This window comes from Phocoena sinus, chromosome 8 (genome assembly GCF_008692025.1).
Source record: "Phocoena sinus isolate mPhoSin1 chromosome 8, mPhoSin1.pri, whole genome shotgun sequence".
Lineage (NCBI taxonomy): Eukaryota > Metazoa > Chordata > Mammalia > Artiodactyla > Phocoenidae > Phocoena > Phocoena sinus.
In genome coordinates, this window is record NC_045770.1 from 9,802,708 (window position 1) to 9,946,544 (window position 143,837).

At 45.0% G+C, this 143,837-nt stretch overlaps 2 protein-coding genes and 1 non-coding gene across 7 annotated transcripts; all 3 read left to right on the forward strand.

Moving 5' to 3' along the window:
• Positions 1–29,315: 29,315 nt before the first annotated feature.
• CLMP (CXADR like membrane protein) lies at positions 29,316–121,504 on the forward strand. Of its 3 annotated transcripts, none has more exons than XM_032639014.1 (8): positions 29,316–29,332; positions 29,914–30,245; positions 100,252–100,409; positions 114,869–115,070; positions 115,758–115,925; positions 116,394–116,516; positions 117,077–117,218; positions 117,802–118,758. In XM_032639014.1, the coding sequence occupies exons 2-8, from the start codon at positions 30,218–30,220 to the stop codon at positions 118,100–118,102; spliced, it is 1,122 nt and encodes a 373-aa protein (XP_032494905.1). In that variant the 5' UTR covers positions 29,316–29,332; positions 29,914–30,217; the 3' UTR covers positions 118,103–118,758. The 3 variants fall into 3 exon arrangements, 2 of the variants coding, with proteins under 2 accessions (XP_032494905.1, XP_032494904.1); XR_004350973.1 differs by lacking the exon at positions 29,316–29,332 and adding an exon at positions 92,402–92,485 and having other exon boundaries at positions 29,877–30,245; positions 117,802–121,504; XM_032639013.1 differs by lacking the exon at positions 29,316–29,332 and having other exon boundaries at positions 29,887–30,245.
• Positions 121,505–124,286: 2,782 nt separating this feature from the next.
• Positions 124,287–128,948, forward strand: HSPA8 (heat shock protein family A (Hsp70) member 8). Of its 3 annotated transcripts, none has more exons than XR_004350972.1 (8): positions 124,287–124,402; positions 125,116–125,325; positions 125,591–125,796; positions 125,990–126,142; positions 126,231–126,786; positions 126,994–127,196; positions 127,440–128,212; positions 128,519–128,947. XR_004350972.1 is itself a non-coding variant. In XM_032639012.1 (8 exons), exons 2-8 carry the CDS (start codon positions 125,121–125,123, stop codon positions 128,321–128,323), a joined length of 1,866 nt encoding a protein of 621 aa, XP_032494903.1. In that variant the 5' UTR covers positions 124,287–124,402; positions 125,116–125,120; the 3' UTR covers positions 128,324–128,947. The 3 variants fall into 3 exon arrangements, 2 of the variants coding, with proteins under 2 accessions (XP_032494903.1, XP_032494902.1); XM_032639012.1 differs by having other exon boundaries at positions 127,440–127,638; positions 127,980–128,947; XM_032639011.1 differs by lacking the exon at positions 124,287–124,402 and having other exon boundaries at positions 124,472–125,325; positions 127,440–127,638; positions 127,980–128,212; positions 128,519–128,948.
• On the forward strand, positions 127,248–127,333 carry LOC116758897. Its single transcript, XR_004351281.1, has one exon. It is a non-coding gene; the product is annotated as a small nucleolar RNA SNORD14 (small nucleolar RNA).
• Positions 128,949–143,837: the final 14,889 nt, after the last annotated feature.

Consider the following 143,837-nt stretch of genomic DNA (forward strand, 5'->3'; position numbering starts at 1 on the left):
AGAAGCCTAGTTCTGGAGAGGGTCAGCCATCTGCCTAGAGTTGCATAACAAAATAGCGGCAGGGCAGGATGAGAAGGCCGGTCTTGGGCGCCGGCTGGGCTATCTTCTACTTGCCCACAGTGGAGGTAAAGACCGTAGTCCCTTTGCTACTGCTCAGGCGGTTTATATACTTTCTCTCCCTGAGTTAGTTGTCAGCATTTAAGTCTGGATTGTTTCCAGGCTGGAGCCTTCAAGTCCAGGTCAGCAGAGGCCTGGGAGTTGCAGTGATAAATTTCAAATCTGACACTTGCCAGTTCCCATTGAGCTCCGGGTGAGAAATGTCCCTGGCCTCGTCCATATTTAATATCACAGTCAGCCAGTGGAAGATGTCAGCTCCAGGTAGAGACATTCAAAGCAAAGGTTTGTCATTTTAGTGCCGTTCAACTGAGGCAGACCACAGGGCCACTCTCGCTCACCTCACTGAGCTTCCCAGGGTGTGGGGCTTGGGACAAAGGCCAGTTTTCTCTGTACCTCTTCCCTTCCCACCCTGGGGTGGTCAGACAGATGCCCATGATGACAAAGCTGTTGACAGAGTTTCTGGGAGCTCAACCTCTAAGCACACTAGACTTGCAATTCTAGTCTAACTTTGAACCATTCAACCTCTCCTAGCCCCCCCTTTCCTCATCTTTTTCTTTTTTTCTTTTTGCTTATAAGCTGATCTTTTTATATCACATAAAATTTTTTTAACATCTTTATTGGAGTATAATTGCTTTACAATATTGTGTTAGTTTCTGCTGTATAACAAAGTGAATCAGGTATATGTATACATACATCCCCATATCCCCTCCCTCTTGCGCTTCCCTCCCACCCTCACATAAATTTTTTATGTATTCTCTTTTGTTAATAAGGAAGGAGGGAGAAGAGAATCAATACATTCTTCACTTTACCATTATTCATATAAATTGCCAGTTTCCACTTTTTAAAATTTTTTTGTTAAAAATTTTATTGGAGTCGAGTTGATTTACAATGTTGTGTTAGTTTCAGGTGTACAGCAAAGTGATTCAGTTATACATATACATATATTCATCCTTTTTCAGATTCTTTACCCATATAGGTTATTACAAAGTGTTGAGTAGAGTTCCCCGTGCTCTACAGTGGGTCCTTGCTGGTTATCTGCTTTATATATAGTAGTGTGTGTATGTTAATCCCAAGTTCGTAATTTATCCCTTCCTTCCGCCCGGCCACGTTTCCCCTCTGGTAACGGTAAGCTTGTTTTCAAAATCTGTGAGTCTCTTTCTATTCTGTAAATAAGTTCACTTGTATCATTTTTTTTAAAAATTAGATTCTGCATATCAGTGATACCATATGATATTTGTCTTTCTCTGACTTACCTCACTTAGTATGATGATCTCAAGGTCCATCCACGTTGCTGCAAATGGCATTCTTTCTTTCTTTTTTATGGCTGAGTAATATTCCATTGTGTATATATACCACATCATCTTTATCCACTGCTCTGTTGGTGGACACTTAGGTTGCTTCCATGTCTTGGCTACTGTAAACAGTGGTGCTATGAACATTGGGGTGCATGTATCTTTTCGAATTATGGTTTTCTCTGGATATGTGCCCAGGAGTGGGATTGCTGCATCATATGGTAGTTCTATTTTTAGTTTTTTAAGGAACCTCCATACTGTTCTCCGTAGTGATTGTACCAATTTACATTCCCACCAACAGTGCAGGAGGGTTAATAGCACTCCATCATAACCTGACTTTTGAGGACTAACTGAAATAACCATGAAGGCACTTTGTAAACTATAAGTCACTACATGAGCACAAAGTTCCAAATCTTCAGGTTGTGTTAGGCAAATGCCTGAATTCCTTCAGGATACAAAGTGCTGGGGAGGTGGGGTGTTTAGTATCCAGAAATGGAGAAAATAGCCTTCTTTGCAAATATCTGTTTAAATATGTCTCATTGCACCCAGGAAACATGTCATTCTTAGAGGATCTGCTTTTCTTCATCCTCACAAAGGGCAGAGTGAGAGGTAATTGTCAGTCAATAAACACCACGTGCTCATTTATTTATTCCTTCAAAGGACATTTACTAAGCACTGAGATGTAGCAGGCAGTACACTGAGTTAGGTGCTAGGGATACAGAGATTAATATCAATGTACGTGTATAAACACTTAGCAAAACGTCTGGAAGGATGTCCCCCAAAGGTTCCTTCCTTAAGTAAAATTAATTTCACAAAACTCTCAGACCAGAGTCAAAGTGAGTCAAGGCTAGTTCTGGCTGTGTGGTGTCTGTGCTGCCATCCTTAGGCACCTCCCCTTGCAAAGCCAAGACAGACACAAAAACGTGACATTGACCAGCAGAAGCAGCATAGCTCTGTCTTCCTGGGGGACCGTTTTTACCTTTGAGGAAACTTTTCCAAAGTGATTGAAGAGTTCCTTTCATTTCTCGTTTGTCTGAATCAGGTCACATGTCCATCCTAAACCACTGGTAAAGGGAACAGTATTACTGGTTTAGACCAGTGATTCTCAAAGTGTGCTCCGGGGACCCTTGTGGGACCCTGATCCGTATCAGAGGCCTCTATAGGTCAAAACTATGTTCATTATAATACTAAGATTTTTTTTCCTTTTTCATTCTCATTCTCTCACAAGTGTACAGAAAATACAAAAGGTTTATAGATATGAAACTACCACTTTTTGAGGGTATTTTTTCTATTCCTGTTTTTTTTTCTTTTTTAATTGTGGTATAGCTGATGTACAGTATAATATGTTTCAGGTGTACAACATAGTGATTCACGGTTCTGAAATGTTATACTCCATTTATAGTCATTATAAAATGTTGGCTATATTCCCTCTGCTGTACAATATATCCTCGTAGCTTATTTTATACATAGTAGTTTGTACCTCTTAATTCCCTACCCTTATCCTTCTCCTTCCTCCTTCCCCCTCACCATTGGTAACCACTATTTTGTTCTCTACATCCCGCTTTTTGAGTTTTGATATAGTACCAAATCAGAATATCAACAATTACCTAAAAAAAGTATTAAAATACCCTTCCTTTTTCTAACCACCTATCTGTGAGACCACATTTTCTCATACATTTTTTAACCAAAACAACGTATCACAACAGATCGAATGCAGAAACGGATATGAAAGTTCAGGTGTCTATTAAACCAGACATTAAAAAGATTTGCGAAAATGTAAAATAATGCCACATTTCTCACCAAATATTTTTTTGTTTTGGAAAATATATTACTTTTCATAAAAAAATGTTATATGCAACAGATTTATTATTGTTATTTTTAAGAGAATTAGTAAATATTCAAAAATTTGTTTTAACATCTAATACAGTAAAATTAACAGACATAACCTACACAAACCAAAGCTCTTTGGGTTTTCAATAATCCTTAAGAGTGTAAAGTAGTCCTGAGACCAAAAAGTTTAAACAAGACCAGATATGTCACTGGTCTGGTGTGGGGTGAAGTAGGCACCAAACTTTGCCAGGAAGGAAGATGTAGGGAAACAGCTGTTGGTGAAGAACCCAGCAGTGCATACAGCCACTGTTTCTGAATTCTGGAGTTATTGGTTATTGTTATTTTTGAGTTTCTTTATATATTGTATGAACTTTTAAATGAAAATATACTGCTTTTATGAGCAAAGAAAAATCAATAAGACAATTTTTACCTTGAAATAAATAAATGAAAACAAGGACAAATAAGATCCCTAGTTACAGAAGCAGAGAAGCAAACCACTGAGGATGGGCTGACTTCTTCCAAAACGCTTGGATGTGAAGAGAAGGGGAGGAAGTGGTGAGCTTTTGGGGGAGGGAGGGAGGAATTCTTTTAAAAAAGAGAAGCAAAAGCAGCACAAACCTATGCTGAGGGAAGGATCCGGTGGAGGAGGGACTGTAGAAGGTAGAAGAGGCGGAGACAACACATAAAACAAGGTCCCCGAGGAAAGGGGTGCCCAGGAGCAGAGGTAGAGGCAGAGAAAAGGAACCCTCCTCCCAAGATGGGGGAAAGAGAACTGGACACATGCAAGGTGAAGTGGAGGGAGTTCTGATCCTGTGTCTTTGTGACGATACCCATGCCAGAAACGGAGAGGTTAAGAAGCATGGAAGATACAACCTGTAAGGGGAGCAAGCAGCCTGATGAGAGAGCGCCAACTCAAAACTGAATAGGCACCAGACACCACGTACTCTTCGTCCTGCTGGTGATGCTTGACTGCTTGATGTAGACAGACTCATTTCAATATTTTACACCCTTGACTTTCAAGTTACATGGGATTTTGAGCTCTTTAAACAATATTAACTCAAAAAAGGAAAAACAGTAATAATCAATGATGAGTTCTTCCAGTAGCTCTGAAGCAATATAAAATGTAAGCCTTTCTTTGAAGGAAATGTAAATATGATTGATAACTTAATCCCGGGTTCAGCAAATTAAGGCTACAGGACAAATTCTGCTCATCACCTATTTTTGTTGAGCCTGAGGATTAAGGATGGTTTTTATATTTTTAAATAGTTGGGAAAAATCACATGAATATTTTGTGACATGTGAAAGTTATATGAGATTCAGATTTCAGTGTCCATAAATAAAATTTCATTGGAACACAGACAATTCAGTAAGAACATGCAGATATAATTAAAAATAAGCTAATTACAGTCTATAGAATTTTCACTAATATATATCGATGTCTGGGAGGGTTTCCAAGAGAAAGTGCTTTACACATTTGGAAGAAGATAAGGGCCACAGCTTGGCAGGAAACGGGAAGGTGAAGCCCGGCAAAAGTGTTTGCTGAATATTCCCTCGGGATGCTGGGCATCACGGGCAGAGAGCTTCCCTGGGAGTGGTGTGGCTGGTGTGGCTGCTGGGGTACGGAGGGCGGTGCCTTCACAGAGGCGATGCCTCCTCTGTTTACCCCATTGTCTGAGCGCATGTGGACAGAGCTGTGAAGCACTGCAGAGGGAATGCAAGCGCAGTGTAGGGTCCTGGACCTTGCCTGCAGGATACCGCAATCTCCCTGAGAGCTGAGATTTACTCAATGCAAAAAGTTAGTGAAAACTCACAGACTAGTGTCTGGTACTGATTGTGTATGCAATGGGATAGACTGGGTTAAGTGTAAAGAATGCCTGAACTAAATAAAGATCTCCCAAATGCTCTTCCAGAATGGTCTCCCAAAATGACTGAGGGAAACTTTTGAATGGGCATCTTATGTTTCAGCCCTGCTTAACATCGTTCAGATATCATAGCTACTTTGAGGCCCAACCACTCTTTCTGAATGTTTTTTTTCCTCTCTCCACTCCTCTCTTCCAATCTACCCCTCCTGTCTTTTTCCCACTTCCTTCTTTTCTTGCTCTTTTCTTGTCACTTCTCTCTCCTCTTATCTTGATGAAAGAAGAAAAACTTAGCAACGAAATACAGAATGTTCATTTGCGACAAGAGTTTATTACTAGACGAAAAGACAATTCTCACCCCTTTAAGAAACAACTTTAATAATCTCTAATCTCTAGCTGCTTTCAATCCTACTGTTTACACAGGCATAATTTGACATAATTGCTATCATAAAATCTATATCAAAGAAATTTTGCTGAAGGCAGAAATTAGAGACGTACGTGCATTCTTCCGAGTTCTAATGGTCCACTGCTCACTTAACCCAGAGTCAGGGCTGCATAAACAGTCAGACACTTTCATTGCAGTAGGATGCCAGTGAGTTCTATAAAGAAAACAATACAAGGAGAAAAATCACCCACTCTCCGATAAACAATGCCATAGGGTAGGAATGCTCTCAGGAGTCCCTTATCTTCCAAACACAGAACCAACCTGCCAAATTGACAGAGTCCCTATAGCTGGATAAAGGCCCTCACTCTCTCTCCTCCCTCATCCAATAGCATGCTAGAAAATAAGCCTGTTCATTTCAAGGCATGGGCTGCTTTATACATCTATAAGCTTTCATTTCATGTAAGTGCCAATTTGGGAATCTGTGATTAGCAGGCTGTAAAATCACTTAACCCAATTTTGATATTCTTTAGAGAAAAGTTATGTGCTTAACCAGCCAACCTTTCCATCGGACGCTGACTTCTGGGGCTACAAGTTTAAGAAACAACTGAGCAAAAATCAACTCCTTAGTGAACCAGCGGGCATTTTCGCTTAAATCTTGAATAAAGAATCAGTCTGGGCCTGGGGATCTTTCTTATTTAATCTTCATCATAACTCTGGTGGTACAGGAAATATAATTATCCCATTTTACAGACGGGGAAACTGAGGCTTGGTCACATATCAAAATTACACAAGTGGTTCGTGGTGAGATCAGATTCCAGTTGGAGCAGTCTGATTCCTGCCTGGGCAGGCTAACTTGTGGGTTTGTATCCTGAACCCTCACATACTGCTTCCTCAGACCTTGTTGGAGGGCTGTCTCCTCTGTGAAGCCCCCCTGCCCACCTGCCTCCCCGTCCTTCCTGTCTCCTCCCAGAGCATCTCCAAACTTTTGTAGAACCCTCATCACAGCTCTTATTTGTACTGTGGCTCCCCAAGGTCAAGAGAAATGCCATTTTGATCTTTGGAATCCCAACATGTAGCTCAAGGTATTTTCTCAGTAGATGTTTGTAGGCTGCAGTGGATGGTCTATGAAATGCATCCTGTTACCAGGAAGGGTCTTAGAGAGCGTGTGTATGTTCTGTATGGTGCCAATTAGTATTCTCACAACTCACCTTTCTTTTACTCATTCCTTCTTCCCTCCTTTTTGTTAGACCTTGGAACTTTTCCCCCTAATTGCAACTCTATCACAGTTACCCTTTCCTCCATCCAACACATAACATGCATTTATTTTTGACTTTGGTTTGATATGTTTCTCTTGGGAGACTATGAGCTCTTTTCTTTGTTATTCATATTTCTTTGTTAGAGACTACAAATTCTAAGACAGAATAAACTTTGTAATAAATCTTGGAAGAGGACCTTAAATCTAGTAGGTGCTTAATAAATTAATGAATATAATTCCCCTGGCACATCTTTCAATGTAGCACCACACGCAGTTCAACATTCTCTCAAGATTTGTTCATTCATTCATTCATTGAGTAAATGAATAAATGGCTATTACATACAAAGTCACATGTTATAGACTGAGAATACAAAGATGAGACTGATAGGAACTTAGCTTTCAGGAAGTATGTCTACAGGAAGAAAGAAGGAATGTTCCACCGAAAAGAAACAGAGAATGTGCTATGACCATTCCCAGCCAAAACAGAGTAGAGGAGACTTCATGGAGAAAAAGGACTTTGCACAAGGCCTTAAGGATCAGTAATATTTAGAAATTTGGTAAAGAAAGAGACAGATGGGCATTCCAGATGGAGCAAAGAATTTGAGCAAAAGTGAAAAAGTGGGAAAGCCCGGGGCATGTACTTGGAACAGAGTAAATTTCACTTGCTGGGGCATGGAGTGGGGAGAGAGGAAGGGTAAGAAGTGGAGATGGAAATGTTTGTGAATGCCAGGTGATGAAGCAATCCAAAAGAGGCTCAAGACATCAAGCCACTGGAAGACTTCCCCTAATTGGCATAGCTCATGGGTGCCATCTCTGTACCAACCAACGAAGGCCTCACAGGACCCTTGGCAACAGAGGATTGGCTGGTGCGTATTTTCTAACATCAGTCACCTCCTAACAGATACTTCTACCTTGTAGCAGATTTTCACTCCTGGAAATATAATCCACATCATAATTATAAGTGGCTTTTGCCCTTATTTAGCCTGGTGCCTGCAAGGATTCCATTAACACAGTATTAGGAGTGTCCATAACACCTTGGGAGGAGACTGCCCCCTGATTCTCCTTCCCACCAGCAATCCTTCCCGTCACTCACCCCCATTACAAGATAGGAATGAAGCCCAAAGCAGTTTGAGCAGCACCCAGTAGATTCAAGATGTCCAGGGACTTGACCCCCTGTGTTGCAATTGGAGACAATATTCCAGATATAGGAAAGTGGTGCCACAGGAAGGACATACCCAGATAGGAAAGCATCATTACTGCTGTTGAAGTCATCATTAGATGATCCAGGGCCTGTTGGACATGGCACAGAGCTGGCTGCTATACACAGGAAACATTCTCTGTGACCTTGAGTAAATCTCTTTGCCTTCCTAGGAGAGGTTGCCGCCTTGCAAGAATACTGTGAAGATCTACGAGGTAATATATATAAAAGACTTAACAGTTGCTAATATATAAGGGGTGCTCAGTAAATAGTAACTAAGGATGTATTGCTTAAAATTTTAAAGGTGCTTATATTTTATTGTATGTGTGTGTTTTCATATACATACATCTACACATATACATAGAGATGCGCAGCGAGTTTTCACAGTATCCTGATGGGATAGGGAGGGAAATTTCCCAAAGAAATGAGTCCCATAGGACAGGTGAGGCATTTGTATGAGGTCACACAATGAGAGGATGGCTTGGGTCAGAACCCAAGGCTCCCTTTTCCTAGGACCAGGCTCTTTTCTGCATAGCATGGTGCCCAAATGCACTTCAAGACCACCTATGTATAATTGTAAATGAGAATCAGGAAATGAGCTGAGAGGATTCTATAACCAGAGAAGTCAGGGGAAGGAAACTGTCAATTCTCCTTCAGGTTGCTGTTTTTTGACAAAGTATATCTAGTTTTTCTGCATCTTCTACCTAGAGGCCACTTTATAAGCTGTCAGTCATCTTCCTCTCCTCTCTTCTGGGGTTTCTTTAAATTCTTGGTGAGGTTCCTTCAGAGACAGGAACCCCAAATTGAGTTTACTCTTTCAATAAAGACCAGACTGAGCTGAGGGCAGAGGCGCTCTGTGTTTTTCATGGCCAGGGTGCACATTTCATCTTTGTCTCCCCAGCACCCTGCACCTCGTGGCTGTGTATTCTCAGGGCACCTTGAAGAGCTGTCGTGAGTCTAGTTTTAAGTATCAAGGTCCACAGGTCCGGTTATACCGATTGGCTGGAGGTCAAAGCCGGGCAACAAGGTCAGAGGGTGGGGCAGCAGGCAGGCAAGGAGGAAGTGGATTAAACGAAGCTGACCCAGAGGAGTGGCCAGGAAAGCAAAGAGGCTCAGGCTCAGGCCTGAGAAGCAGTAAGAACAGGGGTGCCGATGCTCCAGGCCAGAGACACTGCAGAACTCCGGCTGCTCCAGCTGGCTTTCTTCCCTCTTACTTCATATTCTAACGTTTTGGTCCAGAAGAATATAAACGGAAGGGCGTGACTTGGATGTCTCAGAGCGCTGGGGCAAATAAACCCAGAAAAAAAGAGAGGGCCAGAAATCTTTTGTTAGGTAATTTGACCGGGATTATGCTGCGACAATAAGTGGGAGGGTGCCAGGTGGACTAGTTGGCATGGGTTTGTTTTTGCAGCAGTCAGTGGATGCAAACACATTCCCACCTGGGTGTGTCACAGCACCGTGGTTCAAGAAACCATAAAGAAGAACTAAAAACTCCATATCCAGGAGCTAACAAGATTCAAGCTGAAGAAAATCAGGTCACAGACTTAAGGGAGTTTTACTTGAACTTTTAAACTTAGGTTTTTTTTTCTCTTAGACTTGTAACAAAGAGTAGGACGTAAGAGAAAGTGATAGACAGAGGCCTTGAGACCTTGTATCCAACTTTGCTCCCCGATGCTGCAGTGTGAACCCCAGATTCTAAAAGCATCATTGAGAAAAGAATAGGGACTTGCCTGGTGGCGCAGTGGTTAAGAATCTGCCTGCCAATGCAGGGGACATGGGTTCGATCCCTGGTCCGGTAAGATGCCACATGCTGCGGAGCAACTAAGCCCAAGCGCCACAACTGCTGAGCCTGCGCTCTAGAGCCCGTGAGCCACAACTACTGAAACCCACGAGCCACAACTACTGAGCCTACGAGCCACAACTACTGAAGCCCGTGCACCTAGAGCTGGTGCTCCACAACAAGAGAAGCCACCACAATGAGAAGCGCACGCACTGCAACAAAGAGTAGCCCCCCCCTTCACTGTAACTAGAGAAAGCCGCCTGCAGCAACAAAGACCCAACAGCAGCCAAAAATAAATAAATAAATAAATATTTTTTAAAAAGAATAGGAAGTCAAAGCACTCTTGTGTTTTCTCATGCTAAAATCCACCAAAGAAGCAGGAAGAATGGAGGCCCTAGAGCCCCAGCAAGTAACCCCACCTCTGCCTCTAGGGCAAGAAAAAGGGGCTCAAATTAAAGTGTTATCTTGCTGGCAAAGGAAGTGTGAAAAACTGCTGTGCCCTTTTCTAGCAGCCCCAATAAGCTTATGTATTTTCATTTTGAGGTGTTAAACAATGCCAGAGAGAGGGGTTCCAATGGGTATTTAGGTCAAATGCTAGGATTTTTTTTTAACCCTTTAGAATTCCAGCCAAATTCCAGAGATTCTAAATTGAGATCCTAAAACTAGAACCTTAACAGAGTAATCACTAATATTGTGGGTTTTTTAAAAGCCACCTGATCTTAGGGCTGCAGTGTCTCTTTCTGCCCTCCTAAAATGATCCCTGTGGGAAACTTCTATCATGTTGTGCAGTGGCCCGTCCCTCCCCACTCCTTCCATTCCCATTTGTGGTTAAATCCAGGCTGGCTCCCTGATGGGGGAGGATTCCCTTCCTTGCTTGGTTACTCCCCAGAGAATTATTTCTGGTTTTAAGACAAAGGAAAAGTCATCTCTTCCAAGCTTTTTTACCCAGGCAGGTCTCCGCAGGCCATTGGGAAGCCCTAAACCTGGCACTAAAAGACAACTTTCAAAGAAACCAAACTCAGAAACAGAGTAGAATGGTGGTTGCCAGTAGCTGGACGGTGGGAGAATTGGGGAGAAGTTGGTCAAAGGATACAAATTCCCAGCTACAAGATAAGGTCTGGGGATCTAATGCACTGCATGGTGATTGTAATTAACATTATTGTATTATATATATAAAAGTTGTTAAAAGAGTAGATCTTAAATGTTATCCCCACACCTGCACACTCAGATCTTAATCACATGAGGGGATGGAGGTGTTAACTAACCTTATTGTGGTCGTCATTTTGCAATATATATGTGTACCTAATCATCACACTGTACGCCTTAAATGTGCATTGTTGTATGTCAATAATGTCTCAGTAAAGCTGGAAACAAACACAAACAAACAAAATGCAGACCAGAATTGAAACAAAGTTAAGTGGTTGATGATAATTCCTGGGGTTTCTTCCTAAGGATGGTCAGTGTAGAGAAATCACTTAAATTGTAATTAAAATATACAAAGCAAGATGGTTCAAGGGGAACCCCTGGCTTCTAGGAAAATACGTTATTAATCACAGGGACATTTTACCTGGGAAGTGGCTGAGCCTGACGCACGATGGAAGGTGTGCACTGTGTGTGACAGCAGCCTGGTGGCGGTGGCAGAGCACAGGCAGAACATTCAATCTTTTTTTTTTTTTTGCGGTATGCGGGCCTCTCACTGTTGTGGCCTCTCCCGTTGCGGAGCACAGGCTCCGGACGCACAGGCTCAGCGGCCATGGCTCCCGGGCCCAGCCGCTCCGCGACATGTGGGATCTTCCCGGACTGGGGCACGAACCCGTGTCCCCTGCATCGGCAGGCGGACTCTCAACCACTGCGCCACCGGGGAAGCCCGAACGTTCAATCTTTTAACCATCATTTTTTCAAAAAAGTCCCTGAGAATGAAACAGTCTGTGAAGAAATTATTGGGATGGCCAAAAATTTCATTTGGGTTTTTCCATTAAGATCTTATGAAAAACCCGAACAAACTTTTTGGTCAACCCAATATTAACAATCCACTGTTCATCCTGGAAAGGTAAACGAAATCAACTCTCTTTCTCTCCTAGTATCAACTGTCACTAAACCCTAAGAAGCCCCAACTTGCAAGAAGGCACAGGAGGGTTGGCTCAGACACCAACTAGCTACCTTAGGAGCATGGTGTGAGGAGTTAGAGTTAAGGGAATTCAGTAGGCAGGCTCATACACAATTATACACAGAAGTCAGTAACTTTCATCTATACAAATAACAAACATAAGATATGATGAAAGAAGAGACCTATTTTATAATGATTCAAAAAAATAAAATACCTGAGAATAAACTTAATATGCAAAATGAATACAACATCAAAATTCTGAAACTTAACTGACTGGGAAACTTGTCTAAGTGAAAAGGCTTACTGTACTCTTTGGCAGTCAGACAGAGCATTATTAAGAAGTCAGTTCTCCCTTACGTATCTATAAATTTAATGTGCTTTCAAGAAATACCAAGTTTTTTTTCTAACCGGTCAAACTGAATCTAGACTTGATATGGAAAAATAAATATACAAGGATATCCTTAAAATGTTTTCAACGAAATATGATGGGAGTGCAAGCTTTAACAGATACTAAGTGTATTCTAAAGTTACATTAATATAAATTGTACAGTTTATATTAATGCACAATTAATATAAATCTGTCTACTCGTTTATTGCACAATTAATTTGTCTACTCATGCAATGAATAGATCATGAAATAGAACATTTTTAAAAAAACCACAAATACATATGGCAAATTGGTATATAATCAAGCTGGGATTCTAGTGTCCACTGATGTTTATATAGAGAAAGAGATTATTGAATAGCTGACTTAGGGATGATATGACAACCATTCTGGGGAAAAGATTAAGCTGAAACCATACTTCATACCTAACACCAGAGAAAACTCCAAATGAGTCAGAGATTTATATGTGAAACGTGGGACTGTAAACTTACCAAAAGAAACGTCGGAGAGTTCTTTTATAATCCCAACTGGGGAAGACCTTTCTGACTATGATACAACACTAGAAGCTATAGAATAAAATACTGACAAATTCAATAACATCAAATAAAAAGTACATGTATGAAAAATCACCATAAACAAAGTTTAAAAAAAGATAACCTCGGGAAAATACTTATAACATATATTAAACTAACAAACCAATAAAAAAGTTGACAGAGGGTATGAACACACAGTTCCCCCAAAAGGTATATACATTATTGTCAAATATATGAAAAAAATGCTTCACCTCATTATTAATAAAAGAAATACAAGTAAAAACTGCAATGAGATACTATCTCTCCTATCAAAGTTCAAAATTTTCACAACCTGCTTTCATGTTGGCCAGCACTGTCACTGGCAGGAGTGTAAGTGTAAATTGATACAATTCCCCATAAGGAGAGCAATTCCTCAGGAACTTCAAAAACTATACATACATATGTCCTGTGACCAACCAATTTCACTTCTGGGAATTTATCCTTCATAGTCGTACAAAATTATATATGCACATAGTTATTCAACGCGTCATTGCCTGTTATAACAAATGATTGGAAGCAATCTAAATATCTGTTAATAAGAGAATGGTTAAATAATCATGGTAGATTTATCCAGTGGAATACTATATAGCCATAAACAACAGTGGGGAGCCCTTAAAGCAAGTTGCAAGACAGTGTAGAATATGCTACCATTTATTGAAAAAAAAAGGATATGTAAACATACTTGATAGTATATGGAGAGAATAACACTGGAAGTTACACAAGTTGACTTTGGGGAGGAAAACCTGGTGTCTGGGATAGTGGTGAGAGGTAAAATCTTCAGGATATATATACCCTTTTAACTTTTTGAATTTGAACCAAGTAGATGTATTGTCTATTTTTAAAAATCAGGAAATACAATTTTAAAAGAATTTACTGGATACAAAGAAAAACAAGACAAACAAAAACTAACAGATGTGCCTATAAGGCATAAATGTCAGTGCACAAACAGACCTAGTGGGCGTTCTCAGCTGGCAGACTGGGGAGCAGAGCGACCTTGGTGGCCTATGATGGAAAGAGCTTGGAATATGGAGCTGTCAAAGTATAACTTCTAAAAACACAATTCTCGTACAAAATAGGGTTGCGATGATGACTAAATAAGATGTGTGTGTGTCAGTTTTATACACTAAGTCCTATACAAAACTATACAAATATTTAGTATCAGGATGGGGTTGTGGCATCCCAACCTTGGACTTCTTTCAGGTTCTGTTTTGGGAGTCAGTTCTCTTAACTTAGGGAAAGCTTTCTGGAAAAAATGACCTTGACCAGCATTATAAGGAGAGGAAGAGATGTGATGTGGCTGTCAGGAGGTGGGAGGTTGTCCCAGACATAAGTGACAGTTTGGACAAAGACTTAGAGGAAGGAAAGGGTGAGCCTATCCCGAGAGACCACAAAACTGCCAGCCTCACAGGCTGATGGGAGATGCGAGCTGACGTGTCTGATGGGCAGACACCACAGCATCATAATAAGTCACCTATCCCGAGAAACATCAGGGTGGCGCCTGTCAAAACTTCCCAAACACCTCTAAAAAGAGAAGAAAGAAAATAACTCTCCAAATAGGCCACTGCAGTTGGGACACTTCTTTAAAATTCCTGTGTTTTCTTCATAAATTCATGAAAATTTTACGTTCTAGTCCATCACATTCCCAAGATTATTTTACTTTATTTTTAAAAATAAATTTATTTATTTATTTATTATTGGCTGTGTTGGGTCTTCGTTGCTGCTTGCAGGCTTTCTCTAGTTGCGGCGAGCAGGGGCTACTCTTCGTTGGGGGTGTGTGGGCCTCTCACTGCAGTGGCTTCTCCTTGCAGAGCATGGCCTCTAGGCACGTGGGCTTCAGTAATTGTGGCTCACGGGCTCTAGAGCGCAGGGTCAGTAGTTGTGGCGCACAGGCTTAGTTGCTCCACGGCATGTGGGATCTTCCCGGACCAGGGCTCGAACCCGTGTCCCCTGCACTGGCAGGTGGATTCTTAACCACTGTGCCACCAGGGAAGTCCCCCAAGATTATTTTAATATTAAGAATAATAGTCCCCCCACCGAGAAAAAAAAACCTTTGGTAAGACCGAATTCCACCAAGATGTTCCATGTTTCTTCTGAGGTTCCCATAACCCAAGAGGCTCGAGTAGCCCACTCTGAAAAGCACTATACTGTTAGCACCTTACTATGATATAGTCCATGACATCTCAGTGTAAAGGCCGCCGCACAGAAGGGCCCACACTGGGCTGAGGACCTCTTAGCCCTCCAGGAGCCAGAACTTGGAAAGGGGCCAAAAAGAGGGCATGCCCTAGGCAGTAATTCCACTCCACAGCCATGCTTCCTTCCAGCCTTCTCTGTAGGCCCTCCTCTTTGCAAAGACTTCCACGACCCGTGAGCCCTGCCTAAGTCCTTCTTGATTCTTGGAGGACTGACTCTTTAGGGAGATTTATGACTACTTGAATTGGTCCAAATTCCTCATTCTTTTGCCTCCTTTAGTTCCTTTAGTTCTTTTAACTCCTTTAGTTCCTCTGCTCCATTATTGGGTGTGGAAGTGGAGCCCTAGAAGGGGGCAAGGCAGGGAAGGGTAGTGCTGTAGACTTAGAACAGATTTATTTCCATGAGAGGGAAGAGCAGTCTGAAACCTGCGACTTGGAGACCACCCAGACTCAACAGCTCCTACCTACTGCATAGGGCCCCTTGAACCACGCACACATTTCTGCTCTCTGGAGCCTCACCCCCTGGGGCAGAATTATTATTTGTTGATGATTAGGACCAGACTGCTGAACCCAGAAAGGACTCTAGTAAATTCAGACCGCAGCCCTTCTTCTTCTTTTTTAATACATTTATTTATTTAGGCTGCGTTGGGTCTTCGTTGCTGTGCACGGGCTTTCTCTAGTTGCGGCGAGCGGGCCCTACTCTAACTTGCAGTGTGCGGGCTTCTCATTGTGGTGGCTTCTCTTGTTTCAGAGTTCGGGCTCTAGGTGCGTGGGCTTCAGTAGTTGTGGCTTGTGGGTTCTAGAACGCAGGCTCAGTAGTGTGGCGCACGGGCTTAGTTGCCCTGCAGCATGTGGGATCTTCCCGGACCAGGGCTCGAACCCCTGTCCCCTGCATTAGCAGGCGGATTCTTAAGCACTGCGCCACCAGAAAAGTCCCCAGACTGTAGCTTTTCCAACTGGCTACTGTGTTGTGTGTTTCCCTTTGCTAGAGGCCGCATATTTTGTTCAGCGACTTGGTGACAAAATTAATGAGTGCCTCTTTGTGTCTCAAAGAGGAATTAGGGGTTAGCTGATGAATTCTTCCCTGATCCCTTCTTCCCTCAGAGCTTGTTTTTATTACCAGCAAAGAGGCTGGTGGACTGCAAAATAGGAGATCAGAAGAGCACGTAAAATATCTTTCCTTATTCGTTTCAAAATGGTGGAGGCTGGGGAGGGAATGCTGGGTGTAGACGAAATAGGTGAAACGGATTAGCTGCTGTGGCTAATTGTTGGAGTGGGGTGTCAGGAACATGGGGGTTCTTTGCACTATCCTGTCTCCTTCTTTTTAGGTTGGAAATTTTCCTTAAGAAACCCCTGACCTCGTGGAGCTTATATTGGCTTGTTTTACACTCTGCTCCATCCTTTGGTGGCTGATCCCCTTCTCTGCAGGGGCTCCCTGGCAGGGGTCTGCCTGCACCTCTCTGCAGAACTCTTGCCAGTCTGAGGAGCAACCTCTCCAAGTAGCTCTCTTCTCCCTGACATGGGGAGCGGAGGAGGAGGAGAGGGGCAGGGAAAAGGGGAGGGGGAGGGGGAGGGGGGGAAGACTAGGACCCCTAGGTTCTCACCTACAGGATCAGCCCTCCCCCACCCCCGCCAGTGAGCAACTAAGACCAATTCTGAGATGAGAGCTACTCTTCCTCACTAGACTAATGCCTGAGAACCAGAATCCAAAGTGAAACTTAAAAATACAGACTTCCAGGCACCACCTCTGGTCACCTTGGGGTTGGGGAGGCAGGAATATGTCATTTTAAAAGCTCCCCTGTGACTCTGCATCGCCAGATGTGGGAACCCCTGCACCAGGCCAGCACTTAGCATCAGGTTGGTGGGGCTGCCAGTGTGACCCAGAAGATGATGGCTCTAAAAGTTTGATTCAACCTGCTGTTCCACTGTGGACTGCTCTGTTGCCCTAATGTTTGCCCTGATGGCACCTGGAGATCTCAGTACCCCCTTAACCACCCTGTTTGCTCATTCGTTTTCACTGTCTTTTAGCAGTCTTTTCCCAGTGGGCAGCTCTGGTTCTGCCTGGCGGCCCTTTCCTGATGTAAATAACTAACAATCCAAATTCAAGCTAGAGCACCAGTGACCATCTCACGAGGTGTCCTGTAGGTTCCTCAAACTCAACATAAATGGGAACTTCCCTGGTGGCACAGTGGTTAAGACTCTGCACTCCCAATGCAGGGGGCCCGGATTTGATTCCTGGTCAGGGAACTAGAACCCCCATGCATGCCACAACCAAGAGTTTGCATGCCACAACTAAGGAGCTGGCGAGCTGCAACTAAGGAGTCACTTGCCGCAACTAAGACCTGGCGCAACCAGATAAATAAATGAATATGTTTTTCAAAAACAACGTAAATGAATTCACTGGGTTATCTTTTCTCAACCAGCTCCCTCTCCTGGCTTCTGTGTTTCTCTCTAGGCTTAGAACCATAATTCTTCTTGACTCCCAGACTCAAAATCCACACTATGACTAATTTCTTTCCATCCCTCCCCATCCTCCATACTCTCTCTAATTAGTCACCAAGTCTCATTGCTCTATTCAAAAATTTACATTCATCATCTCTTCCTTGAAGGCACATGGCCTCTGTCCCAACTCAGCCCTCTTTACCTCTCACTTGGAACACTGAATGCCTTACAGGTTAACTTTCCACCTCTAGTTGGTCCCAATGCCCTCCCTCACCTCCACCACTTCCAGTCCCATGTCCTTCCTTTAAGGTGTTCACAAGAAAATCCGACCACTCTTCATAAAGACTGTGTTGCTCTCCAGATCAAAAACCTTCAGCAGTTTCTTTTGCTTACTGAATAGCCTAGACATTTTTTCAGTGATTTGGCCCAACTCCACCCTTATCCACCCACATGTTTCTTATGCTCCCACAAAATGTTACCACTCATGGATTCTTCAAAATCACTCCCATTTCTAACCTCTGAGCCTCTGCCCTTTGCCATTTCCTCCATCTGGGCTTCCACTCACTTCTTACTCATGTATTGAAATGTTACCCATCCTTCAAGGCCTGAACTGAAAAGTCACCTTCTCCACGAAGACTTCCATGATCACCAGCCAGATGCGACATCATGCTCCTGACTCCCAAGACGAGTACACTTTCCTTAGGACAGTTTTCACGCACTGTTCTTACTGAGCTTACTTGATTGTTGCCATAGCTTTCTTAGGAGACCATGTGTTTCTTTGGGGTACGTTTCTTCACTCTTTTGAATCTCCTCCCCTGTGTCTAACCTAATACTTTGCACAAGAAAGCTGCTCAAAAACTCTAAGTATTGACAGACTGAATAAATGAAGAAATTAATAACATTACATCGGAGCAAAGAAGGCATATTCAGGTGGTACGCTCATTATCACACGTGCGGTATTAAAGGTTGCAGTATTTCCATTCTGGCTAGTGAGTTTAAGCTCTGGGCCCCTAGTTGCCCCCCAACTGCCCTGAATCCTCCTCCAAGAGTCTCTAAACCCGCTGTATGACTCAGCAACTAAAGAAGGGACACGACACAGCAGAAGATCTCCAGAGTTAGTTGATGCCTCCACGGTGATTTTGAATATCACCCAGGGAGGTGGAGCAACAGTGTAATCTAACGGGGTTAACGAAATTGACTTTCAGACAGGATACTGTTCTCATCTGGGCACAGAAAGAACTAGAAACACAGACACGGTTTCCGCACACCTTAGAGTAGTAATGTTCTGTAGTGGATAGAGGGCATGTTGATGTGTGTGATGACCAGTGAGGTGCAGGTGCCTATCACTATTAGTAATAACAACCACCAGATTTAGCCAAACACTCTTACTAACCTAATTTAATTTTCACCAGAACTCCTGGAAGCGACTGGTATTACCTCGTTTTACAAGTGGGCATAGTCCCAGAGGACCAGAGAGCTAGCAGCGTGCCTATGTTCCTGTAGTGAGGATACATGCCGTCTGAGTGCACGGAGCTTCTGCACTGTTTTATCCTGCTTCCGCATCAGGCACCAATGACCCTGCGCCCTTGAGAGAGAGAAATAGAAAGAGAGAGAGAGGAAGGAAGGAAGGAATGAAAGGGAGAGAGAGGGAAGGAGAGCGGAGGGAAAAAAGGAAGGAAGACAGGAGGAAGGGGGGAGAGAGATGAAGGAGAGAGGGAGAGAAGAAGAAAGAAGGAAAGAGGAAAGAAAAAGAGTGAGAGAGACAGACTGAGAAGCAGAAACATCTGGGGGCCTTCCCAGGCCTTTTGGCCCCACAGCACACCATATTAAGCGTATTAAAATATACTCAAACTCTAACTTTTTAAACTATGAAAATATCGCAATTTTTAAAATAATTTTACTTTTAAAATTTGGCCTAGCAGTGATTTCTTGGCGATCACTGCACATAATCAGGAATTCTGCCAATGACGGAAAACTAGCCAGCAAGTTATTTTCAAATAGGTAAAAATCTTATGATAATAGATGTAACGAAGAAAACGGCATCGTAGCATCTTTATAGGTTTAGTGAGGTGCCTAAAAATTTCATTTTTGCAGTTTTCTTTGTGTTGTGAAGCCGACTACATTTGTTAGATCTTCAACATTTGTTAGATCTTCAACATTTTTAGGTCTCCAGCGCTAGCACTGGGATAAACAGCCCTGACTGAAAGGGTCAGCAGAGGTCAACTGTGAACTTAACAGGGACACTTGAAGTACTAGGGAAGTGCCAACAGTCGTCCTCTCCCCAAGGCATCTACATACATCTTCGCAGGCTGCAGACTTTTGCTTCCATGGTGGAGTTCATTCCGTCTCCCAGGGGCCTCCCCTCTTCTGGAAACTCCCTCCCCACTTTGGACCTGGCAGCGCCAACGGGACACCAGCAGGAAGCTCTGCAGCCAAAGGGCTTGAGGTTGGCGAGCTCCCTGCCTCGCCCATCCCTGGACCCAGAGAGAGAGGCACAGAGTGGTTAGCAGTGAACACTGTTTACTCGGGCCAACCTGAGTGCATTCCCAGCCCGGCCTGCAGTCAAAGATGATGCTAAACAGTCCTCCTTTACTTTGGGGGTTGCTATGACAGCCAGGAATTTGCAAACCAGACCAGACCTAAAGAAGAATTCTGTCCTTGGCCCAAAGAGCTAGTGGTTCCACGTGGTTCTGCTTGTGGTTCCTTCTGTCCCCTTTGACACCTACCAGATGGAAGGATCTCTAAACCGGGGATTTGGAAATGTCCTAATGGAAAGGCTATTTCCAACCTGGCCAAAGCTGTGTTGGAAGGAATTTAGGTCTGATTGAAGAAACTTCTTGGCAAGAAAAGTTGGAAAATATTACAGTAGGTCCCAGAGAAAACCTCATTACTCTCTCAAAAAATCTCTTGTTATTTGTTTAGTGTTCTGTGGCTTGCTAAGCACGTTCACATAAATTATTTCATTGGATCTTCACATCTACCCAGCGAAGGAGTCAAAGCTGATGTTATTATATTTGACCAAAGACAAGGAAATTGAGGCTCAGTAAGTATAAGGTCAAACAGCTAACAAGCAGCAGAATTGAGATTTGAATCTACGTTTTCTGATTCGAGATTTAACTCTTTGAATTAGACCACGATGATCTCCAAAAGATAGACTAGGTCACGTTTGATCTGGACAGCTTAGGAGCAGATTTTTTTTTTAAGTAAGTGATGATGTAGATGAATGATTTTTTAAATTGTGGTAAAATACACACAACATGAAATTTATCAACTTAACCATTTTGAAGTGTACAGTTCAGTGGCATTAAGTACATTCACATTGTTGTACAACCATCACCACCATCCATCTCTAGAACTCTTTTCATCTCGCAAAACAAACCCTGTATCCATCAAACACCAACTCCTCATTCCCCCTTGCCCCCAGAAATCACCATTCTACTACTTTTAGTCTCTATGACTTTGACGTCTATATATACTTCATGCAAGTGTAATCAAACAGTATTTATCCCTTTGTGATTGGCTTATGTCACTCAGCATAATGTCTTCAAGGTTTATCCATGTTGTAACACGTGTCAGAATTTCCTTCCATTTTAAGGCCAAATAATATTCCATGTATGTATATGTCATATTTTGTTTATTCATCTGTGGATGGACATTTGTGTTGTTTCCACCTTTTGGCTATTGTAAATGATGCTGCTATAAATATGGGTGTACAGATATCCCTTTGAGTCCCTGCCTTCAATTCCTTTGAGTATATACCTAGAAGTGGAATTGCTGGGTCATATGGCAATTCTATGTTTAATTTTTTGAGGAGTCGTCATATTGTTTTCCATAGTAGCTGTACCATTTTACATTCTCAGCAATAGTGCACAAGGGTTTTTATCTCTCCACATCTTTACCAACACTTGGTATTTTCTGTTTTTTTTTTATATTAGTCATCTTAATGAGTGTGTAGATGGATAATTTTTAAACATGTGGCTGTCAGGGCAGTTTATTCGGAGGAGTTTAAGAATGGTCCTAGTGAAACCAGGCTAGCTTCCACTTGACATGCCAGCCCCGAGCCCAGCCAGGGGCATTCACAGAAGCATTGATTCCACTGGACACCAGGGAAAGCACTTGAATAACGAGCAAATCCATGATATGCTCTTAAGGGTAATGAACTGAAATACTGACCCTCCTCATAGAGATTTCCTATATCTTCACTATGAGTGAGAATTTTTTATATGATGCACTTTAGACAGAGGCACCTCCCTGCATAACTAGAGGATGTGTGTGTGCACCCATAGGCAAGGGTGTGCATCTACATGGATGAAAGTGAAGGTGCAGAGTTCCAAGAAGGATTGGATGGCCAAAGGGATTGGCAGGCTCTCTTCCCAAACAACTCTAGAATCTTAGGATGTCACTTCATGTCTGTGAGCTTCCTTCTTTCTTTATCCACCCCTGCCCATGTCAGAGGGATGAGTTAGATTGTATCTTTAAAGGACTTTAGAGGAAATGCTCTGTGTATACAAGATGCAATTATATCTGATCATGTCCAGAGTTATAATTACCTCACCTAGAAAGAACTGTTGGCTTCCCTGTAACATGGCTCAGGATAGTGGGGAAGCTCAGGGCTGGTGAGGTTGGGACTGGGATCTCTTTCTCAATATCCCATCCTCGTGTTGTTCAAGCCCTGCCCGCCTCAAATGCCACCTTCTCCATGAAGCAGTCCCTGATCGCTGTATTAGGAAGCGATATTTAAAATTCAATAGCACTTCACCTGTGCCTTTCTTAGGCCAATGGCTATGCTTTATCTTAGGTTTATGGTTACTTACCATAAATGTAAGATATGTAAGAGCAAATTACATATCCCTCTTTAAACTAGATGCCCCTTAGGGGGAATATCCAATTCTGGGTTGCTCATCGTGTAAAGCAAGTGTTTACCAAAAGCTCCCCAGCAAAATTCTCTTATGCCTGACTCATTGGCTAGACCTGTGTCACCTGGCCTTCCCTGGGACAAGGGAGGCTGGGCAGGTGCTTTAATTTTTCAGCCTCCGCGGTGGAGGTGTGTAGGGAATGGGCTGGGCAGCCAGTGAACGGGGGCTGCCAGCCCTGTCTTTGAGTTTAACACATCTTCGGGGAAGTCAGAGGGGAGGGCCCCACCCTGAGTCCTGTGCCCGGTCTGTTTCTTCTGCATGCTGTGCTGTGTCTACCGTGGGTACCCACTAAACACTCCTAGATTCTCTACTCCAACTGAGAAACAGGGGAACAGAGAAGAATGACCAGCTCTAATCAGGTTGTGTCAATTCCTGCAATTTATACTCCTAATAATACTTCCCTCACATTCATAAAGAGCTTAAAAATTTACAATGTTGTAGCATCCCTATTTTCTTCAGATGAAAAACTGAGACTCAGAGACATTAAATAATTTGTTCAAGATAACTCAGGAAATGACAGTGCCAGGAAGTGCTCAGTCCTGGTCTCCTGATGTCACATTTCGTGCTCTATCCACCACCCTTCGCTGTCTCTCAGACAGTGGTTTCAGGCCATAGCTGTCTTGTACCTCACCCCGCCTCCTGGGAACAGTGTCGTCAGGGGAGATGCGAGACAACACAAGGCAGTGGGCCGGGTTTGTGTCACGCAGTTGTGCGAGTATTGTGGTCGGGAAGGTGGGGGATGGTTCTTGTCCCCTGCCAGCTCCTCAGCCTGCCCACTGCAGACACCAGTCTTGTCACTGAGCAGCTGCAAGCAGCTGTTGACAGCTCCCCGTATCTCAGCCTACAAAAATATGAGCTCCTCACAGGACACCAGTGGCATATTCAGCCTTTGGATATATTGTCCTCAGTTTTATTCAATGGCTTTGATGGCCTCAACCATTAGTAGGGGAAAAAAAAAAATCCCAGCTCTTCCTGGGTCCCTGTCACACCTGTTTCTGCCAGCAGACACCATGTAGTTTTCTGTTCTCATTCTTGACTTTTTAGGAAGAGGGAGAGCCACTCTCTGTGATAATCGTCCACCCTGCTGGAAGGAGACTGGGCTGGCCTCTAGGCAACTGGTCTCAAGCTTGGCTCTGCCTCTAACTTGAGTGTGACCCTGAGATAACTCTTCCCTGGCTGGGTCTCAGTCAACAAAGTGAGGAAGTTCGACCAAAAGGAACTCTTAAGACCCATCCAGCTTGATAGTGGAGACAGCAGCTGCACAGAGGTGGGACTAATGCGGGGCTCATGGCTGGAACACTTCCGCTGAGGCTGAATGAATGGAAAGCACAGGAGAACTCATGCAGCTGGGGACAGCAAGTGGCCGATCCCAAGCTGGGAAGATAGGAATGATTTCTGTCTTCTGGTTTGGCCGTTTGTGTTCTCTGCCATGTGCTTATGTGTTACAGAGGAAAACATGCTGCTGGATTCTCAGGAAAATCACTTAGGTCTGTCCGGCTGCAGAATGAAGCCAGGCGTGGGTCTGCTCGCCTGCCTAGCTGGTGATCAGAGCAGGCCCGTAGGAGATGGTGGCAAGAGCACTGAACTAGGCATCAGACTAAGGCTCTGGTCAGTTCTGTGCCACCAGCTGGCTGTGTGGCTTTAGGCAAGTCGTTGCTCCTCTCTGAGCTTGAGTTCTTTTCAGTGAAATAAGGATGTTAGATGCCTCTGATAGTCTTTTCGATCAAATGATCTGAAATTTAGTGCTTCATCTTATTCCTCTCTCACAGGCTTCCTTAGGACAGCTTGTCTTGTGGCATTCTGAGTATTATTAGCCAAGGAAAAGCCTTCTGATTTTCATCTTAACTCAGAGATGTGGAATGAGAAAGGGAGATGGCACAGGAATACTTTCACTACTCCTTTTGCTGTGTGTTTCTAAGGAAGTCACCAGACTTCAATTCACCCTTAGAGGAAGGAGATGCTATCTCTCCCCTTCTCTGAGAGGTGAAAGTAGCCTCTGCAGACCTGGTTACAAGGTATCCTGGAGGCATGCACTGTTGCATTAGTTAAGGGAGAACAGAGGGAACTGCTGTGTGCTGAGTAGCAGGGTGCCTGTGCTAGGTGCTTTCTGTATATAGTTTCAGGTAATCGTCTCAAAAACCCATGGGAACTCTTAGAGATGACCCGAAGTAACGGAGGCTGAGCGAGCCCAAGTTAGACACGGTAAGGAGAGCCACGCGAATTCAAAATCAGCCTGTCTTTCTCCAAAGCTTGAACTACGTCTCTGAGGGCATCACTTTAGCAGGAATTGAAAGTAGGATGTGGGGAGGAGCTGGGAAACCCCAGATCTAGCTGACCCCGGGGAAGAAGGTGGTGTGTAGAGCAAAAACTCAGACTGTAATTTAGGCTCAGCAGCTACATAAACCTTCTCTGTTTTTCATCTTGCCTCTTGACTCTCCCACTGGCACCTGAAAACCGGACTGGGGTTGAAGGACAGACCTATGCATCCTGCGTCCTGGCAGGCAGAGGGAAGCATAGGTCCCTTCTTCACTGACAAATGTCCTACAGGAAACCCGAGCCCCACCAAATCCCTGCCTCCTCAGCTGACCACACAGATCAAAGCTGGGGACTGTCATCTCGCAGTTTGGGGTAGAGCAGGGCCAGCCGTTCTCACCTCTGCCCCACCCCACCCCCCAGGCCGTTGGTGGGGAGAACAGCTGCTTCCTCTTCCTCCGTGAGAACCCCTCATTCCTTAGCCTCCATCAACACACAGGGCTCCTCAGACACAGCCTCAGTAAGGGTTGTCCAGTCAAGACCCCGACAGCTGGCTGGAGCCTCTTACTATCCAGCCATACACAGAACCAGTGCACTGAACAGCCAAGGCAAGAAGTGATGTCCTTGTGGGACACGAAAGAATATGTAAAGATAACCTTGTTTTCATAGAAAAAGGAAATGAGACAGAAGTTGGCTCTTTTTTTACTGCAGGGAATGTGGTCCTGTTGACTTAAGTTTTAGTTGGAACAGGTATTTACTGAGTCTCCAATATGTTACACGCTGTGCTAGGCACCTTCACCAGAATCTCATTTCTGCCTCATAACAGCGTCAGGAAAAGAGGAAAAGGCCCCGTGACGTCAAGTGACCTATTCAAAGCCACTCAGAACCCAAACTGTCTGCCTCGCAGCCCACAGCTCCTTCCATTATCCCACAGCTTCTTGTCCTAAATGCCCTCAGGAATGTGTCTTCCTCTGAGAGAATGGGGCACAGGTGGATACCAGAATGCAAAGAGATGAAAAGACATGGGCCGTGGTTCCCAGGTGTCCTGTAAGATGAGACATCTCCTTCCCCTCCTGCTCAGGGCAGCTTCCTTGACGTCCCCTGCACTGAGTACAAGGTCCTGCCGTCAGCCACATAGCACTCTGCGCTTTCCCTTACGGACTATTTCTCACTCTGCTTCGTGATTGCTTCTTTGCTGTCCATCTTCCTTAACCCACCATATGCTTCTAGAGAGCAAGGACAACTTTTGCTTTGTTCATCATTGACTTCCAGTGCTGGGCACCTCATAGGTACTTAACCAAGATTTACTGAATTCTTGATTCAAACTAAAAATAAAAAAGTGAATGGATGGATGGATGGAGAATGGATAGATGTGGTTTATCATCGTCTCCGGGTTACCGTGTCTCAAATGAAATTGATCTTCCCTTCCTGACAAGTTAATTTACTGGACTTCCTAAGAAGCATTACCGTCAAAAGACAGTGAGGAAAAAAAAAAAAAAAAAAAGACAGTGAGGGCTTTCAATCTTCTAACTTTAAATCTTGGCTCAATTACTTACTAACCATGGAATGATAATGCAATTTATTTACTCTCTGAACCCTAGTGTCCTCATTGTAATGTCGTGCAGTGAGGCTTATTGATGACACTTATAATCCGTGGAATGTACTAGAAGGTCTATAAATTGTAGCTTTAATCTTAGCATATATAACAATAGATTAGATCACTTATCCTTATCTTCGGGTGCCGCTTGTCTTCCACTCCCTCTCCCGCCCACAATGACCACTGGATGTTTAACCTGGCTTAACTTTCTCCCAAGTATCTTCTATGTTTGATTTACCACCCTCACCTCATCTCTGCATTTAACACAGTAGGTTCTAACCAGTTTCTCTGCTCCAGGTTTTTCTTCCCATGCTTCACGCATACCCCGTGGTGGCTCTGGAATTCCTATAGAGAAGAGATTTAGTGTGGCTCTCTGACTCCACACAGAGTGGGGAGGATCAGGGACTTGTCTCGAAGCTGCATATTCATATCACTTTACAAAAGGTTGAGGAAATGTAATTGTTTCTAGTAAAGCATGGGGCCGGGGAGCTTGATGGATAAGAAAGTGTACTAAAGCTCTCCACCCTTGGCCAGCCCTTGGAGTCACCTCTGGGCACTGCCAATTTATATCTCTTAAAGTATGGTTCTCATCAAGGTCCATTTTGCTAAAACTTTTTCAGTGAGTCTGGAGAAGGTGTAGAACAAGTTCCAGAATCCTTTGCCTCACATTCAGGACTCTTTACAATTTTGCTGCAGGCTAACTGTTCCAAGGCATTTTGCACCAACACCAATTTTTCATTTCACGGATTTCATTCCATTCAATACCCCCTGCATACACCACAGCTACTCCTAACTCCATGTCTTTGTCCAGGAGGGCTCCCCCTCCAGTGGTCCTCCCCAGGTCCTCCCATCTAGTGAAGTTCTCTCCATTCCCCAAAGCCTGGCTCAAGAAGTGTTCTCCCAAAGAACCTTCACAGCCACGCCAGCCTACAGTTCTCCCTCCCTTCCTGGAATTCTCAGTGTTTCTTATTGTCAGGATAATTTATTCTGTCACTTAATTACGTAACTTTTCGTGTTTGTTGTGGAAAGATTTCGAATGTTGATGTTTTCTCTCTCACTGGACTGAGAGGTCCATTTAGGGTAAAGACTGCCGGTACCTTTTTGGATCCCAGCCCAATCAGTGTGGGACACAGCGTAGGTAGGCAATGTGTTTCTGAGTTGTGAGCCATCCCCAGGGCCTCTGGGGCACTCTTCTGGCTCACAGATGCCAAGTAACAGAAAGGGGGCTTCAGATTCAGGGACAGTCATCTCCAGAGACCCAAGGACTCTCCCCAAGGAGTGTCTATGCCCAATATAGACTGGCTATAAGACTTCTGACCTGGGGAAACTGAGTGTTTATGACCCAATCTCAGCAAAAATCGTATGAAATTGGCATTTCCTATGCTGGTGACTGACTAACAACTTGGAGCTGAAGCTATCTTGTTATCTTCAGCCTGAGCAATGTGGGTTTAAACACATGTCTGTTTACACCTGCATACATCTGTCTTCATGTGCACACCAGCCCTCACTCAATACATGGTGTCACCAGGTTCATGAGAAAGGCCACCAGCGATGGAGGAGTAGAGATGGGGCTTTAAAACTTTTACAAAAATATCTCTTTTAGAAAGAAATAAAAAGTAGAAATCTGGGGTGAAGTGTATACAAGGATTTTTTGTACTATTTTTGCAACTTTTCTCTAAGTCTGAAAATATATCAAAATATTAAATAAAATTTTAAGACAGAAATGACAAAAAGTCACCTTCTCTGTACAGTTTCCCTCCTACCTTCCTCAGCCTTTAAGAGAATTGACATTTTTCAGCACATTCATATGTGAATTATAGTTATGAATATTTCTATTTCTCCTATTACACAAGAAGTATAAAATGGAAAAAAGTAGTCAGAGACTTTTAAAATGTTTTATTTTTAATAATAATAATACATTAGAATATTAATATTGGAATAGAAGAGTTTTAATATATTGTGATCCGGGGCATGATATTTAACCTCTCTAGGTTATAGTTACCTCATCTTTAAAATGGAATTAAAACTGCCTATCCCTTAGCATTATCATAAGAATTAATAAAACAATAAATATTAAATAATTAATACACTTCCTGGTCCATAGGTGATGCCAAGATATACTAGTTCCAAATGTTTAAGAAATGTCAATAACCAAGTTCTACTCACTTTGTGTCCTCAACACCTAAAAAAGCATCTGGCACAGAATAGATGCGTAATAAACAGCTATTGATAAAAGGGTGGGGGGCGAGGAGAGAGGGAAAAAATGCCAGAATTCTGCTCAAGGGACTCTCACAGCTGATCCCAAAGCCCCAAGAGCAGCCCTTGCTTTTGTTACCCCTCTGAAGGACCTGGTGAGGGTGCCGTCACCTCTCCAGGCCTGTGCTTTCCTCACTTATGAGATGGGGTTGGTTTCATTACACCGGAAAAGACTAGCTGAGTAGAAAGGACCGTACAGCTCCGGCATCTAGGGCCCCTGGAGCGAGGACTGGGCAAACGGGCTTGAAAGTGTGGTGGAGCAGCCTGCCCCGCCGCTGAAGGCTGGCCCCAGCTCCCCTCGCGGGCACGGGTGAGGTCGTGCCTCCGTCTGGCTGAAGCAGCAGCCCCCGCTCCAGGGGCGTCCAGAGCCCGGGCACCAGAGAGTGCAGGTCCAGGCTTTCTCGGAGCCTCAGGACAGTTGAGACCTGAGCGTGGCCGTCGCTGCCCTTTCCTTCGCTAGTCCCCTCCCGCCACCGCCGAGCAGCAGGGTCCTGGTAGACACAACCCCAGGCGCCGACCCAGGAGCTCGCGGGCGGCCCTCCGCAGGCCACCTTGGCGGGGTCCCTCGCACGGAGGAGGGAATCCGTGCCCTCTGCCTTCTTTTCTGAAAGGAGGTGATGCCTGTTTTGTCCAGGGCCACGTGCAGGGATGTCAGCTCCAGGGCTTCCTAACGGACTCCTTTCCACAGAGTTGTGAACCCCACTCCCCGGGGGGGATGGCTTGCTTAGCTCGGCCGGATCCGAGCGCGGGCTGCTGTGATTACCGCCGAGGGAGAAACAGCGAGGGCGAAAGGCCGACGGAAAGGCTGTGGAGCCCAAACAGGCCGTGGAGTCAGGAGCGCCCGACCAGACCCGTTGCTTGACAGTCCACTGCCACTTTCAGGCTGGGCTGTCTGCACGGTGGGTCTGGAGTTTCACCCCGACTAAACGTGGCAGAGAGGGCGGAGGAGAGGAGAAAAGAGGAATGAGGAAGGAAAGGAGAGGAGGGAGGAGGTGAGAGAGGAGAGGCAAGGAGAATGCAAACGCGAGAGAAATGGAGAGAGGAGATGCAAGAGGAGAAAGCGCAGATTTGTGCGGAAGCAGTGTGTGTGAGCGAGAAGAGGATGCGAGAGAGAAGTGGAGAGAAGGACGAAGTGAGGACGGAGACCGAGGAGGCTGACAAGGCCTCATCCTCGCTCGTGGCCAAGTGTCCCCGGCTCTCTCCTACAGGGTCGACCCCACACCGAGCGCCGGGCGCGACCACCGGCCTCCGAGCGGCCGCATCCCCTCTCCTCCCTCCCGCCGCCGGCGGAGCCCCGCGGGCCCGATCCCCGCGGCTGCCCGGCCGGCGCCCTGCGCGCCCCGAGCGCTGGGAGGGAGGGAGCAGCGAGCGAGCGAGCAAGGGAGGGAGGGAGGGGCTGCCGGTGGGAGGCAACCATGTGGTTCCAGCTCACTCTATTTTCCCCCCCTCTCTTTCTTCACTCCTTTTTCTTTCCAAACAGGGAAAAGTGTTCCACGAAGCGGTAGGGTCTTTCTGCCTCGCCTTTTCCTCGCTGACCCGGGTCCCCGCTCCCGTCCGAGTGCCAGCTGGCAGGGCGAGCGCTGGAAGCCCTTCTGCGCCCGTTGCGGGGATCCCGGAGCGGGGCGCGAGGCGTGGGGCCGCTCCCGCGCCGGCACATGGCTGCAGCCGCCCCGCGCACACCCCGAGGCGCCGCGCCCAGCTTGCCCGAGGTCCGTCGGCTGAGCCCGCCCGCCCCGGAGCCAAGCAGCGACTGAGCGGGGAGGAGCCCGCGCCCGGGCATCGGGATGATCCTCCTCGTCCTGCTCGGGCTAGGTGAGTGCCTGGGGAGGGCGGGTGGCCCCGGGCACACACTGTCCCGCACCCGGGCCGCGATACGGGCTCCGAACGGTTGTCCCCGCGGCCCCCGGAGTGAGCCGGACGCCAGTGTCCCTGCCTCCCGGCCAGGGAGGAACACATCTGGCAGCGGAGGGCCGCCCAGTCGGCCATCGAAAACGTCTCGCACATCTGGGCCCTGGAGCAGCCTTGGGCGTTGGGGTGTTTCCTGGTTGAGTTTGGCCGAGAACTGTCTGGTGTGGCGGGTGCTTTTGGGGGTGGTGTTTAGTTTCAGGAGTATCTGGGGAAACTGGAGAGTTGGGAGAGGGAAGGTATTATTCAGGAATTTTTGTGCCAGGTTCCTGAGGGTGGGGGGAGCTTTTTCGTTTCAAACAGGCGCCTGGAGGGCGCAGATTAGAAACAGATGTGTTGGAGGGTAAGCGAAAGGGAGTGGGAGAAAGGAGGGGGAGAGGAAAGCAGGAGAGGGGAAAGGGCAGAGCCCCAGGAGGACCAGGAAGGTGCAGACAGACTGGGAGGGACGAAGAGGGGAAGGGAAAGGGATGGGAGGGAGAGAGGAAAGACGAGAGATGTGAGGCAGAACAGCAAGCCTGAGAGAGACTGATCAAGACAGAGAAAAATGGAGCGGAGGAGAGAATAGAGGGAAACAGGCTCTGGGGCCAAGAGAAGAGCTGCCCCGCGTGTCCCTTCTGGGGACTCCTGAGGCCTCAGAGGCCCTAAGGCATAGGCTCACCCGGGCTAGAAGCAGGCAAGTTTACAGGACAGGGCAGGACAGTGCCCATCAAGGATGTGTGGGCAAGAGCTGACAGGAGGGAGATGCACCAGGGCAGGGAAGGCCGACTGGGGAGCTGAAGAAAAGTCATGATAGGCACCAGGGAAGCGTGGGCTACACCTAGAGCCAGGACCAAATGTGAGCCTGAGTTCAGAAAACCAAAGAGCCAGCAGGTGTGGTAAAGTGAGCGCTGCCCTGGAGACAAGGCCAGGTGAGAACTGGTCCCGGTTTTGAACTGACTCGCTGGGTGACCTTGGACCACTTACCCACTACCAGGCCTTCAGCTCCCTTCGCTCCCAAACAAGCAAATGAGATGGTTCCTAAGTCCCTTCTGGCTCTGACAGCCTTAAACACCAGGAGTTTGTCAGGGACCTAATGGATGGAAAAGCCCCCAAGCAAAAGTGAAGAGGCACTAAAAACTCCCTCTGAATTAGATGTCTAGAGCTCTCTGTCTCTCTTTTTGAAACCTTACAAACCAACTAGGCTATATGCATGCCTGCCTAGGCCAGCCTCAGGCCAACAATAACTCTTCACCCAGGTTAGAGGAATAAAAGAGGTGGATTAACCTAAACTATTGCTGAAGTAGGGCAGGTGAGGTGCCACGATTTTCTAAGCTCTTGTAAATACCAACCAAGTATTGCAGTGCCGCTCCTGAGCACAGCTGGCATATCTGGATGGCACCTCTGCTGGCCTCTACCCCTAAGCCACCAACCACCCGATGTCAGTAGGCTCAAACGTCAGAGCAGCCTTATTAAAAGCAGCTGGAACTCATTGAGTACTTATTATGCTGAGCATGTTATATGGGTTATCTTGTTGACTCATTTATTCTTCACGCCAACCCTATTGGCCACCCGCTATTATTACCCCGATTTTACAGGTGAAGAAAACAAGATGTAAAGAGGTCAGGTAACTTGCTCAAAGCTATAGGCTCCTAGCTGGCAGAGATAGGATTTGAATGCAGGTTGTTTGCTTGCTAAACCGCCATGTTATAGTCTTCCGGTACCACAGAAGGACTCTTAAAGATGTTCTCTGCATTGAGATCCAGTTCAGTCCTATTCATGGAGCAGGAGATGTCAGTGAGATCCTGCCCCGTGGGAGGAGCCTGGGAAAGGGAAACAAAGCTAAGAGTGTTTGAGCACCTGCTCTACACCAGCCCCATTTGGGCACAGTTTCTGGTGGAAAGTGACTTTGGCCCGCATGGTCAGTTGAAATCAGCTGGCTTTGATGATGGTCAACATCTTAGTTCATGAGAAAGAGGAACAGACCAAGACATGGATCAAAAGATGTCATTGGTTCCTTAGCCATTTTTTATTGAGTGCCTACTATGTGTATCATTCCTCTGGTGAGAATATCATCTGTTGGGTTGATGTCTTTCTCATAGAAGTTGTCTCTCATGATATCTTTTTGGGGAGGGTTCTGTCTTTATAAAATTGTTACAAACCAAATGCCATGTAGAAGAGAAAAAGTGGACCACTGACTTAGAAATTCTCCATAACTGGATGTTCATCTACTATTCACCTAATAATAGGATGTTCACCTACTATTAAGCTTTTGCCACATCAATGCCCTTGTCATGACATATGACATCCCGGCTCTGAATTGAATAAACTGTTCAAGTAAGGAGTCACAGAGGAGATGAGTTGAAGGGTCAGGACAAGGGACAGGGCAGAAAACCTGAGATGAGGTTGGAGAGCCAGAGACCAGCATTTGAGGGGAGCAACACTGAAGGAACTGAAATCCCTGCATGGGTCAGCAGCCCCTGGGGAACCACTCTTGTGGGCTGGATTAGCCTTATTTGCAAAGTGGTTTTGAGCCCTGGGATGCCTGGACGGGCACTCTTTAGGAAAGCCAGAAAGAAAACCCTCAGTGTTGCCTGAATCCTAAAATCATTTCCTGCTCCCTGAAAGGAACAGATCCCGCGTGGCTTCTGGCCACTGCTAGCGTGATTTCTGGCCTCTTTTTTCTAGAGAAAGCACAGTATTGAAGGGGAATCAGGAGGGCTAAGAGTTCATAGTCTGAACAAGGATGGGCCAGTTGACTCCTTGCTTTCTGGACCCGCCAGTGAGTGAAATCAAATGTCCTGCCTTTCTGATGTGAATGAAAAGGAATGCTCTGAGCCCCGTGGAGGAGAAACAAGGGGGACTTCATGGGTTCCCCCAGCCCCTCCTCTGACCACCACCTCTCCCCTTCCCCTGTTGCTCAGGTCTCATTATCCTACCTGAACTTCTTCCTGGACTTCTGTAATAGCTGCCACGTGGTCTCCTGCCCAAGCTCTCTCTTCCCTTCCTACATACTGCTACCCGAGTAACCTCGTGAAACAGCTGGTATAAGGCAAAGAATTTGGATTAGGAATCTGGCAAGCTCTCTGGGTTCCTTGACTGCAGAATGGGGGTGGAGGGATTTTGAATTCGCATTCTCTCTGATTCCATGATCTTACTCTGCTCTTCCATAAACTTTTAGTAGTCTCCATTGCCTATAATGTCAAGTATAAACACTTCATTCTCATATTAAAGATTTTACACAATATCATTCACAACTCACCCCCCAACAACTCTCTAAGAAACCTGGATTACTTCCTGTACTCAAACCATGCCCCATGCTTCTTTCTGGCTCTATGCTTTTGTTTATGATAATCCCTCCACCAAAAATGCCCTCTTACTCTCCACCCTTACGGATTGTTGACCCTCCAGATCAAAATCATGTTCACTCTCCAAGTCTCACCTCAAATACCACTTCCTCCATACACCTGTCCATGATTTCACCAACAGAATATACTTTTTTCCTTCCTTTGAATCCCAGTAGCCGTTCTATTATGCTACTTTGTATTACAGCGATCTGAATACTTACCCAACACTCCAGTTAGAGTGTAAGGTCCATGCCTCGTTCATCTGGGTACCACTTTTAGTACCTAGCAGAAACTAAAAGCTTGTGAAGTATCTGTTAAAATAATTGGATATTGGAAACATTTGGAACATTTAAGGTCAAGAGAGGTGAAAGATCTGGAGTATTATTACTCTTTGACTGTGGAACAACACAATTGCGAGGAGCCCAGTTTTAACTGTTTGCTTTTGTGCTGCCTTGTCCATTCATGCAAACAATGAGTACTGTTTTTAAAAAAATTATACATAGAACATTACATGGACAAAGACCAGATAATACCTTTGTTATACAAACTTAATGTATCAAGTACGTTAGTACCAGACATTAACAATAGAATTCATGGAAACTTTTGCCAGGATGGGGAAGGAGCTTTGTTTCCAAAAAAATGGGTTTGAGGAGTGCTTGAATGCTTGGTCCACTGGCCTGTAGTTTAATGACGGGTCTCAGCAGGACTCCACGTCCTTCCCTCGTCTTCCCACATTAATGGTGATGGTTATAATATAGATACATTCCCGGTAGGCTCATATCTTGTCTCATTCAATTTTTATCTTTTGCTCAGCTGGGCAAAGTATACATGAGTATATTTCATAAATGTACCTAATGATGATGAACTAGACAGCCATTTTTAAAAGGTAGAATCAAAGATTAGCAGACATGGGGAAAAGCTAAGACACTATCTAAATCAGTGGTTCTTAAAATTTTGAATCCCAGACCCCTCTGAGAACCCAGTGAAAACCCTGAATCCACTTCTTAGAAAAAGACACATATACATCAGATTTTCCTATAGCTTCTAGGGGTTCATTGACCTCCTGATACCGTTCCTTGGAACCCAATTAAATCCTTGATCTAAACCTACCCCTTCTTTTATGATGAGGAAAGAACCAAATTTCAGGGAGATTTGGCTAAAGTTAAACAGGTAGCTTAGTAGAAGGGCCAAGACAAGACCCCCTAACTCCATAATCTGTCCTATCACACATTCTCGAAGTGGAAAATCTCTCTCCCTCCTTTTCAGCTCATGTAGTTCAGCTCTTCAGATGCTTCAGTTAAATGTAGTCAGTGCTGAATAATTGCCATTGGTTTTATGTTGAGAAATTGTCTGAAAAATAGGGCCGATGTCATAACATTTCAGTTTAGCCGTCGTAACTAGAAATCCTGGAAACTTCTGCAGTGCCTTGTATAATGTCTGGTATATTCAGGAAAAAGGGATTATACCCAAAGTCCTAAAGATGTAGGTGTGCCTACAAGGAATAGAATGGGAAATCAATAGCTCTAGCTCCTTCATAATTTTGCTGGGTTATTCTGGGCAAGTCATTATTCTGAGCCTCAATTTCTTTCTCTGTGAAATGAGATTACTAGACTCAGGTTATCTCTTTGTTTCCTTATACCATTAACATTCTCTGGGTTTTTTTTTTATAATTCTGAGAATTTTCCGGCTGGTCCTGATGTGGCTGTGATCAGAACACACGGGTGTTACCATGCTTATCTGATTTTTTTCAGGCACTGAGCCCTCATGGCAATAAGTAGCATATGATTATGAATCCAGAACGGCTGGCCGCCTAATGTGAAGAGAGCAGTAGTGACCCCATCCTGGGTCTGCACTGGGGCACTGTTAGCCAGGCAGCATCGTTCAAGGTCAGGGTAGATGGCCAGAGACCTCTGCCCTAGAAGTTTAGTACCTGAAATACTCACCAAAAGGACCTCATCCTGAGCAGAGTTACCTACAGAACAACCCCAAGCCTGGGCACCCAGGGTAGACTTCTGAGTAGAGGGTCTGTTGTATGAAACTGTTTGCAGGCGTTAGCATTTCCTTCAGTTTTTAAAATTAAGGCATAATTTACATACAATAAAGTGCACCCACTAAGTGTGTAGCTTAATGATTTCCCTGCGTGGATTTGAACTTGTGGTTGGGTTTTGAAATGTGAATTGTGTATTATTAGCTCACTCGTAGTGCCTGAGAGAGAACTATGTGGGTAGGATTATTACGGCAGTAGAATTTATTGCTAACGTTTGTACAAAGTTTCACAGTTTACAAAATATATTAACATACCTTATCTCATTCTCAAATCACTCTTTGAGAGTAAATGTCATTATTATGCCACTTTACAGGTAAATAAACTGAGGCCTAGAGAAATAAAGTGAGTTTCTCAAGATTACCCTCTCAGTAAATAGCTGAGCCAGGACACCGACCCAACATTTTGGATTCCGAAAACTATTTGCTTTCCAATTATCAGGAGGCACATAGTTATTCTGAAATCAAGGCTTCTGTTACCAAGAAGAGAGGGTCAGGCTGAAGCAAGGCTTCGTTTACAGGATTCCAAGCGATAAATCCCACAGTGGAAAGTCCGGTTAGAACATTTATCACCCCCTCCCCCCCCATTCAAATTGTTAAGAAATGGTTCGTTTGGGTTAATGTCTATTGTTTATAACCCAGAATTACTATGTATGTCGTACATGGGTTACTAGTTTCTTCTAACGAATCAGAAGACTGTCATAGTTGTGGAGACCTCGCCTTGCTTTGGGGTTGGTTGCGTGAACTCCTTACTAGTCCTGAGGCTATGGATGGTGAGTGTATTGGCTACAGCTCACCCTATATGTTGCCTTTTGTAGTTAAATTCCTCTTTTCAGCAGTTTTGACTTCTTCCCAAAGAAGAATGCATTCGGTACCAAAAAAAAAATCTGGTTATCTGAGCTTCCTAACTGTCTAGAGTCTGGGAAAATAAGTTTATTTCCTTTGGCACCACATAGACCAGAATGGGGAAGAATGCTGAAGTCAGACAACCTTTATTTTGTTAGTGACAGTGGTTGGATCACTGTGTGTGGAGCCTCGGCCAGAGTCTGCTGGTGATAAGACTGAAGGCTACTTTGTTTCCACGGGACACAGGGGAGAAAGCCGCTGCCTTTGTGACCACACTGAGAAGGGAACATGGACAGCTGTCTTCCGAGGTCGGTGTGGAATATGGGAGGTTTTTCTGAAGCGAGGCAGCAAGGGGATCTGGAGAGTTGAGGTCACGAAAGGCGACAGGGGAGAAGAAAGAGGAGCGGGAGGAAGAGAGGAAAACACAGAAACAGAGAGCGAGGACGCAAAAGCGAAAAGCTTGGCCCTGCTGGCATTTACAGAGCAGCTTCTCTGAGCTCTTTCTATTTCACGGAGAGCGGCAGCAGCTTTCAGGAGCTTCCAGGGACTCTCATGTGTGTCCCATAACATTTTCGACGTCATTCATGCACCCTCACTCACAAAACAACTAGAGAAGGGGGGCTCCTTCTGTAGTTCAGGCCCTGTGCTAGGCTCTCAGGTGCCACTGATATGGAACACAGTTTCCACCATCTAAGAACTCAGGCCAGTGGGGCGACATAGTCATAAACAGGGAATTGCAGATATATGAGAGCGCTGTCATCAAGGAAAGTACCAGGGCTTTTAGGAGTCCTGGGGAGGTAGCAGCTCACTTCTGTGCCGTCTTACGGAGATGGGCTGTGTCTTCCCACGTGCATCTTCAGGACGGTGGCTGATGTTCCCCTGTCATCCACACCACTTGCACATTAGTGGGGCTGGTGCTAAATAAACAGCCGGTGGCTTGATGGATCACCCCCATCATCATCAGAAGGGACGGATTCAGTGCTGTGTGTCCTTGGCATTCAGCCAGGTGCTTTCTGGAAGGATCGGACCTCCCGACATCCTTGCCTATTGAAAGTTATGGTTCGTTCTCCCCCACAACCTGCCAGTTACATAGCTGCCTCTGGTTCCTCGTCCCTCATGGGATGTTTAAAAAAAGAAAAGAAAAGAAAAAGAGGAAGAAATACATCAGTGAATTTGGATCTCTTAATTAAGAACGGTGGTCTGGTCACCTGAGGTTTTAGTAATATTCGTCCATGTGGAAAGTGAATAGGATCAAGCCGAAAAGGAATTTTTTGCTCCAGAAGAAATCTGGTGTATTGAACAGACTCAGCCCCTGACATAACCTTACTTCTTTTCTTGTTGGGAGGGTTGGGGGTGAGGGGGTGTCAAATCCTGGAGAGGGAAAGTGCTTTGCGACTTCACTGTTTAAATTTAGGCTTGGGTTTGTGGGGATCATTTTGACTTGGAGCAATAAGCCTTCCAACCCAGCCTCTGTCACTTCTCATTACTTCCAGTGACAGTTCCACTTATTTCCAATCACTCTTCAAGGGAAGAGTGGGGGAAGGCACATAGGCGGCCATGTGGATGTGCCGCGTAGTCACTTCTGTAAGAGCTCAGCCCCGGGCTCCCGGCTGGGCCACTTTATAACCGTGTGACCTTGGGCACCTCACCTTCCTGACCTTAGTTTTCTCACCAGTACTCACATCTATTAACAATTCATAGGTTTGTTGTGAGAATTAAATGAGGCAATGCATACAAAGAATTTTAGCATCCTGCTTGGTACATAATAAGCTAATAAATGGCTGTCCCGATTCCCATGACTGTCCTTGCTGGGAGAGGCTCAGCCCAGAGGTATTTGGAGGGTCTGCTTGAAGCCAGCAGACACCAGGCCAGTAGGGCCAGCCTTCAGGGCTCCGGTCACCACTGCCCCTCCATCCTGCAGATGAGTTCCCAGATGTCCTTCGGGGAATGTCACCCTGCTCCAGGATCCCAAGAGGTGCATAAACCCTGTCTGTGCCCCAGTTGTCTGTAACTGCTCTAGGAGAGTAACTTTTTGTGTTATTCAGCTCCAGGCAAGAGGCGCCCTTCCTTATGCTGCCCTGCATACCGTCTGCAGGTTGCTGAAGCTGAATCACAGGGGGCCAGATTTATGTTCCCCACTCTGCCCTCTCCATCACACACTCCCCAAGGCCTGTGCCCGCTTGGGCTGTCCAGCCTGGGCAAACACAGGCTGGTTAATTTCTGTTCTCGCTGTCAGGTAATGTTTTATTGAGCACCTATTATGTAGCAGGCATCATGCTAGGGACTTTCATACCAGAAATTTCTGGTATCCTCACAACAGTCTGTGAGGCCGGTATTATTTTTTTTTAATATTTATTTTATGTATTTGGTTGCACTGGTCTTAGTTGCGGCTCTTTAGTTGTGGCTCGCCGGCTCCCCAGTTGTGGCATGCAAACTCTTAGTTGTGGCATGCATATGGGATCTAGTTACCTGACCAGGGATCGAACCCGGGCCCCCTGCATTGGGAACACGGAGTCTTAACCACTGCGCCACCAGGGAAGTCCACTGCAAGGCCAGTATTATCGTCATCCCTATTTTGGGTCAGAAAAGTTAGACTGAAGAGGTCTGGTGTTCTGTCGTAGGCTGTACAGCTGTACAGACTGGAGCTGAGTTTGCCTTCTGCTTCAGTAATGATCTGGGGAAGACAGGAGTGGAGAGGCAGATGGATGACATACCTATGGGGACACATGTATGGGAGGCCACCATGTGGTCTTTGAGGATTTGGCCTAAGATGGAGCTGCAAGGCTCTGCATCCTCTACTTTTGTCCTGACCAAAATTAGATCCAGTGAGCCCAATACCCACATTCAAGACATGTTGAATTGTATTTCCTGTTTCAATATGGGAGGAAAGGCAAACCTCAAGGTGGGAAGAAAAATGTCTGATTTTTTCCACTGACCTGAACAACAAAGAGTGAGGGCTAAACTGGGTGTCCCAGATTTCCGCAGACCTAGAATTCCCACTTAGAATGGATTCCTGGCCCAGGCGGGTAGAGTCTGGGTTTCTAGCCGAGGCCTGGTCTCCATCTGCTTTCCTTGGCTGGAGGTCCATCCCCCATCCCTCCAGCCAATAGCAAAGTTCAGGCTCCCGCCTTGCAGCCTCTCCATCCTCAGAGGAGGAGAGCCGGAAATGGGGCCACCTCTCCGTAGCCACCGTCTCTGCTCCACTGCCTCTCCCTCCCTGTTCCCGGAGTCCTGTAGCTTCCCAAGCCCTGAGGAATCCAGGTGACCGTCCTCATATGCCTGGCACCTGAGCCTGACCTTCCCCTTGCTCTTCCCCTCTCTCTCTCTGGACCCAGTGTGGCTGCTCTCAGATCTGGTACTTAATGAGAGAGAGACAGAGAAGCAGAGAGAGAGAGAGAGAGAGATAAGAGAGCAAGACAGAGAGAGACAGAAAAAACAGAGAAAGAGACAGAAAGAGACAAAGAAAGACAGAGAAAGACATGCACACACAGAGACAAAGACACACAGAGATAGAGACAGAGAGAGAAACAGAGAGAGAGGGACAGAGTGAGACACAGACACAGACACACACACACACACACACACACACACACACACGCAGCACAGGCAAGTGTGAACTCTGTACATCTCGTCTTTCCTGTGTTGCCCAGCACGTGGAGTCAAAGGTCCTCTTCCTCCCTCTTTCTCCTTTGTCTTGGTGGATTCACCCTGCACATCACTAACTCCACTAGGGTATCCGAGGTAGGGCAAACAGAGGAAACACAAGTCAATGATTACAGAAAGTGTTGGTGGGATTCAAAAAATATTATTTCCCAGCTCAGTGCTTATGTGTATGTTAGCGCATTTAATCTTCACGACAGCTTTGTGAGACAGGTATTGTCAGCCTCCATTTTATCGAAAAGGATCAGAGAGGTTAAGACATTTTCCTGGTGTTATACAGCTAATTAGTAGCAGAATCAAAAGGAGAAGTCAGGTCTTCTGGCTCCCAAACCATTGCTCATCCCCTTCCTCCACTGGACCATGAGCCTCCCTATGCATGGCAGCAACACCCCACAGCAGGACTCCTCACTGGCTCTCATCCTCCAGTGTCTCATTACCAGCTTATGGAGGGGGCAATGCATAAGCTTTGTCGCCAGATATGGCTGCCTTCAACTCTGGGAAGGCTTGAGATTTGTCTCGAGTGATCAACCGTTCTGATCTGCCCAGGACTGGGAGGTTTCTCAGGACGTGGAACTCAGGATTTTCAATGATAAAACAAGGACAGTCCTGAGAAAACCATCTGGTTGGTCACCCAAGTAGTAGACCACTCAAAGTGTGATCCTCAGATGAGCGGCAGGGGTAGCACAGGGAGCTTGCTAGAAATGTAGCATCTCAGGTCCCACCCAGACCCACTGAACCAGGATCTGCAAGCTCCCTGCAGAACATAAGAAACATCTGAGAAGCTCCAGAGCAGGACCTCGGGCACCTTTGGCAGGAGTTGGGGAAATGGAAGATGTGCACCTGAGTTCCCTGACCTGGGACCATCACCTGCTGTAACCTCAGGTGATGTCCATTGACACTCAAGACTTAGGCTTATAGGCTGAGAGGAAAAGAGTTGAAGGTCCCAGACTTGAGCACATGGGGGTGAGAAGGCTGGAGGGTGTCTTGGTGCTGTGTGGGCATGAGTGATGCGTGGTTAAGCTTTTCTGTCTGTCCTTGGAATGATGACGTTATAAAGGTTCTGAAGTTTCCTGGATTCTCCTTTCATTTTACTGGGGCGAGGCTGGAGCGGGCAGTGGCCGACAGCAAATTACCCAGGGTCTGCCTGGGGCCAGCAGCGGCCTATGCCCCTGGGGCCTGGAGACACGGGAAATGAGAGCACAGAGGGCAAAGCACCTAATTGAGCCATGCTTGCCGAAGAGCAAACTCTCCAAGTTAGTTATGGAAGGAATAGTAGGCTATTCAAGCAGCGCTCCACACCTACAGGGTTTCCTGTGCAACGCCTGGCTCCTCGTCGCAGGATCCTAACCTAGCTTTGCAAGCAAGCCAGCAGCGGCTACCTGGCCCTTCCTTCCCCATGGCGAGCACTTCACTGGGATGTAAATAGAAGTTATCACTGAACCTGTGCTCCAGCGAGGAGGTGGTCGGCCAACTCCTCACACGCTTCACGGGCTCCTCTAGGCCTTGGCTTATCTTAGAGTAAACCTGGGTCAAAGCAGGTGTTCCGTCCTTTGAGTGATGGTGGTGGTGTGTCGTATTCTGTTAGTTTCTTTGCTCTCAAACCTGACTGTCACATGTGAAAACCACAGGTACCAGGCAAGGTAGGAAAAGACATTTGTAAGGCTGGGGTGGCGGAGCAGCCTCATACTAAATGAAGCATAACCCACATTGGTCCGCTTTCTCTCTGTTCTAAGTCACGTACTCAGTAGGGACTCTGAAAGAAGGGCAGCTCAAGGGCGGGGATGACAGGCAGGCCTGGAGATGGATGTGTCCATCTGCTCAGTTAGAGCCGTTTCAGACAAAGCCGATTTCTGCTGTGATTTTTTTTTTTTTGCGGTACACGGGCCTCTCACCGTTGTGGCCTCTCCCATTGCGGAGCACAGGCTCCGGACGCGCAGGCTCAGCGGCCATGGCTCACGGGCCCAGCCGCTCCGCGGCACGTGGGATCTTCCCGGACCGGGCCACGAACCCGTGTCCCCTGCATCGGCAGGCGGACTCTCAACCACTGCGCCACCAGGGAAGTCCTCTGCTGTGATTTTAATCCCACCCTGACACCGAGAAATCAAACCATCGCTTTTCTCATAATAGGGAGAGATGCCTCTGACCTAGGTTGGTTTTGTAACAGTTTCGACTGTGCATGTTGTTTTCCCTGGGAGCTCCAAGGGCTTGGCTGTGGGTGGATTTTATCAGAAGATACAGATTTCCATTGTGAAGCAACTCCTGTGTGGTGTGCTGGATACTTGCTCATCCAAGTCCTATCAGGGGACCAGACTGACAGAGGAAAAAGGAAATGGTGAACGATGTCAGACGGAATGTAGTTAAGGACCAGCATGTTTGGTACAGACAGGAAGTGAAATGCGGGGTTTGGAAAAGGAGAGTCATTAAGGTGTAAGAGCTTCAGCAAACAGTGGAGCAAGAGTACATGTCACGTGAGATGAAGATATTGTGTCAGGGGGTGGGTGAGGGGTCAGGAGCCTGGAGACGCGCAGCTGGGGGCATAGAGGGGGCAGGGAGGACACGGCAGGGGGTGGGGAGTAGTTGTGAAACAGTTATTCAGCCTCACTCTGGAAATAACACACAGTCATAGTTTACAGGCCAGTTTGGGGACCTACCTCAGGCAGTGTGGAGAAGGACCTTGGGCAACTCCCTCTCTGGGTCTCAGTTGTCACCGTGAACCAGGAGAGATCGGAGGGGAGAATTTCTAGGTCCTTCCCACTCTGCAGCAGGAGGACTCAGCTGTACTCCTTAGCGGGAGGCTTCAGACCCCAACGATCCGTCACCATCCTCCCCGTGCAGGCATTGTGAGCTGATGCTTCACCTGTGCCCCCACCAGGTCTCCCTGCTCCCCCAGCTCCCTGGCTCTGCCCCCAGTGCTTTCCCTGGCACTAGAATAGACCCACATACAGTCTGACCTGCCCAGGCCTCTGCCTCTGAAAATGCTCGCATCCCAGGGCTTTTGCACATCTGTCCCTCGCCTGGAGCGCTCTCTTCCTGGCCTTTGCAAGGCTGGCTCTTACCTTACAGGTTTCAGTGCGAATATTTCCTCCGTGAGACCCTCCCTGAGCTCCACTCAGCCTCCCCGCTAACCAGAGCCTTGGCCTGATCACCTCACATTACCCTGCTCTATTTTCCCCCTAACATTTATCACGGTCTGAAGTCTTCTTCTTACCTCTGCTCATGCACTTGTCTCTTGTCTGTTTCTACAAGAGTCTGGACTTTGTATCACTGACTTCTGTATCCCCACAGTGCTTGACACAGAGATAGGTACTCAGTAAAGAGACGATAAATAAACATCTGCTTTTTTTCTCTATGGTGTGCATGGCAACCGAGACATTTTATAAATGAAAAAAGTTATTTAATGAGCCCTTCTTTGTGCAGAGCTCTTTGTATATGTTATCTCACTTAGTCCTCTTAACAACTCTACCATGTAGATACTATTAGGATCCCCTTTTACAGAGGAGGTGAAGTCCTTGCCAAAGTTACACAGCTAGTGAGCTGTGAAGTCTGGGTTTGAACCCAGGCAGTCTGACTGCAGAGCTGGTGCCGTAAGTTCATGTGCTATTCAGGTCACCTAAGCCAGCGCTTCTCAGACTTTAAGGTGCTTATGAACCAGCTGGGGACCTTCTTAAAATGCGAGATCTAATTTAGTAGGTCTGGGGTGGAGCCTGAGATTCCATGTTTCCAACAAGTTTCCAACTATGGCTGCTGGTCCATGGAAAATACCTCTCAGGAGGGAAGGCAGAGACGGAGGGAGAGAAACTGGCCTCAGACAGGCCAGGTGGCTTTCCTTAGACCATGTAGCTAGTTCATGGCCAGCCTGGTGTCCTGGCTTCTAGCCTAAAGCTCTTTCAATGGCTCAGCAACCCCAAGGATTTTAAAGCATGTACACATCTTCAAAGACCATTTGCAGGAATACAGCCACCTGAATTAGAGATTGCAAAGGGGCCCAAGGTGCTGGCCCATGCCCCCTATTCATCATGACCAGGATACCTGGTTGCTGCTGGGCTTCTTTCCGTCCCCGAGGCAGAGGGCATGGGAGGGGGTACGCGGAGATCACACACCTTGGCGGCTGAGTGTGTGTGCTTGGAGGAGGTCTGGAAATTCTGGGGAACCATTCATGTCTCTCAAAACAAAAACTGTCATGCCCAGGACAGAACGTGCCATTATCTCCAGTTTACCAGGCTCCCGCTGGCTGCTCTAAGGTGTGCGCATATGTCAATAGTATTTATTACAGGAAGCATCAGCTCATTTGAGCCGCCTCCACCCTTCCCCAGCCTTCCCAGTTCCTGCCTTCCTGACACAGAAGATTCAATTTATGAACACTTTTACACATTGGTCTGTTCCCCCTCCCACCCAGCAGAAGTCCCTCTGGAAGATGACTGTCCATCCTCCAGTGGAACGCACCGCAGGGTACTCAGAAACTGCAGAGCCCCATCCGCTCCAGGACAGCTCTTACCCTGGGAGGGACTTTCCGCTCTCAGTTGGAGATGCTTGAAACTGCCACCTCCCAAGGCTACAAAGATTAGGACTGCCATAATCTTACAAGTAAAGGGCCCTCCAATTTGTAAAGTGATGTTTTAAGAGCATTTATCTGTGATGGGTACTGTGCTAGACATTTTCATATACACATCACCTCATGTAATACTACAAGCACACCCTGAAGTATGTAGTGATCAATCCCCCTTTGACATATGGACACTGAGGGAGGGATTCAGTGACTCGCCTCAAGACAGACGGCCGATGTCATTTCTACTGCATCATAGCTGCCCATCCTCCTTATAAATAGTTGAAGAACGTTCTTTCATGTTTGTCTCCTATCCTGCTCTCTCCTTTTACAAACTAAACACTCCTGTTTGCTTTAACCTTTCTCCCCAGTTATTACACCCATCATTAACTGAAGCCATGCTATGAACCAGGGACCCAGTATGTAGACTGAATCTATCTCCACAAGAACCTTAAGACATCTCCATTTTGTAGATGAGCAAAGTGCTGAAACTCAGAAAAGTAATTTGTCCAATGTCACTTAATTAATAAGTGACAGAAAGCGAGGATTTGATCCTGGGCCTCGTAGGCTGTGAAAATGAGAAGAATGCTGGGTGAAGGGATGGAATGAGGACAGTGGGATTCGGGTGAGAAATGATGCAAACTTGGACATTCTTCCATCATAACTGTCTTTATTGTGTTGGCAGGCATGGCCTCCCTTACAGAATAACCATGTACTAAATTGGGCCTTCAGGGGAGCCGAATATGTGCAGGGTGAGAGTTATTGAGGGCTTTGTTATTGAGAAGGTTATTTCACAGCAATTCTAAGTACTTCAAAAAAAAACCCAACAGCTTTATTGAGATGTACAATAAACTGCATATATTTAAGGTATATAATTCGTTAGGTTTTGGCATATATATATATACACCCATGAAACCATCACCACCATCAAGATATTTTAAATATACGTCATAAATCCAAAAGGATGGCATGCCTACTTATGAATTTGGGGGGTTCTGATCTTCATGGAGGGTCTAGTATAAGGACCCAGGAAGAACGCAAACCACCTCCAATCCCTGGAAAGCCTTGTGGAAGGTTTAGACCTGAGGTCAGCGGTAGTCCAGATCTGCAGGACCCTCCAGCTCCCTTTGCTTCTAGATGTTCATACTACTTTGCAGTTTTCTGACTTATTTTGACCTTGAGGCCAGAGCCCACATCTCCAGCCCTGTTTGGCTTCTCTGGATTCCCGTGAACCTTTCAGGAATAAGTTAACTATCAGGTTCTTGGGGTTGAAAAATTAAGTAAAATGGAACCCAATGGGGCTGGTCCTCCAGTTCAGGGGCCCGTCTTTTCAGGGTTCTGGATTCAGTAAGGATGAGATGGCCCATCCGAGTCTCCAGGAGATAGGAGGCACCGGGTCAATGTCCAATTCCTATCTCCCTGCTGCCCCTCTTACCTCACCCTTGCCTCCTGAAACCCTGTCCCCAAATGCACACTGCATTAAAGGGAGCAAAGACACCCTAAGTCCTTCCAGGGAAGGACTCTGGATGCAAAGACAGAGGCTTGCTCTGGGATAGCTCAATGGCCTAAATACCCTCTTCGCTCTAAGACTGTCCTCATTTCCCTCAGTTGACGTAATCTTTGTCTGCTCTAAACTCCCAAAACTATCATTATGTCACCAATCACCTTCTACCCTTAGAAATATAATTATTCACTTTCTGGACTGCACGCTTTCTCAGGCATGATCCTGGTTTGATCCATCTTTGCATCCCCTGCAGTGTCTAACACATAGTACACATGGTACTCGTTGAACAAATGAATGAATGACCCACCTTGTCCTAAACCTCAGGGGAGAGCCGTGTCGCTTTGCCTAGGCAGGACTCAGAGCTGAGCCTAGCATTATCCCAGCGTCTCGCACATCAGATGTCACACATGGAGTAGTGGTATATTACACCCAAAATGTGATTCTCACTCGGGTGATATAAATAGAGCCAGAAAGATGCATGCACCTTTGCACACAAAATGTGATTCTCACTTGGGTGACATAAATAGAGCCAGAAAGATGCATCCACCATCTTTGCACACACTGTTAATTCTCAGCAAAGGTGAGGCTTAGCTTGCTAGGCTTGGCTCACAGAAGGAAACGGGCTGCTGATAACTGGTCAGCCTGCCGCCGCTGGTGAGGCCATCGCCGAGGGAGACGTGGCTCCCGCCTCCAGTGCTTCCAGCTGGTACTGATGAGCCAGGGGAAGCCAGGTGGTTGAAGTGGGAGAGAGTAGTTCTGAGCAAGGCGGGGTGGGGGATTCAGCAACTAGGGTCCCATTTGGAAAGAAGTCTACAGCGTCCTGGTACCTGTGGGCTGCCAGTCCAATTCCCCGTCCAGAGACAGCCATTCCTTGTGGACAGACGGGGCAAGGCCCAAGTGATTAGATGCCTTAGGTCACTGGGAAAGGAATCCATTCATGTTTTAGACAAAATTTGATTCGAAGTATAGGTGCGCCTAGATTACCGTTTCTCAGACTTAGATTTCAGAGACCAGTGAAAGTTCAAAAATAAATTTGGATACGAAATCAGGTGCCCACTTTTTAAATATTGCTGACTATGGATGTTAGACAAAAATGTAAACTACCATCCTGTTACAATTATTCCTAAAGAGAAATGGCATTTCAGCAACAAAAATAATAATAGAAACAATAAATAATAATAGAATGGCATAGAATAATAATAGAATGGCATTTCAGCAACAATAAATAATAATAGAAAAATAATAATAGAAACAAATAATAGAAACAAAAAGGCAGTTGACGACCGTACACAGACAGCTGTCTGTCTCAGCTAACATTTACTGAGTGCTAACAGTATGCGAGGCGCCATTCTAAATATTTTACTTTTATCATCTTACTCCATACATATTATATCATCTACATTTTTCCTTCCCTGTGAAACCATGAAAATTTCATCATGGACCAATGGTACCAGTCTATACCCGAGAGTTAGGGAATCACTAGCTGAGAGAATTTTTAGAGGTAACTCACAGCCCTAGGAATCAAACTCCCATGAACCTTAAAGTTTCCGCCCGATGCAGAGGCCAGGACGTGACCCTTCAGGGTGAGTGCTTGATGCGGGATCCAGATGACAAAGATCTTCCTCTGAAGTTTTCTTTGAGATGTGGGACCCAACAAGTTCTGTTCCCAGTTGCAACGGAGACTCTCAAGCTTGCAGCTTTTATCTACAAATGCAATGATCCAAGTAAATCACAATCCAGCCAAAGATAAAATGCTTCCAACTACATTTTTGGGTCATGAGAGATGAAGGAAAAGCTACCACTTTTGCAACACAGAGCCTTTTTCCCCTTTCCTTGCCTGTACTTTGAAAAACTTAATATCCCGCTATCATGTTTCACAATGAATACAAACCAGATGGCTTAAGCCAAGGGAAAAAATGCTAGGTTGAGTAACAGGGTATGAATTAAATAACCCTTAAACAACCATGTAAAAAAAAATTCCTAAGTGTTTCCTAATTTCTGGATTAAGGAAATTCATGGAGGCCTGAAATAGAAAGAGAATACAAAGGCCCTTAAGATGCTGCCTCTAGACTTAAGGGCCTTCTTCAGAAGATGGGCAGGCCAGCAAGGTCATCCATTGCTAAGTCTCCCCAGAGACCAGACACATCTTCAAAAGGAGGAAGCAAGTGGGAGGCACTGTTATTTATTTTTCCAGTGCTTAACAAATCAGCTCAAGGAGACCCGGTGTCAGACCTAGATGTGAAATATTACATTTCCGGAGACAGTGCTTTAATATCCAGATGGAAAGGGAGCCAGATTCAGGATAGAAAGTGGTTTAAGTCCAGACGATCTTTGCTTGTTTCATCCCTTCCCCTTAACCATCTTGCTTCCCAATAAGAAAGAAAGACGCAGTTGGAACTTCCTATTATAGATAGAACGCAACAAAAAATTTTCAAGCTACTTCTTATTCCCGAAGAACTAGATTTGGAGGGAAACGTGAGGAAGCATAATGTAGTAGAAAGGACATTTAAGTAAGTGTAAGAAGAACTTAATCTGAAGGGTGAGTCCTAGCCTCCATGTCATGGAAGTTTAGACTCATAGGGCTGGAATTTTAAAAATCTGGTGGGAGCTGGGGATAGCCCTGGATAGTGATAGCTCCATTTTCTATCAGCTCTGTGACCTTAGGTAAGTCACTTACCCCTGAGCCTCAGTTTCCTTATCTGCAGAATGAGGATACGCATTCCCATCTCACAAAGGAGGAAGGTAGGTAAGGATCTTAGAGATTTCATAAACTTGGCCAAAGTCACAGCCCGGTAGGTATCTTATTGCGAAACCTGTGCTCTTTTCCCTAACCACACCAAGATGAGATCATAGGCACTGAAATGTTTGCAATGAGCCAGGTACTGTGCAATCATCCCTGGTGGCTATTAGGCACAGACTTCCACCTGATGTGCAAACAGACGTGTCAGCCCACTTCTACGTGTGTCCACGAAGACATTCATGTCAGACTGTGCTTTACAAACGGAAGCAATTTTGTGCTCTGACCAGCATGAGTATACTTTAAGAATAAATGGACAAACCCAGGGACTGTCCCCGAAATCCAGGCTTGGCGGTGGCTCCAGCCACAGGAAAAGCGATCCTGGGTCACAGACGATTGTTCATGCTCTAATGCCAGTTCTGGTCTTCCCAGCATGAGTGACACTCCCCTCGCTCCGGGATGAGCCTAGTCCCACCTCAGAAATGAGCTCTTTCTAAGAGGTTAAAGCAAACACCATATCTGCTCTGACCACTCTTCTGGGGAAGTCTGGGAAAAAGAGTGTGGACTTTGAGGAAATGCTAAGGAGGGAGTGAACTCCTGGTCTGCACCCAAGGGTGCAATGCTCATGCATAATTAGTGGGGTGCTAATAACACAAACCATTTTAAAGAGCAGTTTAAAAGTCTGCTTCAGGAATTTTAAAGCCATTCATAGCCTTGGACCAATACTTCCATTGTTAGGAGCCTATGCTAAAGAGAGAATTGAATAGAATGTGCAAAAATTTATGTATTAAAATGTTTACTGCAGTAAAAACACTGGCACAAACTAAATGTCCCAGAATAGGAAAATGACTAAGTAAATTACAATTCATGAATCCATACAATTGAATATAATGCTGTTAGTGAAACAGGTAACAAAGAACTTTCATGACTTGTATGAATGTTCATGATATAAAAAGCAATAAGAAGACCTCAGAACTCTGTGTATAGTAAAATCTGTACTCTGTGTGTGTGTGTGTGTGTGTGTGTGTGTGTGTGTGTATGTATGTATATATGCATAGAAAAAAGACTGGAAGGAAATTTTACAGGTGTTTGTTATTTTCTGTATTATTTTTGTCCCTGTTTTCCAATTTTTGTATAATAAGTACACATAACTTCTATTTTTTTTAATGTTATTTTTAGAATTGCTGAAATCTCTAAGTGCTGTCCTTAAGTGGCTTTCTCTTTTGCTTGAATAAGTACGGCAGCCTCCCAACCGCCACCCCTTCCTCCCATCCTACCCGCTTCCCAGCCCAGCCTGTACTGTCTCCAGGGTCGTCTTCTGTGACTCCAAGCTGATCAGGTTTAATACCGTTGGTCTAATACAGACTCTGACTACCTGTTGCCTTTAGACTAGAAGGCAGGGTTCAAACTCCTTTGTGTGATTTGCTGTTCAACCACACAGACCAGACTCTCAGATCTTCTGGCCTCATGCATGCTCTTCCCTCTGCTTAGAACACCCTTTTCCTTCCTTCTCCACCCGGGAAAGTCTTCCTTGCCACGAAGGCCAAGCTCAGAGGTGAGCCCCTCTACGAAATCTTACCCATCAGTCTCAAGCAGAGCTGGTTGCTATTGGCTCTGTCCCCAAAGACTTTGCCTATAGCTCTGTGTTAGCAAATATAATTTATCATAATAAATGTATTTTAATATATCCTGCTCCCCCTCAACTTCCTCCCTATGTAAGACCATATGATTGTGAGGGTCAGTTTTGAGACTCATTCATCTTGCTGTGCCCGGTGACTGGCACAGAGTCCAGGGATGGATAGGTAAGAAAACCGGTGACTGAGCTGGACCAGAGGAGGCAGCAGGGGGTTCTAAAGCCAAGGAGGTCATCTGTGTAATATGGCGGTGAACTGACCTTCATTCCACTGCAGCCAAACAGATTTAAGTTAGCTAAAAAAGTTGCACAGTTTGCCATCACTGGAATAGATGAATGTTTGGGGTAAGGAGATGCCTTCAGAAGAGGGTAGAAACCTCCCTGTGTAAGAGGGGTTGTGATTGCAAGGTGGACAAGGGGACTTCAGCCAGACCCAGGCTTCAGCGAATTGTCCGAAGAAGCTGGGTGGGAGGCTCCCCGCTTCTCCCCAGCCCGCTGTGATTCTGCTCTAAGCCCCGGGCAGGTTTCCATGTCAGCTGTACTTCCAAACCCAGATCTGCAATTTGAACCTAAAGGCCCGCAGACAAAGAAGACTGCTGAGAGTGAAGCCAGTTGCTCACAGAGCCCAGCAGGGCCCTTGGCTCCACACCACTCATTAGCATCTTAAGTTCACATAAATATATATGAGGCCTGTGGATTCACCCAGGAGTCCCAGAGGCCCTCACAGCCAAAGTAACATCTCTCCCCCTTTGCACCTCCTCCTGGGCTTTCTGAGCCCAGTTGCCTCCGGGGAGCCCAGTGTTGTGCGGCTATTCCCTGGCCCAGGGGCCCAACAGCTCATTTTCGGGGTGCAAAAGTAGACACTTGGCCCTTTGGGAGACCAGCTCTGTTCTGCCCCACCCCCCCTTGTGGTGGTCCAAGGTCTCTGAAGACCAGGGGTTTCCCTGCTGTCCGTCTCACAGCCCGGATCCTGGACACTAGAAGGCAAAGTGAACCCACAGCGTGGATGCAGCACAGCCCCGGGCAGAGCCCTGACTTGGTGCTGTAAAATGCAGAGCTGAGGGAGTAAGGACACTCTGGGCTTTTTGTGCTTAAACAGCCCCCAGTCTAATGGAATATACAAAACAGAGAAGGAAAATCAAAAAGTAGAAACCTGAGACATAGTACCAGCCCGCAGGGAGATGTAAATGAGAAGGTAATCAGCAATGTGTGAAGCCTGTAAATTCCCAGGAGGGGGCAGGGCAGGAAGGAAGTCTGGCTCCATCCAACCTCAGAGCTTCTTGGAGGAGGTGAATTTTGACAGGAAAAGGATGAAGTTGGGAAGGGTACTGACTACTGGGCAGGGACAGCTGATCAGCTGCCCTTCACCCACCCAGGGGTGCGGAAGGGCAATCGGAATGGCAGAGAGACAGCAGCTCCGGAGGTTCGCAGACTCCCCAAAACAGCCCCGTCTCATTCCAAAGTAACTAGCCCAACTACCTCAATTGTTTCCAAGTCTGGAAGGAAAGAAGGGCTTGCAGAGAAAAGCCATGAAATGAAGCCAGTGGAATCCCGATATGTATGGGAGAGCCCGGTGTGGGTGGCTGTGCCTCGGTGTTTTCTGGCCCCAGCTGTGGGATGTGGTGTCACAGCTCTGCCCTGGCCAGATACATGACTCTCCCTCTACAGCTTGCTCTGCAAAGAAAACACATGTATCCCTTAGAGGACTAGAAGAGGGCAGTGGATGAAGTGGAAGGAGGAAATTATGGTGGCAGATTTCCAACCTCTGACAGCATTTTTAGCTCAGATTCTTTGGACAAGGTTTCTCCAGTCCCACTTCCTTTGCTGACCTGGTGTCCCTCAGTGAGGCTAAGAACAAGCATCCTGCTTTCTGAAGCATCCTTCACCCTAGTTTTCTCTCCATCTTTCTTCCTTGGGCCTAAAAGAGCCCAGGCTCTGCATCTGCTTCTCATGGACCGCAGTCACCCTTCCCATCACTGCAGCCTCTCTTGGATGGGGAAGGAGACAGACTTCTCAGCTAGGGAGGAGTTCCCCTGCCCCTGAGATCTTCAACTTGAAGTCACAGCAGGTAACACGGGAAGGATCCTTAGGGGTCATTAATTTCAACTCATACGTCAAGCCCAGAGTGAGGAGGTGACTTCTTCAGAGCTGGAGTATAATACGTGGTCGTCTTGTCCCCACGGTGAGAAGTGACACAGAACAGAGGCTACAGTACCATGTCTGGCTTTACACCCTGACCTGAATGCGATGAAACCAGGAATAAGTTATTGAACGTCTCTGAGGGTCTGTTTCCTCAGCTGCCAAAAAACAAAAGAGAAAAAAGGGTAATAATGAATAACAATATGTCTTTGTAGGATGATCTATAAGATTATTGATTATTAATAGTAAGAGCTCTCACTTACTGACTACTTACTGTATACCATATGTGCCGTGCTGAGCACTGGACAGGCATCACCACAGCCCCGCCCCACCCCGCCCCGAGCCCGGCGCCGTAATTGTTACCACACGCAGACCCCAGCCATCGGCACTGGTCACGGACATGCCTCACCTTTGATTCTGAGATGATGGAGTTCCTATGGTCTCCAGTTTATACGAGTCAGAGGACCTAAAGGCAGGAGAGCAGTTCGCCTTAAAGTCTGAGCCCTGACTCGCTGACCTGCCCTCTGGTGCTGGGGGAAGGTCCCTGGTCTTCTGGTCCAGACACAGCCTGCTCTCATCTTGTTTAAATAAAGCCAGGGAGGCAGGCAGGAGGCCTGTGGCTGGGGAGGAAGAAACAAGGGCTGTTTGGGATTCCATGTAGACTCTGGGCTATTGAAGCTGTCAGGCTGATACACAAGTTCTGTCAGGCTTGTAGCTCTTGGCATACCGGCCTCTTCCCCCTGATGACCATTTATAGTCAATCCCTCTGAAGCGAATGTAGCCCTGGGCTTGGGCGAAATTGATGAAGCTGGAGGAGAGGCACCTGGCCGTGGGGAGGCTGGGGGTCACTACAAACACCTCCCTGCCTCCACATGCTACACGTTTCCCAGAACCCGTGCTCTGCTGTTCCTTCTTCAGGCCTAAGATGTAAGAGCAGGCCAGTGCCAAAGGGAGGTTGGACGGTGGAAGGGATCGAAGGAGCGTGGCCACATGAGTTTTAATGCAGGACAAGCCCGTATGGTTTTGTGGCAGAGAATCCAGTCCGTGTGCCCCTTGAAGTTTTCTTTGATTTTTCCCTTAAATGTAATTCAAGACCCTTTTACTGGAAGTAGCACACCTTTAACGAAGCTTGGGAAAGGGAAAGACGGCTTGACAGCATCCACAGTTCAGTCTGGACAGTGAGCTGTGGTTGCTATTACTGTGATTTCCGTGGCATCAGCTTCGGGGACGGCACTAGATTACATGGGTCCTAGGTAGACCCTGCGCTCTCTTGGTGCCTGTGATGATGAAAGATTAAGAGGTGTGTTTAGAAACAGTCCTGTGGAGTCAGGGTTGGGTAAAAAGGACACTGTCCTCAAAGCCAGCTGGGTGAATTGCTAGCAAGACGGGAAACTCCAAGTAATGGTGATAAAAGGGGAAGGCTAACTGGGGGCTGAGGCCACAGGAAAACAGTACTTTGAGGTGGTCACCACGGGCCTGCGTGCATGTGTAGGAATGCAAAATAGTAATAGTGTCCTTGTTCACCATGATAGGGATATGGGGGGAGCTGGGGTGAGGGATGGGCAGAGGCAGGGGATGGACAGGAGCATTGATATTATTGTCCTAGGTACCAGATACTGGGTAGGGCGCTTTACATACACTAACTGATTTTTTAATGTTCATTATCTTGAGAGGTCAGTTTCAATCTGTTTTACAGATGAAGAAACTAAGTCTCATAGAGGCCAAGTAAATTGCTCAAGGTTTCAGACTTAGCCTGTGATGGACCTGGGATTCCAACTTCTTTCTACTCTGTCAGGCCTTTTCAGCAGCTGAAGGTTAGTTACTTGTTCAGGACACTCCCATAGGGGGAGTGGGAGTTACACGTGCTCAGGAGGCCAGAGGACAGACCAGAAGTTGCTGTAGTGGATACGAGGATCCTTCCATCAGGCTGAAGGAGCTGAGACACTGTCTCCAGTCTGAAGAGGTGTCTGTCTTTATCAGAACAGTCTGTCCCCTGCACAGTGTGGAAGGACACTGTCACAATCTCATTTTTCTGGTTCATTTTTCTAGAACTTTGTAAAGATCATGACCTTCCTCTGATGACATCCTTTCTTCCTTGGCTAAATGAAAACCTACTTGGTTATGCTACAGCATTCTTTGGTTAGTTTCAGATCCGAGGATTCTGAGGTCCTGTTTTTATTAACTTTAGGGGTTTGTTGTCACATGTTAAAAACCTTTTAGTGCCAACTACAAATTCATTCATTCGTCCAGATTCATCGAGTACTTGCTCTGTGCCTGACAGTGGTTCGATACTGGGTGCAGGAGAATGACTAAGTTTGTCTCTTCCTATATGAGGCAGATGCATTATCAAACACAATGTAATGTGTGACTAAACGTCAAGGTGTTTAGACCATCGTACACATAGCTAGTCTCACTCGACTGGTTTTTCATTCATTAAAAAACCCCAGTGAGTTCACTGTAAGGCGCTATATTAAGTACTAGAAAAACTAAGAAGAGTTGAATGGGGGAGACAGACGAATAAATAGATAAATAGATAAATTATATGGTGCAAAGGAGGTAAAAATCTATAACAATCAAGGGCAACATTTGGTAGGCATATTACTGTTGATTTGCGTAGTAGTAAATGATTTAGTATTTTCCCTGGAACAGAGCAAGCACTTAATAAATGGTAGTATATGTTGCTGTTATTATCATCACTATTATTGTTGTCAGCAAACATTTGGCGAATTAATGTGGACCTTTTCCTACATAATTTATAGAAGCTGGACGATATTGTTATTTCTCCATTTTACAGAGAAAATTTTACAAAATATGATTCAGGTGGCTCCACCATACAATGATTTGGAGTAAACAAATTAAGCAAATACTCTGGCTCCCGACACATGCCTCCAGCTACAGGCCCTTGAACCCACAAGCTGGTCAGTAGTCTGGTCCTCTCAGCCTCAAGTCAAACTTATTCTGACTCGACACCCAACCCCTTATGGTCCAGTCCTCAAAACATCTGATGGGGCTTCCCTGATGGCGCAGTGGTTGAGAGTCCGCCTGCCGATGCAGGGGACACGGGTTCGTGACCCAGTCCGGGAAGATCCCACGTGCCGCGGAGCGGCTGGGCCCGTGAGCCATGGCCGCTGCGCCTGCGCGTCCGGAGCCTGTGCTCCGCAACGGGAGAGGCCACAACAGTGAGAGGCCCGCGTACCGCAAAAAAAAAAAAAAAAGGAAAAAAAATCTGACGATATCTTCGAATCTTCTCCTTCCCCTACCTACTCCCTGCATTAAGAAACTTGCCTGGTCCTGGTAACCCTTGCTTCTCTAATATTGCTGTGCATACAGATCACCTGGGGCTCTTGTTAAAATGCAAATTCTGACTCAGTAGAGGTTGGGCGAGGGGCCTAAGGTCGCATTTCCAACAAGCTCCCTGGTGATGCTGGTACTGCAAGTCCCAGGAGTAGCGAGCTGTCCATTATAACTCCAAAGCCTCTCTTTCAACGACCTGCCTTTCTCTTGCTGCTGCCACCCCCAGCTCAGGCCATCCTCCCTCCTCCAGGTTAGACCCAGCCTCCTCAGTGGTCTCCCCACCTATACATTCTACTTCCACTCCATCCTACATAAGTGCCTCCAGGTTGCTCCCCTCTAAAACGCCTTCCACGACTCCGCACTAACTAGGACACGGGACACAGATTTCTCCGGCTGCAGTTAAGACCTTCTCGAATTTAGCCTCAGCCTCTTTAGTGTAAGAAATCTCATGATTCCCATTGATTTACCCTATTCTTTCTCTCCGGCACTTCTTTGCCTCAGGGACTTTGTGGATTCTCTTCCTCCCACTGATGCCCCTTCCCGCTTCCAACTGCGGCCCTAATCTCAGCACCCAGATCCTCTCCCTCCTTCAAAGCACGGACACCCACTTCCCCAGCTCAGAATGATCTCGAAGGTGCCACAGCTCTTGGCTAAAATATGGTCATTTATGTGCACTTTCATCTTCCCTGGTGGGGTCCTTCATCTCTCTCAGCAAACCCCATAGCACCTCTCACAGGGCTTTGCTCCCAGCCAGCCCTCGATGAATACATCCTGGTGCCTGAAAGATCTGTTTCCCAGTTCCTTTTAATGGAACTCTGTTCCATTTGCATTTATTTATGATCCTGTGTTAGATGTGTTTTAACATTGTAAACCACCTCAAATCCTGTTTGGAAATTGGCGAGCTAGAGATCGTAAATAATCAGCCGTAAGAGTAGACATTCAGGAAATGTTTGTAAAATGAATAAATGGATGCTTGCTTCAGGGCCGAGTAAAGAGCAGGTTGCTGTCTGCCCTTCCCACTCCTTCCTGCCTCTGGACCTTTTGCTCATCTGTCCCTCTAAAAGGTCCCCCTGCAGCTCTTTGGAATCCTGTTCAACTTTAAGGTGCAGGGTGAGCTCCAGCTCCTCCAGGAACTCCCCCCGACCCAAGGTGGAGCTGTTCCGTGGCCTCTAGTAGCATCTAGTTTAATACCGTCCACTGAACTGTGAGCTCCTTCACATCAGGGGCCGTGCTCTCAGCATCCCTGTGTCTCTCATATCACCAGCCCAGTGGTTCCCAATCCTGGCCTCACATCAGTATCTCTGTGCAGCTTTGGAAATATTCAGGAGCCCAGAGGCCCCCATCCCACACCAAGCCTATTGAATCAGATGGTTCTCAGATGTGCGTGTGTGTATGTGTGTGTGTCATAAGCACCTGGAGGGCTTGTTAAAACGTCGATGGCTGGGCCCTACCCTGGAGACTGTGGGATGGGACCAAGAATTTGCACTTGTAACAAGTCCCCAGATGACTGATGCTGCTCTGAAAATGACTCTTGGACCACTGCTCTGGGGGTGAGGCCCAGCCATTCTGTATCTAAAGAAAAGAAACCAGAGGTTAAGATGCGCTTCCACTGCAGGGGGTGCGGGTTCGATCCCTGGTCAGGGAGCTAAGATCCTGCAAAAGGAAAAAAAAAAAAAGAAAGAAAGAAAAGAAGCCACAGAGCTTTTCGTGGGCTGGCTGTGACGGGCTTACCACGTGGTAGGGACTTCATAACTATTTAATGGATCAAATTCTTTGCTCCATCTACCTTAGTCCTACCTCCCCAAATTGATTATATAAGTAACTTGCAGTTAGAGACCAGGCCTTCAACTACTTCTCTTGCAAATTCCGTCAGGCAGAGCCCAGGGCTAGGCCCCAAGTTTGCACTCAATACATACCTTTGAATGAATAGCAGCCTTTCCTGTTCCTTTTCAGTATTGCTGTCACAGGAAAGCCAAGGAAACCTCAAATTCCCCATTTCAATCAATGAATAGGAGGAGGGCAAGTTCCTTGTCAACTTCTTTGAAGCACCCTTGCCTAAGATGTTTACAGGGGAGGAGGTTTCTAAACAAGAGAACTACAGCAGGCCCACGCATTCTGTGCATCTGAGGAAATCAGCACATCAGAGGCATGTCTCTAACCCAAACCATCTCAACTAATTCAGCACGATTCAGCCCCTCTTCCAATGGTTGCGGTGCTGCATATCTGCTTTCTGATTTTCCTTAAAATAAACAGTGTGCATGTGAGCCAGCATTTAGGAAATCATTAAAACACGTAGAGAAGCCACTCAGGAAAACATGCTTCTAAGGACTGTCCTTCCTAAAATGTCAGTATTTATTTACCTCCTCAGGAAAAAAATTAAGTTCATGAGGGTATACCTGGATTGTTGAGATAAATTCTTATCACCAGGGTCTGTTTTGTGGTTCTCAGAACATTTAATAACTTGTTATAAAATCACCATCATCACCATTGGGCAGGAGGTGTTAATAACAAACAAACATGGCAAATTTAAGCAAAAAATGGATGAATTCCTCATTTTTTCCCTTTAGGGCTAGAAATTTAAAATAATTTTTTAGAACAGCAATTCTTAATCCAGAGGATTTGCGGAGAACTATGGATACACCTCCTCGGAGACTCGGGGCAGGCATCCCAGCCGTCCTCTGGGGTCCGCACGCTGTGGCCCCCTACCTTGTGCCCCCAGCACAGCCCAGCCTCTTGCCACCATGATAGCACTTACCTCACTGCCTCGTCATGTCAGCTGACCAGCCCCTATTCTGTTATGCTTGAGACAGTTATCTCAAGATTGAAGCAGTAGAGAAGCTAATGTAAATTAAAATTGATGCAGCCCACAGATTTTCAGCATCTGTTTCAGCACCCAGCATGCTCCACGTTCTCATGTTCTCATCCAGATGCAACACACACTCAGGTGATCCCCATATCATCTGTTGCCTGCGGAGTGGGGACCCAAAGGAGACACCAGGGACACCATTTACCCGTCTCACCACTGGGTCTTGGTGTCGCCCTGCACCTCCCTCTCCTGCCCAGGCTCGCCCCATGGGGGGCCACGCGGCTCTGTTTGCACAGTGGCCCATGGGGAATCTGATAGGAGCACTTTCTGGAAGGTTCATAGTCTGATACTTATCTTCTCATTCAGAGTAGAGGTTAAATGGTTCCCTGGAGAGACTGGGTTTTTGCTGGGCTTTCCAGACACTGTTGGAATCATTTTTTTAAACAACACACACCCATCCATGTTTAAGCACATTCATTTTCTTAATGCTTTGACAGATCTTTGGGCTTTCCACATTTTCCAAATGTCTTAGAACCAGGCATGCAAGGCAACTACTTCATGAACTTCTTGAGGGAACAACTATCTTTTTGATTTGAACCCCCAGTGATTAGTATAATTCCTGGCACGTAAAGGAGCTCAGAGAATTAGACACAGAATAGCAAGAGTCATAGCTAATACTCACTGAGCATTTTCTCGGTGCTACACTGTGAAGACCTTTATGTGATGATCTTAGTGTGACCCTCACAACCACCTGGTGGGCTGTGGATTACTAGCCCCACACGTGGTAGAAGGAAACAGCATGGGGCTCAGAGAGGGAAAGTAACTTGCCCAAGTCCAACAGCCAGGAAGTGGTAAAGCCAATTTTGAATCCATGTCTGTCTATTTCCAAAGCCCGTGTGTTTGATACCGCACAACATGAGGACTAGAGTTGAACTGACTCTGATTTTAGGGACTGAAATGTTCAACTACGCTACTGGTTTTGTGATTTATTTCAAAGCTAGAATCATATACGCGACGGCATAACATGTATGAGAAAATAACGAGCAGTGCCTTTTCAAGGGGGAGACGACGAGGCCCAGCTAGGTGCCCGGGTCCGTCCAAAGCAGGCAGGCTGAGGCAGCGCTGTCCCTGCGTTCCCCGAGGCTGATTCCTAGCAGAGGAGACTGGCACTTGCAGCTTCCACAATGTCTGAATTCTCCACCTTTGTTCTCTCTCTTAGTCTTCTCCAGGAGAGAGGCATTTCATCGAGACTGCAGCATTCCGTTATGTAGGCACGCTGAGAGCTAGCTAGCTCATTAAAAAGGATGGCTCTCTCTGATTGATGGAGCGGCGGGCTATAATTGGAAGGGCACTTCAAGGCTGAGAAGCAGTACGTGACTTGCCGAAGATTCCAGGGCCGATCTTTGGTGGCCGATCGATATTGGAGCCCCAGTCCCTCACCCTGCCGTCCGGGGCACGTTCCCTTCCCCCTACCTTCCTACCTGACAAAGGCTTGCTGGCTATCAGAGTGCTAGCAGAGCAGCAGAGGGCACTTTCAGGTAGGCTGAGTGATCTATGTGCGGAAACCTGCGAGAGCAGACCTGGGGGGGTTGTGTAGAAGGGATCACGCAGGAAGGAGCAGGAAAAAAAATCATCTAATGAGGAAATGGCTGCAGGGAGGGAAGTGGTCAAGATCCCCCTTAGAAGAAGCAGTGGTTTGGCGCTCTCCTCCCAACCCTGCGACAGAACAGCCTGCACTAAAATCCGAAGGCCAGAGCTCCAGGCTCTGCTCCATCATTTACACGCACATCACGTACGCTTGGGCAAGTGACTCAGCTGCTGGGCCTTCATTTCTCCTTTATCGTGAAATAGAGAGCTTATCTTGGGTGATTTTTAAGATATTTTAGCTCTGAAATTCTCAGATTCTCCTGAACTGGGATGATATAAGGTTAGACCTGATGTCCTAAACCTTCTCAGAATATTCCGCCACCGTGACCTCCTCTCCCAGTTCCTCTGAATTTTATTTTGGAATACAGAGCCAGCTGCTAATTTGTTCCCAGGTATTTACCATCCATGATTCCAACGTTCTCCTGGAAGTACTGTAACTGTATCCCTCAGTGTGTCTGCTCCTAAGACTCTTAAACATTAATCTGGTCATAAGCTTCAGCATTCAATAGAAATATTAACCAAAATAATTTGTTAGCAAAATAAAAGGCAGTGTCCAGGAAAGAGAGTGTCCGAGTAGTAACATTTGGGGAGATTTTCCCTGGCGCTGTATGCACTGCTGCTGGGGATGCTTAGCAAATATTTCTGAGAGGAAGGAAGCATCATTTGGGAGATGTTATTTGTGGCGTGGTGCATAGCTGGCCATCTCTCTCCCACACCTCTCCACCGCTTTGCATAGCTACAGGAGGAAGCATCGTCTGAGACTTTGCCTGTGGGACAAAGCATAGCTGGGCTCTGTCCCACAGGTAAAGTCTCACAAATGATGCTTCCTTCCTTGGCTATACAAAATGCCCTACGGGTACTGCCTTGCCATCAACAGCCCTCTCCCTCACTTTTGCGTCAGTTGTCTATTGCTGCATACAAAATTATCCCGCCCTCCAGTTAAGTGGCTTAAGACAAGAAACATTTATTATTTCACAGTTTCTGTGGGTTAGGAATTCCGAAGAGGCTTGGCCAGGTGGTTCTGGCTTGGGATCCTGAGTTTGCAGTCACGTTGGGGCTACAGTCATCTGAAGGCTTGGCTGAGACCGAAGGATCTGTTTCTTTGGTATTAGTGTACCCGGGCTAATGTGATAGCAAAGTGTCACAGACTGGGTGGCTTAAGAAACAGACGTGTGTTTTTTCCGCAATTCTGGAGGCTGGAAATTCATGATCAAGGTGCCAGCAAATTGGTTGCTTCTGAGGGCTCTCCTCCTGGCTTGCAGGTGGCACCTCCTTACTATGACCTCATGGCCTTTCTTTGGTACATGGGTACAGGGAGAGGGAGGGAGGGAGAGGGAGAGAGAGGGAGAGAGAGGGAGAGAGAGGGAGAGAGATGGTGTGAGTGCTCTGGTGCCTTTTCTATAAGGACACTGCTTGTGTCAGATCAGGGCCCTACCTGTATGACCTCACTTAACCTTAATTACTTCCTGAGAGGTTTCATCTCCAAGTATGGCCAGCAGACCTGGAGCCAAAGTCAAATCCCAGCTCCACCACCTGAGGGCTATGCTAACACTAAAGCTCTCTGAGCCTGTTTCTCCACCATCCTTTCCTCATAGGATGGTTGTCTTAAAGGAGAGAATAGATGTGCTGAGTCACAAACTGTGGTTATCAAGTAAATACTCTTTCCCTCCCCAACCTTCTCTTGTCTCTCACCACCTTGCTCTTCCCACTTCCAGCGCTTGCCCAGGCTTCACATACTTTTCCTGTACAATGGCAATACAGACAAGAATTCTAGATTGTCAGAGTTAGAAGGACTTCTGTATAGTCTAATAATCCCAACTTTTTTAACTGCCAAGGTTGTATTTTTTTTTCTCCCAGTGAGACCCATAGTTTGAAATACTTTTGATCCCCAAATTACATTAACTACACATTTCATTTCCCATTAAATTCATCAAAGGCATGTATAACTGCCCATCAGAACTTCTGATCAGTGAAAGACCGTCAGTGTTTCCACACTGAGTTGTGATAATTTCAGTGAAAAGCAAAGTAATTATCATCTTAGAGGCCCAGAGAGATGAAAGGTCATTTGTATTAGTTAATGATATAACTAGGACTCAAACCTGGACCTCCTAATTCCAGACCAATGATCGTCCCCTAATTCTAAGTTGTCACCTTACTTATTTGATGTGCTGTGCTATATAGTTCATTATATCTGACATGATAAGAGATCTATGGTGTTTTTCAGTCTAACATAAAAATCCAGGATAAAAAAACCTTCTTGGGGCTCAGGTTGAATGAAGAGCACAAATGAGCAAGACCTCCAAACCTACCATTGTGGGCCCGTAAATACCCCGGAACAGGCTCCTGCCTGTGTGGCCTCCATGGAAGGCTGCCTCACCAGCCAACATGCCTGTAAGTTCTCAGGCTCTTTAATCAGAGCTTTTGGATCGGGAGCTAGTTTTGTGTCTTCAAGTTTTCTGATACGCTCCAATCACAAAGAGAAGCTAGGTTCTCACTGACAAATAGAAGTCAAGTCAGGGGGACTCTCCTGGTGGTCCAATGGTAAAGAATCCTCCTTCCAGTGCAGAGGACGCGGGTTCGATTCCCTGGTCGGGGAACTAAGATCCCACATGCTGCGGGGCAACTAAGCCCGTGCCCCTCAACTAGAAAGCCTGCGTGCTGCAAGCTATAGAGCCCACATGCTCTGGAGCCCACGCACCACAACTAGAGAGAGAAAACCTGCACACCACAACTAGAGAGAAGCCCCCGCGCCGCAGCGAAGAGCCCACACGCCGCAACTAAGACCCCGCGCAGACAAATATAAATAAATAAAATATTTTTAAAAAAGAAGTCAAGTCAGGATGGGGCAATCACGTCATCCCTGACAATACCCGCATGGAGGAGGCAGTGGGAGGGCGCGGTTCTGCATGCCCCCTCTCTTGCTGTGGTGAATGAGAGCTTAGAAGTGGAGCGTTCTGCATTCATCTGGGGTGGGCCTGCGACCCACTACAACACCACGCGGCCTTCAGGATCTTAATTCCCCGACCAGGGATGGAACCCGGACCCTCGGCAGTGGAAGCGTGGAGTTGTAACCACTGGACCGCCAGGGAATTCCTGCGACCCACTTTTTGACCAGCAGGTCAGTATATGACAACTGTTTAATTCCAGTACCTTCTCTGAAAGGGAAAAGAAAAGAACCAAAGGAAGAAAAGCCAAAGAATTACAGAGGAATTTCCTCAGCCTAGAGGTGGAAAGAATAATGCCTATGAGCATGTTAAGTGGGCCAATTATTTAAAAACAAATACTTCATAAATGTTGTTATGCTCATATGTACACGTATGTTATTGCATGTATGTATTACATATAAACACATATGTTCACTCCCCTGTTAGTTCCCAGTAAAGTTCCTTTTGAATGTTCCTGCCTGCCTCCGCTTTATTAGTGGACATGAAGAGAGAAGATGTTCTATTTTCCACACTTGGGCCAAAATTTTAAGCGGGAGAGGTAAATCTCTGGGGACAGATGTGGTCATGGCAATAGGACTCAAAGGAGAAAAGCTGGCAGGAGAAAAAAGGAACTTCAGAGAAAAAGATCAGATAAAAGTTTTCAGTTGTGCCTTCCTCCATAAAGAGAAAATAGCTGAAGCTCTTATTTGCTCAAACCCTGGAGGCTGCTCTGTGCCTGGGGAGAGGAGAGGAGTTCAGTGTTCCAGACGATGGGCAAGCTTGAATGTCAGTGCTTCCTGCAACACGAGCCCTGAAACCTTGGGAGCCCCATCAACAGCGGTCCAGGGAGATGCTTTAATGTCAATTACGGTTAATGTCATTGCTCTGGACTCTCTCAGCCAGATGCGTTTCAAGGCAAGAGATTTCGTTTCTTAGAGAAAACCTTTAGAAAAAAGAACAAATGTCCTCAATCAACTTCCTTTGAGGGCAGTCTGTATCAGCCCAGTGGTGAAATACTTTTAACATGCTTCCCCTTCAGGTATTTCTTACAAAACCTCTGTGCTCCAAGTCCCTTATTGGGCCTTACTGAGTATGTACAATAAAAGACATGGCCCCGAGCTTTCGGAATGTACAGTCTGGTTGGGACATACATGATATACAACATGCAAGGATACAGAGGGAAAGATGGAGTCAAAGGAGAATGACAAGGTACTTGGCAAATATTTCCCTAATTTGAGCTTTGGAGAAAAGCAAAAGTGGCTGCCCTTCAGGGGCTCCTTCATGGGAGTACTAGTGTGCTAGGGCTGTCGTAACAAAGTACCACAGACTGGGTGATGGAAACAACAGGAATTGATTTTCTCACAGTTCTGGATAACTAGAAGCCCAGGATTCAGGTGTCAGCAGGGTTGGTTTCTTCTGAAGCATCTCTCCTTAACTTATAGATGGCTGTCTTCTCCCTGTGTCCTCACATGGTCCTCCCTCTGTGCCTGTCTGGGTCCTAACCTCCTCTTCTTGTAAAGACTTCAGTCATATTGGATTAAGGCCCATCCTAATGACCTCATTGTAGCTCAGTTACCTCTGTAAAGACCCTCTCTCCAAATACCTTCACATTCTGAGGTACTGAGGGTTAGGGCCTCAACATATGAATTGGATGGGACAGAATTCAGTCCATAACAAGGGATGTGTAGGTTAGAGGAGGCAACAACTCGTAACCATGTGAAAAGTTATGTTAATCTGTCAATTAGGCGGCTGTGCTACCTGCCAGGTGTGTGCTACTACGAAGGAGGTGGAGGTCGGGAGATGGAGGAATTGCCATGAGCCTGAGTGGTTTGAGGAGGTCTTTATTTTTATTTTTTTTAACTTTTTATTTTATATTGGAGCATAGGTGATTAACAATGTTGCATCAGTTTCAGGTGTACAGTAAAGTGATTCAGTTATACATATACATGTAGCTATTCTTTTTCAAATTCTTTTCCCATTTAGGTTGTTAAATAACATTGAGCAGAGTTCCCTGTGCTATACAGTAGGTCCTTGTTGGTTATCCATTTTAAACATTTAAACATAGCAGTGTGTGCATGTCAGTCCCAACCTCCCTAACCATCCCTCCCCCGAACCCGTCCCCCACCCCCGCCCCGGTAACCATAAGTTTGTTCTCTATGTGAGTCCGCTTCTGTTTTGTGAATAAGTTCATTTGTATCATTTTTTTTAGATTCCTCATATAAGCAATATCATATGGTATTTAACTTCACTCAGTATGAGAATCTCCAGGTCCATCCATGTTGCTGCAAATGGCATTATTTCATTCTTTTTAATGGCTGAGTAATATTCCATTGTGTGTGCGTGCGTGTGTGTGTGTGTGTGTGTGTGTATGTGTGTGTATGCCACATCTTTTTTATCCATTCGTGTGTCGATGGGACTGAACTAGCTAGAGAGGAAAGTAAGGCTTGGATGAGAGTGGAGGAAGGGAGTTGGATGGAGGAGAGCGCATTCCAGGTGGAATAGCATGGGAAGTGGTCTAGGTGGGGCTCTAAGAAGACGTGCTCAGAGGATGTTGACTACACTGGTCCTGTAAGATTGGAGCGTCCATTTTATAGGAAAGGAGAGGAGAAGAGCTTGAGGACATAAGCTGAAACTCAAGCGTGGAGGGCTAGGCTGCAGAGAGACTGTTTCCCACTGAGGGCTTTTAAACTGGTAGTAAAATGAGAACAATAATAACACATGTGAACAGCCTCTTACAATTATTAAGATTTTTCATATAATTATCCCATTTCCTCGCCACAGATATTTAACGAAATCAGCAGGGCACCATTACAACCATCCTATAAATGAGGAGATTGAGGTGGCGAGAGCTTAAGTTGCTTGACCAGCAGATGTAAGGGCTACGATCAGAACTGTGCTGTCGGCAAATTAATCTGACAGGCTGTGAAGAAGGCTTTGGGGTGTGAAGAGGCAGGGGCAGGGAGCTGTTAGAAATCAGAACAGGAGTGAAGTGATGAAAGCCAGAATTAGGGGAATTCTGGTACCAGAAGTGGGATAATTTAAACAGACATACTATGTTGGTTCTGATTAATAAACATGCTAAGAACGAAGCTGCTACGAGATTAGCAAAAATGCCCCTGGGAAGGGTAACACATTTGGTTTTCATCAGGCTTCTGTTTCCCAGCATGAATTAGTTGATCAGATTCCTCCCTGACTGGTGAGCAGGGGCAGGGAGGACGCCAGTGCAACTGTGCTCCTGTGTGTCTCTTACAGGCACTTAGTGTATTGCAGTGTAATTATATCCATATGTCTGCTCCCTCACCGGCCCATGAGTTCCTCTAGGAAAGTGACAGTATTTTATTCATCTTTGCGTACCCAGTACCTAGTAAAACATTTCCGTAGTTAGAAGCTCGATGAACACTGTTTGAATAAATGAATGAGAGTGAGCAGGTGGACACCGACACAGAGGAGGGAAAGAGCATAAAAAGCAGAGGCAGAGGACCTTGAGGGCAAGTGTCAGTAACTTCACAGGGGTCCCCAGGACAGCCTCCTCTGCAGGCAGGTAATGGGCCTAACAGACATCTCTCTTAAGACCGAGAAACTTCAACGAAGTGGTTTTGCCCACCAGCTCACTGCAGGCAGCACACTTTTTCACATATGGACTTTATTGTACAGAATTGCTAGGGAGATGGCACCAATGATGTGAAATAACTTATTTCAAAGAACAGATTTATGGGCAGAAGCCAGTGGTTTCCTCTCTGTGGCCTCAGCCCGTCAGTGCTCCAGGGTCCTTCCCCGCAAGCTCCCGGCTGACCTCCTGTCCTCCCTGCTGCTGCCACCCCTGCTGCGTATCAGCGGGGGCCCCCAAAACACCTGCTGAATGAACAAGTCCACCTGTAAAAGAAAGGCGGTGAGAGGTACAAACCTTCAGTTACATACTAAATAAGCCACAGGGATGTAATATGCAGTGTAAGGGATAGGGTCAGTAATATTGTAATAACTTCGTGTGGGGACAGATGGTTACTAGACTTGTGATCATTTCGTAAGGTATGCAAATGTCAAATCACTATGTAGCAACTTGACACTAATAGTATCGTATGTCAACTACATTTCAGTAAAAAAAAAAAAAAAAAAAAAAAAGAAGGATGAAAAACAAAAAGGTGGGGCGATAAGAGGGAAGGAACCAAATACATCAGCGTGACTTTTTCTCCTTTAGCGTCTATCGAGAGGTCCCAGGTGGGTTGGAATCACATGACCTTCCTTCTTATATTCCCCTGGGGTATAACTTTAATCTAAATCAGGAGTGGAATTGCTAGATCATGTGGTAGTACTATTTTTAGGTTTTTGAGGAGCCTCCATACTGTTTTCCACAGTGGCTGCACCAGTTTCCATTCCTACCAGGTACATCGTCTTCATTTATTTCTTCAGCAGCCACTTCCTGAGCGCCACCTCTGTCCAGCTCTGCACAAGGTGTTGAAGATGCAGTGAGGAAGGATACAGCCCTGACCCTCCAGGCGCTGACAGTCCAGAGGGGGAGATGTCGTAACTCAGCGGGCTGGGTCAGAGGTGTGCAGACAGCACTAGGGGAACACAGGGGAGGAGCAATCAAGAGAGGAAGATGTGACCCCTAAGTCTCAAGGGACCAGTGGAAGGTAGACCACGAGGCCACAGGCAGGACAGAAGGGTAGGGAAGGCCCCCTAGATGGAGGAAGCAGTGACAAAGGTGTAACAAAGACCCAGGTATAACAGTTCACGTGCAGAATAGGAAGCAGTCTGCTGTGGCTGGAACGTCGCATGGGGGTGGACCGGTTACAAGGGAGGACGTTGGAGAGCAAAGTCAGATCTCCAAGGGTTTTTTACCGTACTGAATTTGAGGTTGAACCTGAGAGAAAAAATAGCATTTCAGAAAACAATAATGAATGAATTGGAAAGTATAAAACTGCAAGCAAGGGGTTCATTTTGGAGGTAACTCAAATGAAGATCCTGGGCAGCCGCACTACAGCAGGGCAGCGAGGATGGAGAGAGGTCAGAGTCAAAGGCGTCAGGAGGCAGAATCCACAGGACGGGCGTGGGGTGAACGTCAAGTAAAGGAGGAGCGAGGGGTCAGCGTGACTCCTGGTTCTGGCTCTGGAAGTAAGGGGCCATTCAATCAAATAAGGAAAATGGGAGGCACAGCGCTGAGGAGTTTGGGACCCTCCCTCTGAGTTCAAGGAGCCTGTGAGACATGCAAGGAGAGCTCTTTTCCCTGCATCTGCAGGCCCTGGGGAAGAGGTCTGGGTGGTAGGGCTGGATAGGAAGTTAAGTCATCAGCACTTAGGTGCGTGGAAGCCCCGGAAGACCAGGGGAGTGCACAGGGAGAGACGAAAGAGAGCTGAAGGAGGGGCCTTGGGGCAGCACCTGCATCCATGGGACATCCCCAAGAGGAAGACCCAATGATGGGACAAGGAAGGAGGAAACCCAGCGACGGCGTGTCACACAAGCTAAAGGCAGAGTTCTAGAAATGAGGACACGTCACCCACGAGGGGTGGGCCGACTTCTTCTTATTTACACATCACCTACGCACCAAGGCTGTGACCTGAGAACAGGGTTGGGCCTGATTCATCTCTGTTTCCCCAAAATAGCAAGCACTTAATACAAGAGGAGTAAGGAAGTGAGAAGAGCCAGCACTTTGTGTGTACACATGTGCCAAGCACTAAACACTTTGCGTGGATAATCTGATTTAATCCTCACATCCGTGCTGTTAGGTACATGCTCTTCTCTCCCTCTCTCTCTCCCTCTCTCTCTCTCTCTCTCTCTCTCTCACTATGGGATATTATTCAGCCTTAAAAAGGAAGGAAATTCTGCAATGTGAGACAACATGGGCAAACCTTGAGGACATTATACTAAGTGAAATAAGCCAGTCACAGAAGGACAAACACTGCATGATTCCACTTCCATGAGGGTCTCAAATGGTCGGATTCATAGAATCCAAGAGTGCGACGGTGGTTGCCAGGATCTGGGGGTGGGGGAGATGGGAGTTGCTAATCGACAGTCATCATTTCAGTCATGCAAGATGAATAAATCCTGGTGACCTGCTGTATGACGTTGCACCAGTTGTTGAGGACCTTATTGTATGTTTTATTGTATTTTCATTGAAGCCTAGTTGATTTACAGCATTGTGTTAGTTTCTGGTGTACAGCAAAGTGACTCATTTATATATATGTATACATATATATAACTGAATATATATATGTAACTGAATATATGTATATTCTTTTTCATTATGATCTGTTACAGGATAATGAATATCCTGTATACAGGTCCCTGAATTATACAGGGACCTGTATAGCACAGGTCCCTGTGCTATACAGTAGGACCTTGTTTTTTAACATTTTAAAATTTAAAAGGGTAGATCTCATGTTAAGTGTTCTTACCACAATAAAAAAAAAAAGGTACATTACCTTCTTATCTGCATTTATAGGTGAGAAAAGTGAAGCACAGAGAAGTTAAGAAACATGTTCAAAGTCACACAGCTATTAAGCAGTGGGGCTTGATTTCAAGCCCAGGCAGTCTAACTCCAGTGTCCCTGCTTTTAACCACTATGTGATGCTGCCCATCGACAAAAGCTGAACCCATTACCCCTTCCAGGGAAAAAGAAATCTTTAAACCTTTAAGAATGGCTAGCATTGTAGGCCTCACTATTAGAACTGAGAGGAAATAATGCTGGGGGTTTGCCCGAGAGCCTCCCCTAGGCGTGGTAAGCGTGCGTTTAAAGAGTGGGAGAAACTAAGGCAGCTGGGAGCTCCCTGCGCTTGGCCCAGAACCGGGCTTGCTGGGGCCGTGAATCTTCTCCCCCTGGGAGGGCTATAGGTGTGAGCTGACGGGCGGGAGGGGATATGCCAAGTAACGAGGCGATGCAGTAGCTGCTGCTTCTCAGTGCATTCATCAGGCTCACTAGGGCTCGGAGGCGGAAACGCCGTGTCGTCCCTGCATTACCCGGTCGGGAGCACAGCTCACTCAGCACATTCACACCATTAGCGGAGCCGAACCCACTCCCAGAGCAGCGCGGGGTGCACAAGGGAAAGGGTGTCCTCTAACTTGGGTTTCCCTGGCCCAGACCTAAGACAGCCCTTACCTTGGGCAGCAGCTCTCCACCAGCCAGTCTAGATCAAAGCACAAAGTTAACCTTTAATGTTACCCTACAGCAGCAGTACCCAACCTTTTTTGGCACCAGGGACCGGTTTCGCAGAAGACAGTTTTTCCACGGATGGGGCGGCAGTGGGGGGGATGGTCTCGGGATGATTCAAGCGCATTACATTTACTGTACACTTTATTTCTATTATTATTACATTGTAATATATACTGAAATCATTGTACAACTCACCATAATGCTGACGGGAGGCGGAGCTCAGGCGGTAACGGGAGGCTGTAAATACAGATGAAGCTTCCCACGCTGGCCCGCCTCTCACCTCCCGCTGTGCAGCCCAGTTCCTAACAGGCCATGGACCGCTTCTGGGCCGTGGCCCTGGGGTTGGGGACCCCTGCTCTAGAGCATCGCTGCCCAATAAAAAATTCAGAAATAAAACGCAAACCCACTTGTAATTTAACATTTTCTAGTAGTCAGGTCAAAAAGAAGCAATGAGAAATAGGTGAAATTAATTTTAATAATATATTCTATTTAGCCCTAAATATATAGAATATGATTATTTCAGCTTGTAATCAATATAAAAAATTAGTAGCAAGATATTTCACACTCTTTTTATTTGCACTAAGTTTTCAAAATCTGTGTGTATTTTATACAAAGGTGCCTCTCAATTCCAATTAGCCACATTTCAAGTGCCCAGTGTGGTTGGGTGGCTGGCACAGCTCTAGAGCCTTGTAAGTGTGAGGGGCTGGGACAGCAGAGACGGTCAGGGTCCCTCCAGGCTCCAGTCAGGCAGTGGAATGGGGACAGACCCCACACAGCCAGAGAGATGGGGTAGAGGGGGACCCACCAGCTGGTAACCTCAGGGCCATGTGCAGTCAGCCCGTAAATCTGCAAGGTGGAGGACTCCCTGCCCTGAAAAAAACTGTCTGTTGCTCTGTACGACTTCTTTTCTGTTGTGATGCTCACCTTGGTTTCCATTTTAATGTCATCATGCACAAATAGTTACTGCAAGTACAGTGTGCCTGAAACGTGCTAGATATTGGATCCAGTAAAGCCTTATGCACGTACAGTGCCCAGCAGATGACAAAGCTCTTCACACACAAACCCAAGGGAGAGGTATATTTATTATCTATTGCTATGTAACAAATTAGCATAAACTCAGCTGCTTACAGGAACACACATTTATTACCTCATAATTTCTGCAGGTCAGGAGGCCAGACACAGCTTAGCTGGACCCTCTGCTTAGTCTCTCAAGGCTGCAGTCAAGGTGTCAACCAGGGCTAGGTTTTCATCTGAAGGCTCACCTGGGGAAGGATGTATGTACCTGTTCCCATGGTTGTTGGCAGCATGCAGTTTATTGGTGGTTGGAGGACTGAGAGTTTCCATTTTTTACTGGCTGTGGGTCAGAGACCACCCCCAGGTCCCTATCATGGGCCGTTCTCCATAGGCAGCTTACGACATGGCAGCTTGTTCTTCAAGGCCAGCAGGAGTGCTTCTAACTCCAGTCCACTAGGAGGGAGTTCTTTGTAATTTAACATAATCATGAGTGACAGCCCATCATCACCTTGGCCATGTTTATTGGTTAGAAGAAAGTCACAGGTCTCACTTACACTCAAGGGCTGGTGATTACACAAAAACATGAACACCAGGAGGTGGGGGCATGCGGGCCACCTTCAGGTCTGTCACTACAGTGGTGTTATCCCCATTTCACAGAGGTGGGCAGTGAGGGTTGGGGAGAATGACTAGGTTGTAGGGAACTAAGGTCCACGTGTTGTGATTCCATGGCCAGTATCCCTTCTTCCACATAGGTACAGTGAGACATGGGTCCTGCCCTTTTGTTACTGGAAGGGGGATCCCTTCCAGGACCCCAGAGTGGGCTCTTGTCTAACACTCAGAAATGAATTGTCCGAGGAGACACATACTGACAAAGCAAAAGACTTTATTGGGAAGGGGTGCCCGGGGGGAGAACAGCAGGGTAAGGGAACCCAGGAGAACTCCTCAGCTGTGTGGCTCTCAGTCTCAGGCTTTATGGTAATGGGGTTAGCTTTCTGGGTTGTCTCTGGCCAGTCATCTTGCCTGTGCCCATATTTGGTCCGATTCCTGGTGGCGTGCGCATCTCTCAGTCAAGATGGTTTCCACTGTAAGGGTTTCTGGGAGGTTGGCAGGGCGTATTATGGGCTGGCATCTCCTGCCTCCTTTTGGCCCCTCCCGAATTCTTCCGGCTTGTCAGGGACCTCCTGTTGTGAGATAACTTATGCAAGTCGTTACTATATTATCCTGCCTGGCTGTGGCAGGCAGTTTCCGTCAATGGTTCCCTAACATTTAGGCAGCTTGCAAAAATATTGGGGAGTAGGAGCTAGAAATAAGACCACCTAGAACTCAGCCGTGCTCCCACACAGGAAATAGGTTGCCAGGAGCCTCTACTGGCTTCTCGACATGCCCCTTCCTGGATCTATGGAGACCCCAAAGGTGAAATGTGGGACTTCAACCTGGAAAGAAGAAATCTAGAATATTCATAAAATTAGTAATATATATATATGTTTTGCCCGCGCCGCATGGCATGCAGGATCTTAGTTCCCCAACCAGGCCTCGAACCTGCTGTGCCCCATGCAGTGGAAGCATGGAGCCTTAACCACTGGACCGCCAGGGAATTCCCAAAGTAATAGCTTTTATGAATTACCTGGGGGAGAGGAGGAGAATTAAAAAGAATGGATTGGGGGAAGCCTTGAAGTGTTTCCTTTTTTTTTTTTTTATAGTGAGACTACAGTTATGTATTAGTCTTAGAACTTCATAAAGTTTTAAACTTTAAAAATGTTATTGTGGGAGAGGCCACAACAGTGAGAGGCCCACACACCACAAAAAAAAAAAAAAAAAAGGTTACTGTGTATCTTATGCTATTTTGATAAATATGCCTCACCACCCCCTCCCACATCATCAACAACAACAGAAACAAAAACCCACCCCTCCTTGCTGGTTTATGCGAGGGAATTGAGGTCTCCTGTAGGTAGGGAAATCTAGGAGAGTGCTTCGAGGCAGAGGCCCATGGGTCCCTGGGGGTTTCTAGTCATTTGGGGATGGGGAAGGGGGTGGAATTACATTACGTTCATTACATTTAAAAAAAAAAAAGAAAAAGAGGAAGCAACTTACTGCTCTTTCTGCTGCGATACTGGGGGTCTAGAGCCCTTAGAGCATCTGACTGTGGAAACAGAGAGAAGGAGGCCGCAGGCTCCCCGGCATTTGGGCCGGGGCGCGAAAACCTGCAGCCCACGTGGCTTCAATCACAGAGCAGAAGCCCGGCAGCTCCAGCTCCGTGCGCCCATCTGACTTCTTTGTTTGCTAGGAGCTGGACCCCGCGAGGGTGGCTGCCCTCAGAGCTGTCTTGGGGCTCGGCCTTCCCCCTTCTGTAAAATTCCGGAAATCGCAGGGCAGCCTCAAGCAACAGGCTGCAGGCTCAGGCAGCTGCTCAGGGAGCCGGGCTGCTAGGTTGGGGCCACTCGGGATCTCTGGGGACCACTAACCCTGAGACCTCTTGGCCGGCTCTGTCCAAAGCAAACAGCCAGCAGATGTCCCCAGCGCAGCCTCTGGTGAAACAGTTTATTCTTAGGAGATGGCCATCTCCCCTCTGGGACCCTGCAGGCTCGGCCAGCCTTCCTCCTCTCTCACTTCCTCCCCCTCCCTCCCTCTGAGATGCTTTCCTCTGAATTTGATACCACTCGGTGAACTTTAAAACAGAGGACTGCAAGGAAAATTCAACATTCCAACATGGGAAGTTAATTTGGTTCTCTAGTAAAGAAGAGTTGCTGGAAACTTCTCTGGGGCTCAGGCAACTGAGCACCGGAGGTCTGCTTACCTGGAATGAGGATAAACCCTGTCAGTCTGTGTTGGCAGCCTGTAACACCTAAAACCAGAGGCTGTTAGCCAGCCCATAAGTAAGATTCCACTTACGGCAAGTTATTAAAGTTACATTTCGGGCCTACATTTCAGATGTATTGTTTGAAAGTAATAAGCTAGGTTCCAGCCATGAACTGTTACACTGGAAATGAAAACCTAGGTGATCATCTTGCTTCAAACAATTCAATACCCATCCCACATTCCTGAAAAATATCTATGACAGACACCTCATTCAGGTTTTTTGTTTTTTTTTTTTCACTGTTCTTCCCTCTTGGGACATTAACTTTCAGTCCTTAGCCTTGACCTTACATGCATGTAGTTTACAGATATTATAAGTCAGGATTGCCATTTTCATAGAAATACTTTACTTTGGAGAATGTCAGTACAAACACTACAAGGATGTTTGACAAGTTTCTCAGGTATTCTGTTGTCCTCAAGGCGAATAAGGAGAAAGGAAAATTTTCACAAGGTCAAAAGCTGTTAATTTATTTATTGCTGCTCATGGATTTATGGCACCCAGCCTCCATGAACCAAGCCCTCCCCTTGCAGGGTCCATTTGTCACACAGGTAAACAGAGTTCTCATGCTACAGTATAAATTTAGCATGAAACACTCCTGCTTAAAAACTCTTATGGCTTCCTATTACCTATGCATCAAGGATAATACTCCAGTCTTCTTAGTATGTCAGGCAACGTTTTCCTGGCCTGGCCCTATCCTGCTTTTGCAGCTCATATCCAGTCATTAGGTCCCGTCAACTGTATGCTGAAGTTCCTGGAAATTTCTCATCTTACCCTGAACATATTTCCAGGTCATCCCAACAACTCTGGAATTCCTTAGTCCGCAATTATAACCTGAGAGCCCACAGAGAAATAGGAAATATTGGAGAAGCTGTTATTTAGGAAATAGCCTTCTCCACAGCAACGCTCCAAAAAGCTTTCCCTATCCCACAAATAAGTGGGATCGTGATGTATTTGTCTTCGACAATTCCCCAGAGTAATCATTCCTTTGCTGAGTCCCTTAATAAGAGCTGCTGCCCACTCACCAGCCATGTGCCCTGGCATCAGAACAAATCAGCCCACAGAAAGATATAAATCGTCTTTCTGCCATTTGCTCAAAGAAGGTGCTGTTTGTCCTAGCAGAGGCCCTGCCTCAGTACCTAGGGTCAATTTTGCTCCTTCCTCAGAAGTTTCTTACATATATGTCCTCCCTCTCCCTAGAATGACTACTTTCTTTCCACTTTTGTACTATTTATAATAGCAGCGAAGACATATTTCATATTTCATATTTTAAAGCATTCATGTGCTTTAAAACAAGCGTTCCTTTGTTTAATCCTTACAAAAGCCCTGTGGAAAAGGGACTACTACTATATAAAAGCCCTGTGGAAAAGGGACTACTACTATATAATTTACAGATAATAAAATCAGGTCTAGACAAGTTTAAGGATCTTAAGGCCACATAGTGTTGGCCAGTGAAAGGCAGGATCAGGACTCAGCCTGACCCAAGCCTGCTTGGGTGACCACTCTCCACGCTGTGTTTAAAATTACTATTTTAAGACTTTGGAGGAAGTAAGTGGGGGCTTGTTTTATTGTTACTGTCCTTTGTTTGTTTTGTTTTGCTTCTAATCTTAAATACATAAAATTAAACTAAGAGGAGTTAAGAATTACCTCCAAGACTCAAAATATTCTTTTCCATATTTATTTTCTAACCTCTGTGGCTACCAGGAAATATTTCTTCTTTTTTTTTTTTTTTTAAACATCTTTATTGGGGTATAATTGCTTTACAATGGTGTGTTAGTTTCTGCTTTATAACAAAGTGAATCAGCTAGGAAATATTTCTTAATGCAACCGATGGGGCAATTGAAATTTCTATCCCTTTATGTTTTTTTTTAAAATGATATTTTATTTATTTATTTTATTTATTTATTTTTGGCTGTGTTGGGTCTTCATTTCTTTGCGCGGACTTTTTCTAGTTGCAGCGAGCGGGGGCTTCTCTTGTTGCAGAGCATGGGGCTCTAGGCACGGGGGCTCAGTAGTTGTGGCTCGTGGGCTCTAGAGCGCAGACTCAGTAGTTATGGCGCACAGACTCAGTTGCTCCACAGCGTGTGGGATCTTCCCAGACCAGGACTCGAACCCGTGTCCCCTGCATTAGCAGACGGATACTTAACCACTGCGCTACCAGGGAAGCCCCTATTCCTTTGCGTTTGAGGAAGGAGAACAAGGAACAAAAACTAAATGATCAAACTATTTTGGGGGAAGGAAGAACAATCTCGTACATCCATCCTACTTTGGAATGATGGACATTAGTTTTGAAATCCACCTGGGGAAGAATAACAAAGATTTTGCAGATCTTAGGCACACTTTTTCTGCTCCGAGTAAAGATCATATGCACATGTGTACCATGATGTGTTTAGAAACAACTTTCAACCAAGTTTTAGATTTGTGAATATTTTCTGACTCCTGAACTACTTTTTTTTTCTGCAACCATTTTCTTTTCTTTCTTTTTTTCAATATTAACAGCATTTAATATTAAAAAATCATACAATAAAGAAAATGTAATCAGAATTAATTGCATGGCTCAGTTGTGAGTAGTATTTGCACAGTCACAATAATATATATGCCGAATACACATATTGAAATGTGATATAACTCCACTGTGATCATTGCTGGAGGGGAAGTGTGTATTTGAGAGGCAAGGAGTGGGAAGGAAACAAGAGTATAAACTTTCATCTTCCGTAGGAGAAAGTCAGCAGATAATATCTAACTTTTTTTTTTTTAATAAAGGGATATGACAGAGAAATAGCTAGAATAATTCAGAGTGATTGCCCCTGGGGAACAAAAATTGGGAAGTAAAGTGTGGAGGGGGAGATCACTGTTTTTATGAGCATTATAGATACACTATTATTTTGTTAAAAAATAAAAAGTATTTTAACAAAAGTAAAAATAAAATTCTGGATGAATTCGGTGGTTGTCTCTGGATGATATAAGAAATGGGTGGTTTTTACTTCCTTCGTTCTAATTTCCTCTATTTTGAAAATATGCTATAATTTGGAAACAAATCTGCAACCGTTTTCAACAGCTCAGTGCTCATCCTTCAAAATGCTTGCTCCACATTCCTCCATGTAGTGCGGGACACAGGAATGATGCTGCTCACGATGGGTGGCGCCAGACAGGGAAGGTGGGCTCCTTTCTGTCCGGATGAGAGCACCATTTAGGGAACTTCAGCCCATCTAAAAGGAAGGATGCTGACAATTGTTATTCTCCCTCCTGACCTGCTTCAACACCATCCAGCCCATACCATTTCTCTTCTTAATTCACATTTCTTGAACTGCAAAGAAGTTTTCTTTCTTTTTATCTTTGCCAAACCTTTCCAGAGGTCAGAGCAAAGCTCCAGAGCCTTGATGCCCTTGGGACCACTTCCCAGCACCTCTCAGGTGGTTCTAAGGAGTCCTGGGGGCTGTGAGTAGGAAGATGGGAACTGATCTTTGTCACAGAAGGGCCAGTTTGAGGTCTCCTGGGGCACTTACACCGTCTGCATTCCTCTGTTCTTGGGGCGGGGGTGGGGGGCAGAGTTTCAAATCTCTGAGAGATGAAAACCATGAGCATTCTCTACCCTCACCCCTAACTTTCTTTACCTCCTTTTCCCTTTAATACATTTCCTTTCTCACCATCTGCATTCCTATGAAGGGAGGATTCCTCTCAATCCTGCTTTAAGTTGCTCTTTTCTGACCGTGGGCAGAGTCTTCTATGTGGCTTAGTGGTTTTGAATGCTAAACAAAGCAGGAGATGAAATGCAATTCTTGGCTCTCTAAATTATATTTATTTCTCTAGTATTTTGGGCCTGGAGCTTCCAAGGAGGAATAACGTGTGTTTTATTGAAAAGGAAGGAGTGGGAGGATTAGATGTGAGAGTAACACTTAGTGCCCCTGGAGTCAGAAGGCCTGGGTTCTAGTCCTAAATTTGCCAGTAACCTGCATCAGTGTGACCCAACACTCAGTTGCTTAGTTTATAAGGTAAAGTGGCTAAATGAGTACTGACCACGAATGCCAAATGATAGACCCATGGTTCAAATACTGGCTGTGCCATTTACTAGTTGCATTTCCTTAGGCACTTTATTTGATATCTCCAAGCCTCAGTTTCATCATCTGTAAAATGGGAATAAAAATTGAAACTATTTTATAGAGTGGTTTTAAGGATTAAATAAGATAATGTTCGTAGGGTTCTTAGGAAGTGATCAATAAAATGAGTTATTAGTGGGAACTCCCGGGGGGTCCAGTGGCTAGGACTCTGTGCTTTCACTACTGAGGGTTCAATCCCTGGTAGGGGAAATAGGATCCCACGTGGCGTAGTGCCATAAAAAAAAAAAAAAGAGCTATTAGCATAGAAGTTCCACAAGGTTCCTCTCACCTCTACATTTTATGACTTAATTTGCAAAAAAGGTCATTGAAGATTAAATTTTTAAGTAATGTTCACTTTTTTTACTTGTAGTTCTATTTTTTAAAAAAACAACCGAAATTTATTTCTAACAATTCTGAAGGCTGAAAGTCTGATATCAGGGTGCCAGCATGGTCAGGTGAGGACCCTCTTTTGGGCTGCAGACTTCCCACTGTAGTTCTATTTTGTTTTTGTTTTTTTGTTTTTTAAGACGTTCCTTTTTTCCTGGTTTGCCAATAATTTTTTTCTTTTATCATAAGTGGGTGTTGAACTTGTTAAATTCTTTTTCTTCATCTACTGAAATGCCATTTCTTTTCTCCTCTTCTATAAATATGGGAGATTACTATGATTTTTTTTTTTTTCTTGCGTTACGCGGGCCTCTCACTGTTGTAGCCTCTCCCATTGCGGAGCACAGGCTCCGGACGCGCAGGCTCAGCGGGCATGGCTCACGGGCCTAGCCGCTCCGCGGCATGTGGGATCTTCCTGGACAGGGGCATGAACCCATGTCCCCTGCATCGGCAGGCAAACTCTCAACCACTGTGCCACCAGGGAAGCCCACTATGATTGATTTTTTAATGTTAAATCAATCTTACATTCTGAGGATAAAACCCACTTGATCTGATGCATTATTCTCTGTATATATTGCATGATCTGATTTTGTTAAGAGCTGACTGCATCAATGTTCATGAGGGATATTGGTCTGATTTTCTTTTGCATGTGTATAATATCTTTATCTGGTTTTCCAGACGAGAGTAATACTGATAACATGTTTTGGGAAGTGTTCCCTCCTTCTCTGTTTTCTAAAGGAGTTTGTGTAGAATTATTATTACTCCTCCTCTCCAGGAAGGTTTAGCTCTGATTTTTAAATGTTCCTCTCAACCCTCCCCTTCCCTACACAAGAGTCTTATTTACCAAAATGGAAGAGAAGTCATTATCTCAAGGGGTAGAACAGTCTATAAATACAGTTCAAAAAGTGCTTGAACAAATTAAGGAAAGGTTTTAAAAGGAAGAAGAATTCTACTATAATCCAAACAATATAATTGTGTGGAATATTAAGAACTCAAAGTATATTTCAAAATGGAATTATAGGGTTTCCCTGGTGGCGCAGTGGTTGAGAGTCCGCCTGCCGACGTAGGGGACACGGGTTGCTCCGCAACAGGAGAGGCCACAACGGTGAGAGGCCCGCATACTGCAAAAAAAAAAAAAAGGAATTATATATGTTCATAGCTTCCTGTACTTTTCCTTTGAAACATTTTTTACTTTTACAGATTTTATTTAATTCTATTTAATTGATCACGTTTAATATAACTTAATACTTATGATTAAGTATTTTTCTTTTATTCCTGTGAGTCTTTATCACACAAATATAAGCTTCATGAGGGAAGAGACTAATTCTGTTTTCCTTACTATTATCATCATAAACCTGGCTCAGTTGTAGAAAGCTGCAAGTATTTAATTAATGAACGGAGAGATGATGAATAAATTAATGCTTTCAGATGAGCTTCCCAGAGAACTTGCATGTCCCTCTGAAAAATTAGCTCCGTTTCACTGAAGGCCTATTTTGTGGCAAGCACTGTGTAACCACAAAGATGGGCACAAAGCTACCCCTGCCTGGGAAGCCTAATGTCTAGTGGGAGAAGAGACGGACAAATACTCAGGCACAACGAAATACAAAGACTCTAATAGGTGTCTGTTGAGTACTATGGGAAAGGGGATAAGAGAAAGCCATGTTGTTTAGGCAAAGCCGCCTACCTGGGCTGTTTCCATGAGAGAGGGAGAGAGATTTTCCAGGCAGGGAAGGTGAGGCAATAGAGAGTGAGCAACTTCTTGTGGGTCATGGAAAGGGGTGGGTTTTGTCATGTTCAGACCCCCAGATATCCTAAAAACGATATGGGCAGATGCCTGCTAGATTATTTCAGAGGCACGATCCAGAAAAGTGGGGATTGGACACTTCAGGCCTCTGCTGCCAAATAGGCCTGTGGTGCTGAATGAAATATATCTAAATTCCTTTCTATCTCGATTTACTCACCTGTGACACTACAGCCCAGCGAAAGCCTGGAGATTTAAGAGGGGTTCGCGGGGTGGAGAGCGGGCAAAATTAAGTCTCCATCTGCTTCTGGATTAGAGAACAGTAAACCAGGTCAGGTGGGAAAACTGTTGCTAAAACCTGAGACTACTGTTAAACTAAAAACAATCAAAAGAAAAATTAGAGCTGTTCTCTGAGGGCCAGTTTAAGTAGTATTTCTCTAGAAGCTTCCATATCCTGAATCTCGCCGCACATGACTTGTGCCCTCCTCTTGTCTTTCCCTTGCAACCCAACCTTGAGTGATCATGTCACTCCCACCCAAACATCCAGCACTACTCTACTCCCAACTCTCTACCTGGCAAAGTTCCCCTGTACCTGTCACCCGTCCTACCTACTGAAATGCTGCGATCCTTCAGACCACAGGGGTTACTTCCTCTACTGATTGTCACCATCCCTGGGTTACTCTTTCCTCTGAGCTCCTGAGACTTTACAGGATTTGCCCATTTGGGGGGTTTTGTTTGTTTCGTTTTTTGGTTTTTCTTTTTGGCCTCGCCGCACGGCTTGTGGGATCCTAGTTCCCCAACCAGGGATTGAACCTGGGCCCTCAGCAATGAGAATGTGGAGTCCTAACCACTGGACTGCCAGGGAATTCCCAGGATTTGCCCATTTTGTACTGTCTCATGGTATTCTGATTCTTGCACACCACTTACAACTATATTGGATGCTCCTTGAGAGCAGGAATCAGGAATCCTGTGTTAATCCTACTCTCATGTCTCTCACAAAATCCCCGTGCACAGTGGGGACGTAATACATGCTCACGCTGTTGGTTCCCTGGTTGACACAGGAGCTAGTGGTCAAGGAAATCTGCTTGTATGTCCCAAGCAGCTCCTTGCAGGGCTCGCCACCAATTTCTCCTGAACAAAAATCTTCAGATCTCTGCTAGAGTTCTGTAGAGTTCATGCCCCTAGAAAGGTCACAGATGGAGACCAGTGTGATATGCCCAGAAAAGCTGATTCCGGGACTAAGAACCACAGTGGCTTTTAAAGACCACAGAGAAAATGAGAACTTTAAACAAATATTTTTCCTAGGAGGGCCTCGGCCTCTCATAGGGTTTCTAAGCTGCAAACGCAGCAAAAGAGGTGAGGGCGGAGGAAGGAGGGTGCTGGGCAGAACAGGGCTGCTTTTATGTTGGGCAGGATGGCTTTATCCCCAGGGTCTCTGAACTGCTTCAATGCGTTCTGAAAACCTTGATTCATTTTTCCCCACTCTGAACCAAAATAGTTGAAATACAACATGCCTGGTGAACAGGAAGGAGGGAAGGAAGGTAGGAAGGGAGGAAAGGAGGGAGGGAGGGAGGAAAGAAAAAACAAGATAAGACTTGCTTTCACATTGTTCTGGTACCCTGCTCTTCCGGCAAGGTCCAATGGAGAAGACAGAAGCGTCCTTTCTCCTTTCCTATCAGGCTGAACAAAGGAGGTTGCAGCAGAAATACTTTCCAGCAGGGGTGTGACCATCCTGTCGCCAACACCAAAGATCTAAGTTTCTCCTTCCGCACCCTCCACAGAGAAGCCCCAACTCCTCCCCCACCCTACAGGAGAAGGGAGTTTGGAGAAACAGAGACATCAGACACAGCAAAGAGCAAAGGGCCAAACTGTAAACATGGGGCTTCCCAAAGTCAAGGTCTGGAGGCCTTTTCTCTGAGGCTGTTGGATTTGCATTCTGAACAGGACTATCCCTCCGACCCCCTGGCCACCCAGCTCAGAGATCACTGGCAGCCATTACTCACCTCCCACTGACAGATGGGTGACTTGAGAATTCTCTGGAGAAAGAGAACAGCTTCAAAGAAAAAGCCTCTGGATGCTGACATTTGGGAATCCCGCAGTGAAAAAGCCTACAGAGCAATCCGTGGCACAAAAAGCCCTGTTGGCTCACAGCACTTCCAAAGAGCTTTTTGGTGTCTCTCTCCCTAACATGAGACATTTGAGAAAAGTAAGAGGAAAACGAATAGAAACAGAGACTGTGCAAGGAGCCCTATGATCAATATCCTAGGGGACATAAAGGAAGAAATTGTAGACTGTTATGCAAAAGGAACAGATTAATAATAATAATGACAATATTTATTGAACATTTACTATGTACCAGGCATGTATTTAAACTAACTTAATCCTCATTACGTGCTTTAATCCTCATTTTTTAAATTTAAAATTTAAAAAAATTTTTATACAATTTTAAAGGTTACTTTCCATTTACAGTTATTACAAAATAATGGCTATACTCCCCATGTGGTACAGTACATCCTTGAGCCTATCTTCTACCCAACAGTTTGTACCTCCCACTCCCCCACCTCTATAATGCCCTTCCCCCGCCACTGGTAACCACTGATTTGTTCTCCATATCTGTCAGTCTGCTTCTTTTATGTTATATTCACTAGTTTGTTGTATTTTTTAGATTCCATTTATGAGCAGTATCATATAGTATTTATCTTTCTCTGATTTATTTCACATAGCATAATGCTCTCCAAGTCCATCCATGTTGCTGCAGATGGCAAAATTTCATTCTTTTTTATGGTTTTTTTTTATAGTTAGGGAGTAGTATTCCATTGTGTATATATATATATACAACATCTTTTTTTAAAAAAATTTATTGGAGTATAGTTGATTTACAATGTTGTGTTACTTTCGGGTGTACAGCAAAGTGAATCAGTTATACATATACATATATCTATTCTTCTTAGATTCTTTTCCCATATAGGCCATTACAGAATATTGAGTGGAGTTCCCTGTGCTATACAGTAGGTTCTTATTAGTTATCTATCTTATATATAGTAGTGTGTATAAATCAACAATCCTCATTAAATGCCCATGAGTTGGGTACAATTATTTCCCCCATTTTATAGATGAGAAAACTGAGGCACAGAGAAGGTAAGGAACTTGTCAGAGGTTATATAACCAGAAAGGAGTATGTACTAAATGTATTTGAGTTGCTGATTTTAATGACCTCTAAGAGATCCTTTGAAAAGAACTCTCGGAACAACTCAAACAACATGAGAAAAAGGTAAGAAAATGAGGGGATCAACCCAGGAGGTCCAACATCTAACACATATGTATACAAAGAGGAAGAAGTGAAAATGGAAGGAATTATCTTTAAATAGTATAATAACATTGCCTTACATTTAAATGAGCTTTCAGATTACTAACAATAAATGAATGGGGAAAAAAAAAAAAGACGTACAATCCAAAACCCATCTTAGCAAAATTTGACAACTCCAAGGATGAAGATAAAACCCTAAAAACTTTCAGAGAGAAAAAAGAAGTCACTTATGAAAGATTGGAATTAAAACTGGCATCAGACTTCTTAACAGAGACTCTGGAAGCCAGAAGTGAATGGAGCAATGCCTTTCGGAATTGAGAAAACTGTATCCAACCTGGAGCAATGCCTTTCGGAATTGAGAAAACTGTATCCAACCTAATATTCCATAGCAACCAAGCCAGGAGTCAAGTGTGAGACACTGAATGCACAGGAACTGGTAACAAGTGTTACCTGTAGGAGGGAAACTGAGGGCTAGGTGTGGGCAACAGACTTACCTTTCACTGTGGACCATTTTGTTCTGTTTGAATGTTTACCATATGCTTATCACATTATTCCAAAAAGTTTAGAATCAAGAAATCACTTTTAAGTGATGCCAATAGTTAATTAAATTTGGAAGCCACCAAAAGCCCTTGGATGATTACCGGTTCTCCACTCCTCTCTTGTAAGCATGGAGTAGGCAGGGAGAAAGGGAGGTCAGCCAGAACCTGTTTGCTGCACTGGTGAAAATGCAAAGATCCTCTGGAAGTCAATCCTCTGGCGAGCCAAAGCCAAGACTCATCATTAGGTCATTTGAATAAATACAGGAGTGAATGAAAGGATAAGTGAGCATGAAGCAGCCATTTGAGTCATTTGGGTGTGGGTGAGTGAGAGGAAGGAAGTAAAGCTAGGGGAAATTGTTTGGCACTGTAAATCCTCCCTTGCTGAGACCTGACATTTTCCGCAGGGATGTATATTGGGTGTAGGGAGCCAGACTGCAACGCTAGGTCTCTTCTTGCCACCTCAACATGAGAAGTTGAAGTCTGGGTTAGCCGATTTAGCTGTATACCATCATTACGTAGCACACAGATCAAGGTCCAGATTTTTATTGCCATTCTCTGTCTCTGGGAGAAGAGAAGCTCTGAGATGTTTCTTGTGAAGCATGAGCTAAGCCTGATTGTAGTTCTGCTCACATACTTGATGTAGGAAGCATATGAAAGCTTATTGCAGTCCTTAAGAACTTATCTAATTCAGTAGTGATTTATAAGCCCTTTTAAAAGAGTCTGTGTTACACACATAGGGAATGGACTTGAGGACACGGGGAGGGGGAAGGGTAAGCTGGGACAAAGTGAGAGAGTGGCATGGACTTATACATACTACCAAATGTAAAATAGATAGCTAGTGGGAAGCAGCCGCATAGCACAGGGAGATCAGCTCGGTGCTTTGTGACCACCTAGAGGGGTGGGATAGGGAGGGTGGGAGGCAAACACAAGAGGGAGGAGATATGGGGATATATGTATATGTATAGCTGATTCACTTTGTTATAAAGCAGAAATTAACACACCATTGTAAAGCAATTATATGCCAATAAAGATGTTAAAAAAAAACCCACTAAGCCATGTAAGAAAAAAAATAAATAAGAATCTGTGTTAAATGGTAATGAATGGTCACCTTTTCATGAGCATATTAGTAAGAATATATTCCAGCACTTTAGCCAAATGATAATAGGTCAGTAGCATCAGCCTCTTGGAGAAAGACCATATCCTTTTTTTTTAAATTAATTAATTTTATTTTTGGCTGCGTTGGGTCTTTGTTGCTGCGCTCGGGTTTTTCTCTAGTTGTGGCGAGCAGAGGCTACTCTTTGTTGCGGTGCATGGGCTTCTCATTGTGGTGGCTTCTCTTGTTGTGAAGCACGGGCCTTAGGCGCGTGGGCTCAGTAGTTGTGGTGCATGGGCTCAGTAGATGTGACACACGGGTTTAGTTGCTCTGCAGCATGCAGGCTTTTCCCGGATCAGGGATCAAGCCCATGTCCCCTGCATTGGCAGGAGGATTATATTCTTGAATCTTGGATACAAATGCCATTTGGGGGAATTACTGTCTTCCACATTCTACCTGCCATAATCTTTGAAGATGATTTCTTTTTGCCCCCATGATATTAGGATGGCACAGCTTCTGTAAACATTTCCCCGTGACACATTCCAGGAAAATGTGTTACCGGAATGATGTGAAGAGTATAGTTTATATCATTTTGTAGAGCATGGGAGGTCTGAAGTCAGACTGAGTTGAAATTATTAACTTTGAGATCTTAGCAAATTACTTAACCTCTCTGAGTCTTAGGTTTTGCTCTGTAAGATGAGGTAAACCGTGCTTCATAGGGTTAAGTGATTAAATGAATTTATATATATATAATGTATATATATGTATGTATTCCTCAGCATACGGTAACTGGCATATAATAAGCACTCAATGAATGTTAGATATTGTTAATATTATAAAGCATTTTTATGATTGCAGAGTACTTTCAGATAAACTAACACTAAACTACAATTCCCACCTACTCTGCATAACAAAACTCAAAATATATATGGGAAAGAACTGTGAAATCTAAAAAGTGCTATGCAGACATAAAAGTGGTAATATCAAGCTTATCATTACATTTTTATAAAACAGAATGAAGAATTCATGTCATAACCTACTCCTAGGGCTGTTGTGGTTACCAGAAAACTTGTGAATAGTTAAAGCATTTTTAATTCTATGAGACGGTGATTATCATTGTCAATGGGGAGGTAGAGGAAGCTAATGCATAATTTTTTAAACATTTATGAAAGGATGTGGTAGGCAGCCTCTAAGATTGTCTCCAGAATTCCTCCCTCCTAGTATTCCTTCTGCCTGATTGTGGGCAGGAATAATGTAATCACTTATAACAAATATCAAAAGAATATGGCAACAGGTGTCTCCTCTGAGTTTCCATCTTCGACACTTTCTTGTGCTTTCTTTTGGGTCACTTACCCTGGGAGAAGCCAGCTGCCATGGGATGAGGCAGCCCTTTGGAGAGGCCCATGTAGTGAGGGATTGAGACCTTCCAACAGCCACGTGTGTAAGCTTAGAAATGGAGTCTCCCTACCTCAGTCAAACCTCCAGATGAGACCACAGCCCCAGCCAACAGTTTTACTGCACCTCCTGGGAGACCCTAAGCCAAAGCTACCCAGCTGAGCTGTGCCCAGATTCCTGACCCACAGAAACTAAGAAATATGTTTGTTGTTTTAAGCTGCTAAATTTTGGAATGAGTTTGAAACTCTTAACTGCCAAGTTTTGGAATAAGTTCGATTTATTATGTAGAAAGAGGTAAAATTAGTAAAGAAGTATAAGATACATACCTAAAATGCACAAACGAACACTCCCAAGTTAACAAGCACCCAAATCTAGAAATAGAACTTAGCCCCTTGGATGGCTCCCCATGTTCCCATCAACCCATTCCTCCTTCTTCAAAGGGTAACCTCCATCTGGACTTCTAACAGAATAGATGAATTTTCTGTTCCTGTACCTTGTATAAACAGAAGCACGTAGCATGTACTCTTTTGTGTCTACCTTCTTTGGGTCAGCAGTACATTCCTCTTGTCTAGTTTTTAAAGGCCTGCTCTAAAATGCCATTGTTTAATTACAGTATTTAATCTATTCCAAATAGTAGTAAAGAAGAGGGTGAGTTGATATATATGTAAAAATGGGAGCATACTAGAGAAAGATTGAGAAGCATCTCTGTATATGACCAAGAGTAGAAAAGAAGATGATGAGAAGGTCTGCAGGAATTCACAAGAATCCCAGCAGAACTCTAGAGCAATAAAATGTTTGTTAAATATATATATACTGACAGGCAGTATAATACACCGTCAAGAGTATGGGTGTTACAGATAACATGCCTGGATTAGAATCATGGCTCTACTCCTTACTAACTGTGTGATCTGGGCAAATTAATCTCTCTGTGCCTCAGTATCTTTGTCTATAGAATGAGAATAATACTAGTGCTTACCTCACAGGATTGTTGAGAAGTTTAAAAATGGAAATAAATATAAACTGAGGGCTTCCCTGGTGGCGCAGTGGTTAAGAATCCGCCTGCCAATGTAGGGAACACAGGTTCAAGCCCTGGTCCAGGAAGATCCCACATGCCACGGAGCAACTAAGCCCATGCACCACAGCTACTGAGCCTGCACTCTAGAGCCCGTGAGCCACAACTACTGAGCCCACGTGCCACAACTACTGAAGCCCGTGCACCTAGAGCCTGTGCTCCACAACAAGGGAAGCCACCGCAATGAGAAGCCCGTGCCGTGCACTGCAATGAAGACTCAACGGAGCCAAAAATTTTTTTTAATTAAAAATAAATATAGATAGAGTAGTGCAATGCTTTGCACAAAATGAGCATTCAAAAATTGTTAGCTGTTATTGATAAATGTTTCCATAGGGAGTTTTTTGGGTTTTTCGTTTGTTTGTTTTGCGGTACACGGGCCTCTCACTGCTGTGGCCTCTCCCGTTGCGGAGCACAGGCTCCGGACGCGCAGGCTCAGCAGCCATGGCTCACGGGCCCAGCCGCTCCGCGGCACGTGGGATCCTCCCGGACCAGGGCACGAACCCGTGTACCCTGCATTGGCAGGTGGACTTTCAACCACTGTGCCACCAGGGAAGCCCTCCATCGGGAGTTTTTAGAAAATATATTGGGTGACCAATTTGTACTGTCATTTTGTTTCTTGGCTCTTCTGTCTGTCCCTAGAGTGGGTGATGGAGAGGGAAACAGATGAAGTTCAGACTGGGCATCTTCTCTTTGTAATTAGCTTTGATGGGAAGGTGGAGGAGGAAGGATAAAGTTAAAGGCTGAAATGAGGCTTTAACTTATCAATAGATTTTAATTATAAGCATAATCTCAAGTCTCCATTGCTGTGAATCCCTAAAAATTGACTACTGCTTTCTCAGTAGCCAGTCTGTGTCTATTTTTAATTTCCTCCCTCTGGTCAAATCTCTGCTGAAGGTAATAAAAGATTTAGATTTAGAAAGCGACTTAGCATTTGGAATGAGATAGAGGCTATAAATAGGCATGTCAATGAAACAGGTTAGCTCTTGGAATCTCAGCATCAAAGGCATACATTCTTGTCTGATCTGCATACTGACACGGGCATGCTTGTAGGGGTCTCTGGACAGGTGTGTGTGTGTGTGTGTGTGTGTGTGTTTGTGTGTGTGTGGTGCTGCACATGTGGACGTGAATACATGCACGGGACATGTACAATTATACTCCTGAGAACAGAATTCTGAGGGGTAACTGGTATACTTTTTAGTAGCAGAGTGATCCCTGTAGACTAGATTGGTAGCCTTACCCTGACAATTAGTACTGGAGAAATCAGGGTACACCATTGCTCCCAGATGGCCAACCCCCAGGTGTAGGACAGTGGTAGGTAGAGCTTACATGCTGATTTTGTAATACTACAGACCAGTCTGTGAGACCTCACCAGGATCAGGGTCCACAGTGATGTTCTAATCTGCCAAACACCGAGGTCAGCTTGACAACTCGTTTCCTAAGCAGTCAGGCCGCCGTTCCCAGTCTTTGGGATGTCATCACCTATGAATTAGAGCTGCTACAAGTCCAACCTATTCTTCAGGCCCAGGTTAAATACTTCCTTTTGTATGAAGCCATCCCTGATCGCCTTGGTGATCTTCCTCTTGTAAATCCTAGAGCATGTTCTGACCCTCACATTCATATTTATCACACACGCTGCCTTGAACTGGATTTGTTGGGTGCCTCTTTTGTTTCTCTATTATTGGGACGTCTTCGTAGACAAAAGACAATGTCATTCACCTCTGTAGCCCGGCACCATCTAGGGTGGTAACAGGAGTGCTACTCACATTGCTTGAACAACTGCGCACTCCTGGTTACCCAGCTCTGGCTGCCAACTATTTTGTCAATGTTCCCGTTAGTTTGTGGCACCCAGAGTCTGAAGCATGGTGGATACGATGTTTAAGGAAATGCTATAGAAATCAGTATTCCTGAGTATCTTATGATATACAATAATAAACAATTTGATACTAACAGACCTGTCAAGAACTTATAAAAGTTTTCCCGTGATTTCAGATTCTCAGTGATAATGAGAGACTATGAACAACTTCATATGTTTTAGCAGATTAGTTTTAAATGCGAAATTGACCTGAAGGCAGGATAATGACCAAGATGACCTTCTGGGCCTTCCCAAGCTTGAGATTCTAGATTACAGAGAACCAGAGCATTCTAGGGTTTTGTAATTCAGTAAATTACCAACCTAAAACAAAGGCTAAACATCAAGATTTAAAGGACCCTGAGGGTTCTTCTGCTTATTTCTCCCCTCTAAGCCACCTGGGATGGGTTTTTGTTCCTTCCCTCACCGCCTCTCTGAAGATGATACGTCACAGTACCCGAGTAATTGATTTGTTTCATAAAAGTTCTGCAGTGAAAGTAAGTTTTTTTGGTCTTAGACAAAGTAAACACCTATTTCAGTTGGAAAAAGTTAAACCAGTGACCTTAAGTTATTTTTTTAAAGTGTGTGTTTCTATTTCTTTAATGACGTTATTCTCAGATGCCTGATCGTATTTTCTAAGATTTCCGTTTTTTCCATGGCCCTCGGAAACTAAATGCCTACAGTGTGAAATTTAGCATATAACCACAAATGGCAACAAAGTGCTTTTCAAGCTTAAATCCAAGGTCGTCTATAATTCTTTGTCAATTTTAATCCTTTTTACTATTATAAAAACATAAGGTGAGGCTCGGCTAATCTCGCTAAGCAAATTCTGCCCCCTTGTGGATTAAAATATCCACAGCTAGGAAAGAAATGCTACAGTTGCATGGGGCCAGTTCCTTTTAGTTCTATCAAAGAGCCCGTCAGTGATCTTGAAAAGTAATGTTACAATGGAACAAAACTAGACTCTTTGTGTAAATTGTGTAAGAGCTGATAGGTGATGACAAAATACATTGACAGCTAATAGTATACATCTGTATCTCACACTTTGTATGCAAGGACCATGCCTTGACTATATCAAGCGTTGGAAAAATATTTCATAGAATGTTAGGAAGGACATGAGATATTGAGTTTAACATCCACACATAAGGATCCCTTTCACAGCCCCTGACATACCCACACTTGAGTGACTCCTGGAATGGAAAATTCACTAAATGATTCAGTGCATTCTCTGATCAGGCAGGGACTAACTGTTAGGAAGTCTATCGACATATTAAGCCCAGATGTGGATAAACGACAAGGTCCTACTGTATAGCACAGGGCACTGCATTCAATATCCTGTGATAAACCATAATGGAAAAGAATTTGAAAAAGAATATATATATGTATAACTGAGTCGCTTTGCTATACAGCAATAACACAACATTGTAATTCAACTATAATTCAGTTAAAAAAGATATTAAGCCCAAATGGAATAGATCCTTTGTAAGAGAATCATATCATTTCAGAACTGGAAAGAGGTGTTGGAGATCTCCCAGTTTATCCTTTTATGATTGAACCTATTACACCATCTGGACCTAATTCTACTCTCTGGAACAACACTCAATAAGCCTATTACTTGTTTTGTAGGCTTTTAAATGTTGGAAAGGAACTACCATGTTGCCCCTTAGTCTTCCGTCTTGCTACCTTTTCACCAATAATTGTGTCAACTATTCCTCATATGACATGTTTTTAGATCCCATCATCTCCCAGTTACAACCCTGGATACCAACTTTTTTGTCAATGTCCCTCTCATGTGCAGCTTCTAGAACTGAACACAGATGTTCTGGGTGTGCTCATTTGTCTAGGATAGAGGACAATGAAGCAGTTATTCCTCAAAGCGGTTTTGCAACCCAAACTCCACGGGCTTTTTCAGCAGTTATATCATACTACTGGTCAGTGCAAATCCTGTAGCCCCCCAGGTCCTCCAGGTCTTTCCCACCCTGTACTTGTGCCTAGCTATAACTTCTAACAATTGTCTCTGTTAAATTTCATCTAGCCTTTGGCTCAGAATCCCAGCTAGCAAGATAATTATGTATCTTAAATGTGTTCACTCAGATTAGCTAAGCTACCTAGCTCTCTGCCACCCATATTTAATAAACATGACCTCCGTGTTTCCAACCAATTTCAAGGCAAAGGCAATGACCTCTGGTGTGGGAAAGAGATTAGCATAAACACTGGAGGTGGGCCCATGTCCCCGCAGTCCCAACCATCAGCCGTGTGGCCTCAGCTGTGTGGTCCTCTGTTTTCTCTTCTCTGAAACAGAGGTGATAACAGCTCATCGTGTGCTCATAGGGCCACGTGAGATGATGCATTTGAATAGGCTGAGTTAATTGTTAATTGCTAAATAAATGTATAGTATTATTAATCATTAGCTTTCAAATGGTCTGAGGAGGGAGGAGAAACTGTTATCTTATGTGTTCCCTTTATACCTGATAGGTGAAGAGCTCCGTACAATTTTTTAATGTGGATAAATACACACAAAGTACATATTGAGACAGTTTTTCACAGAGGGGAAGGAAGGTGAGTTGATAATTTTTTTAAATTAATTTATTTACTCGTGGCTGCATTAGGTCTTTGTTGCTGTACGCGGGCTTTCTCTAGCTGCGGTGAGCGGAGGCTACTCTTCCTTGCAGTGCGCCAGCTTCTCATTGCGGCGGCTTCTCTTGTTGCGGAGCAGGGGCTTCAGTAGTTGTGGCACGCGGGCACAGTAGTTGTGGCTCGCAGGGTCTAGAGCGCAGGCTCAGTAGTTGTGGCACACGGGCTTAGTTGCTCCGCGGCATGTGGGATCCTCCCGGATCAGGGCTCGAGCCCGTGTCCCCTGCATTGGCAGGCGGATTCTTAACCACTGTGCCACCAGGGAAGCCCATGAGTTGATAATTTTTAATCAGCCTGTGTTTAGTCTGGAAACTTCTTCAACTATCTTCTATCAGCATAAGGCTCTCCCTTTTCCCCTCTCCTCTCCCCCCTACATCTAGCCCTGCTCCTTCCCTCCCTCCCTCCCTCCTCCTTTACTCCATCTTCCTCCCCACTTCCTTCTGCCTTCCTTCTCCTCCTCTGAAACCAACCCCCAGGCTGGGAAGCCAGAGGAAGCTCTATACACTCCCACCTCCCACCCCGCCACTGAAGCCCAAGGCTGCCATCTTGGTCCTTGCACCCACATTAATTTTAGGATTACAGGAACAAATGCTCACCTCCTGGGGGAAAAAAACAAGGCACCACACTGATTCCCAGATGCCTGAAATTCCACTGATAACCACAGCTGCGTTCCTTCAGCTCCAGGCTTTCTCTAAATATCAATTATACGTTTGTCTCTGAGAAGACATTGAGATGAATCTAGCAGCTCAGAGTGAATTGGTTTTCCTTTTCCGAACACCTCATAAAGGCAGCTGGCTGGAGAGATGCTGGGTTTGGACTGGGAAAGCAAAATAGAGAGAAGAGAAACTTGCCTGGTTCACAGCAAGGGCGCCTGAGAGGCTGACGAGAGGAGAGAGGCTGCCTCTGCTCAAACTGCTTCTCCACCAGGAATGTTCTCTGCCTTCCCTGGGGTCTGTGCAGGAAAAGCCTGTCGTCTCCAGAACCAGCTTAATCCCACTTACTCTTTGGCGTCTTCCTTAACCACTCTTGTCAGAAATGATTGATCTTCCATACAATATGATCACTTTTCCTAGGTGTAATCAAGATGTTGAAACATAGCAGCAAAAATATGCAGCAAAATATACATGTATACATACATATATGTATGTATATATACATATACACATGCATACATATATATACAGATACATATATATATATATGGAGAGAGAGAGCAAATATGGCCAAATATTAAGAGTTATCTAGCAAAATGACTTTCAGACTCCTCACAATTCTTCACTTCCTCAGCATGTTTTTCTGGTTTTCCTTGTCTTTCAAAGCATGGCGTGTACAACTATTAATAATAACAATGAACACATGTTGAGTATGTACTGTATACCACGTGCCAGTGCCAGACACTTTACATACGTCAAATGTAACCCTTAAAATCCCCTTTCATGGTTGATGTTTTTATGCTCATTTTACAGAGAAGGAAAAAAGAGCAGTCAGGGAATTAATTGGTCTTAGAGCCAATTACGTCCACATCTGTCTGACTCCAAACTCATGCTCTTTCTATTGCATCCTGCCGTACCTTGAATTGTACACACTGTTCCATACAGTCTGGAAGGTACACGCCTTCACACACACACACACACACACACACACACACACCTACAGAATTTATATGTATATATAATATATATATATTAGTCTTAGAAATCAGGAGGAATTCGGGTGAGTCACTTCTCTCTAAGCCTCGATTTCTTGATCTATAAATTAAGAGAAGTCTATTTTTAAATTTCCAAAATCCTTTTAATTTTGCTAAATGACGTTCGATGATTTTGATTTTCTTGAGGCTTTCTCAAATATTCCATGTAAAGCAAAACACAAGAAAATTCTCCTCCTCTTCAGGTAAGAGAACAGGTCCATTGAAAAGAGTGTAATCACCGAGTGGAAGCGGGTGCTTGCACCCCTCCATAGCCTGTTAGCAGGTGCCCTGCTGTACACTAAATAGTGCGCATGACCTGTGTTGATGAGGGCAGCATAGAGGATCCATTCTTTGGAGAGAGTAGCAAGCAGACCCTGGGCAACTTGTACCCCGTAGGCATTCAGCAAGTATTTGAGAAGTAGAAAATTTCTCTGTTAGGGAAAAAAAAGAGAAATAGATATTTTATATGCAGCATCCTGGTTTCTATTAAAATTTACCCCTGGCCATTTGTCTTTTTGCATCCGTGAAAGCAAGATGGGTCACTGGCAGCCCTAGGGGAGCCATCTGAGAAAATTCAGCCAGGGTTCTCACTCCTGCCACATCTCTCGAACCCATACAGTCTGATCCAGAAATAGGGCCTCAGTATATGAGGGAAACAGTGTTTTTGTCAGGGCTTGAAGACTATAGGCTTCACTTACTTGGCCTAAGTGAGCTTCCTTGAAAGGGTTGTCCAAGGCGTCTACCTGACCACTGAAACAATGCCAGCTCTTCATATATAACATTTTTAGAAAGGCGATTTGAGAGTGAATGTTTTATGTGAGTAGAATAGTCAACTATGAGTGTTTTAATGTGAATAGTCAATTGGTTATAGAAATCGCCTTTTAAAAACTGACTCATCGGGCTTCCCTGGTGGCGCAGTGGTTGAGAGTCTGCCTGCTAATGCAGGGGACATGGGTTCGAGCCCTGGTCTGGGAGGATCCCACATGCCGCGGAGCAACTGGGCCCGTGAGCCACAAGTACTGAGCCTGCGCATCTGGAGCCTGTGCTCCCCAACAAGAGAGGCCGCGATAGTAAGAGGCCCGCGCACCGCGATGAAGACTAGCCCCCACTTGCCACTACTAGAGAAAGCCCTCGCACAGAAACGAAGACCCAACACAGCAAAAATAAATTAATTAATTAATAAAAACGGACTCATCTCCTCAGTGGATTCATCTTCAAAATATGTGGCTTATTTTCCCTCAGTTATATACAAGTATTCATGTTGAAAAAATAAAGTTACCCCTGCCCCTTCTTTTTTTTTTTTTTTTTTTTTTTGCGCGGTATGTGGGCCTCTCACTGTTGTGGCCTCTCCCGTTGTGGAGCACAGGCTCTAGACGCGCAGGCTCAGCGGCCATGAGCTCACGGGCCCAGCCGCTCCGCGGCATGTGGGATATTCCCGGACCGGGGCACGAACCCGCGTCCCCTGCATCGGCAGGCAGACTCTCAACCACTGCGCCACCAGGGAAGCCCCTGCCCCTTCTCTTTGAAGGAGGTCTTGAAGGTTCAAACGAATCTTTAATAAATGTAAATGCCCTTTAGAGAATAAAACCTTAAACTAATCTTAACGAATGTAGGCAGCAGTCATCTGAGGAGAAGCTCCTTTCTGTACTAGAGAAGAACATTTTAGGGGGAGACCCCTGTGTGCCATCACCAGGTGCTTTACCTCAGCGTCTAGCTTAATTCCCATTTTGCAGATGAGAACACTAAGGCTCAGAGAGGGTAATTCTCCCAAGCTCACAGGGGTCCTTTGTTAAGTGCTGGAGCTGTAGGCAAAGGCTTCAGCTTAGGGAGCGGCCGCAGCATCCATGACTGCATTTGCACATGGAGAGGGTCCTTACCACTGCCGCCTTCCAGCACCTGTCCCCGCTGTCAAACGCCACAAGTCCCAGTCACACGATAGAGATAATTCCCTTACTTGCAGTTATGCCACCAACCAGCTTTGTGACTTGACGCTTCAGTTCTCCAAGCTGCAGTTAAATTTTGATGATCCCTAAGGTCTTTCTCAATGAAGACAAACCATTCAGTGTCCAGGGAACCCAAGGCTGGCCCCGGGGTGTTGGGATTGCTCCTTCCTGCTCACCGGCCAGGCGGCAGACGAGCTCGGCATCCCCCATGAGCACTGCCGAGCCTGGGGGTGGTAATCAGAGCCCAGGCCCCTGTCCGTGTAGACTGTAGAACATGAGTGTGGGTTAAAAAGCACAGAAGGACCTGAGAAATCTTCAGGGGGGTTCTGGGGAACTGAGGTTCAGGGAAGACTAAAGGTGCGTGCACCCTGATCTTGAGGCCCCCTGCCTTGGTAAAGCCGTTTGTATTCACTGAGTGGCCAGTCCCTGCACTGCTGTGTTTAATTCTGGGTGTGGTATAAATAGAACTTGGGGCTCTGGCAAAGCACACCGCACCACTACGTTCCTTTCCTTGTGGGACAGCAACCAAATCTGAGCCTTTGATTCCCTCTAGTGGCTAAAATCGGCAACTTACATAGCTGATTCTTTGCAACTTATTCAATGTATAGAGTGCCTGCTGTATGCACCAAATTGGTACCGGGTTCTCTAGCTTTGCCAGGAGTGCTTCACTTGAACGTGGCCGTGTCCAGTGGAATGATCAGGGGTGGAAGCCAGAGCTCCTTCTTACAGGCTTAGCTTAGCACAGTGCAAACCACCTCTGCTTTACGGGGACTGAGGGAGCATTGGGTTTTATATGGGTTATTTCTGCCACTAAATGAGTTGTCGTGTTGCAGGAAGGGGGACCCCTTCCAGGGCCCGACAGTGGGCTGTTGTCTAACACTAGGAAATGAATTGGCTGAGGAGACACACGTGCTGACAAAGCAAGAGACTTTATGGGGAAGGGGTCCCCGGATGGGGGGGAGCAGCAGGGTAAGGGAACCCAGAGAACGGCTCTGCCACGTGGCTCACAGTCTCAGGTTTTAGTTTCCGGGTTGTCTCTGGCCAATCATTCTGACTCAGGGTCCTTCCTGGTGACACGTGCATCGCTCAGTCAAGATGGATTCCAGCGAGAAGGATTCTGGGAGGTTGGTAGGACATACGGACTGGCATCTCCTCTCTCCTTTTGACCTTTCCTGAATTCTTCCGACTGGTGGTAGCTTGTCAGTTCCGAGTTCCTTACCAGGACCTCCTGTTGTAAGATAACTCATGCAAGTGGTTACTGTCGTGCCTGACCAGGAAGGGCACTTTTGGTCAGTGGGTCCCCTAACAGTAGGACCTTGGGCCGACTCCTTTATTCCCAGACCTCAGGTTGCTCATTGGTAAAATCATTGTGTGGGTTAGATTCTAAATCCATCCAACACGTATTTATTGAGCACCTGCCGTGTGTGAGACCCAGGCTGAGTGCTCTGGGCATGCAGTGGTGAACAGAACTTGATCTCAAGGAGCTTAGAGGCTAACGGGAGAACCAGACATCCAGGAAGCCACATAAAATAAAGGGCACGAGATCACACTGTTACTACAACATGGCAGAGGTAACTGAGAAACCACAGGAGCCTAACTCGGATTCAGAGATCAGCTCCAGGACTATGAAAGTGAGAAGGTACGGAAGATAGTCGTGAAGGTAAGATCAACCCTTTGGCAGAGTGTGGAAAAATGTAAGAAAGGGAAGAAGTCAATGATACTAGTCTTCTACCACCAGCAGAATAAAAAAAAAAGAGTGAAAATCAGACAGAGGAGGATGAAGAAGCCCTGGAGAGTTCTTCCCCCAGTTCATCAAGTACTGCCCTGTGTCTGCCAGGTAACTGAGACCTTGCTGTCTCTGTCGTCTCTCCAGAAAAAGCACTGGAGAAATGGTCATTTGTGTAGAGATTAAACACAAATGGTCACCTGTGTAGAGACCCAATAAAGCACTCAGATGTTGATGATTAAAATACCAACAAGCTGTAAAAAAAAAAACAAAAACAAAAAACAAAGGGCCCGTGCAGCATAGCATGGTTGTCAGTGTGAGCTTCGCAGTGAGACATCTGGGTGGAGCCCAGCACTGCCACACTGCACTAGCTGTATGACATTGGGCGAGTTGCTAACCCCCTCTTCACATTTCCTCAGTGATTCTGGATAATAACCCTTTCTTTATAGAGTGGCTGCTCAGTGTAGAGCCACACCATTGGAAGTGCTCACTACGTGACGGCCACGCCCACTGCAGTGTCAAGTTCTAAACATAACAGAAAGCCTCTTGAGAATGTCAGTTAGACCCCGCAAGGGGCTTGTCTTTTGGTCCTGAGGCCCCTTCTCGTGCTCAGCAGATTTCTCTAGTCTCCTTTCTTGGCCATGGAGCTTGGGAATCCACCTGCTGCTTCTCTTGGGGTCTACCTCCGAGGGCCCCTGCATTTCAGCCCGTCAGCCCCCCGAGCGAGAACCACAGTCTCCTCTGCTCCCTTCTTCCTTGTTTCACTTCCCTGCAGGCAAGAAGACAGGCCCTTCTCCTTCCTACAGATTTGCTCCTAATCAATTTGGGGAAATGAACGGGGAATAAGAGAGGTAGTTTATGTGCTTCCGTTGGTCACGACTCTTGGTCTTCAGTGCTCAACACCCTTCTAAAGTGACAGAGTGAGTTCTCTGCCAGCGAGAGGGCTTCACACAAGCCCTGGCACTTGGGGCTGTTCCATCTTAGAGGTTGTGTGATTCTGTTCCATTGTGAATGGCTTGAAAGGGATCATTTTTGACACTGAGCTTCTTTATCACTGTGTAAGGAGATAAAGGAGGATCAGAGCTAAAGCACACCTTGAATGCCAGACACATACCTAGAATCAGGTGAGGTTTCATCATATCAATTTATCGGTCATCAATACTGTATATTTAATAGTCATGTCCTAAGAGAGACTTCCCTGGAGGTCCAGCGGTTAAGACTCCGAGCTTCCACTGCAGGGGGGCACAGGTTCAATCCCTGGTTGGGGAACTAAGATCCCACATGCCATGTGGTGCAACCAAAAAGTAAAAAAAAAAAGAAAAAGAAAAACTCAGGTACTAAGAGATGAATAGGAAGGAGAGAAGGTGAACTTGGGATGTAAAGTTGCTGACACCATAGCATTCCTGGAAAAAGATGACAGTTAAAGAAAGCAAAAGTGGAACTGAATTCCTGTTGGCCAAAGGAATATTGGATGGATGAAGGGACAGGATCCAAATGTGGTAACTTGGAATTCTGCTTTGGATAGAAAGTGCTGCTTGATATTTTGAAGCCATATGATACGAAACTACAGAGAAAATAAAAGGGTAGGGGACTAAGAGGTATAAACCATCATGTATAAAATAAACTACAAGGATATACTGTACAACGTGGGGAATATAGCCAATATTTTATAATAACTATAAATGAAGTATAACATTTAAAAATTGTGAATCACTATATTGAACACCTGTAACTTATATAGAATATTATATCAATTATAACTCAATTTTAAAAAAAGAAAGAAACTACAGAGAATGAAAGAGAGAAGTTGGCGGGGGTGGCAAGGTAGGAGAATGTGTGTCCATGAAGGAAACAGGGACTGCCTGTAAGAGCCCACTTGTTCCCAGAGGCAATGCTGCGCTTACTCAGAGTTCTGTGAGGGCAGCCTGACTTTAAGAAGATTCTCAGGAGTGAACCAGTATCTGGAGCCTGTTCTGGGAGGAGGCCAACCCTGCCTTCCCTTTTAAGTTCCGTTCTTTTGGAGGCCTTTGCTAGTAGAGGAGAGAAAGGTCAAAAGACAAAGCTGTTGTTGACCTGAGTTATTTCATTGTTCCTAAAAACCCAGTAAGGTAGGAAAGGTGGGCATTAGTTGGACTGTAATTTGGGGGGTTAAGGAAGATATGATGAATTCAATTAATATGGAGGAGCCAGTGTGAGACCCGGGACTTCCATTACTTCTGGTCCAGGACTCGCCCCTTGCCCAAAGAAACATCCAATAACTATTAGTTGTAATATTTGCTTCCTGCACGTTGCCATCCAGTTTCTGCGTGATTCATCAGAGGTTTTCCTCTTCCAGTTTCCTACTATGTTGGAACCTTGGGGACTCACACTGAGATCAAGAGAGTGGCAGAGGAAAAGGTCACTTTGCCCTGTCACCATCAACTGGGGCTCCCAGAAAAAGACACCCTGGATATCGAATGGCTGCTCACCGATCATGAAGGAAACCAAAAAGTGGTGAGTGTGCGCCGGCTAGAGCCCCGCCTCCTCTCCCCCATCCTCCCTGGCCTTTCTCCTTGTGTCAGAAAGGGCTAGAACTGCTTTTCTAGCTAGAAAAAGGCTAGAGTCTTCCAGATGCAAAACTATGAACAAGAAAGCGTACTGGGTTGTGAGGATAAGAGATTCTATGTTTCCTGGGCAAGCAAGAACTACGAGAAAGCCATCTATCATTTGCCGAAGGAGGGAATCTGCCCTAGTTGGGTCTTTCCTAGGAAGGGGGCTAGGATGAAGTAGCTTGGTTGCCTGGTCGATGGGCCAGAGCCACACCTGCACTGGGAATCTTGCTCCTCTTTCTCCGCTGAAACCGTCCCCACCTGCCGATGCTTAAGCTTTGCGCACTCATGCCTTCTGAACTCTAAGATTGTGTAATATGATAAACAATATAGGATACAGAGGAACAAGTACAGGACACAAATGGAAATGTTTAACACATGTATAAGTGGTTAGCAAAAGAACTGATACTGGTTCTAGAGTTGGAAAACAAAGGAGCTGGCCCCGGGTCTGCAGTGCTCAGGTTCTGTAGGCCCACCAGGGTGGTCCATTGGTTTCTACAAACTTCTGGCGGTGTGAACAGAACTTGTCACTCTCTGCTCCTGGTGACCCCCTGGTCTGGTCTTCATTAGAGAATGAGAACTAGGTATCCCGTTGTTACCATCCTTTCTGCCTTGGCTGCACTCAGCCACTGTACCTTGCCTCAACCTAGGTTTTCTAGCATAACTATTCTTACTCCCTTTACCCATTGACTTATTTTTAAAAATCTTTTTGTTGAAAGTCTTGTGATTTTAAAAAAACAAACAGACAAACAAAAAACTATAACCTAGGAAGCTGACTTTAGACTTTGCTTCGTTTTCAGAACTTTACTTCTGTCCCTACAAAAAGTGCAAAGTTGTCCTTTCCTCTCCTCTGTCTATACTACTAATTTCATTAGGTGGTTTATGCAGGGAGAAGCAAAGGTTTTCACTGAAAATAAAATCCAGGATCACGGTTGGAGTTTAACTTGCTTACAGAGCTGCCTACATCACCTTGTTATTTTGATACTGCTTGTCATTTTGTTCTCACAGTACATCATCCCAAGACTCACTCTGTTCTCTCGAGAGCAAGGTCACCTTAACCTGTGCATGTTTATTCCAACAATTTCATAAGCAACCCTAGACATGATACTCTCAGTTCTGAAGGAAGTAAATAAGAGGCCATGTTCCTCTAATAAAAATCCAAGAGCTTCCCTGGTGGTGCAGTGGTTGAGAGTCCGCCTGCTGATGCGGGGGACATGGGTTCGTGCCCCGGTCTGGGAAGATCCCACATGCCGCGGAGCGGCTGGGCCCATGAGCCATGGCCGCTGAGCCTGCGCGTCCGGAGACTGTGCTCCGCAGTGGAAGAGGCCACAACAGTGAGAGGCCCGTGTACCACGAACAAAACAAAACAAACAAACAAACAAACAAAAATCCAAGAATGACGCCACTCATCTAACTTTCACCCAAGGGGTTTCATTTAAACTAAAGAAAAAAAGAGTTGCTTGGTTATGTAGCCAGGTGAACATAAGGGTTGATTAAAGCAGGCCACTGATACGGCTTCTGTTATCACTCTGATAAGCAGGCACAGTTCCCTACTTATCTTCAGTGAATGCTCTGAAGTAAGGATTGCCATTTATTCAGTCATTCACATGGCATGAATTTATCTTGCACTTACTGTATGCTACGGTAGGCACTGGGGTACAATAGTGAAGAAGATAGCAGCATCCCTGCCTTGGAGCTTAAAGCGAAATGCCATTCAATAATTTAAAAAAATTTTTTTGAATTTTATTTTATTTTTTTATAGAGCAGGTTCTTACTGGTTATCTATTTTATACATGTTAGTGTATATATGTCAAGCCCAATCTCCCCCAAGAAATTTTTTTTAAAGACAGAGCAACAAATATTAGCTACGTGCCAGGCACAGATCTGTTTAGCACATATTATCTCACTTAACTTAATCCTCATAACCAGGATTATTGGTGCCATTTCACAAATGAGGAACTAAGGCACGTGCACATACACATACAAAGTGAGAAAATTGCTTAAAGTCACCCATTTTTGAAATTGGGCATGCTGACATCGGTACCTGGGCTACTAACCACTAGCTATGTCACCTTCATAAATAATTTGAAATTAGCAAATGTGCTGCTATATAGGAAATAAGGAGAATATGGGGAGAAAATTATTCCAGACAGAATTAATTATGCAGAGACTCTGTTGCTGGAAAAAGCTGAGCACTATTGGAAGTTCTGAAATATCAAAAATCAGTTTGGTTAAATATAATAAATATTGGATTCCCACTAAACACACATACCCTCTCTCAGAAAGGAGCTACTTGAAGAGATACATATCATGATAGAGCTAAGCAGAGTGTTCTAGAGGAAAACAAAGGAGGAGCCGCTGGCTGAGAGCCTTTGAAGGTGGGGAGAGGTCAAGGTGTGCTTCTCAAGGAGTGCAAGTGTGAGCCTGTGGGGTTGCAGGACCAGAAACTGAAAGGTCTTGCCTCTCATACCAGGGAGCTGAGAATTTTCCCTACAAGGTCATGGCGTTCTTGAAGGCTTGTAAGAGTGAAAAGGGCATCTTTGCATTTTAGAGTATGCATTCTGGCTCTGTGAGGCTGATCTAAGCGGGACTCCAGTAGAAACAAGGTCAGTTGAACAGTTTCCAGCTATACGATAAGGGCTTAAACTACAGTCGTGGGGAGTTGGGATACCAAGCAGTGGGTGCCGTTGCCAGAGCTGGTTAATTGCCAGGGGGTTGGGAGTGAGAGTAAGGGGGACCGAGGAAGAAAATAAAATACAGGAAGGGTTGGAACAGACGCAGTGTTTCTTTTTCTTTTTCTTTTTTTTTTTTTTTGACCGCGCTGCATGGCTTGCAGGATCTTAGTTCCCCAACCAGGGATTGAACCGGTGCCCCCTGCAGTGGAAGTTCAGAGACCTAACCACTGGACCACCAGGGAATTCCCGGATGTGAGGCTAACCAATGACCTATATCCCAAGCTTAGTTTTGCCTTTCAATCTGAGCAGAAACACTCTCATCCCTCTTGTCTAGGATGCTCAGATATGCAGGGAACATTTAGGAATATTTGAATTTCAACCTAGAGAGCATGGCCACTAGAAATCTGGAGCTTTCCTCCTGGTTCTAGGATGGAAACACGGTAGAATTTCCAAAGTAAGAGTGCTCACCTCCCCCAAGGTCAGTCAGGAACTCACAACATTTCCCCTCTATTTTTCAGTTGGAGAAATCAGGACAGAAGTGTTCCAATTCCCATGCCAACCCTCTTGGCCACTCTTTCACCCTTTCCCCTTTCTCTTTGGCTTTAAGCAAGAAAAATCCTGATCTAAAACATAGAGAGAGAGGCCTACGTCCATCTCCTCAAGGCAGTTTCACAACTGCTACGTAGGGCCTGGCACAGCAGAGCAGCCGCCAGAAAGTTGTGCTGTTCCACTGGAGTCCTAACAAATTGTCCTGCCTTCTTTCCCTGAAAATGCATCCGGAGCAGGTCCACCAGGAATGTCATAAGACAAACAGCCCTACAACAGCTGCGATTCATATATTTAATTTGTTTGTTTGCAAAAGGATTAAATTTATTCACTGTTCCCCCATCACACCCCTATTGATCCATGGCTTAGTCTCAGCACTACATCCCCTAGAATTAAAAAACAAAATAAAACAGAGAGGCACACAAGCATCTGAGATTTAGTGTGTGTCTGAACAAAAAAAAAGAGTCAAATTGCAAGGCTGTAACTGAGCCCCAACCCATGTCAGAAGTGCTGTGAAATTCTCATATTAAATAAGGGTTATTTAATTATATTAAGATTATTTTTTTAATAAATTTATTTATTTTTGGCTGCGTTGGGTCTTCCTTGCTGCACGTGGGCTTTCTCTGGCTGCGGCGAGTGGGCGCTACGCTTCGTTGCGGTGCGTGGGCTTCTCATTGCTGTGGCTTCTCTTATTGCGGAGCACGGGCTCTAGGCACGCGGGCTTCCGTAGTTGTGGCACACGGGCTTGGCACACGGGCTTAGTAGTTGTGACTCGCGGGCTCTAGAACACAGGCTCAGTAGTTGTGGCTCATGGGTTTAGTTGCTCTGCGGCATGTGGGATCTTCCCGGACCAGGCAGGCATTGGCAGGCAGATTCTTAACCACTGAGCCACTGGGGAAGTCCCTATTAATATTATTTGGGGGGAATTCCCTGGCTGTGCAGTGGTTAGGACTCTGCGCTTTCACTGCTGAGGAAACGGTTCGATCCCTGATCTGGGAACTAAGATCCTGCAAGCTGGGTGGCGTGGCCAAAAAAAAAAATTATTTTGAAGTTGCATAATCTCTGCTTCCCAAAGATGTTAAATACTTACCTGTAGTTATCTCTTTTTTCTTCGTTTAATATTAGGACAGGATTTGGGGGAAAGGGAGGGAAAAGCAATATACCGGGAAAGGCTGTATACATAGAAGGTGACCCTCAAGCTTGATCCCGAGACCTGTGTAGGTGTTTAGGTAAAAATAAAAGGAGAGGCATTTCAGAAGGAGAAGACTGTATGATTCAAGACAAAGACACAACAGAGGACGTTGTTTGGAATCAGGGGACTCAAGTTTGGGGACTAGGCTATTCAGAGATGTGAGGGCAGGGGTCAAAGCTGAGGTGTGGTCCAGGCTGCACTGGCCTTAGGGGCCACATTCTGAGGGTCAAACTGTAGACCACAGCATGCACAGGTGATGGGAAACAATGGAGGCTTTTAGCCAGGAGAGCTTCACTATAGAAATGAATGGAATGAATGGGCTGAACAGTTTGGAAACCTTAGGGGCTTCCTTGAACCCAGAATCTGCCTAATAAAAGTGATCATGAACGCTTACTATCTCATCCCACAAAAGTCCTATGAAGTAGCTTGTCCCTGTGTGACAGTTGAGGACCTTAAGGTTTAGAAAAGTTCATTAGTTGAGCCCAGGCACACAGCTGTAGGTGGAGGAACTCTCATTTGAATAGAGGACTACCGACTTCCCAGCCAGTAGCGTTTCTCAAAATCAGGACTCAGTAGTGGATCCCAAGCAACCAGACATTTTGTTTTAACATAGACTAGAAAGTATCAGGGCATATGGCACATACACTGTTTCATGAAACTTATGTTTCAGTTATATATGTGTATGCTCTGTGTGTGCTGGGTCAGGAAGAAAAATGTACTTCTTAGTGTGCGCCTGTTCAAAATGTTACAAAGCTCCTACGGTAGTGAACTTCTGACAGTCCAAAGCAGTCAGATTCAACTCTGGACCACACCTCCTAAGGCTCTCCGAAGTCAAAAGTACCTTTTGAGACAAATGTATCTCCTGATATTAGTCCAGGTACTAAAATGAACAAGGAAGAAATTCCCTAGACCACAAAGGGTCACCAACCTCCCACAGCCCACAAAACCCAAAAGTCCCTAAAAATCACCCAGCTCTGTACTGATTTCTAGGTTTAGAGTCTCTTTGTTCTTCTTAGGAAGCACATAGGTGATGTGCACCTACATAAATGTACACAAATATGAAAAAGTCAGAAAGAGAGAAAATAACATTGAGTGCCTAGTAAGTGTTCCACGCTTACTTGTTCTGTCTCCAAACAGCAGCCCCCCTTACTCCCTCTTAGAGAGGAGGTGAGCTCTAAAGCTTCCAGTTTTTTCCTGTTGCTAATGTATTTCATCCTCTCCCCATTGTCCCACTGGTTTGGCATTTCTATGGCAGCTCCTCTACCCTGTAAGAAACCTATTCTTCCCATAGAGTGCAACAGGAGGTGGGGCAAGAAAACCCTGCAAACATTTAAAATGAACAAGTACCATATCGGGAGGATGTGGTCCTAGCTCCTCCTGGTCTGAGTCTAAAGCACAGGGCTCTAAGTTGAACACCAGGAACCCTAAGGAATTATCTGCAAAATAAGATGTCATGTACATTTTTCTGGGTCAGAGTTCGTAGGTTTTATCTGATTGGGAGAAAAACAAAAAGCAGTGAGGTGGGATGAAGAAATTATTCAGAAATGTTGCTAGCCACCTCCTGGCACATGAGGCTGGTTGCCTTTTAAGGGATAAGAATAGGATAGAAACCTCTCCCTGGTCCTAAGAACTCCTCCCTGGGATGCCCAGCCTCAGTGGGAAATGCAGTTATTAATTAGCAACTACAGGAGGGCCCAAAAGAACTACCCCATTCTAGCAGGATTCAACTGCAGGGCCCCAGTTTCAGGTTAAAGATATATGTACCCACCCCATGGAAGGCACACTACAGATATTTATTAAACAAAAGAAAGGCCTTAAATCTTAGCAGTGTACTGGAGAGCCTACTTCCTTAATCTCCTTCATCTTGTCTTAAGCTTTTCATTGTATGATGCTGCCTTTTTTTTTTTTCTTGAATGCAAGGAGTTAATATTTGTTAAGTGTTTAGAACAGTGCCCAGCACAAAATAAATACCACATACGTGTTTGTTAAATAAAAACAAAAAACCCTGACTGGGTGTATCGTATTGTGTTGGTGGATTTTCATGTCTACATCTAATTCACATGCTTGATCCCAGAGCCAAGCACTGTGCTGGCAGAGGAGTTGCTAAATGGTTATCGAGGGAAGGAATTGTGCCCATTCTCAAACGTCGTCTCTTAAATTTTTTTTTTTTTTTTTTTTTTGTCCACACCACATGGCTTGTGGGATCTCAGTTCCCCGACTAGAGATTGAACCTGGGCCATGGCAGTGAAAGCCCAGAATCCTAACCACTCGGCTACCAGGGAGCTCCCATCTTAAATTTAATTCTTCCTATAAGCCTGTGAAGTCGGTAGGGTAAGGATCGTTACAGTAGTTTTCTTTTAATACGTGAGGAACATGAGACCTTACTTCATCTCCAGAAAACTTGGACTCTAAACCTTTCAGACTTGCAAACATGAAGGACTTGCCCGATAGATTTCAGGGCTCGGATCTGAACCCAAGATTCCTAGAGTTAAAGCCCTCTGCCCCTCCCCATGCATTTCCTGTACTTTCTGGAATGTTCCTCAGCTTGAAGACGGTGTTCAGGAGGCACCTCCCTAGAGGGTAGGTTGTGCAGGTGGCAGTTTTCAGGCTGGAGTAGGGAGAGAGCCTCTACTGGTATGACAGTGAGGAGAATTAGCTCTCCAGTTGGCTATTTCCCCGCCCCCATGCCTCCAAGGCCTCCTCCTGGTCTGTGGTCTCACTGAGACTTCACCAGTGACTCAGAGAGCCTCTAGGAAGAGAGGGTGGGAGGAAGACGAGCTGTCATCCAGAGGTGAGGCGGGACTTGTATATTAAGCAATCCAAGATGACAGTCATTTGTTTTACTCTGAGGTTGTTGGTATTTTACTGGAGTTCTCGTTCTTGTGTTTCCATATCCACTATATGAATAGCTTCATTCTCCCTTCTGTGTTCCTGGTCTCTTATTCATGCTTTCAGCGATCCTACCCAGTCTCCTGGCTTTAAACACCAACCACATGCTTGTAATTCCTAAATGCCTATTTCCAGTCCAGGCCTCACCCCGGCACAGAAGACTCACAAGTATGCAGTTGGCTTACTCCACACCTCCTTTGGGTGTCCAGCAGGTACCTCAAATGGAGTAAGTCCAAAACTAAACTCCTGACCCCTCCCCACTCCTCATGCTCTGACCCCAAACCTGCTCTGTGCAGTCTTCCCCCTCTTGGTCGAGGGCAGTTCTCTCCCTGCATGGACTCATGCCAAAAACCTGGGAGTAGCCCTGGACTCCTCTTTCTCTTGTCTTGTCGACGAAAAATGAATCAGTCAATCTAAGAAAGAATTGGAACATTTTATTTGAGCGCAGTTTGAGGATTGTAACCCGGGAAGAGCATCTCAGAAAGCTCCGAGAACTGTTCTGCCCTTTAGAAGTCAAGACACATTTTATAATGTTTTTTATGTATTTATTTATTTTATTTTTATTTATTTTTTGTCTGCGTTGGGTCTTCGTTGCTGCACACGGGCTTCCTCTAGTCGCGGCGAGCGGAGGCTACTCTTCCTTGCGGTGCACGGGCTTCTCGTTGCGGTGGCTTCTCTTGTTGCGGAGCACGGGCTCTAGGCACGTGGGCTTCAGTAGTTGTGGCACACGGGCTCAGTAGTTGTGGCTCGCGGGCTCTAGAGCACAGGCTCAGTAGTTGTGGCGCACGGGCTTAGTTGCTCCGCAGCATGTGGGATCCTCCCGGACCAGGGCTCGAACCAGTGTCCCCTGCATTGGCAGGCGGATTCTTAACCACTGTGCCACCAGGGAAGCCCTATATATGTTTTTTGAGCCAGAGGGCTGTACATTAAATGACATATGATCGACAGGTTACATAATTCAGATTTAAGCACCATCGTGGTGGGTCATGTGACCCTTTATAAGATCAAGAAGGAATATTATCTCTAAGGAGCGGTCTTGCTGAGGCTAGGAGAATTGCTCTTTACAGCTGAGCAGGCATTCCTGCTGATGGGGCTGTGGTCAATGCAAAATGCAGACACACGATGTGGAGCGCAGCGGGGTGTGGGGTGGGGGTAAAGGGCAAAGAAGAATCTTTATGTTTAAATCGTTCTTGTCTTGCCATAAATACGAATTTTAGTTCACACTCTCATGCCACAAACATTTCAATAAGTTGCTCAGTCAGTCTATTGGGAAATCTAGTAGGTTCTATCTCAAAGTCCATTCAGAATCTGATGACTTATCACTTCCATTGCTTCCCTTCCAGGCAGCGTATCTCTTGCCTGGATCTTCACTACAATAGCCTCCTGACTGGTTTTCCTGTATCCACCCTTGGCCTCCTACAGCCTATTCTCAAAACATTAATCGGTCTTGATACTCCTCTGCTCAGAGCCCTCTAGTGGCCCCCCATTTCCCTCAGAGTAAAAGCCATCTTTACAGTGGCCCATGAGGCCCTACATGACGAGGCCCCAGTGCCTGACTTCATCTACTGTCCTCCAGCTACCTGGCCTCCCTGCTGTTCCTCAAACATGCCAGGCGCCCTCCCACCTGAGGGCCTTTGCACTGGCTCTTTCCTCTGCCTAGACCTCTCTGCCCCGAGATAACTCCAAGGCTAAGTCTGTGTCTCCTTCAAGTGTGTGCTCTAATTTCACCTTCCAGTGAGGTCTACCTTGATGACCTTATTTAAATTGCAGTCTGTCTCCCTGGCCCACAACCCCCCTCCCCCGCTCTGTATTTTCATAGTATTTTACGCTGTCAGGTCTCCCATGTAATGTTCTTCTATGTCTGTTTTCCATCACTAGAATATATGCTTCTCAAGGGCTGGATTTTTACATGTTGAGTTCCCTGATATTTCCCCAGTGCCTAAAAAGGTGCTGGCACATAGTGGAGGCTCAAAATGTGTTGAATGAATGACTGTCATCTTGGATCTCTTCAGCTTAAGACTCAAGTCCTGCCTTTGGTCACATGTCCAGCCTTACCTATGGATGACTCTCCCTCCTACCCTCTCTTCGCTCTCCTAAATATTCTCTAACTGGACATGCTTGCCAACTTGTTTTATTTTTTTGGCCGTGCCACGTGGCACGTGGGATCTTAGTTCCCTGTCCAGGGATCAAACCCGTGCCCCCTGCAGTGAAGCACAGAGTCCTAACCACTGGACCACGTGGTTAGGGGACTCCCCCAATTTGCTTTAAGATGTCTTTGAAGAGTTCACCTTAGTCCTAGGGAGCAGCCTGATGGTGCTGTCCTAGCGAAGCTGCCCCAATTCCCCCCTCCACCCTCATCCCAGTAAGAAGGAGACACCCCCATAGTGCTGTTCCCAGTAACCTTTCAGGTTCTCTAATGTAAAGACTCAGCGAGTTGAACCTGGAGACCACACCCTAAGGGAGGCGGGAACACACGGGAAACAGCCTTCAAGGGATCTAATTCCCCTCATTGTCATACCAAAGTGGCTTTCTCCATACCAGAGCCTGAAGACTTGGCCCTTCCCTGCAATACACCATAGGGAGGTGCCTCCTGAACATCAACTTTATGCTTAGAGTCCAAGTTTTCTGGAGATGAATTAGGGTCTAATTTTCCTCACGTATTAACTTCTGCAGAAATGGAAGTTAACTTGGGGAATGCTGATGGTGATGCCAAGCTTCCTATCCATAGGATGGAAATGGTTCCTGTCCATAGAGATGCAAATGAATTTTTGTCCAAAGGAGAATATAAACTCTTTAGTCCAATTCTCCTGTGAACCTGTTGTAACAGCTTTCTGGTTCCATCATTAATTAACGAGTTAAGTAAAATCTTTGATACGTGTTTATTTTCTACGTATATGAGAGTCGCGATTTCACCTTTTTTTTAAAAAAAAGTTGTTCTTTAAAACTGTAAGGGAGGAAAAAAATATATTTTTTCCTCTACCCTCCTAGGTGTTCAGGCTGGGGCACTGTCAGTTAGATTGACAAAAGACAGGTTAATAAGAAAAAAAGCAAACATTTTATTAACCCATGCGTTGTGTAAGTAACACCTGGGAGTACCCAGCAATGAGTAACTCAAAGAGGTGGTTAGAGTATACCTAATTTAGTGTGGGAAGGGAGGGGTGGAAAGGGCACCTATGGTAAAGCAGATGACCTTTTGGAAAGATAAACGGGCCCTTAGAAGGATAGATGGGAGATGTGGTAGTTTGTGACAATGTCTGGGTGTGATGCCCACCTTTGATCTCCCAGAAGGGAAGGTTAGAGTTGTCCTGGGAATGGGGATTTATGGACACAAATTCTTTGGGGAGGCTCTGCTTTTGGGCAGAGAAGGGATTTCAGGAGCTCAAGTGACTTCTGCTGAAACTTATCCTTATGCATATGCAAAGTGGCATGTTTGGGGGTGGCATGTCCTGGTCCCTGACAACACTTATAAAATTCGTTTCCCTGTATTGTTATCATCTCTAGAACAGTGCCAAGTGTAGAGTATGTTTTCAATTAGTGTTTATTAAATAAACGATTGCCAGGTTGCAAAATTGCCTAGCCAAAGACAGTCGATGGCAACAGACATACATAAAATCACAGTGGCCTGAAGGATCTCCCAGACAATGCCCAGAATTATAGAAAGAGGATCCAGCAACCTGTTTGCCCAATGTCTTGTCTTTCACACTTTCTCCTCACATAAAAATGCTGCCATGGGGGCTTCCCTGGTGGCGCAGTGGTTGAGAGTCCACCTGCCGATGCAGGGGACGCGGGTTCGTGCCCCGGTCCGGGAGGATCCCACATGCCGCGGAGCGGCTGGGCCCCTGAGCCATGGCCGCTGGGACTGCGCATCCGGAGCCTGTGCTCTGCAACGGGAGAGGGCACAACAGTGAGAGGCCCGCGTACCGCAAAAAAAAAAAAAAAAAAAAAAATGTTGCCAAGACATGCTATGGATGACAGCATTCTTAGTCTGGGTGTCCTATCAGGGAAGCTTTCATAAGGAATTAACATTGACTTGAGGTTTAAAAGAATGAATAGGGATTCTTTATGTGGAGAGATGGAGAAAGGGGAGTTTCTAAGTGGAAAAATGCAGTGGGCAAAGGCATGTGAGCATAAAGAAAGCGCACCTCACATGAAAGCAAGGGAAATGTACCGTGACTACACTCAAGAATGTGAGGGGGACTAAATAGGAAACGAGGTTGGGAAGGTAATGCAGAGATCATTTTGATGTCCCTGGTCTGAATCTGGTCATCATTCAGAGGTGGCACAGAGCCATGAAAGGCTTTTGATCTGGGAAAGAGCTAGCATGAGTTTTACATTAATATTAACTTACATTATTATGTAAGGTAGACTGGAGAAGACAGACATCTATAGGGGCCAGGTAGCTGGAAATATAAAACTGGAGCTCAAAAATATGTTGGCGATAGTGACAAAGATGTCAGAATTATCACAACTGTGGTGTTGGTTGAAGTGAGGGGACAAAATTGAATACTGAAAACGTTTTAAGTGTATTATCGATTACAGTGTTTACCTTAATTTTCTTACTTGCTGCTCCCCCATTTTTTTCCCCCACAAAACTGTGAGGCCCCAGGGTAGAAACTGTGTCTTATTCCTGCTTGTTTTCCAGTGCCCAGCAAAGCACCCGGCAGATGTGTTCAATAAACATTTGCTGAAGAAAAAGAACATGCAGAAAAGAGAAAGCACTTTTTTTCAGAGAGGTGGTAAGGGCAAAATGGATGATACTGAAAAGTTTTGATATAATGGTGAGAGCATTTATGGCCATTTTACTGGATGGCTTCATATCTTTTCAGGAAAGCATTTCCTGTGCTGCAGAGCATCACGTGATTGACAGTAGGGTTAAGGGCTTAACGTAGAGTGAAAACAATTTGGAACAGCTGCAGCCAGAAATGTGCTTGGGGGATTCCCATATGCTTGCTGCCTTTTTTTAGTGCTGTTCTGTGTATCTGGCATGCCCCCTCCAGCAAGCTTCTCCCTGCCTCTCTGATATCTTATTTAGTGTACTCATCTTTCAAAGCCTAACTCAAATGCCACCAACTCTTCTGGGACATTGTCTCTTGATACTCTTTCAAGTTAATCATTCCTTTTTCTATGTTTACATTTCTCTCCTTGTTAATCCTGCTAGATTATAAATTACTTGATGATAAGAAGGGGGTTTTACTTCATCTGTATAGCCTCCTCCGGACCTGATGGGGAGCAGTCATTCCATAAATGTTTGCTGATGTTTAAATCAAGTGATTTTAGGAATATGATTGCTAAGTGGTGGGGAGGACAGAACTGAAGTTATATGGCTTGAGGTCTTGGTAGACAAGATCAGCATGGTTTTTGTGATTACCAGGAGGTGATGGACTAAGAGAACCAGGAAAAGGTTCAAGAACTAGAGGTGGTGTTGCAGGCAGATGAAAATCCAGTAAAAATCATGATTGTTTTTTCCTGTTGGGGAAATCTGAAGTTTGGTCTCCCTACCAGGGAAAACAAAGACATGAAGCTCACGTGTATTTTATGGAAGGAAAGGACACAATGTTTTCCCACCTAACTTACTACTTCACAGCGAAGCCAGACAAAGAAGGAAAGCCAACAATGAATCCCTCAGTATCAAACCTAGATTTTAACCATAAACTTCTACTCCTTAACTTCAGCTGGGCTCGAAACTTTTGTAAAAACACATTTTTTCATTTCACATTTTCTCCTTCATTTCCAAACTTTCTGGAACAGCAGTTTCTGAGCAGTGAAATGAGTGCAGGTGGGACAAGGAGAGGTAACTGTGGTAAGCAAAACAATGAACTGGATGGCTTTAGACTGCCGTGTTCAAATCCTTGTTCTGCTGTGTGCCTGTGAAATGGGGATAGATAACGCCTACTTGGAAAAACTGTGAGAAATAAACTAGATGTAAAAGCACTTAACACAAGGAGTGTGTGTACTTTGACCAGATCATGTGCAAGTGGTAGGAAATGCAAAAGTGAGGAAGGTATGCAGGCGAAAGGTAAGTCTTCTCCCCTTCTTAGCCTCCATTCTCTCAATTCCCCTCAGAGTCAACTCTGGGGACCGTTCTGTGCATTTACTTCTTCCTGGACTCAGCTGTGAGAACTTGAGTCTGTAACTCAAATTTAAAAGTCCTTATAACACAGGGAACTATATTTTGTAATAACCTATAAGGGAAGAGAATCTGAAAAAGATTATATATATATATGTATATATATATGTGTGTATATGTTCATATATGTATGTGTGTATATGTGTGCATGCATGTATATATCTATGTGTATATGTGTGTATATGTGTATGTGTATATATATGTATGTATATATCTATATGTGTGTATGTGTATATATGCGTGTATATGCATGTATTATGTATATGTGTGTGTATATGTGTGTGTATGTATATACGTATATATATGCATATGTGTATATATGTGTATGTGTATATGCACACACATCTATGTATATATGTGTATATATGTGTGTATATATATACACATACACACACATATCTATACATATATATATCACTGAATTGCCGTGCTGTGTACCTGAAACTAACATGATATTCTAAATCAACTATACTTCAATAAAAAAATACACATATAAAAAATTTTTAAATAAAAATAAAATTCCTTACCTGTAAAATAGAAGAGTTCTGAGCATTTAATGTAACAATTACTACTTTATAGTTTAAATGCTACACAAATACGAGGTGTTCGTATTCTTAGAAAAAGGAAGGCCTAGACAAACATAGTGTATATAGGTTTGTTTAGAACAGAGATCTCTTGGACTCTTAGACTCACCCCCAGGCTCGACTGCTTTGTTCCATTTCCTTTCCTTTCCTCGTCTTTTTTTTTTTTTTGGCCGCACCGCATGGCTGCATGCAGGATCTTAGTTCCCCAATGAACCTGCGCCCCCTGCAGTGGAAGCACAGAGCCCCAACCACTGGACCACCAGGAATTCCCATCCTTTCTTCATCTTGACCTCAGCTAGAGGGCAAGGCTGAGAGCCACACAACTTGAGTCTGCCTCCGTCTGTCCCACAGGTGATCACTTACTCCAGTCGTCATGTTTACAATAACTTGACTGAGGAACAGAAGGGCCGAGTGGCCTTTGCTTCCAATTTCCTGGCAGGAGATGCTTCCCTGCAGATTGAGCCTCTGAAGCCCAGCGATGAGGGCCGGTACACCTGCAAGGTGAAGAATTCAGGGCGCTACGTGTGGAGCCACGTCATCTTAAAAGTCTTAGGTAAGACAGAGTGCCCTCGTAAATGCCTACATCTTATTAATAAGGTCTTGGTGAGGGATAGGCAAATGTGTCACACTGGTACAAAACTTCTTGTTCAATCCTTCGTATTATACAGACGTCACCTAGTCCAGTTCCCTGGGAAGAAGTGTGTATGTTTTGTATTTTAGTCGTAATGAAAGAAGAAAAAATAACCACAGTTTTCCACGGTAGCCCATTACAAAATTTAAATATCCTCTAATGTTTAAATAGTATCCTCATACTTAACAAATCTCTCAGATCTGCTTCAAGTCCATTTCTCTGTTTTGTGATAGCAAGAACTACTAAGTTCTTAATTGCTTACAAGTTAATGAACTTCTATCCCTGTTTCAGTATCAGTAAAATCACACTCAACTTTCCTAAAATTTCCAATTATAAAAGTTTCTCTTCTTTGAGAAGTGATGAGAGAGTTTCTGAGGCAGCCTCTAAAAATTACAACAGCACCACTGGAAACAGCTGGAATTGGGTGTATATGTATGCAGGGGATGGAAGTGGGTATATTTTGCAGAGTGGTGTAAAGCATGGCGAGGTAACAAAGTACTATTGAATCCACACTCAAAAGTTGACCATATGGGTGGAAAAACAAGTCAACTGGATGTAGTTCTTCCACTGAATCGGGTGTTTGGGGATCTTTTTTTTTTTTTTTGCCAGTGAGACCATCAAAACCCAAGTGTGAATTGGAAGGAGAGCTGACAGAAGGAAGTGACCTGACTTTACAGTGTGAGTCGTCCTCTGGCACAAAGCCCATTGTGTATTACTGGCAGCGAATCCGGGAGAAGGAGGGAGAGGATGAACGTTTGCCTCCCAAATCTAGGATTGGTAAGTCATCTTTCTACCGGTCTATTGAGATAGCAGGACAGTACTCTCTCCATGAATTCTAAATCTGGTTTTGTCAGCAACTCACAAGGTGACTTTGAACACACTGCTGGACCTCTTTGAACTTCCATTTTTCATCCCTAAACAGGGACAGAAAAATCTGTCTTTTCTTTACTCAAATGGCAAAAATAAAAGTGGTAAGGAGATTAGGAATAAATGTACTCTATAAATTCATTCTAATTATTGTGTTTAGTATCCCTTAAATGTTCAGAATCTTTTGTAACTTTTGAGGATGCACTGCAGTTTAAAGGAATGTTCACCTTTCTTCCCACATTCCAAAAAGGGATCGATTCTCTCACCTCATCCTTACCAAACCGTATTATATTGATAGAATCTTAGGTCAGTGACACAATAAACGATAAATACAGACCTTGTCACTAGGGGATTACAGTCATCTTTCTGCTTGCGTAGACTACAGCCACCCTGGACGCGTCCTGCTGCAGAATCTCACCATGTCCTCCTCTGGGCTCTACCAGTGCACAGCGGGCAATGAGGCCGGGAAGGAGAGCTGTGTGGTGCGAGTGACTGTTCAGTGTAAGTACGCAAAGGGTTGGTTTGGTTTTGTCTCTGCAGTGGTTCAGCGTAAAATGTTTTTAATCACAAGTAAGAGTACGGTCAACATCTTTATCTACAGAAGAACATGGCTATCACTGAAATAAATGCAGTAGTTACCAAGGACTGTTCAACAGTTGTAGCTAACTCTGTATTTATAGTATGTGTGAATTTTCCAGCCCCCTAAAGAAATTTATTATATCCAGGAGGGGACCAAAACCAAATGGAGGTTTCCTTTATAGATATACCCTTACAAAGGGTAACTTCTACTCTGTTTTCAGAGCTTCTCTTGTGTCTGCTGTTTCTCAAAAATAATCAGCTAAAAATAATCCTAATGTCAACGAGGCATATTTTGGGGTGTCGTATTCTGCTCCCCTTCAATATCAAGAGGGACAGTCATACACCAAGAAAGGGTATATGGGGAACTCAGGAAGATAGATACAAAGATCTGGAAATACTCATCTTGTCCAGAGCTTATGTTTTTTAAGTCTGTGTGTTGCTTATGTTTGGTTTTACTTTTGCTTTTGTTTCTGAGAAAACAGATGTACAAAGCATCGGCATGATTGCAGGAGCGGTGACAGGTATGGTGGCTGGAGCCCTGCTGATTTTCCTCCTGGTGTGGCTGCTAATCCGACGGAAAGACAAAGAGAGATACGAGGAGGAAGAGAGACCGAATGAAATCCGGTAAACCTCCCGCAAAATCCCCTTCCTCACCTAGGCTGCCTTTCTACCGCCAGCTCCCCAGCTCCCTAGTGACAACAAAAATGTCCCATTTCCTCTTAACCTTAAATCTGTTAAAAGGATTATTCTGGTGGGTAAGGAGCTCCAGCCTAGGTGCAGGAGGACTGGTTTACCTTGACTTTCTTGTGAAACTATCCACAACAGGGACTTAATAGCTAAACTCTGCGTTCCTTCTCATTGCCTTCCACTTGTAAAGGCCATGCAATAGAGAATGGGCCTAGCCTACGGGCCATGAAAGGGCTTCTGCAGACAAACTCCCAGTCAAGGGGACTGCTGTCTAGACATCCAGTAGGGAGTGCCCATTCCCCCAGAGTAACAGGGTGGACCTCCCGGCCAAGGGGCCGCACACCCGCCCAAGCCCGCCGGAAGGGCTCAGGACGCTGGGGGAGTCCCTGTTTCCCTACGTGGTAGCTCGAGGTTTCCACCTTGAGGAGTTGATCGGGCAACCTCAGAAAGCAGCAGCCGCAGCGGAAGCTTTCACAGTCCTGTGGCCCTAAAATCTATCTTTGCTGTTTTTCCTCTTCAGAGAAGATGCCGAAGCCCCGAAAGCCCGCCTTGTGAAACCCAGCTCCTCCTCCTCGGGCTCTCGGAGCTCACGCTCGGGCTCCTCCTCCACGCGCTCCACGGCTAACAGCGGCTCCCGCAGCCAGCGGACACCGTCCTCGGAAGCGGCGCCCCGGCCAGGGCTGGCTACCCACACCTACGGTCCCATGGGGCCGGAGGCAAGAGGGTCTGAACCAAAGAAAGTCCACCACGCTACCCTGACCAAAGCAGAGAGCACTCCTGGCACGATCCCCAGCCAGAGCAGAGCCTTCCAAACTGTCTGAGTTCGGGCGGACTTGACTCCCATCCTTTCCCAGGAGTCAGGACTCTTCTCGTCATTGACGCCCAGTCACCAGCCACACAACCGCCTCGGACCAAACGAGAGGTCATTTAAGTTGCAGTGACCATTGCATGGGAGAGATTCAAATGAACACTTTCCTCATATGACACCAAACAAGGAAAAGGATGTAAGCTGATGGTCTCCAAAAAGGCATCTCACTGTGCCTTTAGACCAGAGCGGGGGCCAAATCTGTGCATTTGGGGACCAGGACCTGTGGTGAGAAAGGCTGGGGAGAGGGGAAGTGAACACACTTAGAATTCCTCACTTGGGCTGTTTTGTGTCAACACTTTGACTCACCACTGTTAAGAAATGAGGTGTTGTTCATAAATTTTCTATGCATTTCTGCAAACCTACTGGATTGCTATGATTATTCAGAGACAAGCAGAACCCACAGCCTTATATCACACCTATCTGCACCATGAAAAACTCCAAAAAAGGAAACAAGTCTCTTCCATCCTGACCTGACTTTATTTACCAGAAAGTTTGGATATTAATTTCAAGAGGAGTTGAGAAATAGTGGGAGACGGAGAATGACTGAGATTTTCCCACTCTGTTCACTACTAATCTTCCTACTTATATTCAACTAAAAAAAAAGGGAGTCCAAAATGTGTAACAAGGGACTGTGAAAAGCTTTCCATCTTGATGTTCAGAGGGCCACTGCCAAATATCAGAAATATAATGCTGGAGTAATTGTGGATTTTCCCTCAAATTGGATGTCTCCAAGGACTTCCCTGCTGGATATCTCTGGAGCAAGAAAACAATCATTAGGTGTCATTTAACAATCTCCTTAGAAAGAAGTCTTCTAGAGAAAGAGATCTTTTCAGAATGCTGGAAGATCATCCAACCACAGTCTCTTCTTTCAGTGAACATATGAAATCAGGATTTCAAGACTGACTAGACTAAAAAGGGAGATTAGGGCTTCCCTGGTGGCGCAGTGGTTGAGAGTCCGCCTGCCGATGCAGGGGACACGGGTTCGTGCCCCGGTGTGGGAGGATCCCACATGCCGCGGAGCGGCTGGGCCCGTGAGCCATGGCCGCTGAGCCTGCGCGTCCGGAGCCTGTTGCTCCGCAACGGGAGAGGCCACAACAGTGAGAGGCCCGCGTACCGCAAAAAAAAAAAAAAAAAAAAAAAGGAGATTAGATCAGCTTTCTCTTAATATGTCAAGGAGTGGCATCAGGAATTCAGCATTGCACCAAACTTGGAGCTTCCTCCATTTCTTTCATTTTCAGAGAAAGATGTGAACCTGGGACTTTTGTTGATTCTAGGCCTTAAATTATCAAAAAGTTCAGGGACTGACAACCTTTCCTGATGGCACTGCATGGACATCAGACCATTCCCTCCTGAGAGGTTGAGACAGAGAGGAAGTCAGTATTTTCCCAGTTTAGCCTCTCAGGAAGCCTAGCTCTGGGCTGGAAGGATAGGACATTAACATTTAGGGAAGAGATGGTGAGGATAACTAGTGGGTGGCAGGAGGGATCTAGGTTAGTGCCTGTTAAATACTGTTGGCATCTTAGAAAGAATTAGCAGAAATGATTTACCAGGATAGCTCTCAGAAGAGCTGACACATGGGAGAAGACAGGTGTCTGAGAAACAAAAAGCAAGCAGCCTCCAATACAACTTGCCTTTTTAACAGTTTTGATGACTCTGCTAGTCAAATTCATCCTATGGCAAGAATGCTAAACCTGAAATAGCCCTTCAAAGACTCTGAAGCAAGTGTCAACAGATCACCAGTGGTAGAGCAAAATATTTTTTATTATTAAAAGGACACGGAATTCCCTGGCAGGCCAGTGGTTAGGACTCTGCGCTTTCACTGCCGAGGGTGAGGGTTCAAGCCCTGGTCAGGGAACTAAGGCCCTGCAAAAGTAAAAATAAACAAATAAATAGATAAATAAAAATAAAATAAAGTCTTAAAAAAAAAAGGCAGCAGGCTATAGGGAAGCAAAAGTAGTGCTGAGTGTGGTGCTGAAAGCCCTGTTCCTAAAATGGGAATCAGGCGCTTAAAGGGAAAAAGTTGATCTGGCATTTTGTCCTATTTCTGATTTTCATTTTTACATCTAATTCTCACATAGTACGAATGCTTTTCCTTCCAAAGTCCTTTAAGAAATAGGGTTTTATCCTCGAGTGAAAGTTTCATCTTGAGTTTTGTCTTCCTCTAAAAAAAATTGGGGGTAATTCCCTGTTAGTCCAGTGGTTAGGACATCATGCTTTCACTGCTGAGGGCATGGGTTCAATCTCTGGTCAAGAAACTAAGATCCCGCAAGCCACGTGGCATGGCCCCCGGCCCCCCCCCCCCCCCCCAACCAAAAAAAAAAAAAAAAAGTTGGGACATAAGAGACATTGAGGAAGTAATGTAAAAAATGCCTGCCATTAGTTTAAGAGGGCTAGCACATTTGGAATGCTTCTTATACTAACACTGCCTCATTGTAAGACATAAACTCCTTACTCCACTTCCTTATTCTTCTGGTAGTGTGGTGTCCAGGCAACATAACACATCTGCTCTGTAATTCTGAGAATTCTCATTCCTAGAGTACCTGAGCCAAATGAGTATGCTGTGGCAGCTGCAGCTCTACCATCACTAGACATTTGCTCTTATTATCTATTACCTTTAAACCTAAGGTTTCCTGTTTATGCCTCTGCAAGCAGGAATCAGTCCCCTTTGCGTGAAAAGGTTTTGATTATTTAAACAGGTTAGTTATTAGAAGACTAAAATACCAGTTGAATATCCATATTATTTTGGAAGTCCATTCATACTGGATATCTACCAAAAATGTCACAAAGCAAATTATTACCTGAAATCTGAGAAATTCTAGGAATTGAAGATTCGGAGAGAGAAGATGCTGAAGTCAGTGATAGTGGGCTGCTCTTTCAGTCAGGCTTTTGGGTTCAGATATGACAGGCTCTGGGTTCAAGATAAAGTGTGAGCCACTACTGGTTTCAAACCATATTCCATTAACCTTGCAAGTCAAACAAATTTGATTCTTTAATATAAAACAAAAAAGGATAAAATAGATGGTGGAAGAAAAAGTGTAGGAAGAAGATACAGATGGAATGATGTGGATGTTTAGAAAATAACCGTTTCAATAAAACGCACACACTAAACTTAGAACTGTAAAAGAATGAAGTGATGCCTTTGTTGTTACCCTGTATAAGAACAATTTCAAAACTGCCGTTGCGAAAAAGACATATATAATTCTGCTTCATTTCTCGTGTTAAGCTGTTTATGTTTCAATTTTAACTTCTAAGTTGCCTTGTAAATGGGACTGTGTTTGATCACAAAAACCAAGTATTTATTACAGGTGCATCTGTGTCGGCAATTTAAAAATAAATAAGTAAAGGTGATACTGGAGGAGAGGCTGAAGCTCATATAACCTGCCTTGGAAATTTATTTATTAGCTTGCAGCCAACTGAAGAACAGAAGAACTCAGACTGAATATGATCTATTATTTATTGATTCCAGTCACAAATATACCAAGCACTTTTTTCTCACAAGGCGAGATACTAAGTAGTCCTGGGCAAACCAAGTGACGACAAAGTTCATGACAGTTTCCGACCTTAAGGACTTTATCAAAATAACAAATAATATTTACTAAGCCAGTACTTCATATCAAGGTGAAGTGCCAGTAAAAAAAGTACACACTAAGGGGTTCAAAGAAATCTGAAAAGTAAACACTATGAGATTTAAATAAATCTGAAAAAAATTTCACAGAATTAAATGAGGTAATATATGCAAAGCACTTAGAACAGTGCTTGGCCTGTGACAAGCACTCAAAAAATGTTAATCATGACCCTCTTCCCTAGTCAGAAACTCTAGGCCTCAGACTGGAGCCCCAGGCACCCAAACTTTAACTTTAGATCCTGAGTGGGTTTGAAACCCTGTGCATTTAAAGAGGTGGAGACAGGACATTTATCATTATCTGAACTTTATACATAACACATAAACTCTCATTCTAGTCGATAAGAAGATAGTTCAAATCCTAGAACGCGTTTTGAAAGTGACCAGAAGGGAAGGTTATCTGTTCAGCTTTCTGTAATCACTACTACTAGGTGGGATACCCCAAACCCGTGGATTTAGGCACCCGTTCTATTTTCCACCGGTTCAAATCTTGTAGGTAGTTCAGAGGTTAGTTTAAAAAGCTGCAAAATGTAGGGTGTGGTTCAGAGATTGTACTCGATAAATTGGGTGGGGAGAGAAGTCTGCAGATGCTAAAGAAAACTGCAAGTATACATCTTTCTCGGCAGTTCGAGTTACACGTGTTTTCAAGAAGGAAATTACTAATAAAAAAAGACCCAAGATTCTGGAATCAAGAGCTAGGTTCTACTGTAGCTCAGCCAGATGTTTAACTTCCCACAAATAACATCTCTGAACCTCATTTCTCTCCTAACACAGGAATGAATGATCTCTCTCTCAGAGAATCGTTTTGATGATTAAATGAAATAACAAATGAAAGCACTTTGTACCCTGTGAAAGCATCATATAAAACGAACTCCTTGGGAAGTGGGGAGAAGTTAGGTACATACCTCCAAGGACTCAAGCTCACATTCTCCCCCAGAAGGCAAATACAGAAAGGACATCCTTTGATCCAATATTCGAATCTGTCTCTAGGCTTTACTGGCTTGGACAAGGACAAGGTATCTCTCGTCTGACGGCCCTTCTCGAAGTCTGGAGACCTTTCTAATTCCAGCCACGCCACTAAAAGTTCTGCTAGGTGGTCTTAAAAAAAAATCTTTTAACCTATTTGTGCCCACTCATCTACTAAATAGGAATACTACCTGCCCAGCCTGTTTGAAAGCGCTCACTAGAAAGCATTCAACGTGCTGAGAAAGGCTTAGAATGACAAGGCCCCAAACACCGCATCATGCCCGCAACTGGAAATTCTAGGTACACTGTTCTGTGCACTCCACTCGTTCAGTAATATTCTCAAGGCGCTTCTGCCTGGTTTCTCGCTTAGTTTTTGCCGAAAGTCAAGGCAGTAAAGATATTACCTCGAATTACTGAAAGTAAGAGGCTCAGGAAGTCTCAATCAAGGACACAGGGCTACCGGAACCCAGGTTCCTTACGCCTGGTTCACTTACAAGGAAAGAGCCCCCTAGCTTTTCTTTTTTTTTAAGCAACTGAGAAGTGAGGGGGCCCGGGCGGGTGGAGAAGGGGCTGAGCCAAGAAGCCGAGTCTGTTCTCGGTGGGCGCTGGGGGGTGACGGAGGCATCCGGGCTCCAAGATGCGAGTTTAGCCATCTATTTCGCTAAGGATCCAGACACAGCATCGGACCCTGGAGATTGAGAAGTTGGGCCTCTCCGCACTCTGCGTCGGGGTCAGCCGGCCTCCAGCTACCACAATGAACAGAGGGTCCCGGGGGCCTGCCCGGCTAACCTGTCGTATCCCGCGCAGAGGCGAGACACCGCGGCGGCCGGCCGGCTCCTTCCATCCCCAGATCTGGGTGCCACTGGGCAAGTTACCCTCGCAGCGCCCTGGGGTCAGAAACTTCGGCCCCGTCGTTCGGGGTCAGTCCTAGGACAGAGCCACGCTGGCTATGTGGGTGTGTGGAATCCCGGAGGGCCTAGAAGACCATCTACAAGGCCGGGGTGGGAGTAGGGGAAAGAGGATGGTGGGGGAGGGGCGCAACCACCTTCGCGGCCATCTTGTCCTCGCTCCACTTCCGCCTTCTCTCCAGGGCTGCCGGCGCCGGACCCCTCCCTGCAGGCCCTGCGCTCTAGCTCCGGGGGTTCCGCAGGAGCCAGATCGCCGATCGCGCTGCTGTCATTGGTTGGTTCCAAGTTGGCCCGCCCCTCTTCCCCCCCTCCTTCGTCCCTCCCGCCTGCGATTTCTGGGGCGCATGCGCAGAGGCAGACGAGCCCTTCCCCCGCGCCTGAGGTGACTGAGGACTCCCGCGCGCGGGCTCCGTCGGCCCCACCCTCCCTTTCCCCTGGGCCTTTCGGACAGCGGGGGCGAGAATGAAAGTTCCAGAACGCTGCGGTGAGTGCGTCATCGCTAGGCGGGGCGGGCTGGGGCGGGAGAGGGGAGGCCCGAAAGGTAGAGCCGGGTTCGTCATTGGGGCTTGCGGAGGTGGCCGCGCGCCCATTGGCCGAGAGAGCCGTGATGGGCACTGACAGGGGCGGGCCCCTTCTGGAAGGTTCTGAGGCAGGGTATAAGAGACGGGGCGGAGGACGGAAACCGGTCTCGTTGAACGCGTCGGCAGCTCCGTAGGTTTCTGTTTTCTTTTCCAGTGGACCCGGGCCTGCGCTCCAGGTAAGTTAAGATCTTTGTCTTCCAAGGCTTTTGGCGGCCCTTCGGGAGCCTACCGCCCGGCTCAGGCTGCAGGGGTTTGCAGCGGCCGGGGGCCTTCTGAGTGTGTCAGGCAGGGTGCGTGCGGCGATTCCTTTGCCCGGCTGGGGATCTTTGTTTCCGAGGGGAGGCAGCCTCCTTGGGGTGCACTCGGGATGGAGGAGTGGGCTGCGGAGGTCGGGCCGCCGGGAGGGGGAAGAGGCCGCGCCCGTTTGCGGGGCGTGGAACTGGCGCCTTAGAGCTTGCTGTGCCCTGTTTCCTTGTTTCGGGACCCATTCTTCTTAAAGGAGGAAGTCACAATTGGCACGCGCCCAAAGTGGGGGAGGGGGCTTCGGACCCTTGCAGGCCTTGCTGTGTTGAGCACGGCGCGGGGAGGGGAGGGGAGGGCTAAGGTTCAGCCCGGGGCATGGGACCACGTGTTCAGGTGTGGCGCAGACCCTCTTGGCAGGTGCGTGCTTCCGTCTGCGGCGGGCTCTGCGGTTCGGACGGCAACCTTACTGCAGCACGCCATGCCTGCTCTGACCTTCCCGCGTGGTTATTTCTGACGAGCGCTGTTTCTGGGGCGAGGTTCTGAGCATAATTTGCGGAGTGGTCGTATCTGGTAGCGTTGACTTGGTAAACGTTTTTTAAGTGCTTGAACCGCTTTTCAAACCATGGACTTTTTTTTCTCCTTCCAGCAACCATGTCTAAGGGACCTGCAGTTGGCATTGATCTTGGCACCACCTATTCTTGTGTGGGTGTCTTCCAGCACGGAAAGGTGGAAATAATTGCCAATGATCAGGGGAACCGAACTACCCCAAGCTATGTCGCCTTTACTGATACCGAACGATTGATCGGTGATGCTGCAAAGAACCAAGTTGCAATGAATCCCACCAACACGGTTTTTGGTAAGCCAGTAAATCTCCATGGTATGAATTTAAGTGAGTTCGGCCGTGTGTAATCTGAGAAGCTGTTTCAGAAGGTTGTTAAATGTGAGGCGAAAGCCCTAAGGATAGGAAGAGTTTTCTGTAGGGAACTTCAGTGATTATCTTTTTAAGGCTTAAGGTTTGCGGCATCTTGGTCATTCAGAACTTGAATCCATAGGCATCTGGTCTTGGAACGGATGTAGTGTAATGAAATTCAAGGTAACGTTTGTATTGATACCTTTTGCAGATGCCAAACGCCTCATTGGACGAAGATTTGATGATGCTGTTGTCCAGTCTGATATGAAGCATTGGCCCTTCATGGTCGTGAATGATGCAGGCAGGCCTAAGGTTCAAGTAGAATACAAGGGAGAGACAAAAAGTTTTTATCCAGAGGAGGTGTCCTCCATGGTTTTGACAAAGATGAAGGAAATAGCAGAAGCCTACCTTGGGAAGGTGAGTAGTGCACAGTGCTGCAGGGGAGGATATAGATGGGGATTACCAGGTGTCCTGATAATGGTGGCGTAAGAGTGAGCAGTAGATAAATCTATCAGAATGGGTGGTAAAACCAAAGCGTTATTTGAGGATGTATCCTTACGTGTCCAAGTAGATGATATAGTGGTTAAGTTTTAATCTCTTTTTTTCCTAGACCGTTACTAATGCTGTTGTCACAGTACCCGCTTACTTTAATGATTCTCAGCGTCAGGCTACCAAAGATGCTGGAACTATTGCTGGGCTCAATGTACTTAGAATTATCAATGAGCCAACTGCTGCTGCTATTGCCTATGGCTTAGACAAAAAGGTAAGTACCATGTTTTATGTGTGCGTCACTCAAGATTAGTCTGAGTCACCACAAATAGATATGAGAATAATTTGTGTTGTAATTGCAGGTTGGAGCAGAAAGAAACGTGCTGATCTTTGATTTAGGTGGTGGCACTTTTGATGTGTCAATCCTCACTATTGAGGATGGAATCTTTGAGGTCAAATCTACAGCTGGAGATACCCACTTAGGTGGAGAAGACTTTGACAACCGGATGGTCAACCATTTTATTGCAGAATTCAAGCGCAAGCACAAGAAGGACATCAGTGAGAACAAGAGGGCTGTCCGTCGCCTTCGCACTGCTTGTGAGCGTGCTAAGCGCACACTCTCTTCCAGCACCCAGGCCAGTATTGAGATTGATTCCCTCTATGAAGGAATCGACTTCTATACCTCAATTACCCGTGCCCGATTTGAAGAACTGAATGCTGACCTGTTTCGTGGCACACTAGACCCTGTGGAGAAAGCCCTTCGGGATGCCAAGCTAGACAAGTCTCAGATCCATGATATTGTCCTGGTGGGTGGTTCAACCCGCATCCCCAAGATTCAGAAACTTCTCCAGGACTTCTTCAACGGGAAAGAACTGAATAAGAGCATCAACCCTGATGAGGCTGTTGCTTATGGTGCAGGTAATCTTTCTATTCTAGTTTAACAGGCAGCCTGTTAGGAGGCCTTAGCTAACTGATGAATGATTTTTAAACATTTGTGGTTTCCACCAAAAGCTGTAGGTAATGATGGCAAAACTTTGTTGGATGTCTGAGCGATGGAGAATGGTTAGTTACATAATGAGTTATTGTAGTACTGTGCTTTATTTAAATTTTATTTTAATCATATAGCTGTCCAGGCAGCCATTTTATCTGGAGACAAATCTGAAAATGTTCAAGACTTGCTGCTGTTGGATGTCACTCCTCTTTCCCTTGGAATTGAAACTGCTGGTGGAGTCATGACTGTCCTCATCAAGCGCAACACCACCATTCCCACCAAGCAGACGCAGACCTTCACAACCTACTCGGACAACCAGCCCGGTGTACTCATTCAGGTATGTTTCTGTGGCCTAGATTACTTGAGGTCCTATAAAACGAGAAGACTTCCGCTGTGATGATGGATTCCAAAACCATTCGTAGTTTCCACCAGAAATCCTGTGTTGGCCAATTCCTTCCTTGGATGTCTGAGCGATCAGTCTTTTCTAATCAAGCTAATACAAATCTGAAGTAGCACAGATATTTGTGATTTTTCTTGTTTCTGTGTTTTTATTGTAATTTTGAATTTGTTTCATGCCAAGGTTTATGAAGGTGAGCGTGCCATGACCAAGGATAACAACCTGCTTGGCAAGTTTGAACTCACAGGCATACCTCCTGCCCCCCGTGGTGTTCCTCAGATTGAAGTCACTTTTGATATTGATGCCAATGGCATCCTCAATGTCTCTGCTGTGGATAAGAGCACAGGAAAAGAGAACAAGATTACGATCACTAATGACAAGGGTAAGTTTGGGCAGTATTTTGTGAGTGTGCACTTTTGAGCACCCAGGCCAGTACTGAGATTGACTCCTTCGTAGAGGGAATCAATTTCTGTATCTGTCATCCATACCTGATTTGAAGAATCAAATGCTGACTTGTTCCGTGGCACCCTGGACCCTGTGGCACTCTTACCTGCTTTTTTTAGAGGCAGAATTTGGTTCATAATGGTTTTATTTTCCAAATGTTTCTACTCTTACTCCAAGGGCATTTAGCGGAGATCATACTTAGCTGCTAAATGGAGTTGCAGGGTGATGGTGCAGAACTGCAGGTGATTGTCTTGCCTAAAAGGTTGGTTAATTTTACAGGCCGTTTGAGCAAGGAAGACATTGAACGCATGGTTCAGGAAGCAGAGAAGTATAAAGCTGAAGATGAGAAGCAGCGGGATAAGGTGTCTTCGAAGAATTCTCTTGAATCCTATGCTTTCAACATGAAAGCTACTGTTGAGGATGAGAAACTTCAAGGCAAGATTAATGATGAGGACAAACAGAAGATTCTTGATAAGTGTAATGAAATAATCAACTGGCTTGATAAGAACCAGGTTTGTAATTTCTATCGCCAAAGATTTGAGGGTGTGGGGTTGGGTGTAAAGGGTTTTAGCAAAAGCTTAGATGGGTGGGTGGGTTTTTACAAATTTGTAGGGTCACGATGATGAATGGTTCAAAACATTCGCGGTTTCCACCAGAACTACAGATGTTGGCAACTTCCTTCCTTGGATGTCTGAGTGACCCAAGATCTTAAACGTAACTTCATGTGCTGTTGTGTGTCTAGTGTGTCAGATTGATTACATCAGGCTTAGGGTCTTCTATTTGAAGAACTTGTAATAAAATATTTTTATTTTCCTCAGACTGCAGAGAAGGAAGAATTTGAACATCAGCAGAAGGAGCTGGAAAAAGTCTGCAACCCCATCATTACCAAGCTGTACCAGAGCGCAGGAGGCATGCCAGGAGGAATGCCAGGAGGAATGCCCGGGGGCTTCCCTGGTGGTGGAGCTCCCCCATCTGGTGGTGCCTCCTCTGGGCCCACCATTGAAGAGGTTGATTAAGCCAGCCTAGCATAGGTTTAGCATTGTTCCACACAACATTGAAGGACCCAAATTTGTAGCAAATTCCATGGCAGTTTTAAAGTTGAGCTGCTGTAGTAAACTGGGCATTCTTGATACTTGAACATGGAACGTGTGCACAGGGAAAGGAAATAACATTGCACTTTACAAGCACTGTATTGTAAGTGGAAAATGCAATGTCTTAAATAAAACTGTATTTAAAATGGGCACCATACAATTGTTCTGACTTTGTTTACAAGGGCAGTAAGGGAGTGTTCGGTTTTGGGGGTTGAACAACTTTCTGGCCTAATAAGTATTACAATATCTGGGTTGTCAATGACAAATTAAGTCTAGGCAACTGCCTGAACCTTTTAAATTAAGGTGTAAAAAATGGGAAAATGTGTAGACCTTTTGCTAGCTAGGCTCATTTAGTACTAAGTCTACATAAGTGTTAGTGTAGTTTGAACTGCAGGTCATCGTGCTTTCCATTGTTTGTGTTAGGCTAGAAAGGGGCATCCCAGATATTTTTGAGTATTCCACGTGGTTTACTTGAAACCATCTGAGGGTTCAAAAGAGGATAAATTTGAGGCCAAAATTAGGACAAGGAAGTATCCTGTCAGAAGTAACAACATGTGGTATACACAGGTGACTTCTGGTAGAGTGTCAATCTGAAATCCTTTAATCCGTGGGCAGAGGCTTTTCTGTTTTCTCACCTGAGTATTAAGGGCTGGGAATTAATGGAGCTAGCTGTAAGGTTGGCATAGTTAGGTCCCTTGACCCCTTTGAAACAGACTTTAAGGAAATTGTCTAATTCTGATCTCATCTTAAATCATAGCCAACCGTAACTCAGCAACTTCAGGCAGAACAATTGTGTTTACCAAGCCTAATTACACTGGACTGTCTTTAGGTAAGCTTGCTTAGGAGCACAGGCCTTCTCGTTGGTCCTTTGTTCATTGGGCCATTGGTATGTTAGCTTGAGTTGACAGGCCAGAAGGTATTGCACCTGAGAGTGAATCCTGTAAAGTCATGTTTGTGTGAGATGGGCCTGCTTAGTGCCAACCAGCCACCTAGTGGTCACTTAGGAAGAATCTCAGTTTTGGTATGGTGGGATGTCTTGGGTCACGGTTCATTCTCAGCAGAATGACCCAATCTGTTTCTGCTTTAGCTCTCCTTCACCTTTCTGTAGCTGTTCATGGATGACCCGACTAGCATAAGCATAATACAGATGACAGTTGAGCTTCATAAGAGTTTCCCCAATAACTACCTAGCGTTGACCCTCCCTCGTTCAGGTTAGTGGGTATAGCTAAAGGCTATCATTTGTAAAACAGCTGATGTTTCTTCTAAAAATACATCAAATTGACTAAGTTTAGTGCCTTAGGTGTGTGTTAATGTTTGGCAACTCTCCAGGAATTTATAGCACTGCCCCCAATTTGGTTTCTCCAAGGGCTACAAATGAAAGCATAGTTGATGTACTTTTTTTTCCACCTGTTTTCAAGTGAGTGGGAATCTGGCTTGTGTTTTAGTATTTACTGCATTGTTTGTGAACCTGGAGCAAACCATGTGTGGTGGTTTTTTTGAGACCACTCTCAAGGAAGTAACATGTCTCGTGCATGAACCATGGGATCTTGGTAAGAAAATTGAAGATCAAGTGTGATGGTGAAAATTAGCACAAGGCCTAGTGGAAGGTTATCAGTAGTAGCCATTACTGGAAGTTGTTGAATTTCAACAGTTACATAAGTTGTAAGTTTCATCAGTGAAATAAAACTCCTTGACACAGGTGGGAGAAGCAATGCGTTGCTGGGCCTGTGTAGTAGAAAATAAGTGGGGTCAGGGAGGAGCTACGGATTAGATTAACAATTTGCTAGGTTTAATTATACAGTGGAGGGGGGAGCCAGCCAGGCATTCGAATTTGGGGTAGACTTATTCCAAGACCTGTATGCTTCCTCCTGCATCCCAGCGTAGTGAATTACGAAGTACTGGCTCATCTCAGTGCAGAGCCTGGGGTTCATGTGTACTGGAAAGGATTTCTTTAAACCAAGGGAATTTGTAATCTTGCTTCTGAAAACACTTGCAATTACGTGCTTAAGGGCTTGGTCCCAGTGTCCTTCAGATAATTCCGTTTGTCTTTTTCTCCCCCCGTCAGTCATTTGGGTGTTCAAACTTGGAGACTTACCTTTTGCAAGAAGTCTAAGCAGTCTGGGGATTTGAACCCAATGACTCAAGTCAATTTTTGTCTTTCACTTTGCCTTATTTTTTTAGTTTCCTGCTGTGGGCTAAGCCCTGACTGCAGGAGTAGATGCAGAAGCTGGAGAAGATGTGTTCCAGCCTTATAGGAGAGACTGACATTCACGAGATGAAGACAGTTAAGAAATGGCACCCTTTTTGCGGGGAAACACTGGCAGTAAGTGTAAGTTAGATTGTTTATTACAGCCTAGAAGAAGATGTGGAGAAGGTGGCCGTAAGAACAGCATTTACAGTTTTCCAGTCTAGATAGTTTAATGGTTTTCGCTTGTCTTACTCTATTTGATTATCCTAACAACCTTTAAGAGTGATGGTTGGATCGTCTGGCTGTGCATGTGTAAGTCTGTATAGGGTGATGACAAAAGCAATTTCACTTTTGTGTGGATTATTATAATGAATTGTTATAAATCTAAGGTCATGGCCCTCGGATGCCTGGCATTTACATTTTGCACAGGGCACCATTGGATTGGAAAGTGAGAGCAAAAAAGTTCAGTGGCCCTCAATCTCCATGTCCGATTTTAACAGTTACATGCTGGTTTCAGCTGGACTTAGCAATAACATGGTTATGTTTAAAAATGTATTTTTATGGAGTAACAGTAATTGGAATTTTTAAACTATTACGGGAATAATTTTCATCTTAGAAGCCACAGCAGTACATTTACTCCCAATAATATTACTGCAGTTATTTATGTACTTAAAAGGTACTGTAAAGAAAACGATGCCTGCAAACAATTCTTTGCTGAAACAATATTGAGTACCTACAATATACTTTCTTAGGAAAAATAGCCTTTTGGGTTCTGTTAAGGTGAAATGGGGTGATTGGTGGGACATAAATAGGAAAGGCTGAGGATTTTCTTTTCTTTGGTCTATATGGCTGTAAGGACATCTTTATCCACTAGATGGCAGTAAGCTATTGAGAAAACTACTTGGGTCGCTGAGAGAGGCTGCTGGAACATTTTCAGTAAGGTTTGTGCTTTTTGTTTCACAAGTTGCCTAACTAGAAGCACAGTAAATGCTGAGGAAAGAAAGCTCCGAATGTTCACGTTCCAGGCAAATCATTCCCGGCTGAATAAGTTGAGCAAGTGCCCTGACTGTGGGGTATGGGTTTGAGTAGAGATTTTTAGGGTACTTGGGACAGGCAGGTTAAATACAGACAGAGCTTTGAAATACGCAGGAAAAAAAGATGAGTCTCCCCGGGAAGAGAAGACAGTCTTTCCTGATCCGCTCTTTCTAGTTTAAAACTGTGTTATTTCCCTCATCACCCTTGACTCCGACTCCTGAGACTCATGACTTGTATGAAATGTTTGAATTCCTCACCAAACTGAAACTCATGAGTGCAAGAATATCCACACACTCTTACAGTTCCAGCCAGTGTCTGGCCCATTGTACACATATAATGTCAAGTGAATGAATGAAAAGGGATGGAGCAGGCACCCCAGAAGTTAGTGATAGAATGTGTTCCCTTTGGGCTTTATGATGCTATGGTCATGGCTCTTGGAGTGGTGAGAGGCTGGCTGAGTTCAGGCTCCCTGCAGATCTCCGCTACAGTTCCTCCTTGCAGAGTGGGGGAGCCAACATTAGAGCTGCATGAGATGAGGAAACGATCAAGCCCAGAGCAGCTCTAGGCAAATGAAAGTTGGCAGTAACAGAACTGTCCAAGTCTTTGACCTAAAGGACCACCTGCAGTCTTCAGATTGCCCCTGAGATCTGGGCAGTATGTGGCGTGAGTGGGATGAGCAGAAGTAGTGTACATAGTCTCTGCAATATGAGAGGACAGTCAGGGCCTGCCAGGAGAACTGAAGCCTAAAGCTGGGCCACAGAACACTCAGGATGCAGCCAGCCCCAGGACCCTAAGAAAAAGGCTGCCAATCTTGACCTTGCATTAGACACCAAAAACACAAGCAGCAAAAGAAAACGTTGGGCTTCATAAAAATTAAAAATGGGCTTCAAAGGATACCATCAAGAAAGTGAAGAAAGACAACCTACAGAATTGGGGAAGATATTTGCATGTCAGAGATCTAACAAAGTACTATCCAGCATGTATTACAAAAACTCTTAAAACTCAAAAAAGAGAAACCAATGTTTATAATGGACAAAAGAAGATACAGAAATAGCTAATAATCATATGGAAAGAAGCTCAACATCAATAGCCATCAGAGAAATGCAAATCAAATCCACAGTGAGGCAGAACTTGATATCCACTAGGATGCCTAGACAAGAACAAGTTGGCAAGGATGTGCAGGAATTGGAACCCTCATACACTGCTGGTGCGCATGTAAAATGGTGCAGCCGGTTTGGAAAACAGTCTGCAGTTCCTCAAAAGTTAGAATTAACGTGTGACCCAAGCATTCTACTCATAGTTATGGACCCAAGAGAAATTATAGAGAAACATAAATCCACACAAACATTTATACACAAATGTTCACAGCAGGATTATAATAACCGGAAAGTGGCAATAACCCAAATGTCCATCAGCAAATGGATGAATAAAACATGGCATGTCCCTACAATGGAATAGTATTCAGCAGTAAAGGGCAATGAAGTACTGATACATGCTACAACATGGATGATCCTTGAAAACGGCAGTGACAACAGCCCACATATTGTATGATTCTGTGGGATGTTCAGAGGAGGCACATCCTTTGAGATAGAGGTGGTTTCCTAGGGCTGGGGGAAAGGACAGTTGGGGGAAAGTGCAGTTATTGCAAACAGGTATGGGGTTTTGTTTTGGGTTGGTGAAATGATTCTAAATTGGTTGTGGCAATGGTTGCATAGTTCTGTGAATATACTAAAAATATTGAATTGCATACTTTAAATAGATGAATTATTGAATAGTGTGGTATATGAATAGTATTTCAACAAAGCACTTAAAAATCTTTTTTGAGTTAGAAAAGAAGGAGTCTGCAGAGCTGGCTTCCCCAAAGTGGGGGGAGAGAGAATGTATGTGAATATGAAACCATATTCTTACTCTCAAGGAACTAAGTAATAACATTGGCTGTGCGGTGGTTTTCCGTTTTATCCCCCAGCTTTATTGACGTAATTGTCATATAACATGGTATAAGTTTAAGGTGTACAAAGTGTTGATTTGATACATGTTGTGAAGTGATTACAACAATAAGGTTAGTTTTTCTGAATTAACAAATATCGTATATTAACGCATATATATGGAATCTAGAAAAAATGGTGCAGATGAACCTATTTCCAGGGCAGGAATAAAGATGCAGACATAAAGAAACGGACATGTGGACACAGTGAGGCAAAGGGAGGGTGGGATGAATTGGGAGATTAGGATTGACATATATGCACTACCATATAAAAAATAGATAGCTAGTGGGAACCTGCTGTATAGCACAGGGAGCTCAGCTCGGTGCTCTGTGATGATCTAGATGGGTGGGATGGGGTGGGGGAGTGGGAGGGAGATCCAAAAGGGAGGGGATATATGTATACATATAGCTGATTCACTTCCTGTTGCACAGCAGAAAGTAACATAGCATTGTAAAGCAATTATACTCCAATTAAAAAAACAATGAGGTTAATTAGTATCTCCATCATCTCACATAATTACTGTTTCATTTTTGTGGTGAGAACATTTAAAATCTACTCTCTCAGCAACTTCCAAGTATATAATACAGTGTTGTTAAATATAGTCACCAGGCTGTACATTATTAGATGCCCCAAACTTACCTTGTGACTGGAAGTGTGTACCCTTTCACCAAATCCTCCCATTTCTCCACTGCCCTATGCTATTGCCTTCTAATGTCTACACATCCCTTTGAGACTGTGGACTCTCAAACCAAGCTGATACAGCTTCCAAACCCAAGAGTTGAAAAAATTAGATTGGGCTGAAAAGAAAGCAGGCTGCAGGCAAGTAACCACTTGAAAATACATTGAACAGACTTCCCTGGTGGCACAGTGATTAAGAATCCGCCCGCCAACACAAGGGACACGGGTTCAAGCCCTGGTCTGGAAAGATCCCACATGCCGCAGAGCAACTAAGCCCGTGCGCCACAACTACTGAGCATGTGTACCACAACTACTGAAGCCTGTGCACCTAGAGCCCGTGCTCCGCAACAAGAGAAGCCACCGCAATGAGAAGCCCGCGCACCGAAACGAAGAGTAGGCCCCGCTCACCGCAACTAGAGAAAGCCCGCGCACAGCAATGAAGACCCAACGCAAACAAAAATAACTAAATTAAAAAAAAAATTAGATCAAGCCACATTAAAAAAACCAAAAAAGACATTGCAAATATTCATCAGAAACCTTATTTATTTGTTGATTTAGTGTTTCTCGTGTGTCTGGGACCTGCTGTGTCGTTTACTACCTGTGTGACCTTCAGTGAATTATTCTTTCTGAAGCTGATTATCTTTACCTATGAAATGGGGATTATAATAATCAGCCATTAGGTGTGTTATGAGGATTAAGTGAGCCAGGGTATGTGGAGAGTTTAGCTCTGTGCCTGACGCATAGAGTACGTGCTAGTAAGGGTTATTAACTATTAATTAAATGAATTAAGTGATAATATTAACATTTCCTAAGGCTGCCATAACAAGGTACCAAAAATTTAAACAGAAGTGTATCGTGTTGTGGTTCTGGAGGCCAGCAGCCGGAAATCACGGTGTTGGCAGAGCCATGCTCCCTGCATGCTCAGGGAGGGAGCTGTCCTGTGCCTCCCTTCTGGCTTCGGGTGGCCTCCTGTGTCCTTGGGCTTAAGGACGCAGCACTCCAGTCACATGACTGTCTTCTCCCTGTGTGTCTTCACATTGTCTTCTCTCTGTGCACGTCTGTGTCCAAATTTCCTTTTTTTATGAGGACACCAGTCGTACTAGGTTAGGGCCCACGCTAGTGACCTCATTTTAACTAGATTACCCTGTAAAGACTGTTTGCAAATAAGGTTACATTCTGAGGTTGTGGGGATGAAGACTTTAACTTTTTTTTTTTAATGGGGGGGTACATAGTTCAACCCATAACAATCACATTCCCTGTTACCAAGAAGAGGAATCTCCCCAGCTTTTGCACAAGAATAGAAAGCAAAGGAGACGAAATTGAAATACCTGTTCTTTTGTGGGACCGATAAAAAGGCCTTTTCATTCAGTCTCTTTCCCTGAACCGCAGGTCACCAGCTGTGGGCAGTGTTCCTTTCTATCCCTTTACCAGCCCTTGGTCCCTCTGGATTTTCCAACAATGCCTCATTCTGTTATTTCCAGTGATTTCCCTGTGGGCAGCAGTTTATTTCTGTCATCAAGTCTCTGATGAAATCTTTAGCCATGAAATATTTAGTCCAATCCCAACAAATCGTGTATGGTGTTAATATGTCACAAGCTGCCCGCGGCCTGCATTATGTGGTAATTTGGAAGCAAGAGAAGTGATAATATGGGGCCGGGCTTCTTTTGTGAGCTCGCATTAATGCTGGAGCTGGTGTTGTCAATTGACAGCCCATCGATTTGGGCTAATAGTGTGTGGAGGGGGCAGAATTGGGACGAGGTAGGGAATAAAGGATATTGATGGCCAGTCGCCAGGATCCTGGCAGCTTTTAATCTATTATTGCCCTCTTTTAATGCAACTTCCGTGTCAACTGCATTTACTTCCACCAGCTCTGCCTGCTGTGCTGAACTGTGAAGCCAGTGGGATGCCACCCCCAGAGTGGCCCAAAGTTCCCCGGTATTGATTCTTTGATGCTCTGGGGTGTGAATTATAATTATTTAATTAAGCCCTTTAATGGGTATCAACTACGAACCTTCGCCAGCCCAGGCTGGGGTGGGTGGCCAGGACGAGGTCCTCGTCATTAATCTGTGTTCATCTCGTTGCCACCAATTGTCCTAACCTCGACCCTCTTTTTTTCCTCCTATTATCGCATCTATGGTTTTAGTGGGAAGCAGGTCGATCTACTCTCAGAGAGGAGCTGGGAAGGGGAGTTGCTGATTTGGGGAGACTGGAGGGGAGGCCATGGTTGAGCAGATTGCAGTGTCAGCTGTTCACACTGAGGGAGCTAGTCACTCTTGTCAGATCTGCTCTGCCCAGTTCTAGTTTGCCTATGCAGGGAGGTGATGCAAGAGATCTCACAGCCACTTCCTTGTGTAGCTTTGAGTCCTATTTTAGATCAGGAATATTCCACACCCTCACTTAAGTCATTCGTCAGCCTTCCCAGAGTACAAAGTACTGCCTTGTGCCCTCAGGGAACTTCAACTCTAGTAAGCGGTAGAGGGATCCATAAGTAAATAAGTAGCCACAAGCCACTAATGAGCCTTGAGAAGGGGCAAAGTATAGGAAGTTAAGGCACCCCATGGGAGGGGCCTTGACCCAGGCTTGGGGGTCAAGGAGGGCTTCCTGGAGGGACAAATTCCTAAACTGAACCTGAAGAATGAGTAGGAGGTAGTCATAGGAAAGAGGAAGGGCATGCTAGTCAGTGGAACAGCATGTTGGAAAGGCCTGGCAATGAAAGAGAAGGCCCAAGAAATTTGGAGACCTCATCTAGTTGAGGCCAATACTTGGTATGAGGTGGGGACAGGTCCCTCTCCCAACCTGGGTTCTTGTCTTCTACCTGCCTGTCATGCTGATAAAGCTCGTCAGGAGCTTCAGGAAGCTCAAAAAGTCCCGGATGGTATTTCCCATCATTTTGTCAGATGCTTTTGTGTTTCTACCATACTTTCTTCTAGGCCAAGAGTGATTTTTACTTCACTTGTTTAGTTCATGTGGTGGTTTTAAAACATGTCTGCAATTTTTTTGAGCACTCCTGTCATCAAGGAATGGAGTCTAATTCCTCTCCCCATGAATATGGGCTGGCCTCGGGGACTGACTTCTAATGGATAGAAGGTGGAACAGGCAACTCTGGGTAACTTCCAAGTCTAGATTATTAAATTCCTACTGCTTCCACCTGGTTCTCTGGACATTCACTGTAGAGTCTTCAGCTGCCCTGTAGGAAGTTTGGTCCCCTGAGTCCCCCATGTGGAAAGACCACATAGAAAGAGATGCTTGAGGAACCTCATTGTTGAGTGGTCCTAGTCTGGGTACTAGACACATGAGTGAAGCAACCTTGGAGTTGACTGCAGCCCCAGCCATCAACTGACTACATCTTCATTCAGAGAGCCCCTCAGTGAGAATTGGTCAGCTGAGCTCAGTCAACCTCCAGATTTATGGGCAAAATAAATGATTGTTATTGTTTTAAGCTACTGTTTTAGGGTGATCTGTTACACAGTGACAGGTAATTGGAACAGTTAAGTTTGGTAAAGTTTGTGTTTGATTAAGTTTGATTACCATAGCTTGATAGTAAGTCTTCAAATCAGGCAGTCATAGTCCCCCAATTTTGTTTTTCTTTTTCAAATTTGTTTTGACTCTTAGATCTTTTTCTTTTCCATGTAAATTTAAAAAATCAACTCATTTCTTTGGTTTTTTAAAAAATTTTTAAATTAATTTATTTATGGCTGTGTTGGGTCTTCGTTTCTGTGGGAGGGCTTTCTCTAGTTGTGGCAAGCGGGGGCCACTCTTCATCGCGGTGCGCGGGCCTCTCACTATCACGGCCTCTCTTGTTGCGGAGCACAGGCTCCAGACGCGCAGGCTCAGTACTTGTGGCTCACGGGCCCAGTTGCTCCGCGGCATGTGGGATCTTCCCAGACCAGGGCTCGAACCCATGTCCCCTGCATTGGCAGGCAGATTCTCAACCACTGCGCCACCAGGGAAGCCCAAAAAATCAACTCATTTCTTCTAAAAAAATTTCCTTCTTGAATTATAATTGGAATTTTAATGACTATAGATTAAATTGGGTAAAGCTGATACCTTAACAATATTGAATACCAATCCATGAACGTGGCATAGCTTGCCGTTTTTTTAGGTCTTCTTTAATTTCTGTCAGCAATGTTTTGTAGTTTAGAATGAAGAAAGCTTCTGCCTTTTGTTAAATCGGTTTTCATTTACATTTTTTAATGCTATTGTAAATAGAACTGTTTTCAAATTTTCATTTTCCAATTACTTGCTCTTACTTTGTAAGAATACAGTGGAACTTAAATGTTGACCATGTATTGTGTGATCTTGCTAAATTCACTTATTAATTCCAGTACTGGTTTTGAAGAGTTTCTTAAGATTTTTTCCATAAGCAATCATGTTATCTGCAAGGAAAGATGATTTATTTCTTCCTTTCCAATATGTACATATTTTACTTATTTTTTTTCCTTATTGCTTTGGCTGAGAACATCAGTAAAATGTTGAATAGAATGGTGAGAGTGTTTTTGATCTTAGGAGGAGAGCATTTAATATTTCACCATTAAGTATGATATTAACTTTGGGTTTTTCATAGATATTCTTTAACAAATTGGGTTTTGGTATCGTGCTTGTATTAAGGGTAAATTTGAGCATGGCAGCCTGTCCGTGATAAAACTGCCAGCAAAGACCAGGATGGAGGAAGGAGACTAACGCAAGAAATGTAGGTGCTCACAATTTAAAGACAATGACTGAAAACGGGAAGTGTTGCAAAATGTGGTTTTCAGAGACAGCCTGGGAAGAATGGACATAGGTGGGGCCAAGAGAGAATAAAATCCTCAAGATGGGACTTGTGGACTTAGAATGGCTTCCTTCTTCCTCTCCACCTGCTGATCTATTCTTTTTTTTAAAAATAAATTTATTTTATTTTATTTATTTTTGTCTGTGTTGGGTCTTCGTTGCTGCATGCGGGCTTTCTCTAGTTGTGGCAAGTGGGGGCTACTCTTCGTTGCCATGGATGGGCTTCTCATTGCGGTGGCTTCTCCTGTTGCGGAGCACGGGCACTAGGTGCATGGGCTTCAGTAGTTGTGGCACACGGGCTCAGTAGTTGTGGCTCGCGGGCTCTAGAGCGCAGGCTCAGTAGTTGTGGCACGCGGGCTTAATTGCTCCGCGGCACGTGGGATCTTCCTGGACAAGGGCTCGAACCTGTGTCCCCTGCATTGGCAGGTGGATTCTTAACCACTGTGCCACCAGGGTAGTCCCAATCTATTCATTTTTCAAAAGCTGAAATAGTCCCTCTCGGGATTCTCCTGGGCAACGTGGGTGACGCCCCCATTCATTGTTCCCTATACATTTGATACCTTTAGTAGAGCACTTTTCACACATTTTGGCGCTGTCTGTGTGGCTGGCTCTCTCCCCCTGGACAGTGAGATCCTTTGAGGTAGGGACTGAGGCTTCTTCATTTTCATATTCCCCCTACCCCTCCCTGGGAATCACGGAGCAGAATCAGAGCTCTGGGGTCTGCGTAGCATGTTCCTCCAGCTGTGCAAACCTCAACAAGTTTTCCCTCTGAAAATGCTTTTCTTTAAAATATGATTTCCTTCTAAGAAGTTGTACCTAAGTTGTTTCTTACTTGTGGGAGATTCTGTTTTCTCATTTATAAAGAAAGGAATAATAATACCTATCTTAGAGGTAGTTGCTACCTGCTCTATTTTGGGTGTAGGCACTTAGTGCATAAGTGTTGAATCAAGGGACACAGTTTCTTTTACTGGAACAGAGGTGTGGCTTAGAGATGAACAAACGGACAATCTTGCATGGTCCCAGACACAGGGTGAGTGGAAACTTAATTAGTTAAATTAGTTAAATCCTACCAGGCTTTAGAAAGTGTATACTGTAATGCAGTGGAGTTCCCAATCCAATCAGAACTTGAATTTCTTTTTTATAACAAATATTTTATAATATCTCTTTACTATTCTGGAATGAAATTCATAGGTAATCAAAACATTGCATTTAATGTTCTAATTATAAATCTGAAAAAGAGTGAAAGAAAATGTTTGCAATAAAATGACGTGTGTTTCAATAGACGCTCAAGTTCAGTTAAACTGGAAGACATAACTAGTGGGATGCTCACCCCTTCTGCAGAATCCTTGTGAAAGCAGAATTCAGGCCATTGTTTTGGTGGCTTAGACATCAGTGGCACTGCTGTCAAGATACACTCTTCTGAAATGCTGACCAAATCTTTGTATTGTCCCAAATGAAGCAAGGACATTCATTTCTTATTTTACATGGTATTCACCTTCTGGAAAAATTCAGTGTATTTTTCAGTTGTGCAAAAAAGACTTCATGTTATTTTTATACAACATTATTTATAGAAAGCTTTTTTTTTTTTTGCGGTACGCGGGCCTCTCACTGCTGTGGCCTCTCCCGTTGCGGAGCACAGGCTCCGGACGCGCAGGCTCAGCGGCCATGGCTCATGGGCCCAGCCGCTCCACGGCATGTGGGATCTTCCTGGACCGGGGCACGAACGAACCTGTATCCCCTGCATCGGCAGGCGGACTCTCAACCACTGCACCACCACGGAAGCCCTAGAAAGCTTTTTCATCTACATGAATATCTGGAAGACATTCAGAAATCTCTCTGGGTTCAAAAACCCTGGCACTGCCTCTTTTTGTCTATGTGGCCACTTCACATTCAGTGTCTTCATCTGTAAAAGGTGGGTGATATACCCAGTCACAAGGCACGCAAAGGTTTAAATGACAGGGTAGCAAATGACACTCTGTACAGTATCAAGTATCCAGTGCTAATATATATTAAGCATTTATTATATGTCACGAATAGTAACAACGCTCTGAGTTCAGTGCCATCGTTGACTCTAATTTTCAGTTGAGTAAGTGAGGCCCAAGTTATTTGCCCAAGTTCACGTAAGAAGGAACACAGCAGAAATGTGAACACAGGTGACTCCCAAGCCTGTTTGGTTCCCCTCCACGCTGTACTGAGCCTACCATGAGCAGTGCCAGGCAAGACTATCCCTGAAATTGGCCAAAATTGATCCCTCCTGAAAGCCCACCACTCTTACGAAGGATCTCCACTGGCTAATGCTCTAGAGTGCTTGCGTGATCTGAGGAGGAGAGGGCAGCTAGGCCAAGTGACAGAGGAAGGTGCAAAGGGCACGCAGAGAGTTCTCATCTGGGGAGTCCTGAACTGTAATCATGCCAGGGTCTTAAGTGGGTGAGGTGGTGTCCTGAATTGAATAGGCCACTTGCTTTAAGGACAGGCTGATTTGGGCTGAGTATAAAGACTAATTTCCCAACATTTAGAGCCATCTGACAATTCACATCAACGCTGAGAAAGCACCTGGTGTGTTCGTAGTGTTATGCTGACTCCAGAGGGGCACAGAAATGAGTCCCAGAGACTCTGTCTTAGGAGCCCACAGTGGAGAAATCAGCATAAGTCTCTGTTAGGCTGGAAAAGGAAAGCCTGGGGCAGCTGAGCTACCTACTCTTTTTTTTTTAATTAAATTTATTTTTAATTTTTATTTATTGATTATTTATTAGTTTTTGGTCATGCCATGCGGCATGCGGGATCTTAGTTCCCCAACCAGGGATCAAACCTGTGCCTCCTGCAGTGGAAGCGTGGCGTCCTAACCACTGGGCTGCCAGGGAAGTCCCAAATTTTTAATTTTTTTAAATTTTTTATTTTACATTGGACTATAGTTGATTTACAGTGCTGTGTTAGTTTCAGGTGTACAGCAGAGTGAATCAGTTATACATATACATATATCTATTCTTTTTCAGATTCTATTCCCATTTAGGGAAAAGAATAACAGAATATTATTACAGAATATTGAGCAGAGTTCCCTGTGCTCTACAATAGGTTCTTTTTGTTTATCTGTTTTAAATATAGTAGTGTGTATATGTCAATCCCAAACTCCCAATTTATCCCTCTCCACCCTTTCCCCTTTAGGTAACCATAAGTTTGTTTTCTAAGTCTCTGAGTCTATTTCTATTTTGTAAATAAGTTCATTTGTATCACTTTTTTTAGATTCCACATATAAGTGATGTCATATGATATTTGTCTTTCTCTTTCTGACTTCACTTAGTATGATAATCTCCAGGTCCATCCATGTTGCTGCAAATGGCATTATTTCATTCCTTTTAATGGCTGAGTAATAGTCCATTGTATATATGTACCACATCTTCTTTATCCATTCATCTGTCAATGGACATTTAGATTGCTTCCATATCTTGGCTTTTCTTGTTTTTGTATCCATTCAGCCAATCTGTGTCTTTTGGTGGGAGCATTTAGTCCATTTACATTTAAGGTAATTATCGATATGTATGTTCCTATTCCCATTTTCTTAATTGTTTTGGGTTTGTTATTGTAGGTCTTTCCCTTCTCTTGTGTTTCTTGCCTAGAGAAGTTCCTTTAGCATTTGTTGTAAAGCTGGTTTGGTGGTGCTGAACTCTCTCAGCTTTTGCTTGTCTGTAAAGGTTTTAATTTCTCCATCAAATCTGAATGAGATCCTTGCTGGGTAGAGTAATCTTGGTTGCAGGTTTTTCTCCTTCATCACTTTAAATATGTCCTGCCAGTCCCTTCTGGCTTGCAGAGTTTCTGCTGAAAGATCAGCTGTTAACCTTATGGGGATTCCCTTGTGTGTTACTTGTTGTTTTTCCCTTGCTGCTTTTAATATGTTTTCTTTGTATTTAATTTTTGACAGTTTGATTAATATGTGTCTTGGCGTATTTCTCCTTGGATTTATCCTGTATGGGACTCTCTGTGCTTCCTGGACTTGATTAACTATTTCCTTTCCCATATTAGGGAAGTTTTCAACTATAATCTCTTCAAATATTTTCTCAGTCCCTTTCTTTTTCTCTTCTTCTTCTGGAACCCCTATAATTTGAATGTTGATGCATTTAATGTTGTCCCAGAGGTCTCTGAGACTGTCCTCAGTTCTTTTCATTCTTTTTTCTTTATTCTGCTCTGCAGTAGTTATTTCCACTATTTTATCTTCCAGGTCACTTATCCATTCTTCTGCCTCAGTTATTCTGCTATTGATCCCATCTACAGTATTTTTAATTTCCTTTATTTTGTTGTTCATCGTTGCTTGTTTCATCTTTAGTTCTTCTAGGTCCTTGTTAAATGTTTCTTGCATTCTCTCTATTCTATTTCCAAGATTTTGGATCATCTTTACTCT

Excerpts from the sequence above, each read along its gene's own strand:
- CLMP (XM_032639014.1), top strand. The coding sequence starts at position 30,218 with ATGATCCTCCTCGTCCTGCTCGGGCTAG. Across the intron at positions 100,410-114,868 it reads ATGAAGGAAACCAAAAAGTG|GTGATCACTTACTCCAGTCG; the intron begins GTGAGTGTGCGC and ends TCTGTCCCACAG. Across the intron at positions 117,219-117,801 it reads GAGAGACCGAATGAAATCCG|AGAAGATGCCGAAGCCCCGA; the intron begins GTAAACCTCCCG and ends TTTCCTCTTCAG.
- HSPA8 (XM_032639011.1), top strand. The coding sequence starts at position 125,121 with ATGTCTAAGGGACCTGCAGTTGGCATTGATCTTGGCACCACCTATTCT. Across the intron at positions 125,797-125,989 it reads CAGAAGCCTACCTTGGGAAG|ACCGTTACTAATGCTGTTGT; the intron begins GTGAGTAGTGCA and ends TTTTTTTCCTAG. Across the intron at positions 126,143-126,230 it reads CCTATGGCTTAGACAAAAAG|GTTGGAGCAGAAAGAAACGT; the intron begins GTAAGTACCATG and ends TTGTAATTGCAG.